General features: G+C 39.3%; 1 protein-coding gene across 1 annotated transcript; it reads left to right on the top strand.

Annotated features, from left to right (window-relative positions):
• The first annotated feature begins 10,208 nt into the window (after positions 1-10,208).
• On the top strand, positions 10,209-97,192 carry LOC126194784 (uncharacterized). The gene is made up of 7 exons (XM_049933084.1): positions 10,209-10,437; positions 45,508-45,840; positions 52,791-52,972; positions 54,822-55,136; positions 59,684-59,842; positions 75,691-75,864; positions 96,964-97,192. The coding sequence occupies exons 4-7, from the start codon at positions 54,845-54,847 to the stop codon at positions 97,107-97,109; spliced, it is 771 nt and encodes a 256-aa protein (XP_049789041.1). The 5' UTR covers positions 10,209-10,437; positions 45,508-45,840; positions 52,791-52,972; positions 54,822-54,844; the 3' UTR covers positions 97,110-97,192.
• The last annotated feature ends 8,621 nt before the right edge of the window (positions 97,193-105,813 follow it).

Below are 105,813 nucleotides of genomic sequence, written 5' to 3'. Positions count from 1 at the left end.
CAGACGTTGCACTTACATGGTGTGGAACAAAGCTGCTAAAGAGGGCTGAAGTGCCATTGTGACAACTAGCTACTTTTTGATGGCCGGTGTGTTAATACACTCATTCTTTTAGATGCTAGATGCCACTGGCTTTCATGCACTGTGGCCCTTAGAAAAATAACCAAGTATTTCTGATGATACTTTCTTATGTGAACTGGGATGACTTTCTTGAAGGAAGAGAGAAAAAATATGTGGCAGTTTAGGTTTCAATAATTGAAAGTACATTTGAGAACACACCAGGAAGGGTACAGTAATATTGTCAAAGACAGCGGCAGATAGTAATGTTGTCCATAAGGTGGTGGCATGCTCACACATTGGTATCAGGGGCATCCACTTCACTGCTGCTGCTGCTGACTCACTCTAGTCTACCGGTGTGTCATGTTGTGAAGCACTTAGAGATGGTGTCTGAAAATACCAACTGGGAACAGATCAATGCTGTCTTTTCATATGGACAGCTAAATGGCAATGGATTGACAGCAGCACAGCTATACTGAGGAAAGAATTGCTGATAGCAACCACACATGAAATGCTTGCAACATTTTCATCATTTTTGTGGGACACACTTATTTACAGGAACAGGAACAATGAAAGGCAGGTGTGCTAGTACATACAAAGGCCTTGTAGGAACAGGTGTTGATCACTGTAGAAGAGTGGTCATCAAACATCTTTGCCCAAGTGCCAGTACTGACATTGTAGGGCGGCACCTCAGGCCACATATGTATTGGGCACAATATGTTGGCTGCCAACCCCCAGGTATTGATTCTTAAACTCACTATCATGTGAAACACTTCCTGCCAACTCTTCGCTGTTTCAGATTGCTGCCACCCTCAGTGACCCCAAAGTTGTAATGCTTTAATTCATGATGAAATGTTATGTTGTCCATATGAGTGGGCGATCTGCATCTACATCTACATCTACATACAGACTGTGGGATCCTGCCCACTCATCCCTTGTAGGGTGCCCAGGAAGCTGTCTTCTCGGATAGCTATACAACAGACAAGCAAATCATATTAATGGAGTTTATTACAGTAATTGAATTGACAATTCTTAACTTGCGTACAGACAAGGTGGTGATGCAAGCAATTGGTGACATGCAAATAATCAGTGTCCTTCTAAATATACAATTTTCATGCAAGTAATTGATATGGTCATAAGTCACAACTCGTCTAGTGCAGCTCCTCTAGTGCCCATCTTCTAGTCAGTCTTCTACTGCGGCTGTGGCTAGGTGGCATGTCACTTTCATTCTCTTCGTGTAGAGACCGCTCCTGTTATGGTGACATCCTAGTCAGCGTGCTATTGGCTGTCATCTCAAACACATACTCCACAAGCCACTGTACATGTATGGTGGAAGGTACACTCTACCTCTACTAGTCATTTCATTTCTTTTTCCACATGCAAATAGATGAGAGAAAAATGACTATCTATGTGTCTCAGTTCGAGGCCTAATTTCTCGTATCTTATGTTTGTGGTCCTTACATGAAATATGCGAGGGTAATCCAAAAATTATATGCAATATAGCTGTAACTTTTTATTGGAATACAAATAGGACACACAAATTAACATCATTTATCAATACAACCCCCTTGCTTCCCAATGCATTTGGTCAATCAATGAACAAGCTTCTTGATGCCCTTGGAAAAGAAGTTTTTTGGATGGGCTGCGAGCCGCGCATGCAGCATGTCCTTTGCTTCTTGGTCCAAGGTGAACTGACAGTCCCTTAATGCCTCTTTGAGGGGAACAAACAAGTGGTAGTCAGAAGGGGCAAGATAAAGACTTTATGGAGGATGAACCATTACTTCAGACTTAAGTTTCTGGAGCATTTTAACCGTGTGGGTAGTGGTATGTTAATGGGCATTGTTGTACAACACAACACAACAGTAGTCTTCAGTGTTTGCTTAGAATTGCAGGCCTTAGCCTTTCAGTAAGCCTCTCATGGTAACACACACTGTTTATTTTTATGCCTTCCTTCTGTTATTTTCCAGTGCTGGGCCTTGTGCATCCCAAAAAATAGCAAGCATCAGTTTTTCTGTGGATGGTTTGGTTTTGAACTTTTTCCTGCTTGGCAATCGTGGATATTTCCATTGCATACTCTGCTGTTTTACTCTCTGGCTCATAGTTGTGGATCCACATTTTGTCACCATAATTCTGTCTGAGAAGCAGTCATGATTGTTAACACAGCAGTCCAAATGTTTTTGGCATATGTCCAAATGCATTTGTGTATGCAACACTGTGAATTGAATTGAATTGTTTTGGGACCCATCATGCAAAGCTGTATGAAACCAAAGTCTGTTGGGGATGGTTTTGTAGGCAGAACCATGAGTAATTTGCAGACAGTGTGTCACTTCATCAATAGTCACTTGTCTGTCTACCAGAACCATGTCACATGCACGCTCAATGTTGTAATCATTTGTGACAGTGGATGGTTGTCCGGCTCCTTCCTCATGTGAAACACTTGTGTGACCATTTTTTAAGTTTACAGTCCATTCATAGACACTCTATTGTGGCAAGAAACTGTTCCTGTATTGCACCAAAAGTCTTTAATGGATTGTAGCCCCCCAATACACCACTTGATCACAAAAACCAGTTCAGTGCTCTTTGTTATTGTGTGGTGCAAACTTGTAATGGAGTGGCCATGATCTGTCTGCGACAAAAGGAAGACAAATGGAGGAATTAGGGTCAAACTTGCGTCGCAGGATCACAACAGCATAACAGTAAAGTAAATGAAGGCAGAGGTCAGTATGAACAAGGTAAGAATAATTATGTCAACAATGTGGATAATGTTTTTACTTACTCTTGTATGTTGGTGCAGTAGAATTGTTTACAATCAGCTACAAATGCTGGTTCTCTAGTTTTTTTCAATAGCGTTCCTAAAAAGAATAACACCTTCCCTCCATGGATTCTCATTTCACTTCCCGAAACACCTCCACAACACTTGCGTGTTGTTCGAACCTACCAGTAACAAATCTACGTCCCACCTTTGAATTGCTTCAATGTAATCCAACTTAGTGGGGATCCCAAACACTTGAGCAATAATCAATAATAGCATTCTATATGCAGTGCCCTTTACAGATGAACCTCACTTTTGTAAAATTCTGCTGATAAACCAAAGTCGACAATTTGCCTTCCCTAACACAATCCTCACATGCCCTTCGATTTCATAATGTTTTGTAACGTTACACCCAGATATTTAAACAATGTGACTGTGTCAAGCAGTACACTACTAATGCTATATTTGAACATTATGGATTTGTTTTCTCTACTCCTCCACATTAACATACATTTTCCTTCATTTAGAGGTAGCTGCCATTCATCACACCATCTGTACATTTTGTTGAAGTCATCTTGTATCCTCCTTTAGTCACCCAACTTTGACACCTTCCTGTGCACCACAGCATCCTAAGCAAACAACCACGTATTACTGCCTACCCTATCTGCCAGGTCATTTGTGTGTATAGAAAATAATAGCAATCCTGTCCCACATCTGTGTGGCACTCCTGATGAACACTTGCCATCAAGGACAACATACTGGGTTTTATCATTTGAGAAGACTTCAAGCCACTCACATATCTGGGGATCTATTCTATGTGCTTGTACCTACATTAAGAGTCTGCAATGGGACATCATGTCAAACGCTTTTTGGAAACGTTTAAATATGGAATCTGCCTGTTTCTCTTCATCCATAGGTCACAGTATATCATGTGAGAAAAAGTCAAGCGAGTTTCACCTTAGAGATGCTTTCTAAACCTGTGCTGTTTCATGGACAGAAGCTTTTCAGTCTCAAGGAAATTTAATATAATAAAACTCACAATATGTTCCTGTGCATTTTTCCAGCCACTTGGGACTTTGCACTGGGCAAAAGATTCATGATAAATACAAGCTAAGTAAGGGGCAAATGCTGTAAAGTACCAAACCGAATTAAACCAAACTGGGATTCCATCTGGACCTGGTGACTTATTTGTATCAATTCTTTCATTTGTTTATTTATGCCAGGGATACTTATTGCTATGTCATCCACATGGACCCTGTGCAATCATCAAATGATGGTTGTAAGATTCACATGCATGAACAATTTCTTAAAAGAGAAATTTAAAACTTCACTTTTCATTATGTTATCTTCCATATTGCACCAGTCTGGTCCATGACTGACTGGATGGAAGCCTTAGCTGCAGTTAGTGATTTTATGTAGGCTCAAAACTTTCTCAGGTTCTCGGCAAGATCTTTTGCGAGGTATGACGGTGTGATGGTGGCAGTAATTGTGGGCTTTGCACACAGATATTTAAACAGATGCATGCATCTCTACTAACCTTTGCTTGTCATCATTTGCATGTTATTTTTTGAACCAAGAGTGCAACAACCTTTGTTCTGTCAACATTTTCCGAATTTTGTTGCTAAACCACAGTGGGTGTTTCCCATCCTTAATCTATTTAGTAAGCACATACTTCTCAAGAGCATGATTTACGACCTGTTTGCACTTTATCCATAATTCATGTACATGCATCACCCTAGAACTAAATGAGGTCAATTCATTATTTAACAAGGAACCCCTTGAATGTGAGGTCACAAGTTCAATATTTACTAAGGGTCATTTAAAAGTGTTGTGTTAACAATTATGACAAGAAAAATATTGGAGAAGGGTGTCAGAAAATGAGTGTCTGGGAGGTGCAGAGATCAACTTTCTGTGGGATATATGTATTACACTTGACAAAAAGACATTGTCAACACTCAGTGTTCAAAACAAAGTATTAACTTGCACCATAGCACTGGATGAAAAATGACATGCCACAGTGAACACACAGGTTCGCACCATCAAAATTGAAGGTGAACTCTTTGGGAGCTACAAACCGTACAGGACATTTAGCTAGGTATCCATAGGTATCCACTCTTAAAGAATGTATATAGAACATAGTGGTGTAATGGGGTGATGAGAACTGATGGAATATGATGGCATGTAACTGAATGTGAAACAGACTCTCATGGAGCTTGTTGTAAAACTGGATATCCCTTAAGATGTAGTGGCAGGCAGTCCAGTAATATGTTTTACAGGCACGGAAAAAGCAAACATCTGGAGGCTGAATTTGTCCAGTGGTTCCAGGTGGTATGAATCACAAAGTCATTCACTTTTCAGGAGGTATAGGTTATTCTAAAGGAGTATAATTTTTATGCACCGACCAGGAATTAAGCAAAATCAAATTATTTTGACCGGCTATTGGTCAGAAGCAGTGCTTATATCGTAGTTGTACTTCTCTTATGCCCATTTTCCCAATCTCACTTTCTGTGACATAAATATTCCCTACTGCCCTTGCAAGATCAATCACATGAGAAAGAATTGTAGGGGGCGGAGCAGCTCCAGCTTCTCACAGTGCAATAAGTAACTTTACAGCCAATTTACCACTCAGATTAACTGTCAGAGTAATTGTATATTAAGGCATTAATGTTAGTTGATTTTGATACAACTCTCTTGGTATCTCTAATTTCCAGGATTCCTTTCACACGCAGTTCCTCTTCAAATTCTGAATGATCAGAGTTGAAAACAAATTCTTTACTGAGTGATGGGATAATTTTTTTTATTTCATCTACAAATTTTTGGACTGATTCCGCAGTTTGCTTTGAATCATCAATTTGATGCTTTGTTTGAAATTTCCATATCTTATGTCTTCCAATTCTGTAGCACTGTTTGAAGTTATGCAGCATCCTCTGCTTCCCTTGAAATCACTGTAATCTATGCCACTCTCATTTTGATGTGTATAATATATTAGGTCACTATGATGCACGTCCTGTAAATTGTATCAAGCACCCTTTACTATGCTGTGGATGATCTTCCAGATACAGGATGATTATAATAAAGTTAAACTACCAAACAGCTGTAGAAATAACACCAATGGTCAGAATGACCTCAAATTGCAGTAGAATATAATCAGAGAAGGGGGGGGGGGGGGGGGGGAGGTAATGTGTGGCAGAAGAAAAATAAATAGTTACAAAATGTAGTAACAGATTGTGCTGTAAGCATAACAGTTTAATAGTGGTCAACTACAAATGACAAATGAATCATACAACAATGCCTAAGATGTACGTGTGATGTTAATCTGTACTACTCAGTGTGCATGGGTATACATGTGTGATACTGTTAGTCGTGTAAGACCATCCACCATGGCAAGGCCATATCACATGGGATGAGAAAAATCTGTTTTTAATTGTCATGGGGCCAAAAACTGCATAAAAATCATCACTCATATCGGTTTTTAATTGTCCTGGGGCCAAACAGCGCATTAAAAGCATCAATCACATAGATTTTTAATTGTCCCGAGGCCAAAAACTTCATAAAAAGTATCAATCAAAATCAAATTGGATTATTAATTTCTGTGTGACGGGTACAAAACATTTTCAATATGCTGTCCACCTTTTTCTGCAACAAGTTGAAATCGAGAAACAGCATGTTCCACAAGTGATCAAAGTGTTTCCAGGGTCATGTTCAGAATGTGTTGCGCAATGCATGCCTTCGATGCAGCTAAGTTTGCAGTTGGAACACTGAACACAACATATTTCAGATAACCTCCAGCCAGAAGTCACACAGATTAAGATCAGGTGATCAGGATGGCCAGGCTATAGGGAAATGGCGGCTGATAATTCTAGCATTTCCAAAATGGCGCTTCAGCAGCTGCCTAACTGATTTGCAATGTGCGGAGGTGTGCAATCTTGCATAAAAATGATCCCATCCACATTATTGGAGAGCTGGAATGATGGGGTTGTGCAAAAGGCACTTGTAGTGATGGTACAGGTAACAGAATCGTAAACACCTGTCTCTTTGAAAAAATATGGCCCTTTCATTAATGATGCTGTAAATCCACACTGCACAGTGACCTTTTCAAGATGAAGTGGTAATGGTTGATTTGCGTGTGGTTTTTCCATTGCCCATATTTGACAATTCTGTGTATTGACATATCCTGTCAGATGGAAGTGGGCTTTGCCTGTCCACAAAATCTTCCACAGCCAATCATTGTCCACTTCCATACAAGCAAGAAATTCTAAAGCAAAGGTATCTCTTGCTGGCAGCTCAACAGGCAGCAACTCACGCACATGTGTAATTTTGAATGAATAGCAAAGAAGGATGTTTCTTAGGATTTTATGCACCATGTTCACGGGTATGTCCGATGTTCGGGCAAGTCTCTGTGCACTACAAGTTTGGACACCACCGTCTGTCTCCTCTTGTATGGCTGTGACCACTGCTTCCACTGATGTCGAATCAATTCATTTCCTCCCTCTACGAGGTTGCATACCAAAAGAACCTGTCTTTTCAAATTTCCGAATCATTTTCTCCAGACCCATGGCAGTCATTGGACCAATGCCTTTTTTTAAACCCTTCAGTGTCCGGAACTTGTGCAGAGCGACATGTGCCCAATCATCTTTCTTGTAATACAGCTTTATAAGCAGAGCATGATTGTGCATTGAGACAGTCATGGCGAACATCACAGATGCGAAAGGATAAAAAGCCATGTACACGTCGTGTTTATACCAACTTCAATGAGTCATGTGCATGACAGGTTTTTCATTTACATATTCTAACACATACAGCACCATCTATTGATCAATTTTCACACTATTTTTTTTCTTGTGCCATACGTTTTCCTCCTCCGAAAATATTCCATTGCAATTTGACGCCATTCTGACCAGGGGTGTTATTTCTACAGCATTTTGAAAGTTTAATTATACTCACCCTGTATATAATAAAATTTAGTACCCTCTCCAAGGACGATGATTATTCTTTACTATGTTTCACTGGAGATGGGAACTAGTGAACTACAAGGCTTGATGCCTGTTTCAGTATCACTTTCACTTGTTAAGCATGTATAATAATGATTGTTTTCCTCATGTACAATGTCTGCACAGTCGAGACTATACGTCACCACACATTCCACTGACTCATCTTGCAGGAACACTAATATTTCCTCTGCCACTTCTTCCTCACTCTGTGAAATTTCTTTGGTTCCTTTCTGATGGAATGTAAACTTTGGCAATTGTTGTAGGTATAATCCAATGTTTGTTTTGTTTATCATTACAATTGCCCTGCTTTGTATCAACACGACTTGCATTGTAGCACTGTTGTAAGTCACTTATCGACTAAGTAGTTCAGTTACGCTCTGTAGCCTCAGACAGTGCTCATCATTAGATATCTTCTGTCCTGTCCCCTGTTGCCATTAACAGCCAATATTGTGGTTGCATGGTAGATGTTATTTGGGGTGTCAAATGCCTTAAGCATCATGAGCCTTTTGCGACCTCGCACTCAAGGGGTTCCTTGTAAGTGAGATGCTAACAACTCCTTACCTGCTCTTTCTAGCACAAACACTGTTCTGATCTTTTTGACTGACATTTGTAACCACAGTCGCCATGATATCGTGATCATTAATACCCATCTCTATACTGATGCCACTGATAAGGTGTAGCCTGTTGCAGCTCCAAGCTCTAAGGTATTTCCATTGCATTTGGGCTGCCACACTAGCTGCTCAAGACAGTTATTGGAAAATGTTTTCAAAAGTAATTTGCAAGACTGTCTGTCTGGACACCTTTTAGTGATTCCATAGACGTCCATTCCATAACTGGCAGTTAAAGTTGCCTCCAACTAGTATTGTATGATCTTGGTAGGTACACACTACTGACCGTAAACTTTCTTCGAATGACACTACATCTGTCAAAATAGAACTGAATGGACTGCAAAAAAGGCCCAACAGTTAATTTGGTTTCACATAGACCATTATATACAATTGGATAACTTCACTGTCAAACTCACTTTCAACCTCAATAGAAATAATACAGAATGCGGCAGTCAAACCTGCATTTTTTAAATGAGTGTAAAATAAACACAGATGCAGGTATCAAAATTTTATTCATACAATATTATTTTACGTTAAAAAGCATTTGAGAAACATTGACACATTTTTTTCATTGTTTGAAAATAACATCAGCAAGATGGCATCCTTCTTGATCACGGCATTCATGCAGGCGATTTACAAAGCTGTCCATCACATGATGGAGCATACCCTAAGTGATCTCCAGCCAGATTCTTGCTTTGAGATCACCAATGCTATGAGGTCTCTCCTTGTACACTTTGCTTTTAAGGTAGACTCCTAAGAAAAAATCACAAGCTGTAAGGTCGGGTCAATGGGGGGGGGGAGATGCAGCAATCGCTCCATTCTTGGAGATCACCGGGTTAGGAAGAACATTGATGCTCACGCAGGCTGTATGACTTGTTGCTCCATCTTGTTGAAATAAGGTTTTGTCATTCAGTGCATATTGACGAAGCTAAGGTATGAAGAATGTCCTTAACATTGTTGTTGAGTGGTACTTAAGATAGGTAAATAAATTAGTGAAATCAATGTGAAGTGAAGTAGAAATTAGAAAATAAATGAAAAACTTAGTTTAGTTTAGAAGAATTACACACTGGCAAACAGCGGGCAGAGCAGCAGTGACGGAAGAGCCAATGACCATGAAATCAGCATGTTGAGGAGAAGCCATCGTCCTCCCCACATAAACGGCTGCTGTCGATTCAGCCGTCAGGGCATCGCCCGACTGGCTCACGTGTTTCTCAGTTGTCACATGTGATCAAAGGCCCTCGCCTACATTCCAAGAGCTGCCGATTCAGCCATCAGGGCATCGCCCGACCGGGTCCCGTATTTCTCAATTGTCACATGTGATCGAAGGCCCTCGCCTTCAATGCAAGAGCCAATGACCGACGTTAAGAAGATTCTTCGAGAAGCTTTTCAACATGACAGAAGAGGCAATGACCATGAAGTCGTTCACCTCCAGTGAACTGAAGTGAATAAATACGCGAGACGCAGTGGGCCCGACAAGAGAGTAGTTTTCAGTTCAGTTTCGGAGCTGAAGACCGTCATGCAGGAAGAGACTACACCGTGCACAGAAGTACCAAGTCCGCTGCTGTGATGGACTAGCAAGCAGCAGCCTCGCCGCCAGAAGACAGAAGTTATAAGGTATTTGAAGACTGATTTCTACGTACCTGGGTGACTCATGAGGACGGGAAGGAGACTGCCTCACATCAGCAGTCACCTGTGAACTGGAATGAAGATCGGACAGCCGAAGACTGGCAAGCTGGAGTCCGTTGTTCGAGTCCGGGACACTGGTCTTCCCCTGCCACGCCGCTCCACTGGCCGAGGGACAACACACGCGGCCGCTTAGAGAAGAGAAACACTGGGATGCCACATCCAAGGTATCCGATTCACGACTTCGTTCTCAATCATTAAACGGGCCACCACACAAGGCGCGTCTCCAGTCAACTGGGCGAGACAGCGACACGAGATACACACCGCCAGGCGTAATCAGACGCCGCCGCTGCCACAGCAGAGGCTTCGCAGACAACACAGCTGCCGCTCTCCCAGCCAGAACAATTGAGTAAGGAAACAGTTGCACAAAACTTTCAATAAAAGTTATCTTATGTAAAAATGCTGTTTCATTCTACCTCATATCTGAGCCAAGGAAGAACCCACCCTGCCCACATGTTGTTAAGAAAGAAAAAGTAATTTATTTAGTGTTTTTCACCCTGACATAATGCTTTAGAATTAAATGCCCTTTGCAGTAATGCTCATCCTGACAATTGACTAGCATCAAAAGAGAAAACCCAGTTACATTTGGTGTCAGAGAAAAAACCCTTGGCTCAATATGAGGTGTGAATGACAGTCACTAAAGGTCCACAGTTAGTATTGTTTAATGTGTGAAACCCCCCCCCCCCCCCATGAACCATGGACCTTGCCGTTGGTGGGGAGGCTTGTGTGCCTCAGCGATACAGATAGCCGTACCGTAGGTACAACCACAATGGAGGGGTATCTGTTGAGAGGCCAGACAAACGTGTGGTTCCTGAAGAGGGGCAGCAGCCTTTTCAGTAGTTGCAAGGGCAACAGTCTGGATGATTGACTGATCTGGCCTTGTAACAATAACCAAAACGGCCTTGCTGTGCTGGTACTGCGAACGGCTGAAAGCAAGGGGAAACTACGGCCGTAATTTTTCCCGAGGGCATGCAGCTTTACTGTATGATTAAATGATGATGGCGTCCTCTTGGGTAAAATATTCCGGAGGTAAAATAGTCCCCCATTCGGATCTCCGGGCGGGGACTACTCAAGAGGATGTCGTTATCAGGAGAAAGAAAACTGGCGTTCTACGGATCGGAGCGTGGAATGTCAGGTCCCTTAATCGGGCAGGTAGGTTAGAAAATTTGAAAAGGGAAATGGATAGGTTAAAGTTAGATATAGTGGGAATTAGTGAAGTTCGGTGGCAGGAGGAACAAGACTTCTGGTCAGGTGACTACAGGGTTATAAACACAAAGTCAAATAGGGGTAATGCAGGAGTAGGTTTAATAATGAATAGGAAAATAGGAACGCGGGTAAGCTACTACAAACAGCTTAGTGAACGCATTATTGTGGCCAAGATAGATACGAAGCCCACACCTACTACAGTAGTACAAGTTTATATGCCAACTAGCTCTGCAGATGACGAAGAAATTGAAGAAATGTATGATGAAATAAAAGAAATTATTCAGATTGTGAAGGGAGACGAAAATTTAATAGTTATGGGTGACTGGAATTCGAGTGTAGGAAAAGGGAGAGAAGGAAACGTAGTAGGTGAATATGGATTGGGGCTAAGAAATGAAAGAGGAAGCCGCCTGGTAGAATTTTGCACAGAGCACAATTTAATCATAGCTAACACTTGGTTTAAGAATCATGATAGAAGGTTGTATACATGGAAGAACCCTGGAGATACTAAAAGGTATCAGATTGATTATATAATGGTAAGACAGAGATTTAGGAACCAGGTTTTAAATTGTAAGACATTTCCAGGGGCAGATGTGGACTCTGACCACAATCTATTGGTTATGACCTGTAGATTAAAACTGAAGAAACTGCAAAAAGGTGGGAATTTAAGGAGATGGGACCTGGATAAACTGAAAGAACCAGAGGTTGTACAGAGTTTCAGGGAGAGCATAAGGGAACAATTGACAGGAATGGGAGAAAGAAATACAGTAGAAGAAGAATGGGTAGCTTTGAGGGATGAAGTAGTGAAGGCAGCAGAGGATCAAGTAGGTAAAAAGACGAGGGCTACTAGAAATCCTTGGGTAACAGAAGAAATATTGAATTTAATTGATGAAAGGAGAAAATATAAAAATGCAGTAAATGAAGCAGGCAAAAAGGAATACAAACGTCTCAAAAATGAGATCGACAGGAAGTGCAAAATGGCTAAGCAGGGATGGCTAGAGGACAAATGTAAGGATGTAGAGGCTTATCTTACTAGGGGTAAGATAGATACTGCCTACAGGAAAATTAAAGAGACCTTTGGAGATAAGAGAACCACTTGTATGAACATCAAGAGCTCAGATGGAAACCCAGTTCTAAGCAAAGAAGGGAAAGCAGAAAGGTGGAAGGAGTATATAGAGGGTCTATACAAGGGCGATGTACTTGAGGACAATATTATGGAAATGGAAGAGGATGTAGATGAAGATGAAATGGGAGATACGATACTGCGTGAAGAGTTTGACAGAGCACTGAAAGACCTGAGTCGAAACAAGGCCCCCGGAGTAGACAACATTCCATTGGAACTACTGACGGCCTTGGGAGAGCCAGTCCTGACAAAACTCTACCATCTGGTGAGCAAGATGTATGAAACAGGCGAAATACCCTCAGACTTCAAGAAGAATATAATAATTCCAATCCCAAAGAAAGCAGGTGTTGACAGATGTGAGAATTACCGAACAATCAGTTTAATAAGCCACAGCTGCAAAATACTAACACGAATTCTTTACAGACGAATGGAAAAACTAGTAGAAGCCAACCTCGGGGAAGATCAGTTTGGATTCCGTAGAAATACTGGGACACGTGAGGCAATACTGACCTTACGACTTATCTTAGAAGAAAGATTAAGGAAAGGCAAACCTACGTTTCTAGCATTTGTAGACTTAGAGAAAGCTTTTGACAATGTTGACTGGAATACTCTCTTTCAAATTCTAAAGGTGGCAGGGGTAAAATACAGGGAGCGAAAGGCTATTTACAATTTGTACAGAAACCAGATGGCAGTTATAAGAGTCGAGGGACATGAAAGGGAAGCAGTGGTTGGGAAGGGAGTAAGACAGGGTTGTAGCCTCTCCCCGATGTTATTCAATCTGTATATTGAGCAAGCAGTAAAGGAAACAAAAGAAAAATTCGGAGTAGGTATTAACATCCATGGAGAAGAAATAAAAACTTTGAGGTTCGCCGATGACATTGTAATTCTGTCAGAGACAGCAAAGGACTTGGAAGAGCAGTTGAATGGAATGGATGGTGTCTTGAAGGGAGGATATCAGATGAACATCAACAAAAGCAAAACGAGGATAATGGAATGTAGTCGAATTAAGTCGGGTGATGTTGAGGGTATTAGATTAGGAAATGAGACACTTGAAGTAGTAAAGGAGTTTTGCTATTTGGGGAGCAAAATAACTGATGATGGTCGAAGTAGAGAGGATATAAAATGTAGACTGGCAATGGCAAGGAAAGCGTTTCTGAAGAAGAGAAATTTGTTAACATCGAGTATAGATTTAAGTGTCAGGAAGTCTTTTCTGAAAGTATTTGTATGGAGTGTAGCCATGTATGGAAGTGAAACATGGACGATAAATAGTTTGGACAAGAAGAGAATAGAAGCTTTCGAAATGTGGTGCTACAGAAGAATGCTGAAGATTAGATGGGTAGATCACATAACTAATGAGGAGGTACTGAACAGGATTGGGGAGAAGAGGAGTTTGTGGCACAACTTGACCAGAAGAAGGGATTGGTTGGTAGGACATGTTCTGAGGCATCAAGGGATCACCAATTTAGTATTGGAGGGCAGTGTGGAGGGTAAAAATCGTAGGGGGAGACCAAGAGATGCATACACTAAGCAGATTCAGAAGGATGTAGGTTGCAGTAGGTACTGGGAGATGAAGAAGCTTGCACAGGATAGAGTAGCATGGAGAGCTGCATCAAACCAGTCTCAGGACTGAAGACCACAACAACAACAACAATGTGTGAAAGGATAGAGGTTTGCATAGCAGTCATAATATTTTCTTTATTTAGAAGTGTATTTTCTCTCATAATTTTAAGAGTTTGTTGAAAATATTTAAACATCTTTTCAATTCAGTGTAGTAAGATTGTGAAACTAATAGTTGTAAAATGATGACACGAAATCATACAAAGTCAGAGTCAGCACCACAAGCGGTTTCTACTGAGGAAGCTATTCAGAGCTTAGTTAATCAAATAGCACAGCTTAAAAATGATGATAATGCATTATTTAAACAATTGTGTGATATTAGGCAACCCGGTTCAATCCCTCCCACCCTAGATTCCTCAGCAGCAGCCTTCGTAACTCCTTTTTCAGGTAAACCTGGTGAGGACATAACAGCCTTTTTTGATGATTTAGTAGCAGCTGCAAAGTTAGGATCATGGTCAGATGAACAGCTCTTACAAATGACAAAGTTAAGATTGATAGGAGAGGCTAAAGCACACGCATTATACCATGAAGAATTATGGAATGCTCCAACATTTGAGGAATTGAAGAAAGGATTACTTAAATGTTTTAAAAAACAAAACAGCTGAAGATTTTATTGGGAAAAATTAATCACTCGGAGGCAAAACGAGTCATTAGAAAACTTTGTAGATAGTATTAGAAAAGCTAATATTAACACCTATCAGTTGACAACTATTGATGATGCAAATAATGTTATTTTACAAGAGGCAGAAGATAGAGCTCTGGATACATTTTTACGTGGGTTACCTCCTGAAACGTCCCATTGTGTCAGGGCAGAGTTTCCTAAAAATTTAGCGGAAGCTGTATCTGTGGCGACGCCTTTCGAAGAAATAGACATTTCCACCAGATACAAAGAGAAGCAAAATGTATTTTCAGCAGGAGCATGATGTTTTAGGTGTGGTCGACAGGGACATATAGCAAAAAACTGCAGACAACCTCAGTGCACTAATTGTCAAAGAATAGGTCACACATTCAAGAAATGCAGTTCTAAGAAAGTTTTTGGAAATAGAAATCAGTTAAACTCAAACGGGAATGTCGGAGCCGCCGCCAGGCGTTCCCAATAAAATTTCATGCCATTAAGGCTAATGTGAAGGCGGAATGCTGGTTATCTGCCACCATACAGGATAAAGAGGCAAGGATACTGGTGGATACAGGCGCAAACATATCAATAGTGAGTAATGAATGCATTGGAGAAAAGAAATATGACCCTCCAAGGTATAGATTGAGTGGGGTAGGAGGAGGTACAGTGAAGTCATTAGGATGTACATCACTGATTTTCTATATTCACGGTGTACAATTTCAAGAAGATGTAGAAGTGGTAACAAAGGTAGCTGACGGGTACGACGCGATCCTAGGGCTGGATTTCCTGAATAAACATCACGCTAAAATCGACCTCAGACAGCAAACTGTAGAACTTAGCGGAATAGTGTTTCAGCTAGGTGACACTGCTGCAAAGGGCCCACTGCCGCAAGATTTCCCCAACCGGAAGGCGAAATCAACTACACTGCGTGCAACGCCCTTTAAGGTTGATTCGCGGGATAAGATACCATTTGGCTCAGGAAAACTTTTCTGGATGACCGTTGACCCCGAGGTACCTACAGATACAGTGTGTCTAATAGAGCCATTAGAGGAAAATGAGGAATTAGATGTATCACATTGTTTTGTACGTAGAAGTGTTCAAGACGTTGAGGGTGGAAGAAAAGTACCGGTACATACTGACAATTTCGGAGTGGAGGACAAAGAGTTGCATAAAGGAATATTCGTAGCTACAGTCAGTACGTTTGAAGAAGAAGATTTCATTTGGTCAGATATTACTGATGGTCAGAAACCAGACGCCTATAAAACCACATTACACCAGAAGATTGAGCATTTGAAAGGAAATTATAAACACACAATAGAAGCAGTTTATTTGAGTTCCAAGATTTATTTAATGCAGAAGGTCCACTGCCAGCAACAGATATCACACAGCATAGGATCCCAACAGGAAATAGCCCCACAGTTTATAGGAAGCCTTACAGAGTTCCACAGCATTTACAGCCAGTACTGGATGAAATTTTAGAACAGCATCTAAAAGATGGAATTATAGAATATTCTGATTTGCCTTATAATTCAAATATTGTAATTATTCCAAAGACGTCTCCCAACGGTATGAAACAATATAGATTTTGTTGTGACTACAGACACCTTAACAAACAAACTACCTCAGATGTTTATCCTCTTCCAAACATTACAGATGTCATTGACAGTTTGGGTAACAGTAAATACTTTTCAACAATCGATTTACGTAGTGGATATCATCAATTGGAAGTTGCACCTGAAGACAGGCATAAAACAGCATTTTCTACCCCTGGAGGCCACTGGCAATTTAAAAGAATGCCTTTCGGGTTGAAATATGCACCAACAACTTTTCAAAGACTACTCAATGGAGTATTGCGAGGACTCAGAACTCAGCAATGTTGTGTGTATCTAGACGATATTATTGTATTCTCCAAAGACATTAATGAACATGCTGTGCATCTGTGTAACGTTTTTCAGAGACTTAGAAAAGCTAAATTAATATTAAATATGTAAAAACGTAGTTTTGCATTGACAGAGGTTACCTACCTAGGGCACGTCATTAGTGAAAAAGGAATTAAAACAGATCCTCAATTAATTTCGGCAGTTAAGGACTTCCCAACACCACAACGCGTTAAGGAAGTACAAAATTTTGCTGAAATTGCCTGACCCTTAACCCAATTATTGAAAAAGGGAGCAAAATTTCATTGGTCTGAAGATTGTGAATCAGCATTTCAAACCCTTAAATATAAGTTAACACACAGTCCAGTATTTGCCTACCCAGATTATAATAAAGAATTTATTTTATCCTGTGACACAAGTGGTCATTAAGTAGGAGTTGTTTTGAGTCAGAATATTAATGGCGCGGAACACCCCATAGCCTACGCTTCGAGACAACTAACAACGGCAGAAAGAAATTATTCCACAACGGAGGAGGAATTGTTAAGTGTTATTTATGGCATCAAATACTTTAAATGCTACTTGTATGGTAGGAATTTCAAGGTTATTACAGACCACACAGCTTTAAAATGGTTGCTTGGGTTAAAGGATCCATCTAGTCGTCTCACCCGTTGGGCCCTATGTCTTTCCGAAATGGATTTCAAAGTTATCCATAAACCAGGCAAAAAACACACGACTGTAGATTGCCTAAGTCGGAAAATAGCACTTTTGGAAGCAGCAGGCCGAGATACTGAGGACTGGAGAAAGGCACAAGATGAGGATACAGAATGCAAAAAATACGCAACTCAAAAACAATTTTGTTTTGAAGATGGTGTATTATGCCATAAAACAAAACTTGGACTGCGAATTGTTGTTCCCCAACACCTTAGACAAAAATTAATGGCAGAGGCCCACAATCATATCCTTGCAGGACACGGTGGAAAGCGGACAACTGAAAGACGCGTAGCAGAGCGATTTTGGTGGCAAACCAGAAAGCAGGATGTTACGCAGTATGTTCGTAATTGTATTGCGTGTGCACAACGAGCTGAACTTTCTCGTTTAAAAATACCCTTAGAGAGGCTCCCCGAGGCTTCATGCCCATTTCAAATCTGTGGAATGGATCTCTACGGACCATTTCATAAAACACCTGGTAATAAGTATGTTCTTACGATTATAGATCACTTTTCACGCTATCTAGCTATGGTGAGTCTTCCAGATCAGCAAGCAAATACAGTTGCCCAATCTTTAGTTAACAACTGGATACTTAAATTTGGCGTACCTGAAGCTATTATCACAGATCAGGGATCTAATTTTATGTCTGAATTAATGAAACAGCTATGCCACTGACTAAAAATACGTAAATTACGCACAACTCCGTTACACCGTCAGTGCAACGGACGCACAGAAAGAGTTCATCGAACAATTGGCAAGATGCTTAGTTATTATATTAACGAACAACATTCTAATTGGGGTACGTATTCACCAATAATCGTGTCGGTGTACAATGCCAAAACACATGAAGCAACTGGCATGTCACCTTATGAAGTGGTCTATGGGAGAAAAATGCCATCCCCTTTTGATGTAATCAGGCAGAAAAATGGAAAAGTCGGAGAAACAGTAAAAGATTTCTGTCGAATGATGAAGGATGTATGGAAAAAGGTTCAGAAATCTAATACGACAGGAAAGATTAGGTAATGCCCAAGCTAAATATCCAAATTACAAAATCGGTCAGTGGGTGGTGCTGTCAACCCCATACATTGCGAAAGGAAAAACGAAGAAATTTGTAACAAACTACAGAGGTCCTTATCAAATTATTGAGATCACGTCACCAGTCAACGTTAAACTGCAACTGCCCACCCAAACTACTATTATCTATGCAAGTCGTTTAAAACTCAGTTATATTGTTGAATAGCGCTCAGCATTCACAGTAACAGATTGCCCTCTTTCATTCTCCAAAAATAAGGGTCTATTATTCTCGATGAAGACATGGCACCTCAAACTGTTACCTTGGTTGAGTGCAGGAGTTTTTCACGGAGTTGGTGAGGGTTCTGGTCACTCCAATATCTAAAGTTCTGTTTGTTCACAAATCCATTGAGGTGAAAATCTGCCTCATCACTCATCCAGAGGTTGTGAACAAGCTGCTCATTTTCTTCAATAGTTTGCAAAAGACTTCCACAGAAATGCTGTCGGACCATGAAGTCGTTATTATTAAAAGCATTAACCAATTGGATTTTGTATGGGTGGTGATGTAAGTCTAACCTCAAAATCCTTTGGACAGTCCCAACAGAAATTCCAAGCCCAACACTCTGTCTAGACGCTGATCTCTGGGGACTTCTTCCCACAGCAATTCTTACACGTTCCACATTCTCGGAAGTACACACTGTCTTCGCTCTGCCATCTCTTTTCCTTGTTGTTTTACTGATGTTTTCAAAGTTTTCGGCCCAAGTTTTTATTGAGTTAACCGAAGGCACTGCCCTGTTACGATTAATTTGAAAATGTGCCCATAAATGACGCTGAGTGGCTACATAGCTACACTTTGGTAGAACGCTTTCACTGCAAACTATAATTATTGCTTAGTCCATAGCTCCTTGGCTACTGACATGCTTTGTGTTGGGGAACGCAGTGGCGACCTTGATTACTCGCCCCCCCCCCCCCCCCCTCCCAATACTTACACTGCTTCCGCACACTAATAATAAATGCAGGTTTGATTGCCACACCCTGTATTTTTATTAGCTGCAATGAACACCGCCGCTCTATGTGTGTCTAATCTGTCTTTTTGATATACGATCCATGACTCACTAAACATCTCAGAGCTTTCTACTTCATGTTTCAGCCTTCCCCTTTTACATCCTCTAATCTCTTAGAGGCTCTGCACCTGAAGTAAGTGGCCAATTTAACTTATCTGTTGGTTGAATTCACCAATGTCAATTAAAATTAACCATGTCGTAAATCTTTTTGCTGCCTGTGTAAGTATTTTTGTTTGTAATGAGCAGGAAAATTACCCACTTAAGAGCTCTTATTGTTAATTAATACAGCTGAGAACAATGGGCCACCTGAATACTATATTCGGGTTGCATGAACCCCACAGGCAGCATTTTCAGGGCCACTGGTTTAGACTATGACCCTGGTATCATCACCAAGCAAGTGGCCTTTCCAGTTTGAATTACACCAGATGACAATGTGGAGTATTCTCCATGACAATTGCCCACTCTCCATATCTTTTCCAATGCGTGCAGGCCTTATTATCTGTGGACTTGTCTCTGCATTAACAATTTTATTGCTGGTTCATTGCAAACACCACCATGATGCTGGGATTTCTGTCATTCATACTATTCAGATATGAGGCCACCTTAATAAGGCTTGATAATGTCAACTTTCACAACACCCAACTGTGGGTTATGGAAGGAATCCCTATGGCATGGTGGCAGTGAATCATCATTACTGGTTCAACCTCAATGTGTAGGTGGGAATTATTGGTGACCACCTCGTGAGACAAGTCATCCTTACACAGTACCTCATAGGTGATGCTTATCTGCAGAGTAGTGAATGGTCTGATTTTACCATCTGTTTTGACCCGCATAGTTCATAACAGCTATTAAGGCAATCACAGATAATGTTTAGTTACAAGTCACTTACATCCTGGTAGATGGTGACCACAAGATAGACAATTATGGGCACAAACAAATAAAACATTCAATATATTCAGTCACGTAATGAAATGAAACTAACTGGACAAAAATAAATACAAAAACACACAATTGGAACCAAATATTTTGCTTGACTTATAGAGCTCAAATGAATTATATAGTTCAAATGAAGATAGTGATATGAGACACCCCACAAAGCATTCCGTTTCAAATATGTCACATTAAAAAAAGAAGCAGCCAAATATTTGTAAGAAAAAAGACTATAAATATGATCACCACTCATTTCACTCACTCCAATCAAAGCTGTGCTCTTAGCTTCCTGCCTAACCTACCCCTCAAAAAATGTGCCAACTTCAAAAACAGCAAAATGTTTGTGAGAAACAAGGTTATAAATGTAATCACTAATTTTGTCACTTGCAGTCAAAGTACTTTTAGGTTCCTGCCTAATCTTACCCTCATAAATCATGACACATACATAAAGAAACAAGAAAATATTTGTGAGAACTGAAATTGTAAATGTGGTCACTACTCAATTCTCTAGCAACTATTTAAGGAGTGCTCTCAGGTTCATGCCACACTCTCATAAATCATAAGGTATTTGGTACAAACAGCATAATTTACACCAGTTACTTCAAAACATCACACAGAACATCCCCAGTCAAAGCAAATGGGCAGAATCTGTTCCAGCACTTGGCCCCCTTACCTGCAATTCCTGTTTATCCTCTCAAGGGTTGTGTTTTGCAGTTTGTCCCCAGGTAGCAAAACCAACTATATATTCTATTATATGTTTTATATTATCATCATCAGTATTTGCCTATTTTAACCTGCTTGATAATAACACAATTCTCCTCAAATGAGTTGATGTAGACACAAATTCTCTACCCATACACAAATAACTAAATGTGTTGCATTGTGATGCATTAGTTCCAGTAGCATCACATGTCATACTTTCAGACAGATAGCACAGTTTTACTATTGCATTCCTCTCATGGAAGTGACAGAAAGCTAATATAAAGATACAACTACAACCACAGACACCTTCATTGTTTCATTGGTTTCCATGGAAATGAAACAACAAATTTTTTAGTAGTTTAAAATTGCAAAGTCCTCAAAATTTTTATAAAGATCCCACACTTAGAGAAAATTATGCAGACAGAACAATCAGATGTACATTCCTTGAAAACTGTATGTGAATGTCCATACATATGTGAATGTGAAGATGCTATACATCAAGGTCAAGCTATTAAAGTGCTTATTGAACTGAAAGATTATGGCTGGCAGGACATCTGTACTTGCTACATGTGTACAAGGTCAGACAGTCTCATTTAAATCATGTTTCAGAAGTACATATGTTATAGTATTTTATTGAAAAACTTTTACCTGTCTTCAGAGAACTGTGAAAAAAGTCTTGTGGTGCTGGCATTTCTCAGTGTGTAGTCACATCTGTAACTGATTCATTATATGTTTTGCCTACTTAAAGGAAAACTCTTTGCATCCTAAAAAAAGATTTAAAAAATGTTGACAGTGGATAAAACTCCTGCAGATGAAGGCTGGGGGCATACTTAACCACATGTAAAAGATCTTCCCACCCCCACTCACCAACACAAACAAGCAGGTCTCCCTTCCACACAAACTTCATGATATGTCGTGAAAGCATGCTTCACAAGACCAGACTTGTCCATTCCACGTATTTAACCCTTTAACTTCTCTGGACATGTTAACACGCGTGCCTTTTTACCTGTCCCTGTGTGCCCTGAATGTGTTTACGTGCACTACCAGTCCTTCTTTATGGGTGACATGTTCAGAGTACTAGGTAGAAGGACTGGTGGCGTGCGTAAACATATTCAGGGCACACAGGGACAGGTACGAAGATGCACACGTTAACATGTCCAGAGCAGTTGAAGGGTTAATGTGCTGGGAGTGTTCAGTGCAATTATCTGCACTCCCTGTGCTCTTTGGCCCATGTCTGCAAGGAATGCTGTAAAAATCTAGCATTCCATAGTTCAAATCATCTTTTTCAGCAGTGTATTTCTTAATTTAAAGAGAGAATAAAAATATACTTTGATGCAGGATTTATTTGATATGAATACTACATTGGCTGTCACTGAATAGCAAAAGAGGAGGTTAACACCTCGGTTTTCCTCTTTCTATGTCCAACAGACTGTGTGTTTGTAGCTAGATTTCACAGTCACTTTCGCTCAGAACTCAAGTAGGCTAGAGCTGTTACTTTGAACTCTGTTCAAGTACTTTACTTCAGTCTGCAGAAGATCCTCATCTGAAGCTGACATGAGCCTGTGTATTAACATTTGAACCAATAATACTTTTCTTTATATTTAAAATCAGAGTTGTGACCATTTAAATATGTACTAGTGTGTATGGTTTTTGAAGCACCATATGACTCGACAGACTATTAACCTTATTATTAATTAGGATCTCCTAAAGATGCAGTATACTGTAATTCTTCAGATTTTCCTAGCGGCCTGTTGACATCCTGGGATGTTGGGTATTCTGCCAGTTATCAGTGTCATTCTTGCTTGATATTTGGACAGTGTGACTTCTTCATAATGAGTCACATCATCAAATTACCATGCAAGAAATATGCTGATATCCAGCAGAATACCTACCATCTCAAGATGTCATGCAATACACTGTTTTTATCTTCAAAGAAAATTTAATGGTAGAATATGCAGCATAAAAATGGTCTACATCTACATGTACACCCATATGCTACAAACCTATTTGAAGTACAGGGCAGAGGATGCATCCCATTGTACCACATATCAATCTATGAATGACTCTCAATGTTGACAATTTATGGCAAAATTCAAAATCTTGTAACTTATGTTGTATTCTTTAATAAAATTTGTCCTCATTGACTAAATTTTTCTGATGAGCAAGTTTGGTGGTTGATTTTTCACTATCATGATGAAATAAGCAATGTGGATGGCTGCCACATTGCATGCTTTTTATATCCATTAATAGTAATGGAGTGGGACCCAACAAAAAACAATAATAGCTTTACATGCTGATAATAAGCACTGGCATAAAATCAGAATTAAAGTTCTTATGTTCAGTGATTCTCCATTTATTTATATGAATAATAATGAAACTAACAAGTAATAATTACAGCATAAATTTGTTAGATAATTTATTTAGATACTCTCATTATCAAACTGAACTGAATTAAATTTTTAGTATTGTGGAGACACCAGAGCTCATATTAGGCATTACAAGTGTCAGCATAGATACATATATCACAAATAAATATGCATTATATTACTGGTCACTGATGTATCACTTTGTAATACTACAAGCACAATAATAAATATGTTATGGTCATTTCATGTCTTCAATTAAAAATGCACAGTTTCACAATGTCTCAGTTTTAGTAGAAAATCTTTGATTTTTTCCTTCTTTGGAATTGTCGATCTGGTAGTTCCCTATTGAAGAGTTTAGTTGATTTATGTACAAATAATTTGTTTTTGTTACAGTGGCATAATACCAGAGCATTTTTGCCTGAAGTACTGTACTTGTGACACAAGTCATATACCATTGGTGTCTACAGTAGTTCTCTATAAGCATTTCACATTGAAATATATGCAATGATGGCAGAGTTATATTCTTTAGTTTTCTGAAGCAAGATGTACAGTGAGTTGTGGGTGCCAGACTGCGTATTATTCTCATCTCTTTCTTTTGTTGTTTAAATACTCAGCTGCTTCCTTTTGATGGGTGCCCACTATAGTACCATGCATTATATTATAAAACAATGGAGTGTAACACTATTGTGAAAAGGAAAGTTGCTACTCACCATATAGCGAAGATGCTGAGTCGCAGATAGGCAGAACAATAAGACTGTCACAAATAATAGCTTTCGTCCAGTAAGGCCTTCATCAGAATTAGACAGCAAACACACATTTACACACTCATACAAATGCAACTCACACACACATGACTACAGTCTCAGGCAACTGAGGCCACACTGCGAGCAGCAGCAGCACTGGTGCACGATGGGAGTGGTGTGTGGGTGGGGGTAAGGAGGCTGGAGCAGGGAGGGGAGGGATAGTAGGGTAGGCATGGTGGACAGCGACATGCTGTTAGGGAGCATGGATGGACGAGGTGGAAAGAGGGCAGGACAGCTATGTGCAGTTGGGAGGTTTGACGGAGGGAGCGGTGAGGTGGGGAGGGGGGTGGGTGGGGGGGGGGTGAGTGGGGATAGCAGAAAATAAGAGAAGTAAAAAGACTGGGTGTGATGGAGGAATGAGGGCTGCGTTGTGCTGGAATGGGAACAGAGAAGGGGCTGGATGGGAGAGGACAATGGCTAACAAAGTTAGTCATTAGTCATTGTCCTATCCCATCCAGCCCCTTCTCTGTTCCCATTCCAGGACTATGTAGCCCTCATTCCTCCATTGCACCCAGTCTTTTTACTTCTCTCCTTTTCTGCTAACCCCCATCTCTCTGCTCCCTCCATCTAACCTCCAGACTGCACATAGCTGCCCTATCCTCTTTCCACACCATCCCTCTGTACTCCTCAACAGCATTCCACTGTCCGCCACACCTGCCCTACTATCTTTCCCCCCTTCCCGCTCCAGCTTCCTCCTTGCCCAACCCAGTCGCCACTCCCATCATGCACTGGTGCTGCTGCTCACGCGCACGTGTGCGTGTGTGTGTGTGTGGGGGGGGGGGGGGGTATAATTTGACGAAGGCCTTACTGACCAAAAGCCGTTATTTGTGACGTCTGTTTGTTGTGCCTATCTGTGACTCAGCATCTCCACTCTATGGTGAGTAGCAACTTTCCTTTTCACAATATTGACGCTTTATATTATTATGTATGAAGGAATAATAGACAACTTCCAGCCCTGGAATACTGAGCTGCTTCTACAGAGCTCATATACCTTTTCTAATATTACATGCCTCTTTCATAATGTTATTATCCCCAAGACAGTTTAAAATTAGTTGTTATCCCAAGGAAATTAGCAATGCTTGATTCTTGTTCCAATGTGTGTCATGATTCAATATAATATGCAGGTCTTGCACTTTATCTTGATAAGGCAGTTTGCTTTACACTACACTTCAACATTATCAGCAATTACATCTATTTCATATTTCAACATCTCTATTGTCACTGGTGTCATACAGACTGATAGATCATCAGCATTTAAATAACTCCATGTAAATGGTTGCATTATGTTGTATGGCTGGTCATTAATATAAATAAGACAGGAACCAGTAAGAAACCGTAAGTAATATCCATGTGCACTGGCAAGTATCTAGATTCTATACCATTGACAATCACTTTCTGTATTCTACTACTTAAATAAGATTTCACTAAATGAAAAGCATATTCTGTAAAACCACAGAACTGCAGTTTATTAAATAATGCCTCATGGAACATGCTGTAAAAAGCTTTTGACAAATCAAAAAGTATATGAACTCTTCACGGGTTGTCAGTCGAGTAGCATTGTTGTCTCATAGCGTCTCGATGGACTGCATCACCATCATCTTCAGGCAAAGTGTCGGGATGTCGTCGGTCGCAGGCTTATATCTCTGCTGGACCGCTTCCTGCGGCCGGCCAATCATGCGCCCGCGGAATCGTCCGATGCGCCTGGATCGGCCGGTGGTGGGGTGGACGCGTGCGCAGGGTTCAAGTCCCAGCGTCTGTCTCTGTCTGCTCTGTCCATAGCCCTTGGTGGAATGGAACGTTCTTCTATGATTTTCCTGATTGCAGGCTCCCAGGCTGTGCTGAGATGGTAGCCACTGTCGCGGTTGATTAGGTTGTTGTGTAACTGTTTTTCTATGTACTCTTTGATTACTGAGTCCCAAAATCCGTTTGTACTGCATATTTTCTTTGTGTCCTCAAAATCGAAGGTGTGCTTCTCGCCAATACTACGTTCCGCCACAGCAGATTTGTTGGTCTGACCCAAGTGTACATGCCTGATGTGTTCACTGCATCTGTCCTATATATTGCATCCCACATTCATATCCAATCTTGTACACACCTGGTGCCGTCAGACCTAGTGGATCCTTGGTTGAACCGAGAAGGTCTTTGATTTTCCCTGCTGCGTGGAAAACGGTCTTCACTTTATGTTTCTTGAGAATTCTCGCGATCTTGGACGTCAGAGGACCCGTGTATGGCAAGAAAGCACAGCCCATTGCTTCATCTTCATCCGGTCTCGCTTCACAGTGTATAGAAAGAAAACACACATGGACCTCTATCTTAACATCAATAGCTGCCAACACCCTGTGCAACGCAATGCTGTACTCAACAGCTTAGTGCACAGGGCCAGGTCCAACTGTGATAAGGGAAGTTTGCCAGGAGAATTGCAACACCTAAAGGACACCTTCAAGAAAAATGGATACAGTGAGACACAAAGAAGGAGAGCTCTGAAGACCGACCACAAGAGGAGAGAAGAGAGACAGGATGAAGATGAAGCAATGGGCTGTGCATTCTTGCCATACGCGGGTGCTCCGACATCCAAGATCGCGAGAATTCTCAAGAAACATAAAGTGAAGACCGTTTTCTGCACAGCAGGGAAAATCGAAAACCTTCTCGGTTCAACCAAGGATTCACTACATCTGACGGCACCAGGTATGTACAAGATCGGATACGAATGTGGGATGCAATATATAGGACAGACGCAGCGTTGCATCTCACAGCGCTGCAGTGAACACGTCAGGAATGTACGCTTGGGTCAGACCAACAAATCTGCTGTGGCGGAACATAGTATCGACGAGAAGCACACCTTCGAATTCGAGGACACAAAGAAGATATGCAGCACAAATGGATTTTGGGACTCAGTAAGCAAAGAGTCCTTAGAAATATGGTCACATGACAACCTAATGAACCGCAACAGTGGCTACCATCTCAGCACAGCCTGGGAGCCTGCAATTAGGAAAATCAGAGAAGAACATTCCGTTCCACCAAGGGCCGTGGACGGAGCAGAGAGAGATCAGCCGATTCAGGCCCATTGGGCGATTCTTCGGGCACATGATAGGCTGGCCGCGGGAAGCGGAGAGTGATCCAGCAGAGATATAAGCCCGCGACCGATGATATCCCAACACTTTGCCTGAAGATGATGGAGACGCATTCCATCAAAACGTTGCTACGAGACGACGATGCTACTCGACTGACAACCCGTGAAGACTCCATATATGAAATTCACCAAAAAAGCCTGCACTCGCATAAATCAAAAAGTCTATTTTGAACCAGTGACCTGTTTTCTTGTTACTTAATGGAATAAGCTACATACAGCTCAGTATCTCTGACTTACTCATACCTGATCTCAAACCAAACTATTATTGAAGATCTTGTTCTATTTGAAGTAGTTTACAATTTGTGTATTCAATACAGCTTCAATTACTTTAGGTGGTACTGAAACCTGCCTGTAACTGCGACAACTTCAGGGGCTACTGTACTTATGAACAGGAGTAACTTTTATATACTGCATTTCCCTTCAGAACAGGAATTCCAGTATGCATCAGTAGTTGCACTGAGTGAACTGATCTACATTTTAGCATTGCTATATCCTCACAGTTCACATGGCTTGCATGTGAAACCACCCAGCCCATTAAGAACACTGCTCTGTTGGTTAAGGAGAGGAAATATATTTTTATGGAAACTATGAATTGCAGGAATCCATGTGAAAGAGACAGATGTACTTCAGTGGAAGGACAGGAATTCATAAATGGAAAGCTGCATTGAACAAACCGAAACAAAGGAACTAGTTTCAGTTACCTGTTTTTCAAACTGTTCATGAAAATGAAATCTTCTTAAGGGCCACCAACTTGGATGTAATCCTTACACAAGACTTCATTCCACCCAAGAGCCTGCAGACAAATATGTTGTGTAATGGTCATTGTCTAGTTACAGTACACAGAAAAAGCCCATTTATCTCTGTAAACTGTGGTAACATTCTTACTGTATTTATCTTTATTAAATGTCTAATAACCCCACAACTTCCAAGTACTGGTAGTTTGTCACTGCATAACAGTTCCATCACGTTTCCATTCTTTTTTTGTATAGTCATTTTGCAACAGATACATTTTTTCTTTCTGTTGATCAAAAAGATAAGTTTTTCCACCTGTTGCTTTCAGTTGTGTGTGCATTCATTTCTGAAAATATATAATTCACTTTTAGATGACTTCAGGCCTTAATATTGTGCTGTACAATCTAAAATAAAGTACCAGCTATGAGAGCAGGGTCATAAAAACTGAACTAAAACTTCACACCGAAAACACAATTATTATGCGAACACAAAAATATATACAGACTTGAACTTCCTACTTCCACATATAGATGTTGCTCCTTTTTTACATACGTAGAATGTTCTAATAAATTTTGATATTCCACAGATAAGTCAGTCCCAAAACGTTCCAGAAATATCCTTTGTTAAATGATTAATAATTGTGGGAGACAAGAACTGTACTAGTGGCCCAAACATCTCCAGTCAGTAACTATACCTATTACATTATGGCGGGTGATGCACAGCATGCGACACAGCTCTCCTTCCTCTTGAAACAACCCACTGTTTCAAAGCAGACTAAAGCTCTATGGATCTGGGTCCAGTCAGTGTTCCATATGGCAACAATAGTGCATATTGATGTTGGTTACGATGTTCAGATGAAGCTACTTCCATCGTGGAACTAAATCTTTATGTTTTGTGTATTGGAAGCCCCTGATGTTGATCATGCACTAGGGCTGTAAAAGGGCTTTGTGCAAAGGATGTGGATGATGTGTCTGCCTTTCTTTCTCAAGGTAGGATCATTACACTCTACTTTGTCAGTGGCACCTGACAAATAACAGGGATCTGTTATGGAGCAGATGTACTGGCATGATGTCCTCCATTCTCTGATTGTCCACTCCATCATGCCTCTGTGGTTTTGGTGGGCTAGAATAGGCCTGTAGTTATTCCTTGTTTCTTAGAGCCAACTAAAAGGAGTCTTACGCGTAGTGGAGCTTTTATGTTGCTGACTCAGCCATTTTATGACACCCATCCATTTCAGGTCATTTCATAATCTTTCCCTCAACCTTTTTGGCTTAATTACTTATGGTCTTCTTGTTGGGTTTGACCTGCACTTTTCTAAATTTCACTGAAGTATGGGCTGTTTGCTGGAGAGCACCTTATGTCATGCGTAGACTGTCCACAATGTGCTATGATCTTTTGCAACTATTATTAAAGTGGATTTACATTTGCACCCAAATGCAGGGATTGTACTACTGATGCCTGAGCTGTAACCTCCCCGTGTATGCTCTGGAGTAGGCACCTGTCCAGTCTCAAACACTGGGACTCCAGGCAACAGTTACTATGCCAGGTAGCCTTTGCTATGGCAGTGTGGCACCTGTGGGGAGAGCCTCTGACAGTAGCGAGTGGCATCAGGGTGGATAATCTGTAATGAAACAGATCAAACTCACTGATACCGGTGGCCATGCCAACATACCGTTCTCAGCAGATACGAAGCCAGATTTTACCATACAGGTTTACAACTCAATAGTGTTCCTGTCTTTCGCCATGCCATGTGATGAGTCAGTTAAGGAGAAACAGAGGTGGACAGTTCACCCAGTTCTTGGTGTCCTCCAGAACTGATGGAGAATCACAACAATGAGGTCACTGTTTTTCATTGAAAATATTGAGTATTGGTTCAAGGAAGTTGCTGGAATAGAGAAGATGAGAAAAGCATATTTGTTGGTCAAAACATTGAACGCTAACCAATGACAAACTTTCAGGCCTGCCTTGAGTGATATGAACCAGCTCTCTTCATAACAAACTCAATAGGATTCAAAGTATCATCTTCCATTCGGACCTAACATTACAAACATGCAAAGAACTACATGCTAATATAGGACACCATGGTGTCCATTTTGTTCATCACATCTAGGAAGGACCTAAAGATAATAGGGTGGATACTGGAGCTTTCATCCTACCCGTCAATGGAAATATTTTACCTGAGAAAATTATTGTCAAGATTTATAGCTGTGCTATCAAGCCCTATTTTACTCCTCCTATGAGATGCTTTTGGTGCCAGGCTTGGGACACATGTCCTGTTGTACTAACGAGCCTGTTTGTGGGGCATATGGCAGGACAATACATGTGGGCAGCCATTGTAGACAACCCCATAAACGTGTAAACTGCCCAGAGCACCATTCCCCTCATCCACTGACCAGTTCAGTTCTCAAGAGAAAGAAGAAAATCCAGGAATATAAAACACCTGACCACCTGTTTTATAAAGGTGCTAAGTAAAACTCTAAATGACTCCACTTGCTAGATATGATGACTAAGTTTGCAAACATTGTGTCAAATTTGCACATAGTATGATAACAAGGTCTCATACAGCAATTCCTGGCCTGCTGTTGCATTTGATTGCTCCCCCCCCCACCCCTTTCCACAGCATGTCTCGTCTCCCCCCCCCCCCCCCCCCAGAGGTCAAGCCTTGTAATACCAAGAAAGAACCACACATTCACATGGAGCTCTCATAGGAGGACGAAAATAGAGCTTGACATCACAGCTGTATACCATGACATTAACTTTCTACATCAGAGGATCAAAGGCAAGGATGAAAGCTCCAGTGACCATCCTATTATCCTTAGGTCCTTTCTGGATGTGATGGACAAAATGGACTCTAGGCCACTCTGTATTAGCATGTAGTTCTTTGTCTGTTTGTAGCATTAGGTCCCAATGGAAGATGATATCTTGAATACTAATTGGTTAGCATTCAAAGTTTTGATCAATAAAGATCCATTTCTCACCTTCTCTTTTCCAGTGACGTCCTTGAACCAACACTTAATGTTTTCAATGAAAACAGTGGCTTCATTGTTGTGATTCAGATTCAGATTCAGATTCTTTATTAGTCATTCAGCATAGTTACATGCAATAGACTTCGTCAGTTCACTTAACCTATTAATTTTACAAAATAAATTTTTACATATTTAAGTTGATATTGGGCATTTCTAAAAATTCTTCTAATGAATAGAATGGATTAGTTAACAAGAAGTTATTAACATTATCTTTAAATAATTTGTCAGGCTTGATTGACCCATTTTTAGACAATTTGTTATATATTTTAATTGCCATATACTTATGACTATTGTTAGTTTTAGCTAATCTATTTTGTGGCAACAGCAGAGAAGTACACGTTCTTGTATAGTAGCCATGCCTTTCGTTTGTTACACTTAAATTAGGTAGTTCAGCAAGTATGTAGTTAACACTGTCAAGAATATATAAATTAATTACTGTTAGAATTCTATATTTAATGAACAATGGTTTACAATGTGTTCTATTATCTACCTTAGCCATTACTCTGATTGCTTTCTTCTGGATCACCATAATTTCATTTATTTTTCTGCTGTTTCCCCAGAGTATTAACCCATACCTTAAAACAGATTGAAAAAAGGCGAAGTACGCTGTCCTTACGTACTCAAATGTCACACAACACATCAGTCTCTTCAACAAATATATAACTCTTGACAACCTAACCACTATGTGATCAACATGAGAGTTCCATGTTAGACTGTTGTCAAGTACAATACCTAAAAACTTTGCCTTTTGTTTTTCTATTTTTGTAGTCTTTGATAGACTGAACCACATATTCTGGGTCTTTTCCTCATTTAATAGCAGACCATTGGCATTAAACCATGATGTTGCATTTTCTTTTGCCAATTTCATATCACTTACAAGGTTATCAAGTACATGGTTTACAGATAGAAAAGTTGTGTCATCTGCATACATATATGTCTTTACATCTATATTTCCTGGTAAGTCATTTATGTGTACAAGGAAAAGAAGTGGTCCCAATTTAGATCCCTGTGGCACTCCATGTTGAACCTCGAGTATGTTTGACAGATGACTTCCTGAACTCACCACCTGGTTCCTTTTATTGAGGTATGATTTGATGAGTTTTAAACTTTTATCACATATTCCATAGTACTCAAGTTTAGAGAGCAGAAGTGAGTGGTCAACACAGTCAAAAGCTTTGCTCAGATCACATAAGGTTACCTGTGCATGCGCATGGTCCTCAAATGCTGCTAGAATGTCTCTGACTAAGAGCTCTATGGCATGTATAGCTGACCTTCCTTTTCTGTAACCAAACTGTGATGCACTTAACATACCATTTAGTTCTAGGTACTCATACATCTGCTTATATATTATGCCTTCAAACACTTTTCCTAGTACTGGAATTAGTGAAATTGGTCTGTAGTTTGCAGGGTCTGATTTGACACCCTTCTTAAAGACTGGAGTTACCTTGGATAGTTTGAGAGGATCAGGAAAAAACCCTTCTATGAGACACAGGTTTATAGAATATGTTAATGGTGCTGCAATGTAATGTATGATTTCTTTCAATAGATTGTTTGACATATTAAAAATATCTGTACTGTATGAATTTTTCATTTCTTTGACTATTTTAAGAACTTCATGTTGGGATACCTCTTTGAAGTGTTTCAATGATGATCTGGCCCTATTATGATTTAGGTTTGCTCTCTTCAGATAATCTATACATGTTACATCGGGTTTACTGATCAGCTTTTTGATATCATCAGCACAGCTTACAAAATATTTATTGAATGTATCTGCTGGTATTGGGACTGTCTTGTCGAAGTTTCTGACTTCACCTTTAACAGTATTAATTAATGACCAGGCTGTTTTGCATTGGTTTTTACTATTTTTTATGAAATTTGTGTTGTATCTTAGTTTCGCCAATTGCAACTCTTTCTTATACTGTTTCTTAGTGATTTTTTCGAGATCCTTAATTTCATTAGAATTGTTTACTTTGGCAAGGCGCTTCAACAGCAGTAGCTTATTTTTTAGATTCTCCAGTTCTTTGTTGTACCAAAATTTACCCTTTCTTGTTTTATGGTATTTCTTTTGAACAAGATGGGCTTTTAAAATATCTGTTAAGTAATTGTGGAATGTTTCATAAACTGTTTGGGCACTGGAATCACAGTTTTGAAATAATTTGTCCCAGTTTGTTATGCTCAGCTGGTGTGTTAGTTTTATGAGATTGTGTTTTATTAATATTAAGGTATTAGATTTTGTTAACTTTTGTGCAGCCTTGCTCTCATCCCCTTTTATAAAATGTCTTAACTCTACCGTTAACATGGAGTGGTCTGAGAAAACAAATTCCTTTACCTTGGTGGAGTACATATCACGAGCACAGTTGACAAAAGCATTATCCAAGCACGCTTGTAGTCTTGTTGGTTCTGAATTTACATGATGGAAGTTGTGCTGCCTTAGCATATTCAGTAACTTATTTACACTGGGTTTGTTACATGTTACATCAAAGCTTGAATTAAAGTCTCCCCCAATTACAGTTACATACTGTTTCCATTTTGTTATTTAGCAGAGTACACTGTCTAAATTATCTAAAAAAGTTTTATCATCTGAGTCAGGGGAATGGTAGATACATACTATGATAAGTTTCATCATATCACATATGATCCCAGTAATTTCAAAGTGTTTCTCTACACATGCCCAACTAAGATCTAGTTCTCTACACTCTATTTCATTTGAAACATAGATAACAGTACCACCATTACGGTACTGAGATCTGCAAAAACTGTTTCCATATTTATAACCTTCTGGTACATAGTATTGTATTTGTTCTGGTTTAAGCCAATGTTCTGATAGACATAAGAAAGAATACTTATTCTGTGGCAATGACTCCTCCAGAATTTCAACTTTATTTTCAAGACCCTGAATGTTTAAAAATAGGATGTTGTTGTGACTTATCTGTGAGTTAGCAGGCTGGTTTTTCACATTTTTATTTTCTTCTTGGCTTGAAACCATAAAAAATTATCACTGAATGACACAGATGTATTTTTCCTTTGGCTCCTCCTTAAGCATTGCTGTGTTGCTGCTCCAGTCGTTGTTGGTTCTGCTGCTGCTGCTGCTGCTGCTTCTGCTGATAATGATGGTGCTGCTGCTGTTTCACTTATTTCTGGTGTTTGTTGTTCTACAACTGCTGTGCCTTTCTGTGAATTATTAACATTTGGAGTGTTCACTTGCATTGATAAAATTTCACATTTGTCTTGGAGGGGTGCAGCTTCACTGACATCAGATTTCACATTGGATTCTACAGGATACACACACTTCCTGTCCATGAGAGGTATGACTTTTCTATCATCACACCGCACATTTGAGATTTTATTTACAAGTTCTAAAATTTTTGTTACTATTACGTTTTTTCCAAGTACATTTAGATGGGAACCATGTGCTGTGTGAAACCTTTTCCCTAAATTGCTGATGTTCACAAATGTTACATTTTCAAACCGCTTGCAAATATTTTGCATCTCTTTATTTGCAGTTTCAATTTCTTTATTTACACAGGACCATTCCATCAAGTCGTAACGGTGTGGCACTGAAAAAACAATAACATTTGTTCCTCTCAGCTCATACAGTTTTCTTTTTAGCGAGATTAAGAGATCGTTTTTTTCGTTCCTAGCTATATCATTTGATCCCGCCAGGAAGATGGAAAAGTCCTTTTTGCTCAATGAGGAAATTTTTTCTTGACTCATTGACGTAGCAGCACTGAATTTTGCTCCTGGTTTTATTGTACAGTTAAAACTAAAATTCTGACTACTTGTACGCCGAAATTCAGCGGCTGTATTTCGTCCTTGGCTGTCGGCATACAGTTCAATTTTACCGGTACTTGCTGTTCCGAGATTGCCTGTTTCCTGCCTACCTTTGCAGTAAGCGAAGTCTCGTTTGGCACTATTTATTGTGTCTTGTTTGCTAACACATGTCGATATTGTCTCAGTAGAGCAGCTTAGCGGTGGAAGATTTTTCGTGAGCACTTTCGCATATGATCTTTTACTTAAGTGCTGCTGAAATATTCCATGTTTTACCTTATTCACAAAGTCGTTTGGTTTTCTACATGGTACACTCGCACTGTTGACTTCACTTTCACAATCCGTAGTCGAAAGTGCTTGAAAGTAATTTTCGTTCACTATATTTATGTTTCTTTCGCCGTTTTCTGTATCTTGTATTATCTGTTTGCGTCTTTTGTACTTCACTTCCGTCCAATTCTCCGACATATTCTTACTTTCATGGCGCGAGTTTTTCATGTTCCGTTCACTTTTTTCTTCTTTAAGTTTCTTGATATCCATCTTCAAGGAACTGATAATAAATTGTAAACTAGACACCCGTTCGCTGAGCTTTGTAATTTCATCCTTACAACTGTCACAATTTTTCTTTTTCACGGCAAAATTCACACTTTTTCTCGGACAAGCACAACGAATTTTTACACTAGCCGCCATCTTAATTCAGCCTGTTGCCTCTGAGTTCTAGAGGATACTAGGAACCGGGTGAACTCTCCACCTCTATTTCTCCTTACCTGACTCTCATCCCCTGGCATGACCAAAGACAGAAACACTATGGGGTTGTAAACCTCTGTGATAACATCTGGTTTTGTATCTGCTGAGATGGCTATGTTGTCACGGCTATTGGTATGGCTGAATTTTATCCATTTCATTGTGGATCATCCATCATGATGCCACTCAGTCCTGTTGGAGGCTCTCCCCACAGGTTCCACCCCAGCAAGGCAAAGGCTACCCAGAGTAGTAACCATTGCCTGGAGTCCCACTGCCCCAGTTGGACAGGTACCTGCTCTGCGGCATACATGGGGAGTTTACACAATGAGGGCACATGATGACCCCCTCCATCCCTCCCCCCAACACCCCCATCATCTTCTTTCCCAACAACAGATAGGCTACCATGGTGGATTTTGGGTGCAAACATAGATCCACTCTACTAGCAAATGCAGAAGATCATGTCACATGGTGGATAGAAACTAGCACTCCTTTCTTCCAGGAGTGCTAGTTCTGCAAGGTTCACAGAAGAACTGATGTGAAGTTTGGAAGGTAGGACACAAGGTTCTGGCAGAACTGAAGCTGTGAGGATGGGTCATGAGTTGTGCTTTGGTAGCTCAGTCGGTAGAGCAATTGCCCATGAAAGGCAAAGGTCATGAGTTCGAGTCTCACTCTTTCACACAGTTGTAACCTCCCAGGAAGTTTCATATCAGCACACACTCTGCTGTAGAGTGAAAATTTCATTCTGGATTGTTCCAGAAGACCTTTTGTAGGAGGCTCAGGTCATGGGGTGGGTCATTGGCGTCTGATATTGTCCTTGTACAATGTACCAATGTTTTTAGGGCATTGCACTTCTATGCAGGATGATGATGAAGGCTGATGGTTGCAAGAACAGATCAGTGTGCTTATGGTTTCTGTACATGCTTTGGTCAAGGCATCAATTTCATTTGCAGCAGACAAACATGTTAAGGAAGAGCAATTCATTGTCTGTTTCTAATTCCATAGTGAAAGGGATGTTACTGTCAATGCTGTTGGGATGTTCCAAGAACTCACCAAATTTTTCATGTCTGTGGGTCCAAATGATGAACATTATCACCAACATAAGAAAGAGCTAGGTTTTAATTAGGTCACATCTAAGGCAATACTCTAAATTCTTCATAAAAAGGTTTGTGAGAGCTGGAGCTAATGTGCTTCCCTTCACAGTGCAATCTGGCTGATCATAATATTGGCCATTGTACAGAAAATAAAATGAAGTGTGTACTTAAATAGCTCAAACATGGCACTTTCAGAGAACTGGGGTACTAGCAGCTTCTGGGACTGTGAAATCAAAGAAGCCATTGAAATTAAAGTCAGTAATAACATCCTTAATAGAGACAGTGGTCTGCAGCTCAGCACGGCCTGGCATACAGTGATCATGAGGTTGAAGCAGGTAGCGTCAGTGTATGCCTATATATGGTGATGTCGTGAGCACCAGTGACAGCACAGCAACAGCTGTCGCATGTAAGGGCATACCACCACTGCATCAGCAGTCATTCCACTTAAGAATGGCCAATGAGTGGTTGGTCAAAAGCTAATTGCATTTTATCCACTTGATGGAGCTGGAAGCCCATGAACCTTTCATTCAGTCCTATCACTGTGATTTCCAGTCTGTTCCCTAGGCCTTTTCTATAGCAAATCTGTCAGAAAGCGAGAGCTACAGGATAAATAGTTGGTTCAAACAGCTAGTAATGAAACTAAATACAAAAGTCTGGACAGAACTATAAATATTAAAGAAAATTCATTTAGTGTCTTCCTCGAAAACATCAGAAGTCTCATTAATAAACATTGTTAACTTCTCATATCCAATCAGCCAAATGGAGGAACATATGCGATTCCACCAGGCTTGTTGTGCATGTCAGAACATCACTGAAATTGAACATACTCACCTTGTTGAATAGAAGCTAACATCATATTATTGTTGAACCAATAGGAAGAAAGGGGAGTGGATTTACATGGAAAAAATGGAGTTAGAATAGCAACAATGTAGGAAAGGATAGATTGCCACTTATCATAAAGATGATATGTTAAATTGCAGGCAGATGCAATTAAAAGACACTTACACACAAGATTTTGGCTTGGTCCAAGCTGCTGGAGTGGGCAGTCATATGTGCGTGAGGTGTGCTTATTTCTGAGAATGAATAGTGTGTGTTTCTCTTTCTTTTTCTGATGAAGTATGTGGCCAAAAGCTTATGTGTGTCTTTAAATTGTGCCTGTCTGCAACTTAACATGTCGTCTTTATGGTAAGTACCAATCTATTTTTTCCTACATTGTTGATATTCCCCGGAGTTTTCATTGTTTGAAAAATGGAGTTAGTACGCAGTCCCTTCAGGTTATTGAATATTATCTTGGACAACTCTTTCAATGATGCACGACAATAGTGAATCAGGGAACACTCAACATTGAAGTATGGATACTTTACTGGCCACAAGCAGCAAATATCTTAACCATTGTAAATCAGCTAGAAACAGTTTTAATGAAATTGTGCAGAATGAACTAGATTATCATTGTATGTAGACATATAAATGTTGTCTTTATGTCAGATGGTTTTGATAGAGGGCATGTAGAGTTGTTGATGTCCGGTTTTGGATTATTTTTCATATTAAAGTTAAAGTTCAAACAATGGAAAATCCAGTATGGAATATAACAATATTATGAAAAGGATAATTGGTACTCGACATATAGAAGAGATGCTGAGTCACAGGAAGGCAGAATAAAAAGATTGTTGGAAAGTGAGCTTTTGGCCAACAAGGCATTTTTTTTAAAAAAAGACAAAAAACTCTCTCTCTCTCTCTCTCTCTCTTTCATGCAAACACAACTCACACGCACATGACCACTGTCTCTCCAGCTGAAGCCAGACTGCAAGCAACAGCACATGATGGGAGAGGCAACTGGGTGGTGGGGGTAAGGACAAAGCTGGGGCAGGGAGGGAAGGGATAATAGGGTAGGGGTGGGCGACAGTGAAGTGCTGCTTGTGGGAGCGAGCAGGGATGAGGTGGAGAGTATGGATACTTTACTGGCCACAAGCAGCAAATATCTTAACCATTGTAAATCAGCTAGAAACAGTTTTAATGAAATTGTGCAGAATGAACTAGATTATCATTGTATGTAGACATATAAATGTTGTCTTTATGTCAGATGGTTTTGATAGAGGGCATGTAGAGTTGTTGATGTCCGGTTTTGGATTATTTTTCATATTAAAGTTAAAGTTTAAACAATGGAAAATCCAGTATGGAATATAACAATATTATGAAAAGGATAATTGGTACTCGACATATAGAAGAGATGCTGAGTCACAGGAAGGCAGAATAAAAAGATTGTTGGAAAGTGAGCTTTTGGCCAACAAGGCATTTTTTTTAAAAAAAGACAAAAAACTCTCTCTCTCTCTCTCTCTCTCTTTCATGCAAACACAACTCACACGCACATGACCACTGTCTCTCCAGCTGAAGCCAGACTGCAAGCAACAGCACATGATGGGAGAGGCAACTGGGTGGTGGGGGTAAGGACAAAGCTGGGGCAGGGAGGGAAGGGATAATAGGGTAGGGGTGGGCGACAGTGAAGTGCTGCTTGTGGGAGCGAGCAGGGATGAGGTGGAGAGTATGGATACTTTACTGGCCACAAGCAGCAAATATCTTAACCATTGTAAATCAGCTAGAAACAGTTTTAATGAAATTGTGCAGAATGAACTAGATTATCATTGTATGTAGACATATAAATGTTGTCTTTATGTCAGATGGTTTTGATAGAGGGCATGTAGAGTTGTTGATGTCCGGTTTTGGATTATTTTTCATATTAAAGTTAAAGTTTAAACAATGGAAAATCCAGTATGGAATATAACAATATTATGAAAAGGATAATTGGTACTCGACATATAGAAGAGATGCTGAGTCACAGGAAGGCAGAATAAAAAGATTGTTGGAAAGTGAGCTTTTGGCCAACAAGGCATTTTTTTTAAAAAAAGACAAAAAACTCTCTCTCTCTCTCTCTCTCTCTTTCATGCAAACACAACTCACACGCACATGACCACTGTCTCTCCAGCTGAAGCCAGACTGCAAGCAACAGCACATGATGGGAGAGGCAACTGGGTGGTGGGGGTAAGGACAAAGCTGGGGCAGGGAGGGAAGGGATAATAGGGTAGGGGTGGGCGACAGTGAAGTGCTGCTTGTGGGAGCGAGCAGGGATGAGGTGGAGAGAGGCTAGGGCAGCTAGGTGCAATCTGGAGGTTAGATGGAGGGCTAGGGTGAGCAGGGGTAGTGGAAAAGGAGAGAAGCAGAAAAACTGGGTGCATTGGTGGAATAGAGGGCTGTGTAATGCTGGAATGGGAACAGGGAAGTGGCTAGATAGGTAAGGACAATGACTAACGAATGTTGAGGTAAGGAGTGTTACGGGAACGTAGAATATATTTCAGGGAGAGTCCCACCTGCACATTTCTGAAAAGCTGATGTTAGTGAGAAGGATCCAGATGGCACAGGCTGCAAAGCAGTTGTTGAAATGGAAAACGTAACGTTGGGCAGTGTGCTCAGCAACAGCTGTTTCTTAGCCACAGATTGTCAGTAGCCATTCATGCTGACAGGCAGCTTGTTTGTTGTCATGCCCATATAAAATGCAGCTTAATGTGGAGATCACATGACTAGTTTCACAGGTATACCCACTATTCATTGTTGTGGCGCAACAAGCTAGCTATGCCACACTGAGAAGTAGCCGAAAGGGCACGCGTCAACTCACGCCGTCTTGCGTTAAGTCTGAAACAGGATACTTTATGAATGCTATAAAGAAAAGAACGGAGCTTCTTGTATACTTAACTTTAATTTCTTGTTGTACATTGCTCTTGATAATACAAGTGAGACTCTCTCCAGATATGGTTAATGGCGCCTTGCTAGGTCGTAGCCATGTACTTAGCTGAAGGCTATTCTAACTGTCTCCCAGCAATTGAGAGAAAGGCTTCGTACGTGTAGTCGCTAGCAATGTCGTCCGTACAACTGGGCTGAGTGCTCGTACGTCTCTCGAGACCTGCCGTGTGGTGGCGCTCGGTCTGCGATCACAGTGGCGACACGCGGGTCCGACATGTACTAATGGACCGCGGCCGATTTAAAGCTACCACCTAGCAAGTGTGGTGTCTGGCGGTGACACCACAATTCATAGTGGTACTCTACCACCCACCAAACGTACATAATATCCTCATCCATCCCTACACAACCACCGAGCGAGGTGGCGCAGTGGTTAGACACTGGACTTGCATTCGGGAGGATGACGGTTCAGTCCCGTGTCCGGCCATCCTGATTTAGGTTTTCTGTGATTTCCCTCAATCACTCCAAGGCAAATGCCAGGATGGTTCCTTTGAAATGGCACGGCCGACTTCCTTCCCCATACTTCCCTAATCCGATGAGACTGATGACCTCGCTGTCTGGTCTCCTTCCCCAAACAACCCACCTACACAACCCCTGCTCCCAACCCCTTGCCTCATGGCTGTTATCCCTGTAATAGACCTAGATGCAAGACCTGTCCCACACATCCTAACACTACCCCGTACTCTAGTCCAGTCACAAACATCGCCTATCCCATCAAAGGCAGGACTACCTGTGAAACCAATCATGTAAAGCTGCAACCACTATGCAGCATTATACGTGGGCATGACAACCAACAAGCTGTCTGTCCACATGAATGGCCACCAACGTTCTGTGGCCAAGAAACAGCTGGACCACACTGTTGTTGAGCAAACTGCGCAACATGATTTCATTTCATTGACTGCTTTACAGCCTGTGCCATCTGGATCCTTTTCATAATGAAGTTAAAGTTCCCTATATGGATTGAAGTACATGGTATAAAATCCACTGACAGTCGTCCTTAAGTGCAATAACTTGCAATGATTTAGCTCTAAAATCACTAGTCAATACCTTATCTGACCATGATAGTGAAATGCAACAATAGAATATACTTTCCAGTTTCATTCAGATCGTAGAAGAACAGTACTGAATTGCAGGCCCATAACAAAAAGAGTTGATTACAGTGTTCAGACAGAAAATAGATGAAGAATTCTGGTGAGAAATTTATAAAGCAGACAGTGTAGATGAAAAATTGAGCTCTTTCTTAAAAATATTGCTATAGCTCTTTGAGTCTTATTTTCCTTTAAAACAACTAGGTATAAAATCAAACAAAAGTAAGGATAAGGGATGGGTAACTCCTGGGATTAATCTTATTCCAGAAAGAAAGAGCTCCATCTAATTCAGAGGGCAAGATGTAGTCAAGAGTTGAAATGTCATTACCACTGATATTGTGAAACCTTCCATCCTGTTATTAGAAAAAGCAAAATTGATGCACTATGCTCAAAAAATAACACACTTCAAGAACAAAGCAGAAACAATATGGGTTGTTCAGTGTCTTTTTGTCTTTAGAAGCATCTTGGCAGGGGTTCTGAGTTGCAGAAAGGCACAGCAAAAAGGCCGTCAGAAATTTAGCGTTCGGCCTTGTTGACCGACAGCTAACTTTCTGACAGACTTTTTGTTGTGCCTTTCTGCGACTCAGCATCTCCGCTATATGGTGAGTAGCAACTATCCTTTTCATTATATTGTTACATAACTGTGACTACATTAAGCAGTGTAGTGATATTTTGTTGTTAAAACATTATGCAGATTAAGATTCAGTGATTTTCTTATCGCATGTTAATGTATACCTTGACTTGTTTGACATTCCTGAAGGTTTTCCTTCCTGTTGGCACCTACAGAACACAGTGATGAATGATGACACATGATTTACTTTGCTGAGGAAAGGGGGAGTAACAGTGATTTAGTATTTCAGTAGTTCACCTAGAAATAATTCACAAAGTCTGCATTCAATTTAATGGTTATTTTTTTTCTAGTTTGCACGCACACGCACGCGCGGGGCCACACACACACACACACACACACACACACACACACACACACACACACACACACACACTCACTCACTCTCTCTCTCTCTCTCTCTCTCTCTCTCTCTCTCTCTCTCTCTCTTTTTTCCCCCTAAGGTAAGTCTTTCCGCTCCCGGGATTGGAATGACTCCTTACCCTCTCCCTTAAAACCCACATCCTTTCGTCTTTCCCTCTCCTTCCCTCTTTCCTGATGAGGCAACAGTTTGTTGCGAAATCTTGAATTTTGTGTGTATGTTTGTGTTTGTTTTTGTGTCTATCGACCTGCCAGCGCTTTCGTTTGGTAAGTCACATCATCTTTGTTTTTAGATATATTTTTCCCACGTGGAATGTTTAAGCAAAGATGATGTGACTTACCAAATGAAAGTGCTGGCAGGTCGACAGACACACAAACGAACACAAACATACACACAAAATTCAAGCTTTCGCAACAAACTGTTGCCTCATCAGCAAAGAGGGAAGGAGAGGGAAAGACGAAAGGATGTGGGTTTTAAGGGAGAAGGTAAGGAGTCATTCCAATCCCGGGAGCGGAAAGACTTACCTTAGGGGGAAAAAAGGACGGGTATACACACACATATCCATCCACACATATACAGACACAAGCAGACATCTCACAAGCAGACATATTTAAAGACAAAGAGTTTGGGCAGAGATGTCAGTCAAGGCAGAAGTGCAGAGGCAAAGATGTTGTTGAATGACAGGTGAGGTATGAGTGGCGGCAACTTGAAATTAGCGGAGACTGAGGCCTGGTGGATAACGAGAAGAGAGGATATATTGTAGAGCAAGTTCCCATCTCCGGAGCTCGGATTGGTTGGTGTTAGTGGGAAGTATCCAGATAACCCGGACGGTGTAACACTGCGCCAAGATGTGCTGGCCGTGCACCAAGGCATGTTTAGCCACAGGGTGATCCTCATTACCAACAAACACTGTCTGCCTGTGTCCATTCATGCGAATGGACAGTTTGTTGCTGGTCATTCCCACATAGAATGCATCACAGTGTAGGCAGGTCAGTTGGTAGATCACGTGGGTGCTTTCACACGTGGCTCTGCCTTTGATCGTGTAACCCTCTGGGTTACAGGACTGGAGTAGGTGGTGGTGGGAGGGTGCATGGACTATATATATATATATATATATATATATATATATATATATATATATATATATATATGACTTGGTACCATAGCCCTGCTGACCTGCCCTCCATGTCTGCTGCTGCTGCTGATGCTGGCTTGTATTAACTCTAATACACGATGTAGCAAGGCAAACTTGCCTTTCTCTGTTGTCCCTAGCCAGTGCTGATGTGTGGGTGGTGTTTCCTGTCCAAACTGCTGAGCCACTGCTCTGTGATGTTGGTGGAAGGCTTGTGGTAAGTCAGCAGCCTTTAGAGACCATGGCCATTGACATCAGCAGTGGACTGCTTTTTTTCAATTAGTCCCTCACTCTTCCCAGGTCCCCACTGCAGTTCTTGAAAATGGCTGTGGAGAATGACTCACTGCCATCTGGCAGGAGTCAGATGGCTGATGGTGCTGTGGCATTGAGTCACACTAGGAACTCAGCATCAGCAGCAGTAGACATGGAGGGCAGGTCAGCAGGGCTATGGTGCCAAGTCCTACGAAGAACTTATTGCTGGCACCAGTCACAGTCCGGTCTCAAGCTTGCAGCCCAGTTTTGAACCCATGGCTGCTGCTGGTGGTGCCCTATAGTTATGCTGCCCAACATAGCTCTGACATCATGGTGATGTGTCTGGTTTCTGGAAATGAGAAATGCCCCCGCCTCAAAATCCAAACTTATTCATATGGCTCTGGGGAACATTTGTTTCACTAAAACCTGGTACCTAGTCATGTGACGCATAACAAGAGAATTGCCCTGATGTGCTGACACCATCCCAGTTGCTACAGGTTCCCGCTGTGTGGTGCAGCTCACTGCTGTCAGCTATCCTTGCTTTGCAATCCTCTGTGTGTCTTTATGTGAGTCGCATGTCATCACAATTTTGGGTATTAGATTGTGGCTGCTAATGCCATGCTCTACAGCAGCTTCCTCACTACTTCTTATTACTTTTGATAAAGACATAACTTTTGCTCCAAGACTGGGTACTGGCACTCCAATACTCTGATGTCCCAAATTTATACTTTCCTTGGTTTTACCTAAACTGCTAGAGGTGAATACAGGGAAAGCACTTTAAATAAGATATAGAGTTTATTAAGACCTCCTGCTATAAGCCCTAGAGTTGGTCTTAACACATTTACATGTGTGAACAACTGCCACAGTCTGAGAAACCAACACTAGCAAGTTTGATTTGAGCCAGCTATCAGAGATTGTAAGTAGCTAGCAATACAGAGTTAATATTTATGTCAGATTTAATTGCAGTATTTAGAAATAACAACAAAAGTTATATAATTTTTATTACTTTTTTGTGGTAAAAGGTTAGAACATGTTTAAACAAACATACTTTGAAACATATACACTCCTAAAAGACAGCTGAGCTTAAAGTATATTGGAAAACAACTTTACCACATCAAGACCAACTGGTGTGAAATTTCCAAATTGTGAGTTGACTGAAGCTGGACATAATTTTCCATCTCTGTCTAACCTGCCAATATTCAATAATTTTACTTTAAATGTTATCAGTAAGTTTTTAGTTCACAATTTACATAATTATTTATTTGTAGGCCTTCTCAATGGCTCACTGGAACATGTTTCCCCTTTGCAAACATTGCATTGTATTCTTCTCTCAAATATTGCTCGTTATGCCAATGCATCTGTTCATTTCATATCCATGCATTCTGAAGTTTATCTGTAACTGAACAGGGATCTATACTTCTATAATCACACTCATTGCAAGAGCACTCTACTTTCAGTTACCAGTTGCTACTTTCATTGGTTATAGCTGTGCCAGCTACAGGTGCTTGAGAAAAAATTTATGCGACTATACTAAGAATTAAATTAAATTAATTAGATATAGAAAGAAAATACAACAAAACTAATCTATCACAAAGTCCGCAGCTGCTAACCTTCCCCACTGCTGGCCAATCACTTTTAAGCTTCTCTTGTTTCACATTCAGCCCAGAGCCATGGTCTGAAGACACAGTGCGGTGCCATTGGCGATTACGTGGGCACTGTGAGCTGCTGCTTGTGCCCCAGCCGTACCCCGTACTGGCACTACCATCAGCCAGGGGTCGCCATCTGTGGTGGGCGCATGCAGCACGTGCTGTACCTCAGTCCACCTACCGCCGCTATGTCAGTGTTGCTGCTGCTGCTACAATCAGTGCTGCCAAAGCTATCCGTCCACCGCATACTATACAACATGTTGTCTGGTGCAATGAACTCTTCCAGCTGGACAAGGCCGATGCACCTGCACGTTGCGCATTCATAGACGGCACTGTGCATCTTTTAAGGTGAGTCTTATGGCTAGAGAGATGTATCAGAGAACCTTATTGGTTGAAAGGAATTTCCATCTACATGAACACTTTCGCTGCTGGCACTGTGCTTTCTGTGAGGTGAAACTTATTGCTAGAGGGATTTGTCAAAGTACATTACAGGTTTCTTGAAAAAATCAGCAACTGGTAATTTTCAACAAATGCACTTACAGCTGCTGAAGATGGATAAAGTACTACATTATACACGTAAAAGAAGTTCCAATTCAGTTCTTTACTAACCACAGACAACGTGACCTTGTAACTACTAAATTTTAATATAGCACTTTCTTAAGGTAACTGTGTGCTCTAGTAGTAAGACTGAGTGGAATTTATTTGACAAATGTAGAGAATGAACAAAATACAAATAATAATAATAATAATAATAATCAACATCATCATATTTACTGAATAAGTCATACTGACAAGTATGAATTCTGAATTCTCCAGGGGTTGAGGACTACATATATTGTGCATAGTAGTCAATGGGATTTTGTACGACCCATAACAAAGAAATTGCTACAGTTTCTTGGGAGAAAATGAAAGGAAAGTGTCTGGTTCTAAATTTGTTTTGCAGTACAGATAACAATGATTCAGTCTATTCAGATTTGCCATTGTTGAATGACACAGCTCTTGGAGGCATGTTATTTGCCCTACATGCCCATCAGCAGCATCTTGGAAACAAGGGCGCCCATAGGATAGTTTATTGGGGAAGGGGGGGGGGGACAGGGGGGCAGGGCTAATCCTGGGGTATAGAGTATTTTTAATATTTTGGAAGAAGAATGGTGATTTGTAAGTAGACATAACAAAGTTCCAGTTCCAGCACTGTTAAAAAACCTGTGTACTAATGACTTTCAAATCATATTCATGAATGAAAAACACCTGATGGCACTGTACTTCCCTTCTGTGAGAGCTAGGAAGGGGGGGGGGGGGGGAGAAGGGGGGGGATGGTGCCCTTTGCACCTGGGTATGGATGTGCCCTTTCCACCTGGGTATGGATGATGCCCTTGCTTGGGAAGTCTTCAGCTGAGAACACATGTCTGCACCAGTGAATGAACATGACCACCTCAGATTGTTCCACAGAACTTACTAGTTAACTTTAATTTCAGTTTGACCATGTAACTCACTGAAAACCTTGATATGACTGTGCAGACCAAGAAAAAAATTCTACTTTGTTTCAAAATTAGAAGAAGACAGCCTGGATTGCATGCATATTGGGAGCCTGTAACGTTTGACGTGATGACAGATGAATCAAGCACAACAGTGACTTCAGATCTACTTGTGGTCAGGACAATTCTGTTGTAATGTCATAGAAAGAAAAACAATTAAGTTAGAAAAGAGATGAAACATGGAGATGACTTTTCTTGAGTGGACTTCTTCTTCTTCTTCTTCTTCTTCTTCTTCTTCTTCCGTCATGCATTAGGCTTTCCCTCAGTCCATTGCAGCTACACCTGATCCTTCCGTCATTTTGCAGGTCTTCCAATACATCTTTTATCTTGCAGAGTACATCACCAAAAATATAGTGGTAATCTTGATTTGTCCATTCGTAACAGATGGGATATCCATTTTTGTCAGTATTCGTCAGCCTTACTGTTTATATCGAAAATATTTAATTCCTTCCCGATATCTGTATTTATTTTGTAGTCTAGCTTGGTATATCCTGCTATTTACCTGAGGAATTTCATTTCGTTGGCTTGTAACGTTATTTTATCTTTCAGATTCATTACCCAAGATTTTCTTTCATATAGTAATGTTGATACTGACATAACTTTATAAAATTTTAGATATGTTTCTGTTCTTACTTTATGTTGGAGGACTCTTCTGATAGTGCCATTTAAGTAGTTAAATTTCTCAATTTTGTCTTTTTGATTTAAGTCTCCCCTGTACAACAGCATGGTTCCTAGAAATTTGAATCTTATCTACTTGCTCTATAATCTTGTTATCTTTAATTATTTTTGTTCTTACTGGATTTTTTCCACACAATGCCACGGCTGTTGTTTTTTGTATTATATATCTGGCATGTTTGGTATAGTTTGTAGGCAGCTCTCTGCAGTCCATCTTCATTAATTGAAATTAACACTTAGTCATCTGCGAATAGCAAAGTCGTGATGTAATCTTTTTGGTTGAAATTATATGTATAGTTCTTCAGTTTCATTCTCCATTGTTGTATAATGTTGTCAATGTATTTATTAAAAAGCAGTGGAGAGAAACTGCAATCTTGTCGAACTCCTAAATTAATAACCTTTGTTGTTTCTTCATTATCCCCAATTATTTGGATTCTTGTATTAGCATAGATCTTTTGAACTATCTGTACAATGTGTATTGGTATATCTTCTTACTAAAATTTCCCACAATAGCTATCTATTTACTTTATCAAAAGCCTTTACATAATCGACAAAAAGGATGTGTGTCTCTTTATTGAATTCCTTATGTTTTTCTATAATTTGCTGTAGCATAAATATGTTGTCTGTAAAGCTTCTCCCTTTTCTGAATCCATTTTGTTCTTCTGGCAGCAGGCACTCCATTATGGGTTTTAGTCTTTTACTTATTATTGTAGCACAGGTCTTATATGCTGTATTTAATAGTGATATGTCTCTATAATTTTCAGGTTTTGATCTGTCTCCTTTTTTAAATATTGGTTTTATAAGTGAGATCTTCCATTCTTTTGGTATTACCATTGTTATCCAGCAAAGATTCAAAAATATGAGGAACTTTTTTTTTAATGCTACTGAAGAGTATTTTATTAGTTTGCTGTTAATGCCATCACTTCCTACTGTCTTTTGGTTCTTTTTATATCTGAGAATATGTTCTAATTCTTGGAATTCTAGATGATCTGGATTTGTTTCAAGATAATCATCATTTTCTGCGCAGCCAGTCTTTTTTCTTTATTACATTGATATCTGCCACATCCTTTTCACTGTTATTCAAGTGTCTTACCATTTTATATGCAAGTGCTTGTCTCCCATGGACATCTTTTTTGATCATGGTAACAAAGTTATCCCAACTGTCTTGATGAAGCTTCCTGCTTAGTTTTTTCACTTCTGCTATCTGCTTAGTTTTTTCACTTCTGCTGTGTGCTTCTTGTCTACTTCGTTATTCTCCTGAGTTGGGTGTTGTAGATATTTTCTATATAGTTTTCTCTTTATTTCAACAGCCTCCACAATTTATTTTGCTCTAATCATGTGGCCTTTTTTCTTCTTCCTGTGTTTTGTTTTACCTAAAGCTTCACTGGCTGCAGTTCTTAACATTATCTTAATCTGTTCCCACTCATTTTCAATACTCTCTGATTCTGGAGCTGTGCCTATTATTGTGTCAAAGCGTTTTTGATAAAGATTCTTGACTGACTCATGTTCTAGTAAGTAGACTTTATGTACCTCCCTTAGTTGTTCTGAGGATTTTTTATGTTTTGTGCCATCTCTGCTTTAGGACAGCTTTTGCTTGTAGCAGGAAGTGGTCTGTGTTAATGTCATACCCTCTATATACACGCAATCCTGAATCAGAACAGCTGTTTTTTGGTTTGCTATGAAGTAGTCAATTATGGTTCTAAATCCTCTGGTGGGCCATGTGTATTTGTGTTTAAAGAAAGTGTTTAATATTCTGAAGTTGTTGAGAGCTGCAAAAAGTCTTAACATGGTTCCATTGCTGGTGACTGTAGACTCTCTAGCATAGCCAACTTAATTGTCTTTACCTTCCTATTCTTGCATTGTAGTCTCCACCAATGACAATATAGTCATTCTTATTTATCCTGTCTAGTGTTTTCTGTAGATCTCCATAGAACGTCTCGCTTTTCTTAGTCCTCCCTTCCTCTGGGGCATACACTGCTATACAGGTTAGATATCCTCTAGAAATTTTACATCTTATGCTGCATATCTGCTCGTTTATCCATGCATAGCTTATCAATCTGTTTGTCCATTTTTATTTATTATTATGGCAATGCCAGCTTGTGCTCTTTTTCTCTGTTCTACTCCACTGTATATCATAGTATAATTTCCTATATCTTTAGTTCCCTTCATTTTCTTTTTAGTTTCTGTGATAAATGCTATATCACAACTCCTCTCTTCTAATATTCTATGTAGTTCTCCTTCCTTTGTTGATATCCCTCTGACATTCCACATTATTAAGTTTACATGTTCCGCTATACCAAAATCTTTAACCTTTTTCCTTTTCTGGTTTGTTGTATGGTTTTCTGTCTGGCTTTCCCTATGTAGCTTCCCAGTAACTTTTTATTCCACCTGGCGACCTTACAGGGGCTGTGAAGGTGTAGTTGGATAGTGGGGCTGCCACTTCAAAGCCTTCCAACGTACTTGATTTTCTTGTAAGGTTTTACTACCCTAGGAAAGCTGGCTTCTCTATGCCTCTAGAGCCCTCCCTGCACTATGTTGTGGGACACGCTTTGTCTGGCTCCTCTGTCAAGGCCTGTCCAACTCGGGTGGCCCTACTGGTAGCTTCGCTACCATCGGCATAGCCCTTGACTTCATCGAAGCATGCAAAGCCTCTCGCCCCATTAAGGCGGTGTCCCCTGGGAGGGTCTTGAGTGGGCTACATATTACAATTAACATTTGTGACAAGTTAAAAATGTGTGTCAACTGAGACTTGAACTTGGATCCCTGGTCTTTTATAGAGCACTTCTGTAGAGGTTGGAGGCTATGGAGAGAAACTAGAGATAAGTTGAAGCTTTGGGTCAATCTGTGAGGCATGCTTAGATAATGAAATTTGTTGCATGCCATCCACAGAAAATTGGGATTTGGCTTTGAGACTTTTGTGAGCCTGCTTCTTCAATTACACAGATTTTATTAAATTCACCTTATCATTAATGAAATAACAGACTCTTCTGGAAATACACAAAAGACTTCTGGAGGCAGATACCTTGTGGCAGTACAGTACTCTGAATGTTTACTAAATAACTTACAAGTCAGTTCTGGAGAACACTTTTTGTAGGTTGGATTGGGAAACACTTAGTTACAAACCATGCTCTTGGTAGAGTGATGTGCTATAGGTTTGTTCACTGAAAACACAATGGTTGGAGTGAAGACATTCGTGCATTAGGCAAACAGGCAAATCTGTATGTTAGTCAAACATGATTAGTCAGAAACAACAAAATCCAGAGCAAGTTCAGCGGGAATCCAAGCAACACAGGGTCATCATCAGTAGATATAATAACAACTTGCTGTAAACATTGACTGAGTCAAAAGTGAAATCATGGCAGTCAGCGGCAGTCCTTACATGCACCACGTGTGTTCTTCCATATGACCAATACCATCAGGTTTATCCTTCTGTGAAACACTTAGCGATCTTGCTGGACATGTGCTTAATTGTACTGAATGATCCATACATACGTTCATCAGGATTGTAAGAGAGACACCCAGTTTTAAGTTGTCATGAATGACAATGCCATACCAGGATTTGAACCTGCATCTTTGTATTTTGTAGGCTATGATCTTACAGATTGAACTGTTAGAGCACACTTTAGGATGTGTCGCACAGATCCTGAAATGGATATTGCAGGTAGTGGCAAATGAGAGCTTTAAGATGAACTGGCAGAGTGAAACGAAGCAAGATGGGGTAGCTCCATTTGCTATAATCCCATTCCTTAAATATTGTTTTTCTTTTCTGTTTTCTGTTCCACACATAAAATATGTACTTTGAATGTGTGAAAGCTCCAAGTTCTTACTTAGGCAGTAATTTTCAAAACCTTTTTATTCTACATATATAGTGTAATTAGTTTTTGAGGGCACATTTTATTTAAAGAAATATTCACAATTTAAGTCAAATAAACAAAAAGCACTTTAAAATTCAACCCCCAAAAATCTGTTGGTTTTAAGATTGACTTACATCATTTGAAATCCCTCATGATCCTCTTTTGAACAAACATTTTACTTTTTCCAAAATTTAGTATTTCAGAAGTTATTCCTTTTCAAAATTATCTTATTCTAGACTGTTCCAATATTAATCCTTTTAAAATTTAAGTGTCATCTCCTTGTAGCCCTATTTTTTCTGATTCTAAAAATGTATACATTTACTAAAATAACATGTTACTTTGTGAAATATTCAAATCAGAAACTGTAATTTTCCAGTAATTTCTGGTGGGCTTTTGTAGAGTCCAGTGTGATACAAAACTTTCACCTGATAAAATAGAAGCGTCAATTATACTTATGTAAGGGGATACAGCTTATGGTAAAACAAATTTACTTCACTGTCTAATATGTGTGCATCTTTTCCTGTCTTTTATGTTAATGTCTAAAACATAATAATGCTTATTTTAATTTTTTGTAACATCTGTCCTATTTGTGTCTTTAAAATAGGTGCTCCAAACAAAGTTAGCTGTCACCCATCATTCAGCATATCAAGTTACTTGTCAGTCAGTCACCACCTGTCATTCAATACATAAAATTCTATGTCAGCCAGTTGGCAACTAGCACTCATAGAACAAAGTTACTATGTTAGTTGTCTGTGATTCTTGTGGAGTTTTTTTAGACCATTCATAGCCTATGGAAATCACCAACCAGTGGTGTTAAATTTATATAATTCATTGGAAACAATCTGATCATTAAGTGTTTAAAAGCAGTGAATATAAATCAAATGAAAAGTAACCTTGGCAGTGTTACGTTTAATCATTATTCACTGATTAAGGCACCTAACAATCATTGTAAAAATATTGGTGAAGATGGGAACTGATGATGATGCATATGAGGCACAAAACAAGTTGGTAAAGTTCCAAGCGTGTATGGTAAAAATATTGCCTGCAAAAGACAAGGTTTGGGTCAAGTTCTGATTGGCATATATGACTAAGAGAGTCATTCTGAAACAGTAATGAAGTTACCAAATTCGGGTATTCTCATGATTTCGATAGTCCCATATAGTCATTAAAGTAACTGACATTGTTGTGAGGGAAACAAAATCATATAGCATTTGCATGAGTGCTGTGTGTACAGGCAGCAATGCGAATTGGTATCAGTGAGCCTGGAGGGAGCACGACTGGAACGTCGAGAGGCTGTGGCACTTTTGGATGCCTTAGAAGGCTCAGCACAGACACTGCGTGGTCTGTTCCTGTGGGACTTCGTACGACGTGACCAGAATCCTCTCACCCTGGATGAGACGCCTCTCCAGTACCGCGGTGAGCTGCAGTGCACGAGTCTCTCTTACTGTAGACACTATTTTACTGTAGACACTATTTTACAAGTATTATTAAAATTTAAATTGGATTTTTTCTGTGAGTTTATTGATGACAGATAAAATGGCAAAAGCCAAAAGCAGTATATCATTTTTCAACAAAGTTTGCTTCATCAAAAAAAAAAATTTCCAGTGAAAAAGTTGATTGCTGGCCCCTTCATCAAAAAGGAAGAGGAGCACTTTGACAGTCAACTGTACACTAACTGTGCTCCTTTTGTGAATTTATGCTTAGTACTTGAAATTATGTTCTGACTTTTAGTGTGATGGAGAGATGCTCATTTCATCACTTTCAGTATTCACTACTGGGTAGTGTAGATAGCATGATTTGGTGTTGATGTTTCATATAGTGCAAACATGCCATCATTTTACGCTCCTTTACATGCTGTTCCTTTGGCATCCATTGCAAATCGGCCTTAAGTCTCTTCATCATCGAGAACTATGACATATACTTTATAAATGAAAAGAAACAAAACCTCACCAGTAATAAGAAATCATTTTTGACCAGACTTAACTTAGATGACAGCTAAATAGTTCTCCAGCTGGCTATCCAGCAAAGACCCATTCATTTCCAAAGAAATAAAAATAGCTTTTAAAGTTCCATAAATAAAGAGTAATGACAGGTAAATGAATCAGGAAGCTCAGTTCAATATACAGGGTGATTCAAAAAGAATACCACAACTTTAGGAATTTAAAACTCTGCAACGACAAAAGGCAGAGCTAAGCACTATCTGTCGGCGAATTAAGGGAGCTATAAAGTTTCATTTAATTGTACATTTGTTCGCTTGAGGCGCTGTTGACTAGGCATCAGTGTCAGTTGATGCTAAGATGGCGACCGCTCAACAGAAAGCTTTTTGTGTTATTGAGTACGGCAGAAGTGAATCGACGACAGTTGTTCAGCGTGCATTTCGAACGAAGTATGGTGTTAAACCTCCTGATAGGTGGTGTATTAAATGTTGGTAACTACCTGAACGTCAACTACCCGAGGCGATGGATCGGCCGCCAGGCAGCCCGTGACAGAGCACTTCATCACTGGCCTCCAAGAAGCCCTGATCTTACCCCCTGCGATTTTTTCATATGGGGGTATGTTAAGGATATGGTGTTTCGGCCACCTCTCCCAGCCACCACTGATGATTGGAAACGAGAAATAACAGCAGCTATCCAAACTGTTACGCCTGATATGCTACAGAGAGTGTGGAACGAGTTGGAGTATCGAGTTGATATTGCTCGTGTGTCTGGAGGGGGCCATATTGAACATCTCTGAACTTGTTTTTGAGTAAAAAAAAAAACCTTTTTAAATACTCTTTGTAATGATGTATAACAGAAGCTTATATTATGTTTCTTTCATTAAATACACATTTTTAAAGTTGTGGTATTCTTTTTGAATCACCCTGTATTTTGCATTTAGAAGTGACCTTCATTGTTCTGTCTTATGGAAATATCATCTGAAGCAATTCCTCTGAACTCTAACGTAAACAAAGTATTTGCATAGTAAGTGTGAACACTAGGAATACTGCGAATTTTCTTAGTATCTGTAAAATGTGCTTTCTGGGCAGTTTACCCCATGTTAAAACAAGCAATATTTACTCAGATTTCTTGTGTCTTTTCGTGCTCATAAATGTACTGTTTTGATACCACGTTGATGGGAGTAACTTTGCCTATCATATCATGATTATGTTACGTTTATCTGATGCTAACCATTTTCTTGAATTATCTGTGTTGTGGTTTGATTTCACATCCCTTAAGGTTCTCCTTATCAATTAGAGATACAGAAAATGAGGAATGTATAAATGTAGGCAAAGGTGCCTTCCGGACACGGATGACATCGGAGGCAGGCTTCCTGTGTGCCCTATCTCGCCTGAGTGGACTGGTGGTGCTGTCGCTGAGGTATTCACACGTGAGCGACGCATGTGGTGTGGCGCTGCTGTGTGTGGGGGCTGTGGCACGAGGTAATCTGCGTGAGCTGCAGCTGCTGTGTGAGGAGAGAGACCTTCCAGACCGCGAGCGTGTCTGGGAGGTGGGAGGCCTGCAGGGTGGCTGCCGCATTCCAGAGTCCACCTGGAGGGAGGTCTGTCGCTGCTGCCCCAAGCTCACCATCAAGATCGTTATCTGTGAGTCCACATCCTTTTCAGTTTATGCAGTGATTCCATGTGCAATGCCTTCTTAGAGGGCGCATGTAATGGTCTCAAATACTGGAAGCTTTAGAGGCAGCAATTATAAACATGCAACTTGATCCATATGTCAGTCTCAAGCACTTAAAGCATCAGGGGGAACAAGTATAAACATGCAACATGAGGAAAAGATACAACAGCTTGTATGAGTGTGAAATGTCAGCAAGAAAGAATAGTCATATAAAGGAAGGACTTTTTGCATTTTTGTTGTTTGTTCTTCAACATTAAGACTGCTTTGGTGCATTTCTACATTCCTGTGACATGTCAGACATCCTGTTCATTTCAGCACAACTGATGAATCCTACATCAACAGTAATGCACCTTTTATCCTCATATCGCAACTTCTCTGTTTCATTCTTTCCATCCTACAATTACAATTTTCAGCAATCAGTCACTCATGGCAAATATGTGCCCAACCATTCTTTAGAAACCCCATTGGACATACAGACTAATGATGTATCAGTATTTGTAACAGCACATATTAACATCACATTTGTCTGGTGAGGGTACCTGCAGAAGGAACAAGGCTGACATCACATGCCAGTCACGTGAGGTTCCATGTTATCGTTATTGTTGTTGTGGTCTTCAGTCCAGAGACTGGTTTGATGCAGCTCTCCATGCTACTCTATCCTGTGCAAGGCTCTTCATCTCTGAATAACAACTGCAACCTACATCCTTCTGAATCTGCTTACTATATTCATCTCTTGGTCTTCCTCTATGAATTTTTCCCTTCAAGTTTCCCTCCAGTACTAAATTGGTGATCCCTTGATGACTCAGAATGTGTCTTACCAACCGATCCCTTCTTCTAGTCAAGTTGTGCCACAAATTCCTCTTCTCCCCAATTATGTTCAGGACCTCTTCATTAGTTATGTGATCTACCCATCTAATCTTCAGCATTCTTCTGAAGCACCACATTTTGAAAGCTTCTGTTCTGTTCTTTTCTTGTCTAACCTGTTTACTGACCATATTTCACTCCACACATGGCGACACTCCATACAAATGCTTTCAGAAAAGACTTTCTGACACTTAAAGCTATACTCGAGAGATATACCAGATATGAAGCAGCCTGGTGGCTGGTTGTTACCAAACTCATCTCTGCATGAGGAATGTGCAATTCCCTGACTATTAACTTTGTATTAGTGCTATGAATTATAAACTTGAGGTTCCCACCAACTCTTGCTTGTAGGGAACTTCGATTACAACATATGTGTTATTTTGCTAAGTAAAAAAATAACTAAACTAAACTTCATCCGAACAGACCTTGGAAGGACCAGTGGTACCGACCAGCCACCGTATCATCCTCAGCCCACAGGTGTCACTGGATGCATATATGGAGGAACATGTGGTCAGCTCACTACTCTCCTGGCTGTACGTCAGTTTATGAGACCGGAGCCGCTACTTCTCAATCAAGTAGCTCCTCAGGTTGCCTCACAAGGTCTGAGTGCACTTGGCTTGCCAACAGTGCTCGGCAGACCGGATGCTGACTCACTTCAGTGATCTGACGGGAACCAGTGTTACCACTGCGGCAAGGCTGTTGGCATTCTGCATAGTGGACTCGGATAATTCATCTATTCTGGAGTTATCTTGGAATAATTTTATTATTTGTGTTGTCTCAGATGAATATTTTACCAAGACTTTTACTGTTTGGTTCACAGACTAACTGACAATTCATGTTGTTGTTAAACAGGTTGTTTGTGTTCAACAAATGTTGCTGCTTGAACTAAGATTTACAACGCATTCCATCTCTTTGACTCATTATTTTCATCACTTAACAATGGAAAGTCCACACTGGAACATCAACATTAGTTTGAAAAGGATACATTGCTACTCACCAGAAAGATGACAAATTGAGTTGCAGACAGATACAATGAAAAGACTGTTACACACTGAGATTCAGACCAAAGCCTTCATCAGAAAGGAAACACACACAGAAGCAATCACACCTCATGCACATGCACACATTGTTGCTCTCTCATGCTGCTCTGGCCTGAATGGAACTGCATCAAACAAAGCAGCAATTCAGGTGAGGTGCAGGGGAGGGGAGGGATAGTGGAGTAGGGGTGAGAGGGAGAGAAATGAGTGCTGCCTGGCGGAGCATGTAGCGACTAGACGGTGATAAGATATTGCTGCAGATGCAGCATCTGGGGGCTGTAGGGGACGGAGGTGAGGGGAAGTGGCAAGCAGGCACCAGAAAAGGAGAGGAGCAGAGGAGGGGGAAAGACTGGTGCGAGTGTGGCAGAGAGCAGTACAAAATGAGCATGAGAGGACATGAATTGGGAGAATGTGATACAATGGATGGGGTGGAAACTGTTGTGTGGAGGGTGTGGGGACAGTAGGTTACTATAGGCTGAGACTGGGATGATCTCAGGAGGAGAGTATGTGTTGTAAGGATAACTCCCATCTGTGCAGTTTGGTGGGCAACCGAACACCACTTTAGGAGTGATGGGAAGTGTCTTTGGTGGGGTGACCCGTATTTTAGTCCGGATGTAGGATGTGATTCAGTTGTTCCAGCCTGGGATGGTATTGGGTGATGAAGGGGCACTCCTTTGTAGCTTGTTCTTGGGGGTGGTGGGAGGATTGGGAAAGTATGGCATGGGAAATTTGTTTGCAGATGATGTCTGAGGGATAGCACATGTGAAGGCTTTCAGAAAACTGGGCAAGGGAGCTCTTATCACTGCAGATATGTTATAACCTGGGTGGCTAGGCTCTATGGGAAGGATTTCTTTTGTGTGTGTGTGTGTGGAAGGGATGACAGCTGTTGAAATACAGGTACTGTTTCTGAGTTAAATGTCAACAGAAGTGTGGATGGAGCCATCAGAAATGAGGAGATCAGTGTCTGGGAAGGTGGTATGCTAGATTGAGGAAGACTGGCTTAAGAAGATGAAAGAGAAGGTGTTGAGGTTGTGAAGGAATGAGGATAGGGTGACTTGGTCCTGAATCCAGATCATGAAGATATCATCAATCAACCTGAATCAGACAAGGGGTTTCGGGTTTTGGGAGGCTATGAAGGTTTCCTCTAGATGGCACATAAACAAGTTGACATAGGAGGGTGCCATTTGGATGTCCATGGCTATGCCACAGATTTACTTATGTACCTTTCATTCAATTCAAACAATCATTTTTTCCCACACTCCACACTTGAATGGAACGGGGAAAAACCCTGATAACTGGTACAATGGGATGTATCTTCTGTGCTCTAATCTTTTGACCACCACCATGAGCCAGCTGCAAAAGAGAACTCTTCCCCCCCCCCCCCCCCTACCCAATATCAGCCTAAAGTGGATACAATCATATCCTTCTCCTCAGTTTTGATTATTTATCATTGTGCATAGAAATGAGAGAAATCCTATCCACAACCCTTCCCATCCCTCCCAGACTGATTTTCCACCACCCAACCAGTCTACAAAATATATCAGTCCATTATTACACCACATCTACTACCAACAACTTGCCACACATAGATCATACACATGTGGAAGACCCACGTACAAGACCTTACCTATATACCCACTGCACACCCTATTCCAGTCCTGTCAAAAGCATATCCTGCTCTATCAGAGGCAGGACCACTTGTGAAAGCAGTTGCATCATAAACCAACTCTAACTTCTGCATGTATTTTATGTGGGCTTGACACCCAAACAGCTGTCCCCCGCCCCCTCCCCCACCCCACACCCCTCCGTCCACCCCCGAATAAATGGCCACCTCTATACAATGGCCAAGAGCAGAATTGACTACCCAGTGGCAGAATGTGCTGCTGAGCACAATACACTTGACTTCAGTGACTGCTTCACAGCTCAAGCTACGTGGATAAACCCCCGCCCTACCCCACCCCACCCCTCAATATAAGCTTCTCTGAACTGTGTGGATAATGACTGTCTTACAACACATCTTATGATCCTACAATCCTCAGGTGCCACATTCCTTCTCCAAGCTGTTGCTGCCTTTCCCTCCTAGCCATCAACCACTCTTCCCTCCACTCTTCCTCTGCCCTGCTAATGTCCTTCCTCTCCTCACGTACTCCATGCAACACAACCCTTATCCCAATCAAGCTGCAATGCCAGTACAATGTAGTCAGCTGAGACAATGTAGCTGTATTAGTCAGCTCTGAAGGAGAATAATATCTGATAAATTAGCAATATTTTCAGTCTTGTTTATGTGACTATCAGTCACTCAGCACTTCAATTATATTAGAAGTGTTACCTTTACTCTGTCATTTATCTATATGGGAAATTATATTTACTTCTGGTGTTGTGGCCATGAGTTGCACAATTCACCCTAAATTCACTTATTGTCAGCCACAAATACTGTTAGGGAGCATATGTGTTATCTTTAGTTATGTCTGTAATGGTCTACTGCTTAAATTTCTTGAAGTGATTTGCATCCTAGAAAACTATGAGAAAGTCTAAATTTTGTGCATTTTTTCATTTAATCCTGTAGAACCTCTGCCTCATACGTATATAAGTGACTTCTGCTTTCATATTACCAGGCAATGTCCCTTGCTATGACCAGATACGGCTGTTCCTGAGCAGATCAATGCCGCTGAAAAGCTTTCACCTGACGACTGGTATTGACAAGGGTCAGCAGCAGCACCGCCACACTGCCCTTGTGTTGCGGCTTTTGCAGAAATGGTACCATTTCTCACTGGGTAAGGTTTCTTTCATTTACTGCCCACGCCATAGAGATGTTTCTTGTATGTTACTCATCGAACATAACTTTTACCACTAGGCAGCGAGTGTGCCAGTGTTTAACACAGAAGTAGCACCACTGCTGTGGAATCAGGGAAGAGAGTTGCTATAAGTAAACTCAATTTCAGAACATTATTCCAACTGTGTAAATCTGAGAGTACATATCACATGCTTTTAAGTCATAAGAAGAAACATCTCACTTAAAATTATTTTTTGGGTAATGTATACAGTCAGAAATTTTGTAGTTGTCTTTAAGTATTTAAACTGTAGAAAATTGTTAAGGCTTTCATGGCCACTTGTTGACAAACTGCCTGCTGGCTTCTGTCTCAGGTTCTTCAGCCGATGATTGTTTGATGATTTTTCTGATGTTTCACCAGCATGAGTTGCTGGCATTGTCAAAGCTCCACCCTACTCATGGTGGACTGAAGAGGAGCTTGTGGCTATGAGAAATATAACACATATTATGCACATGTGGAAAAGTTTATGTTGGAATCACTGAATGATCAATCAGCACCAAGAGCACAGAACATAAGCAGCATTGCAGGTGGAGAAATTGGCAGTGGTAGAGCACATTGCTATGTTGGGAATATGCGGTATATTTCCAATATTGCAATGTCAGAAATATAATGCATACCATGCACATGTGGAAAAGTTTATGTTGGAATGACTGGATGATCAATCAACATTAGAATCACAGAACATAAGTGGCATTGCTGGTTGGGGCAGTTGGAGAATTGGCAGTGACAGAGCAAGTGCTATGTGAAGCTGACCTCATAGTAAAATTTTCTGAGATGGAAATTCTGGCTGTGGAGAAGAGCTATCACACCCACTCATTCTGAGAAGCTATAGAAACACACAAACATGAGAATAGCTTCAACAAGAAAGAAGAAAGCCTCAAGGTGAATGGATCCTGGATTCCTGTGCTGCAGCCAACAACCGTTGCAGGTAGTAGCAAGAGAACAACCACACTGGAAATGTCCACAGAAAAGCTCTTGTATGTAGGTGTGCCAGGTACATATAACTTGCAGCTGCAAGCTCCACTTCAGTCCACCACCAGCAATGGAGGGTGAAGCTTTGACAATGCCAGCCACTCATGCTGGTGAAACATCAGAAAAATTATCAAATACATTAAAACTGTGTACACTCGGTTACTGTATCATTAGAGTCTTCTTCGAGTTGACTGGTTGAGAGGACATCAGTATCATGGTAACTCTCTTCATCAATACTTTAAAGTCTATGCTGAGCAAGGTAGAACAGTGGTTGGCACACTGGACTCGCTTTCGGGAGATTGGTGGTTTAAATCCACATCTGGTCATCCAGATTTAGGTTTCCTGTGATTTTCCTAAATTGCTTAAAACAAAGGCTGAGATGGTTCCATTGAAAGGGCATGACTGATTTTCTTTCCATTCCTTCCTTAATTTGGGCTTGTGCTCTGTCTTTGATGATCTCATTGTCAATAAAGTGTTAAACACTAATCTTCCTTCCTTCTTTTAAAGTCCACTCTATTGAGCTCTACCTGTGTTAATGTAATTTCATCCAGAGCTGCAGATCCAGAGCTTCATTTGATGTTTGAGGTGATGTTGAGATTTGAATAAAACAAACACGTTATGGTATGTTTATTTATTCTTAATTATATCACACCGTATTACAACATTTTCAAGTTGCCACTCCACTAAAGCATCACATTGTCAGTGCTCCTTATCAATAATTTTAACATAAGCTCATACTTTCACCCATTTTCAATAGTTACTTATTTAATCCAATTTTTTGCTAGTTCTTTCAAAATTTTCAAAACAAGATTGTTGATGTCTCTTTCTGATATTTTTTAAATACATTCCATGTCAGTTAGAATGGATTTATCCCATAATGGTAGGTAGACAGTCACAGAAAGAAAGCATATTCAAAAGCCTGTCCACAGTGTACTCAAATTTTGATATTTTAGTTTTCAACAGTATATAGTAGTTTTTGCTTGGTCATGTGTTTTGTCATTTAGAATTTGTTTTCTTCAACCAAAACAATATATGTTCTTGATATCTGTGATGTTGCCTGTTATCAAGTACAACCTGAGGGATTTGGAATAAACCTGGTGGTGCATTCCCCTTTGATAAAAGCATCACATGGGTCAGTGAATATAGTGTCTAACTCACTGTGACTGGACCCAGGAACGGAGAATTAGTACCTTATTCACAGATTATGCCTAGCCTAACATGGAGAGTGGTTCTTGTCATTTGTTCTTGTGGCACCATACTTTCCAGTTCCCCTTCACCACCTGTGCCCATGGGACACATTACCAGGCTGTCATTGTTTTGGAAAGGGTTAGGTATAGTTGCACCAGTGCCCGTGCCTACAGCAGCAGCCTGTAGTCCGTAGGTATCCTTCAATGATTTGTGCACCTGTTTTATTGATGCACATAGACTTGGCTTGAGTCTTATAGATCATGATGTCTGACCTTAGAGGTGAGCTAGTTCCTGAAACAGTGGAACATCTTGGGTCTTAACTGCCCAGCTCATTCTCAGGTCATAAATCTGAATAATTACACATGAAACACCAAAGGCCGAAAGATAATAGCCCTAATGACTCCAGTGCAAACCATTGCTGGCCTCCATAGGGCACTTGCCTGGCAATGAGATGCAATATCATAAGCCTGAGTCAAAGAACAGGGAACCATTGCACATCCTATATTGTTAAAATTCAATAAATGCATTATTTTGTGAAAATTCAAGACATGTGATTAAAGTTTCACCTCAACTGTGAAAAGTTACTAGTATCTTACTTGTAGTTGTGAGAACATATTATCACTGCACAAACAATTTCAAAATAAAAATATCTGTCTTAAGAATTACGTAGATGGTGGGTTTTTATAATTATAAATCAGACACTTGTGTGTTGATACATTTGCTTTATTTGTTTATGACCAGCCAACCATAACCTATATCTGCATCTCCAGCTACAGCTACAAACATTCCCTGCAAACCACTGTGAAATACATGCAAAGAGTATGTGGCATAGAACAACATGTTAGGGTTTCTTCCCATTCCAGTTGTGTATGTGACACTGGAAGAATGACTGCTTAAATGCCTCTGTGTATGCTGTAATTATTCTAAGCTTGTCTTCATGGTTTGTATGTAGGTTTCTCAACATTTCCGTGAAGCTGTCCCACGAGTCAAATCCATGAACATTTGTGCTGCCCTTCCTTGAATATGTTAATCTCTCCTGTTAGTTGTATTTGTTATGGATCCCACACAGTTGACAACACTCTAAGGTGGGATTTACAAGTGATTTGTAAGCCTTATCCTTTGTAGACAGACTGCATTTTCCTTATGTCCTATCAAAGCACCTAAGTCTGCCGGCTGCCTTACCTACAAGTTTTTACACTTGGGTATTCGTACCAATCAACTGTTTCTAATTGTGAAACAGTGTTATTGTAGTCATTGTATACTACATTTTTTTATTTTGTTTTGTGAAGTAAATAACTTTGTGTTACTGTATGTTTAAAGCAAGTTTCCAATATTTGCACTAATCAACCAATGGAAAAATCCAGGAAGGAATGTAACAATGCTTTTACTTCTTTTCTGCTAAGTCCCCTCCTCCCCACCTCTCCCCTGCCGTCCGTCTAACGTGCAACACTTCACTGTCTCCACTCCTACCCTACTATCCCTCCCCCTCTCTCCCCTGCCCCAGTCTCCTCTTTACCCACACCCAGTTGCACTCCCATCATGCACTGGTACTGCTGCTCGCAGTGTGATTTGTTGTGCCTATCTGCAACTCAGCATCTCTGCTATATGGCGAGTAGCAGCTACCCTTTTCATAATATTGTTACATTCCATCCTGGATTTTTCATTGTTTGATTTCATAATATTGTTACAAAATTGCACTACTTTGATATCTGATCGACCTGATTGAATATTTCCGCAGCTTTTTTCAGACAGTCCAACATAGGTAAGTGACCATCTGCAATAAGTCTGAACTGTGTCAGGTCATTAATTGACAACATGAACAGAACACTTCTCTTATGCATGACTCTTGGTACTTGTACTTCTCTCAGAGAGACTACATCCAAGATAATTTTCTGCATCCTTTGTACCAAGAAATTTTCAGTCCAGTCACAAAATTTTGTTTGATATACCTTATGTCTGTACTTACATTAACAAACATTGGTGTGGAACTGAGTCAAATGCTGTTTGGATGTCAAAAAATACTGCAAATGCCTGATTGTCTTTCAGCATGTCATGCAAGAAAAGTGTAAGTTGTCTTCACATTATCAATGTTTTCAGCATCTGTGCTGGTTGAAATGGAGCAGGTCATTCTGTTCAACATGCAGGTCATTCTGTTTAAGATACCTCATTATGTTTGAGCTCAGAATATGTTCTAAATTCTATATCACACAGATGTCAAGGATATTACATAGTTTTATGGATCACTACTGTTACACTTCTTGTAGCTGGATGTGATCATTGCTTTCTTCCAACTAAAGAGCAAAACTTTTGTTCAGTGGATCTAGGTATACTATGATTAAAATTGGAGCTAATTCAGCTGCAGATTGTGTACGTATTTGATTATGGCCTGGAACCGTGTAAAATTTTATTAAGTTTGGCTGAGTCTCAGTGCCACTGCCTTCAATATGTGGATCACTCATCTTTGCAGTGGTCTGAAAATTAAACTAGACCTTTGCAGCTGGATCCTCCATACAAAAGCAACATTTGAAAATGGAGTTCAGTGAGTAACAAGGGTCCATGAGGATATTTGTCTATTCTCATCCTCACTACTGATGGGGTCCTTTCTGTCCTGGAGTTTCAGTGACCTGCCCTTAATTTTAGCCTTGTCCAATCAATCCCTCTTTCCTCCCTGGGGATGGAACTATTAGTTCTGAAAGCTAGGTAGTGCATCACTTTTACTTTTATATGTGTCTCTCAGCCTCTTGAATGTAACGACCAGCAATTCTGTCTCATAATTTATTAGTCGACATAATAATCATTCCACTTTTAAAGGGGTTTAACACTCACAATCCCATGATGGTACCTTTGAAAGGGCGTGGTTGATTTCCCTGCCCATCCTTGAAACATTGTGAGCTTATACTCCATCTCTACTGACCTTGATGTCGACATTAGAACCTCATCTTCTTCCATTTTTTAACACTTGCTTGCCTATGTACCCTCTGCATGCATATTTTTATCTGAAACTATCAACTTCCACATTTACAAAAAATAATCTCTATCTATCTATCTATCTATCTATCTATCTATCTATCTCATTGCATGGGTATGTATTTATTCCAGTCTTCTATTAGTCAATCTCCTCCTCCTTCCTCTCTCGGTCCATCTCCTCCTCCCTCTCTCTCTATCCATCCCCCATCTCTGTTCAGTGTCTCCTCCCCTCCCTCTCTCTGTCCATCTCCTCCTCCCCCCTCTTATGCATCTTCTCCTCTCCCTTCCATCTCCTCCCCACTTTCTGTGTCGAATTCCTCCTCCCCACTCTCTCTGTCTGCTCATCTCCCCCCCCCCCCCCCCCCATCCAATTCCTCCTCCCTCTCTTCTCTGTCCATAACCCCATTATCACTCCCACACCCACCCTAATGGGAGCTATTTCTTTCCAAATAACAACAAATATTTGCACCAAGCTTGGTCGAAATCAATCCAGGGCCTTAGGAAGAAATGTTAAACATATGCGTATGTGACGTATATCACACACACGTTTGTCTGATTCCCTGCTGTTTTACACCATACAATCACCGGGGGGATTTTAAATTCACGTGTGGTGTATAGTGTGTGGCTTGCTCGTAGGTCCCAAAACACATTGACAAAATTACTGGGTCACTTCAGTGTTCTTTCTTGCATCCTGTTTGACACACTGAACAGCATGAAATAAGAGAGAAATTGTACTTCACACATCTAAAAGTTTTCCAAGTCAACTCAGTACAGGAAATAAATGTACCATAACGTCATTGAACATATTGCCGTCACCTTTTTTTTCATGCACCTGCACCCTTAGTGGTAGTGGGGAATATTACTCCCACAGTATTTTAATGTAAATAATACCTAACAAATATGGTTGAAATTGCTCCAAGTATCTTGAGTTATGCTTCAAGATCAACACCTTTCCATTCCCATTCATATGTGATGTAGGTGGTTCTTAACCCCCCATTGCTTGTTTCTCATAAACCCCAGATTTTTTAAGGAATTGAACTCCCTGTATAAAGCAGCTTCAAACTTGTGATTACTTCAAAATGAGGTAAATATTTGATGATAAGCTTGTAAGTGAGAAACAGTTAGGAAAAGTTTGAACTTATGTTTATATTTTGTTGGAAGCCACTAAATGCTCTCATTATCAAACAATGGCTGAACATAATCTGGGTGATGTGCACTCCATGTTTTTATTGACATGGAGAAAGCCTTTGATAGAGTACAGTGGAATAAATTAATGGACAGTCTGAGGAACAATGGAGTTGACTGGAGGGATACAAGGTTGATTAAGAATCTATAGCTACAACAGAAAATACAAGTCTAGATTGGCAATGAAATGATGGAGGGAAGCACAATTGAGAGGATAGTGAGACAAGGCTGCTGTCTCTCCCCAGTACTGTTTAACATATATTTGGAACATGTTATTCAGAAATGTGTGAAATGGAAAAGAGGAGTCCAGTTTGGTGGTAGTAGGATGGAATGTATTTGATTTGCAGATGATGTGGTGTTATTGTCAGAGAGTGTGTGAACTATGATTGGAATGTTAAAAGAATTAAATAAGACCTGTGAGGAATTCAGAATGAGAATTAATAAGAAAAAGACAAAATGTTTGGTGATAAGTGCAAGAAAAGTAAGAACAATTATACAGTTAGGACAGAAAGATATGGAACAAGTTAATGCTTTCAAATATCTGGGAAGCATAATTACAGAAGACATGAGATGCAATAAGGAGATGAAAATGTGTATAGCAATTGCCAAGGAGGCATTTAATAAAAATAGGAGGCTTCTATGTGAATGGGGTCATGGATAGGGACCTGAGGAAAAGACTCATGAAGTGCTTTATATGAAGCATAGCATAATGTGGAACTGAGACATGGAAACTGAGGAAAGAGGAAGAAAGAAGAATATAAAAATTTGAGATGAGATGTGAATTTGGATGGGGATGGATGGGATAAAATGGGTAGACAAAGTGAGAAATGAGGAGGTAGAGAGAAATTTTAAAGGTAATTAGGAAAAGGAAACACAACAAGTTTGGACACTGGATGGAATAGATTCTTCACTAATAGATGCTATGGAAGAAATGGTAAATGAAAGAAGAAGAAGAAGAAGAAGAAAACACAGAAGATACCAGATGATGGATGGGATAAGGATGGAAATCAATTATGAGAAAATGAAGAGGGGTAGCAAATGACAGGACTGCATGGAGAGCTACATGTAAAGACCTGACCTAGGGCAGAACACTAGTGATGATGACGACGATGATGATGATGATGATGAAGATGAGGATGAGGATGAGGATGATGATTAAGAAGACCCAGTTTTTCACACTTTTGAGTGTTTACATCACCATATCTCCTGTACTACATGTTGTACAGAGTTGTAATTTGTCAGATACATTCAGTGTTACATGTGGATACTGCATGCAAACTGTCTCTGGAATGGAATTAATAGAGAATACATAATAAATTAAAGTTTAATGTGGGATGTGGTAGTTTTTCATGCATCTCAATCTTTATGACATCATATCTCCTGAACTAGTACATTCAGTGCTATATATGGGTACAGTCTGAAAAATGTTTTGTAAATGGCATTAATAGTGAAGAAGTAATAAACTAAAATGTCACAACTGTCACAGTTTTCTGCTTGAACAGAGAAAATATAGTAAGCAATAAACTTTTCTTTTCATCATTTGTGAGAAGTGTCAGGAAAAAAGTTTCACTAACATTTGAAATTATGTGTAAAGTTTGTTGCTAGTTGCTAAGTGCTCACATTCCCAAATACTAGATGAATATAGTCTGGGTCTTTTCTCGTGGTGTGTTACACTTCTTTGTCGACCTCGCCCCCACCCCTTTGAAAGGTAGGTGTTTCTTACCCCGCAGTGCTTTTTTCCAAATAACAGGTGATATGTGTGCCAATTTTGGTTGAAATTGATACAGCATTTTAGGAGGAGATGTTGAATATACATACATACATATTTTTCAGATATAGGGTACGTGGGGGTAGAGCCCCACATGACGTAAAAATCCACACCGAGCTTTTTAATTGCACGGCATTGACTCAGGAATTAATTTTTTGTCAGAAGAAACCCAAAACCATGTTCTGAAATAGTGTCTTGTTTCTCCACTAGACAGTGCCACAAGTTCCTCCAAAAAATCGTAACACAACACACACAAATGTCATACTAACTAATGTTAATCCACCCGATGATGGAGGTTTAAACCTTTGAAACGCATCATGGAAATAAATAAAACGGTGACTGGTAACAGTAAACTTGTTGTTTCATTTAATCCCATAACTAATATAAACTCTTCACATGTTTGAAATGAAAGCTATGATGTACTTCCTTTTTCTTTGTAAGGTTCTATATTTTAGCTAGAAAAGGGTCATTTTCTACTATTAGCTGTATTGCCATCTCAAAATTTCAGCAGTATGTTGACCCAAACCCCATAGTTGTGACTTCTGAATGCCATGCCTTGTGTGACAGTTTTTGACCACAGCAACGACTCATTTTAACATGTACCTCATGTACTTTAGTTCCATCTCAAGCTGAGATGTTAGTTTCTTACCTATTCTCCCCATGATTTTTTTGTGTAGCTTTTAAAGTTAACACATATTTTCTATGACCAGCTGAATTTTAATGGACAGTTAATCAGAACTGACCATTTTTCCAGTCATTAAATCCCTCATTAGGTTTTGGAAACTATGATGTTCCATTAAACAACAAACATGGTACATAAAATACACTATCGTTGCTTTGAGAGTAAAATAAAAATAATCTTTGTTGTTTCTCAACACATGGTACTCAAAAACAAACCTTTATTTAAGTAGCTTGGAAATGCTGTATATTGCTTGTATGAATTACTGAAATCACAATCCATATTGTATGCCACATGTCCTGATTTAGCAAAATGATCACAAAGTAATTCATTTGTAATCCATTTTGCAGGATCGTCAGAAACTGATTCATTATAATGGCTCACTTTATATACATCATTTGGGTCCACTGAAATGATTGTTTCCATATTGTCATTATTGTTTCAAATATGGGAAATGACTGACTCTGGTAAACCACACACTGCCCATTTTCGATACTGTTCACAACTTCCACATTATTACGCTCTGACATCTCTAGACTTGAGATTAGGCTGAAACTAACTGGCTGTGTTTTATTTTTAAATAGCAGATTGATTTTTGCACTCTTTATCACAATTTTCTCTTTCTTTAAAGCCTTATCTTTCGCAAGTTCCCAGTATTGGGAAACACGTACTCTGTTCTGATTGACTCTCATGTTAATTAATAATGAATTATAAATCACAAACTAAACACTAAATCATTGCACTGTTCACAGTTTCAAATTAAAGAGAACTGCCAGCCAATTGGCTGGCTGCTAGAATGACTGGCACTATTTTATTTGAATTTGAATGGGCATTGTTGGGTGTTGACACTGGTTACTGCTCTGATAGTGTTAGTGCATCTTCCATCAAAAAGCTTAACTGCAAGCAAAGAGATTTGCCTTTCTAATACATACCACATGATAAGACACGACACCGAATAAAGTGAATACTGGACACATTGCCATACTGTTATGTCAGTATTAAAACAAAACCTGTCCTTTTTACACTGCCTTACCAGAACATTCATGAAATTTTAGCTGATTGTCGTCCATGTTATTTATATCCATTTCACTGTTAGATTTGCATTCCCACCACCCTAGGCAGTTGCCTGGGCCTAAATATGCCTCTTTGTGCCTGCTTTTGCGTGTATATGGGGCAGGGGGGGGGGGGTGTTTACACTTAAGCAATTTCTTCCACTTTGGAATACTTGCAATTTGTCTTTATTTGTGCTGTTCACTGTGTCAGTCAGGTTGTGAGAATAAACTCTGTAGAAAGCCAATAACTTTGACAACATGTTTGAGAACCTAAGACTGTGCCACATGGCTGAACACTGTAGATAAATTTAACACCCTTCCTGCAGTCATATGGTGTAAAACAGCACAGAATCAGACATAATATGTGTACAACATATGTGACATATGCATATGCCATACTCCCAAAAAGACAAGTTTCAGGTCATGAAATATGCAGGGATTTAAATACCTATTAAAATTGTGGATCAAATACAGCATTCAATCCTAGGGTGGCAATTACATTTCAGTTGCCATGTGAAGTTATTGCTGTATCCTGTTAGACACTCCTTCATTTACACAGTACAAAAAATACAGTCACTGCACAATTTCACAATCAGATCCGTGGATTGGCCAAGTTGTCATGAGGCATACAATGAGAGTCTGTGGTCTGACAGAGATTTGTGCAGTTACAATATTTAGAAGAGTCCAAGGGATTTCTGGTAGAGACTTCAAATTCCAGTTGGTGATTTCATGTCAAATCATACTGATCAGGAGTTAATGTGTCACATCACTATTTCAAAGTATTCTGATATGTGTTGAAGTTCCACGTGACACATCTCTAAAACTACAATATTTTGATTTTCTGATTATTTGTTAAAATGCTACAGACCTCTCTAAATGAGAGTGTTTGTGAAAAATGGAAAACTGTAGTAAAGGAACCAAAAGTAAGTGATGGTAATCTGAATTTTTTTTCAGTAAATGTTTTGTTCCCAATGCTACGAAACATGATTTAATGCATATACACTTCTGAGCTTTCTCTCTCTCTTTCTTTCTTTTTCTTTTTTAAATTAACTATGAAAATGTGTAACTTTACAAATTTCAAAATTATGTTTTGAAAATATGAATAGTCACAGGATATTAACTGTCTCGATAAATGATAAAGTGGAAGGACTGATAACTGTCAGCTATGACATTAATGCATGAAATTCTTAAACTGTCACAATATTTGTGCATAAAGATGAAATAATCTGAAATTTCTTGGTTATTTATAAATTATTTTCTCTAAAACCCCCATCATAAACGTTCTAAAAATTTCATGGTATGTTAGTTGGTCACTGTACTTAGGGAATGTACAATCAGAGTGGGCAATAATTGTCTGTACAAAATGCAAGAAATTTTTGAGGTAGACCTAGCTCCACTCTCAACATTAAAAAAATGTGGGCTCTTAAATATTTAAATTGATCACTGATTTTAAGTAAATGTCATGCAAAACTGGTATTTCTGAATAAAAATAATTACTTTACAACATTATAAGTGAGTGGGAAAACAATTCATAATTTTGTTCAAAAGCATATTATAAATAAAATAGAATATTATACCCATTTTTCTTTTTATGATATTATTCACAAATTATTATTTTCTTTTTTGTCAAGATTTTACTTCTTCATGACTTCCCATGAATTAAAATTGCCTACAATGTAACCCTCAATACTAGACTGTTGAAAAGAGTTCATTTTGTTTTTGCATCTGTTTCTCATTGAATTTGTATAGCTGAGCTGAATTTGCACACAGACAAGGATGATCCAACAAGAGCAGTGCTTGGGAAATTGGAACTGCACACTGATCTTCTGATGGTGGCCATTTGAAAGCATTAGCAGGACCATGAGGTGTCAAAAGGAGACAGTTATATCTTGTAGCTCATGAGAGACACCTTTAACTGTCTCACCCACCACTGATTGTCATACTCATAAGAAATGAAATGGTTTACTACAAAGTCTTTTAATGTGTTCTGTGGTCTCTGCATTTCATACACAGTAACAGGCTGCATTTCATGGTGAACCATTCTTGCAATTTGTGTGCCACTTTGGGATGCAACTGAGTAGTGACTTGATTAAATTTCTACCACAGGCTTCATAGCAGATGACTCTTCTCTCTTTTTAAAATGGAATTCCCTTCATTTAGAGTTAAAAGTTTCATGATTGTTACTAATGTTGATATGGTATGTACAAACCCAGTAGCATCTCTTATAGTGTCAAGAGTCCCGGAGGTGTTTCATTGTCAGAGTATTGTCCAGAGACGAGGTCACTTTAGTGCATCTGATAAAGCACTTCACACTGCCTTGTAGTAAAGTCATTACAGACGGGTTTCAGTCGTATAAGACACTCAGAGCAGAAGGATTCGACCACGAGTTCGTCAACCACTCTCTACGGATCGTGTCTTTGGATGACCCCAGTGTGCACACACAGAACACTGAGTGGCTATGGAAATCTGTGAAGTCTGCCATTAAAAGAGAAGGTGTCCAGGACAAAGAGATGAACTATACTTGTTTCAGTACCTCTGTTTCCACAGCTTGCATTTTCAGGGAAAAGTTAACGTATGTGACACTCCACCCATATCCTTGCATGATATTGGCAGAATTTACTCAGGCTATGGCAAAAAGCAAATTGTCCCTGTAGCATACACATCGCATGGACTTTCACATGATGACAACACCAGCGATGAGTAAGGTAAGTCGTTTCCTTTGTAATTACAAGTATTTTTGTAATGCTCTTCTTTTGTCATTGCCATAGTGACCACCCTAAACATAGTCATAATGCCCGCCACCAGAGTCGCATGATCGATTTACGATCGCACATTTGATATGCAACCCACGACTTTGATAGGCAATCATTCTTGGAAATTACCACCAGTTTCTGAAAATATCCATTTTTGTTTTAATTCCCGTACTACAGGGTTGACCAAGCTCATAAAGCTGAAAGCGGTTTTCGAAATCAGATGCTCGTCTATCACATACACATGTTTAGGAAATGCATATCCTCTAGATGCTCTGTCATCAGTTATCGTGCTGACAGTGTAGCATGCATGTGCACTGTCATGAATGAGATCATCACTGACAATAGCAAAACAGTGTGATGTTCCAAGGAAGTGAGCAACACCTGTGAATATTGATCCTGTGATGTGTGCCAGTGATAACTTCGAATTTCATCCTGCAAAGCAACAGACAGTTCTCAGCAAAGTTGGAAAATGAAGAACTAATGCCTCAGTCTTCTGCGATGTGGCTGATTTTACTTCTGCTATGGCCTATCTTTGAACCCTCCAGATATGATGGAGAGCTATTACTTTCATGACCAAATGCCTAACCTCTGTAACAAACTTCTCTGGCTCTACTGTCTTCACCAACTCTTCTCCCTCCCACAATGCATGTTATGTCACTGTCAGTATCCTGAAGGTTTAATGCTTCAACAGTCATCACTTTAGCACCAGGACACATTGCACACTCCTGCAACCAAAATTTATCTTGCAGCTCTTGACATATACACAAAAGCATTGGGTCTATCTCTGTTTACTTCTTTACTGTGATACTGCTTATGGTGAAACAAACAAGTTTCAAATTAGTGCGGTAAATACATGTGCTTATTTCTTTCACTGGCTGGAATTTTACCCATTTTGATCATAAGGAGTAGAATTTTATGAGACCAATTTTTAAATTTGAGTTCTCCTTTTTCATTAGGAGATATGCTTCTCTTATTGATCTTGTCATATATCTTTTTACCTTTTTCACTAGTTTCACTAGCAGAGATAACACCAGCCTGGTTAGGATTTTGCTGCTGCAATCTTTTGTCATCACTTAGGTAATATTCCAGAGCAACATTAAGCATATCATCTTGCAACAGATGTCCACAGTAAGAACATGGGCAAGTCCAAATACCTTTCTCACTCTTTGTTTTATGAGCTTTTGAAATCAAATAATGTATGTCTGTATCTGCTGCTTAGAGTAGCTACCTCATACCAGTGTCAGTAACTGTGTCAAATAATGTATGTCTGTATCTGCTGCTTAGAGTAGCTACCTCATACCAGTGTCAGTAACTGTGTCAGTATAGGTGGCTGCTGAGATAGCAGTGTTTAGGTGTTGAAACCATACATCACATTTTGTGCCCATATCACTATTTTCAGGTCCTGCACGAAGTGCATCCACACTATACACTTCACAAAGTTATGAAGATGTTGCTTGTGTAAAACTTGTTTCAATTTCTTCCACTTTTATTTTTACATACTGTTTTCTTCTTGTGCTTCTTACCTTTCCTGGACATTTAAAGGAGGACATATTAGGAGCTACAGCACACTCAGGAATATAAATACCTGCACTGGCTTCTGCATTTTCACATTTAGGTGATGGTAATCATTCAGGTAGGTTGTCACTAAATTTCTTCTTGCAGCAATTCCCGCACAATGGATGTGATGCTAATACCATTACTTGAGGACCAAGATATTTGTGCAATACCCTTGACAGATTTCCAACAACTATGAATTGTTTTTCACTTTTCTTGAACACCACCTTCTTGTGTCTTTTTTCATAGTCCACAGACCTCACTCTTTCACTACTGAATTTCCTCACTGATATTGAATCTAACAAAAATTTCAAACCAAACACAAAAATCGAAGCAGAATGGTTTCTGCAAAAGTTCTCATTCGTTTGTTAAAAACAGAAGAGCACTGGAAACAGTGTTGCCAATATGCATATTTTACTCTAGAAATTCAGTGATGTGAAATATGTGAAGTGTTGAAAAATTTTTAACACTTTACACAGAAAAATATTGCTCACTGTGTTTGCACTACTACTAACATACTAACCAAACTATATTTTGTGTGATTCCTAAAAGTTTTCAGATGGGGTTTTTGAGTAAATAACTTGTAAAAACTCATAAGAAAGTAATTTTTTACATTTTTAGTAATAAATATTTACATGATACAGATAGTTTGTGCAGAGAAGATACTGTTTATAATTACATCATAGTATCTGCCAACATGACAGAAAAGATAGCATTGTGTAACTTTCCAAATTAGAAAAAAAAGTGGAACAATTGACTTAAATCTCGTATTTTTGTCTTAAATTTGGAAGTTAAAGGAAGCCCATAACTAAATTTCAACACAGTAATAAGGAGCTTTAATGCAAAACATCTGCCAGGTCTCCAGTACTTTTAGTTTATTAGTTTTTTTTTTTTTTTTTTTGTTCTCCGCTGCTTTAAGAGTTATTTACAAAATATACATTTTTCAATGGGCCATACCATTTACAAAAATTAAGATAAAATGAAAATACTTTATTTTTTAAAACTTATGTTATAGAGGTCTAATATATATTTTTCCAGAGAAATACATGACCACAAGTTGACATGACCTGTATGATTTGAAATGAAGTCACCCAGTGAGGCAACTGAGTTGGTGGTAGGGTTCAAGCAGCTCAGGATCATATTATCTGCCCATGCGATTTGGTGTGTCACCTATCATTCAGAGATGGTGGTGAGTACCACACATTCCTGGCTGGAATGATTGTCTGCATGGTACTGATATCCATTTTAAGATCGGTGTTCATCTCTGACTGGGCTATGAGAATCATCCCGCCTGAAGTTGCCAGAGGTGCTGGAACACTATACCACTGTGTCTCATGTCACAATGTTACCTGCCCACCTTTCATATTAAAGAGTACGGATATGGCACTGTGAGCAAAACATTCAAGTGCACTTCAAAGAAGCTGCTGCATGAACAGTAGTTGCTTTGATATCATCTGCTACTCTGTCGTACATTACAAAATTGACTTCAGTCACTTCTCATAACTTCTCTGCCACCAGTTAACCTTTTACATCTACTGAATGCTACTTGATATCATACTCTTACATTGACATATTACAAAGCTGTAATGGAAAATCATACTCTTACACTGATGTATTACAAAGTTGTAATGGAAAAGCAGATATGATCCCAGATGATGTGTTTTTGTGTGCAGAGGGCCTGACACTGCACCTCTTCCGGAACCGAGAAGCAATGGGTGGTGTGCTGGCGGAGGCCATGGCTTCTTTCCCTCGACTGGCCTGCCTCGAGTTCAATGGTTGCCTGAGGCAGGCACCGAGGCGGTACCTGCGACTTCTCTGCCGGCTTGCCTCCAGTGTCCGATGCGATTGTGAGTTCAAATGTTCAAATGTGTGTGAATTCCTAGGGAACAAACTGCTGAGGTCATCAATCCCTAGACTTACACACTACTTAAATTAATATATGCTAAGAACAACACACACACACCCATGCCCGAGGGAGGACTCGAACCTCTGGCGGGAGGAGCCGTGCAGTCCGGTAACGTGGCACCTCAAACCACACGGCTGATTGTGAGTAATCTGCTCTATGTTAGGTCTTCTTGAAATAAGTTCATTTTGCCAGTAAGGGTGAACTGACAACAAGTCTGGTAAATTTCTATAAAGTACTGACAAAATTTTGCTTTGTAACATGATTGCTGGTAAGCATGATCTTATTACTAGTTCTGATCAGTTTTTAAAATAGATTTAATATCCTTTTGCTTGTGAGTAGGTATTGTTATTGAGTAAGGGGTAAAGTAATGGGTAAAGATGATTGTTGTATGTTTACTTGTTAAATGGGCCAATGGTTGTGACAGTGCCTATCTGCATTGTCCATTAATCCGTCAGAGTCTGGTGAAACAGCTGTAAATTTATTTCTAGGAATTGTGCAAATGAAATACACTATACAGGTTTCCAAATGATATGGCATATTTTCCCACATTTATTACCACCAAAAACACTATTGTGACCATATTCATTTTCACATAAAATGTTTTTGTGAAGCAGATATCTACACTTTACATAACACAGTACCTCAGTGGCAAATACAATCACAGTATACTTTTACTTGTTAATGGACATCTTAAGTTGCATGATGGCAGGTAGTAAAACACAGAGATTATTTGTAGACATGGAAACATCTACGCATCACAAACGGATAATAACTTTGAAGTATTTCCCTATCAATGTTTAGGCATTAATTGAAATTTAACTGAGAGCTTTCCAAAGATATAATATATGAGGTGACATGATATTTACAACTTCGATACATGACTCTTACATATACTGTAACAGCCACAATAAATTTACACACAGATGTTATGAGTTTACTTCCCAGCTGCAGACTCTTTACAGACTAGTTGCACTTAGATATTACTGATGCTATGTCTGAGGCCAGACACAATTTTAGTTGGCGTTTAACGATGAGAGGTGCTCAGTAAGTAAAACAACAGGTTTTTTTCTGAAAGCTGGTTGGTTTTATTCAGGATCCTACTACACAATATCATTCCCCCACTCTTTTGGCTACAAAACCTTATTTTTCAACATAATCTCCATGAAATTCAACAGCCTTATTCTGCCTTACAAGAAAGCCCTGTATGCCCGCATGGTACCACTCTGCTTGTTGACATTGAAGCCAACGTCAGCAATAACTTCCCCATCATCCATGTATTACTTCCTTCAGAGTGCATCCTTCATTGGGCCAAACAAATGAAAGTTGAAAGGTGCAAATCTGGGCTGTAGGGTGGATGAGGAAGAACAGTGAAGTTTTGTGAGCTCCTCATGGGTGCGAAGACTTGTGTGAGGTCTTATTTAGGCATGGAGAAGGAGAAGATAATTTGCATTTGTGTAGCAATGGACACGCTTAAGACATTTCTTCGATTTCATAGCTGTGTGCGGCCAGCTGACATGCGGGAGACTGGACAGTTTTGAGCGACCTTGTTGGCACCTCGCCCTACGTCTCACCATGCTTTTGTTCACTGCCAGGTCTCCATAGACATTCTGCAAGTGCTTATGAATATCTGTGTAGATATGGTTTTCCACCAAACGAAACTCAATGACTGCTCTTTGCTAGGAATGACCTCCTTATAGATGCAATTTTGAAGGCTACATATAGCACCACTACCTGTCAGAACTTCATGAAACTACAGGGGCTGAAGTGGGAATATTCCACGATGTCCCACAAAAATTTCTTAATTTTTTCAACTGAAACTGGTTGAGGAGAAATGTGTTGCAGTGGTTAAAGACTGGACAGAACATGTTATGATCTCGAAAATTACATAATCATTTCAAAAATGGCTAAGTTAGATCTTGCCACTCAGAATGGACTATCAGCAGTGATTTTGTTTGTGAAATATGTCGTGGTCTAGGAAATTAGAAAAGTTTATGAAACCATTTTATACATCTACATTGGGAATATCCTGTTTAAGAATACAAGGTCCATATGGAGAATTATGGTAAATTATGCAAAAATATAAACTGATGACTTAGTCAAGTGGTAAAGTATGCCATCCGTTGAATAAAAATTAGCTCAGCAAAAACATGGTGATGAAGGTCAGAATCTAAAACGCACAGACGCAAAATCTATAATGGAAAATGAAGCTACTCCTGAACTTCAATTAGTTTTACAGAAATATGTTTCTGAAAAGTTGGGATGCCAGTATTTCTAATGAGTTTTGTCACCAAGTCCACGAATAAATACCAGCTCACATGAAAATTTTGAAGTTGAATGGAACTGTAGTAAAAAGTTCACTTAGTCATAACTTTTGATTAATGGAATTTTCAGTAAACCTACATGTACGATTGGAATCAGTACATTAAAATTAATGCCTTTAATGATGAGTTTAAGTTTTTGCAATATTTAGGCACCTGTCACATGAATTTTACTTAGAAAATGTTCAAAATAAAAAAATAGTAAAATTAAAAAATTAATTACTATTAGAGGTGCAACGAGAGTAATTGGGAAATACATAACACCCCTCTCCTCCCTCTACCCTCCAGAAAAAAGAGTTGTACAGACAGCTATTACGAAGTAGCTGACTTGATAATTCAGTGGTATATGAGTGATTATTAATCATTTCTCCACAATCATAAAAATAATAACAACTTAAATCATCTGACATCCAAAACATTACAGACGTAGCACCTATAATAACGTCATGTGGTCATCATCATTATATAAAAATTACAGACATGCTGTAGAGTTTTATAGGCAACTGCACACATTCACACATTGAAAAAAATTAATAAAAATGGTTCTTTTTGCAATAGTTTTCTTTTTTTGTCTTACACGTTTTCTGAAAATTTGATTATGTAACTCACAGTTTTGTTTAAAACACGTAACACATGCTTTGTTGTGACCTGCCTACTCCTTTTAAAGGTCCAGACTGTGGATCCATATCCCAGACACCTTGGTTCACTAGCTCTAGGTATTCAGACATATGGAAAAATACATGAAACACACACTAAGTAAAGCAATAATACTTATTTCTACATCTGGAATAAAATGGCTCCAGTCTTTCTATGTATGGAATATAGATTCCAAATATTTGCTTAAGTTTTAAAATTATCATGCATAAATCAGTCTAAAGGGCATGGAAGGTGTTCTTCAAACCTATACTTTGTGAGGACATCCACTGTGATAAACATCACTGACATGTTGTGAGTGTAATATCTGTGACTTGATCAGAGGCTTTAGTTCATTCTTAGTGTCCATGGTGAACATTTGTGTGTCTTTTATTTGTGTATATATTCACTCAATAAAATGTAAGTCTACTGTACCATGCCTTTTCTCATTTATACCATACACAACTTCATTACACACAAAAATCAGAATTACTGGATTTACCAAACTTTACTGAAAGTCTCTGAAATGACAGTTTTACTAGGCTTTAATCCTGTCAGAATGCCACATTTTCAGTTTGTTTATTGACTGTGGTTAATTAGCAGCACACTTTTCTTAGTGCATTGCTACTTGAAATCATTAACACCAAAGACATAAATAGCAAATTTTTAGAATCATGAAAAATAAAATACGCAGAAGTAAATGGTTAGCAATTGGTCAGAACTTAAATATTTCATTCAGTTTCTTCTTTAAAGTGCTATAAACTGCCAGTGGTGCTCACACATAGCTTTAGCTCACACAGATGTTTTACCATATCAAAACCATCTTCATCTTCACATAGCCAGATTTATTGTTCACTTATGTCTGTATCTTCATTAAATACTTTCTTTAACTGAAGAAGTGCATTTGCAAATTAAACTGCTTTAAAGACAAGGTCCCTAACTCTTGCTACTTCACACAATACCTCTCATATTTCTCATTATTACTTCAAATATTCCATTACATTTTATTGCTTCACATACAGTACTCATTGATTCATTACATCATTACCATTGCTTCATTACCACATCATCATACAATCATTAATCAGGAATATCCTTGCTTTCATTCATAAGCAAAAAACAACTCTATTAAACGACAGTCCACTGCAACAAATCAATATCATTATTTAACACAATAGTTGGATCATTCTAGTGACTGCAAGCAGATCGAGAAGAGTGGCCTTGCATGTGGAGTTTCAACAAGGTTCACAATTTGCTTCATTGACCCCAAAACTGATCATGGCCCCCTGGTTCTGAGTCAAGCAGAAGGACTGAACCAGAGACTTTGACAGTTCTGTCACAAACTAGGCTGTAACTTCCAAGATTTGTGCTACGGGGTTGAGAACTGTAGGGTCCCCGTAAATGGGTCAGGCGTGCACTACACATCACAGGCTGATACCAGGTAGCTGACTGTGTGTGGAATGCACACAAAGGTTTTTTTAGACTAGGCAGCTCTCTGTCCAGGCCAGATAATGATTGCTGTAGGAGACCCAAAAGCATTAAAGTAAGATTCAAAGTAATGCCCCCACCCCCAAGGGGACAGCATAAAAAATCCTAGCAGTTAACAGCTGAAGAATTCACAACAAACTGCCAGAGTTTGAAGTGTTTTTGGAAAGCAGTGAAGTTCACATTGAATTAGGTACAGAAAGCTTGTTTAAATATCTGAAGTAAATATGATTGAGATTTTTTGGGAAAATTTAAGTGTATATCAAAACAGTAGGCTGATACAAAGTGAAGGTGGTGCAATTGATACAATAGACAAGGAATTCAAATCCACAGGGATACAAATTGATGCTAGATGCAAGATTCTTTGGAAAAAACTCAGTGTCAGGGATGGGCATAAAATTGTAATTCGGTCCTTCCATCAACTACCAGACTCACTTCTTCATATGGCTGAAAATGTTAGAGAAAATGTCAGTTCACTACTATGTAAGTTTTCCAATTGTCCTGTAATCATCAGAGGAGTCTTCAGTCATTCAACAATAAATTGGAGAAATTACACTTTTGTTAGATGTGAGCATGACAAGAAATCCAATAAAACAGTACTAAATGCTATGAAAACTACCTGGAACAGATAGTTCGGAACCCCTCTTATGATGGAAACATATTAGACCTAACGGCAACAAACAGACCTAACCTTTTTGAGAATGTCCACACTAAAATTGGTATCAGTGACCATGAGGCAGTTGTATATAACAATGACTATCAAGGTACAAAGACAACTAAAGCAAGTAGAAAGATTTATATGTTCAGTAAACTAAATAAAATCAGTAGATTCATATCTCAAGGAGGAAATAGGAACTTTAAGCGCAGGATAGAAGCATGTAGAGGAATTGTGGTTAAAGTTTAAAAGAATAGTTGACCATTAACTTGATAGATATATACCCAGTAGGACAGTTCATGATGGAGGAATCCTCCATTGTATACAGTCACTGTACAAAAACTTCTAAAGAAACAGAGACAAGAGATACGCTAAATGAAATCTATTTAACTCTTAGGAGAGCAATGAGTGAAACCTTCAATGACTACCATAGCAGAATGTTGTCAAACGATCTTTCACAAAACCCAAAGAAATTCTGGTCACCTGTAAAGGCTGTTAGTGAGAGTAAAGTAAACATCCAGTCATTTGTGGATGAGACAGGAACTGAAATAGAGGGTAACAAAGTAAAAGCTGAAATGCTTGACTCTTGGTTTTAAATGTTCCTTTACAAAGGAAAACTAAGGAGTCTTATCCCAATTTAATTCTGATACCAGATATTATTGTCAGTCATAGATATTATTGTCAGTATTATTGTCATAGATATTATTGTCAGTGGCATTGTGAAACAGCTGAAATCATTAAACTTGAACAAAGCTCCAGAGCCCAATCGAATCTCTGCCAGATGCTATACTGAATTTGTGGCTGAGTTAGCTCCTGTTTTAATTACACTTATATATTCCTCAAACCAATAGCCTTGCCCAGTAATTGGAAGAAAGCCACCCACCCACCTACAAGAAGGATTTCAGAAGTGACCCACAAACTACCATGCAGTATGCTTGAAACCCATTTGTTGTAGAACCTTTGAATATATTTCCTCGAGCCTACCATCGTGGATTCTGAAAACATCGATCATGTGAAACACAACTCGTACTTTTCTCATATGACGTATTAAAAGCCTTGGATCAAGGCAGCTAGATATATGTACTATTTCTTGATTTCTGAAAAGCATTTGACTCAGTACCACACTTACACTTATTATCAAAAGTAGGATCATATGGGATATCAAGCAAAATATGTGACTGGGTTAAGGATGTTTTGGTAGGGAGGGTGTGCAAGTCACTTTGGGTGACTTGCAGGATATTGCAGAGATTTGGCTGATCCAAAGCCTTGGGTATGTTTCCAGAACCTTGAGTTGTAAATGCATAACTGTGAAGCTATGGCCATAAAACAGCAGAAACCCAAGTCAGGGGAGACTTACCAGCCGGGATGAGAAGGAAAGAGTCTTTCCTTCTGATCCCATCCAGTAAACCTACCCTGACCCTGGATTCTGGGGGGCTTTTCCAAACTCTACCTCTTTTCCTAAACCTATCCAGTCATTTTCCTTCAGCCCTCTTTCTTCCCCTTCAATCCTTCTGCTGGAAGATGGAGGCACTAGTTTCAAAAGCCTGCATAAGTAAAACCTTTTTTTTTTTTATATGTGTGTTCTCCTGCTGTCGCTTAGTAAGTAGATTTTTAATCTATCCAATTACATAAGTTGTTTAAAGGCAGAAATGAGTAAGGATGGTAATGACATTAAAAAGGAGTTTAAGAATGACATTAGTAGTCTGGGTTCAAAACTAGACCATACTAACCAAGAAGCTGGTGTAATTAATGTTAACCTTAAAATGTGGACAGAAAGGTAGACTCAGTGAAAACATGTTTAGAAAATAATTTATAAGAAATGTCAAAAAAGTAGCATCAAAATTAAACAGTTTTGGTACTGACAAGCTATTGAGCAAACACATAATTGAAAACCAGTGTAATAAGAAGATGGAAGTTGATGTTCTCAGTTCTTGTTGTGATCATGTAACAGAAGTAGTGAAAAAATGTTCTTTGTATGACAGTAATGAAATAATTTACAATGCAAAGCAAATTACTACTGTTAATATTGAGAAAGTGGGGGTAATTAAAGAGCATGTTAGTAATGCCTTTGCAGATACTGAAACTGAATGTTTGGAAATAAAGAATAAAATTATGAACAAAATTGATGATAATGTTGAAGAAAAGAATAAGAGTGATGTACTTAGTAATAACATCTGGGGTGGGAAAAGAGATTTTCCAATGGTGAGGATATTCACACAGCCGTTTTCAAATGTCTCCATGACCAGAGGATGATTATTGTTATTGAGGTAGTGAATGACTGATATAAACCATTGCTTACAAAGACTTCATGACTATGATGAAAAAGATTGTCATGTATGTACGTCACTTTGAAATTTAATGCAGCATTCAATGATTGTGTCTGTACCTGCCATAATAATGTGTAAGTTATGTTTTTAAGTCTCCTCTTATACTGGACAGAATCAATTCCAGTGTACTCTTGCAATAAAACCCAACACATTCTGTTTCTCCCCATGTAATACTTTATGGGATGACTTAATGTATCTGCACAAAGGTGACATTAATGAAGAGAAAGATGTCATATTTCTGGGATTAAGTGCATGTTAAGCTCACATGAGGCACATTCTCATGACACTGTAGGGGTGTTGAATGCCGCTACCTTTGAGACTAATTATTAGCTCAAAAGCTTGACATCAGGACCATAGATAATATTAATTCATGAAGGTCGTTGTTTAATAAGCTAGTAATTTTTATATAGTTCAGTGTGTACTCTCTTTTAAGATTTATTTTTGACAGCGTATGTTTGCATGAAAGAGGTCTTTTACTGATAATAAAAATCAGTTTCACTTGAAATGCAATTTGCACAATCAGAACAAGACACAAAATAAATTTTAATACAGACTTTGCTTCCTTGTCTAGTGTTCATAGTGGAGTTATGAGCTCTGGTGCAAAGAGATTAAATAGGATCCCACTGAATACAGAACCATACTGAGGTAATTCTACGGCCTTGACAGAACTTCCAAAGCTGTGCCCCCTCCCCCATACCCTCCTCTCCCTCTGGGCCTGTAAAAATACCTCTCTGCAATTTGTTGTACACAGATTTAGCAAATTATGTGATTGCTGAAACTATGTTCAAAAGACGGTACAGCCACTGGTATCATAAATAAGCATGTCTTAGTCCATACTTTGAAAGATCTCTGAAATATCTAAATGGGAAGCCGTGTCAAAGCTCTTCATCAATTCTTTCACAAGGAACTTGAAAGCAGCTCAACTGTATCAATATCTCCGAGAAAAACTGGCTGCACAATTTTCAAGGTACTATACAAGCTTTTATTTATGGCATGTTCTAACAGAGAATTAAAGTCAGATTAAATGGTGCAATTATTTCTACATCTACATCTACATTTATACTCCCCAAGCCACCCAACGGTGTGTGGCAGAGGGCATTTTACGTGCCACTGTCATTACCTCCCTTTCCTGTCCCAGTCGCGAATGGTTCGCGGGAAGAATGACTGCTGGAAAGCCTCCGTGCGTGCTCAAATCTCTCTAATTTTACATTCGTGATCTCCTTGGGAGGTATAAGTAGGGGGAAGCAATATATTTGATACTTCATCCAGAAACGCACCCTCTCAAAACCTGGACAGCAAGCTACACCATGATGCAGAGCGCCTCTCTTGCAGAGTCTGCCACTTGAGTTTGCCAAACATCTCCATAACGCTTACCAAATAACCCTGTGACAAAAAATTTGAGTTTTGTTTTCCATTCTACTTGCTATTCTGTCAAATACTCTAGCCCAAATGGTTCCTCCCACTCCTGTAGGATTATGGATGTTTACACTGCAGCCTCATTGCTGGCTCTTGATGAAACAAATAGTGATGGGCAAACCAGGAACTACAAAGTTTTTGATTGTAATAAAGTTGCTGTTTTTCTTGATGTATGATCTTGGTTCTTACTTTCTAGTCCTTGTTTCTCAGTTCTTGCTTTTAAGTTCTCTGTTTTCTGTCTCACTTCTTAATTCTCACTTTTATATTTTCAGTTTTTGGGTCTCACTTCTTAATTCTCATTTCTTCGTTCTGGCTTCTAGGTTGTCACTTCTTGGTTCTTGCTTCTCATTTCTCACCTGTGTATTGATTTACATTGAACAAAAAAAGACCAAAGTTTATGATTTTCAGATTTTTAATTGTTTTAATTTTGTGCCTGCTGCCTTTTACTATGGGAATTTGGGGAATGCCATCAACTTCTTCATTTGTTAAGCAAAGTATAAAGTGGAACTGAAATATATGTATTAAAACATACAACACAGCATTTTACGGACTACAATATGCAGTTTTTTCTTAAAAAAAATGCCTCCAAAATTCACATGCATCTCATACTCGAAATTAATATAAAAATGTCCAATCTTTGATTTAAAATTCCCACCATTCTTAAAAATGGCCATATATTCAATGCTGCAGGAAACCTATCTCTATCCGGCAACATTGAATTCAATTGGCAGCAGCTGTGCACCAATGTGAATGAGTTGCAGGGATTCACAAGCTTGCTAACCCTGTCTCTTCCCCCCCCCCCCCCCCCCTCCCTCCACCCCTTTCCATTGCCACAATCCCAGAACACTGTCTAGCTCATGATGCGTCATGTGTCATTGCCGTCTGCCATGGCAGTGAACTTGAATCAACAGTGATTGGTGTTATCTGTAACAGTACAATAATTTTGTAAGTAGCTAGTTTCGTAGTGGAAAAAAAATGAGGTATTCATTTGATATGGGCTATAAATTGAAAGTAATAGCATATGCAAAAGAACATAGAAACATAGCAGCTGAGTGACACTTCAGCCCTCCACCAACAGATTGGTGGCCTAGTAAGGAAGAACTGAAAAAATGCTGAATACAATAGTGCAAATAGAGAACTGACTGCAAAAAAGTCAAAACTACAAGGGTTGCCCAGTAAATAATGCCCCATATTTTTTTTCTCCAGAAGTATTTATTCCACAACAATCAAATTTACATATGTGAAAGACTGATGTTTTGTCTACTTGCTTTATTTTTCCACATAATCTCCTTCAAGTTCGACGGCCTTTTTCCAGCGAGACACAAGAGCGTGTATTCCCTGCCGGTAAAAATCTTTGCCTACGGAGCCAGGTTGTCACTTCGTGAATCACTTCTTCGTCATCGGCAAAATGTCTTCCACGAATGAAATTCTTCATTGGCCCAAACAAGTGAAAGTCTGAAGGAGCCAAATCGGGGCTGTAGGGTGGATGGGGTAACACTATCCAACCCAGTTTCGCGATGTGTTCACAAGTCCTCAAACTTGTGTGAGGACGAGCGTTATCATGCTGAATCAAAACATCCTGTGGGTTAACATGACGCCCAAGGCGCCGGAAGCGCTGCTTAAGTTTGTCTAATGTTTTGACATAAGCCTCTGAATTAATGGTACTGCCTTTTGGCATCACATCAATGAGAATTACGCCCTCGCAATCCCAAAACACAGTCATCATGACTTTTCCGGCTGAAGGACCTGTTTTGAATTTTTTCTTCTGTGGAGAATAAGCATGACGCCATTCCATCGATTGTCTTTTTGTTTCGGGCTCAAAATGATGCACCCAAGTTTCATCACCTGTCACAATCCGTGACAAAAAGGCCTCCCCGTCAACGTGAAAGCGTCGCAACAAATCGAAAGAAATGTCTTTCCTTTGGGATTTGTGATCGACAGTAAGACACCGAGGAACCCATCTTGCACACACTTTTGAGTATCCAAGCTGATTGATAATCACATCCACACTTCCTTTGCTTACTGACAGCTCCAATGCCAATTGTCGAGTCGTAATGCGTCGATCCCGTCGAATGAGAACATCAGCCTGCTGCAACATGTCAGGCGTGACAGCCGTGGGAGGCCTTCCCGACCGCGGCAAATCTCGGAGCTCCGCAGCACCGCCCTCTGATGCTTTCACCCTCTGTGCCCAGCGACCAACAGTACTCCTATCGACTGCAGATGTTCCGTAGACGTTGCACAAGCGTTTATGGATATTGCCCACGGTTTCTTCCTCTGCTACGAGAAATTCAATCACTGCACGTTGTTTCTGACGGATGTCACTTGCAGACGCCATTTTAGAACATTCCTACACCACCGCTCTCTGTCGGAGGAAATTGAAACTTTGCGTACACACGCGGGAAACTTCAAATAACTCGCACCTAAAGTTTCACATTTCTAATATTTTTTATTTCGGAGAAAAAAAATATGGGGCATTATTTACTGGGCAACCCTCGTAGAAGATGACATATTGAAATGGATTCAAGCACACTGTCAAAATGGCAGTGGAATTAATAGAAAAGAGGTTCAAATACATGCTCACAAACTAGCCCTACAGTGGAACTCAACAGACTTTAATGGTGGAGTTGGTTGGTGCTACATGTTTATAAAAAGTCATGGACTTACCATGCAAAAAGAAACCAAAATATCTCAGAAAATACCACAAGAAAATGAAGAGAAGATATTATCTTTCGATCACTTTATTATTCAACACCAATAGAAAACTAGTGTGGAACTAAGCCAAATAGGGAATATGGACAAAACACCTCTGACATCTGATGTGCTGAGTAACAGAACTGTTGTCATGAGAGGTGCTAAAACTGTAACTATAAAAACATGAATATAATAGAGGGAAACATTCCACGTGGGAAAAATATCTCTAAAAACAAAGATGTTGTAACTTACCAAATGCAAGCGTTGGTATGTTGATCGAGAGAATAACAAACACAAACACACACACAAATTTCAAGCTTTCGCAACCCACGGTTGCTTCATCAGGAAAGAGGGAAGGAGAGGGAAAGACGAAAGGATGTGAGTTTTAAGGGAGAGCGTAAGGAGTCATTCCAATCCCAGGAGCGGAAAGACTTACCTTAGGGGGGAAAAAGGGACAGGCGCGCGCGCGCGCGCGCGCGCGCACACACACACACACACACACACACACACACACACACACACACACACACACACACAAAACCACACACACACATATATATCTCCATCCGTACATATACAGACACAAGCAGACATATGTAAAGGCAAAGAGTTTTACCTTTACATATGTCTGCTTGTATCTGTATATGTATGGATGGATATGTGTGTGCGCACGCGCGCGAGTGTATACCTGTCCCTTTTTTCCCCCTAAGGTAAGTCTTTCCGCTCCTGGGATTGGAATGACTCCTTACCCTCTCCCTTAAAACCCACATCCTTTCGTCTTTCCCTCTCCTTCCCTCTTTCCTGATGAAGCAACCGTGGGTTGCGAAAGCTTGAAATTTGTGTGTGTGTTTGTGTTTGTTATTCTCTTGATCAACATACCAATGCTTGCATTTGGTAAGTTACAACATCTTTGTTTTTAGATATAACTATAAAAACAAGTGGGCATAAAAAATGCACTACACTGTTGTCCTTTCATGTTGTGCTGATGGTACTAAACTTAATCCAGTGACCATTCCCAAGCACAAAACAATGCCAAAACCTTCTGCAGTACCTCCAAGTGTTGTTGTTCATGTACATGACAAGGGTTGGATGGACGAGGCTGGTATGAAATTGTGGGTTAATAGAGTGTGGGAGAGAAGGAAAGGTGGTTTACAGAAGAAAAGTTCTCTTCTCGTGCTAAATCAGTTTAGTAGTCCTTTGAAAAATTCTGTGGAAGAGAAATTGAGACAGGAAAAGACAGAGCTTGCTGTTATTCCAGGAGGACTTGCTTCACAACTGCAACCTGTTGATGTCCCGATAAATAAACCATTTGAAGTATATAAGAGAGAGTAATGGATGAATGGATGATGGATGAAACCCAACATGAAGTTACACTGAAGGGAGTTTCAAAATGATGTACAATCAAACAGGTGTGTCAGTGGATAAAACAATCATGGTCTATAGTGAAAGAAGACATTATTGTTAAATCTTTCAAAAAGTGCAGCATAAGTAATTCTCTTGATGGCAGTCAAGACCATTTTATATGTGGAGAGGACAGTGATGATGACAATGAGTAAGAACAAGAAGATGAAGAAGAAGAAAGTTCAGATGATGATTTTCATGGATTTTAAAGGTCAGTTCAGTTTTATGAACTAAGAACTTCTTTTAGTCTGGCTTTGCAGTCTGGTAGTAAAAATGGTACAAATGTTATGATGTTTAATAACTTATGAAATAGGAAGTGGCAACAATCTCTGTGGGCAGCCAGGAAATATGGGTAGAAGCCACTGGGAAATGTCATGGTGGTTGATTTGCTTTCTGTCCAAGAGACACCATGTGTCAACTGAGCAGGCATCTGTGGTCTAGGGGTATGCTTCCTATAACCAGCAACATTGTGTGCAGAGTCATAGGAAGTATCGAACAGTTTATTTGAAGAGGCAGTACATTCAAGACACCATTCCACATGGCCCATCTACATTAACACAGACAAGAAATTGGACTACAAAGGATACAAGAATACTGCTGCCACAGGAGCATTGGCCAATCTCCCTACATATGTAGGCTCTCTAAGAATGACTAACTGAGAGTGACATCTATTGGCAGCACTAGGTACTTGATAGCCTGATGTTGTGAGCTGTGGCCCTCAGAAAGCACAGAGTTTAATGTCGAGTCAAGCAAATGATAGTCAACAGTGAGCATTGACAATGTATCAGTGAGTCCTTGTTTGCTTGTGTTCATTTCCATCCATTCTGTGTAAAGGAGGCTTATAGAAAGAACACATAGCATATAATATGTAATTTCATTAAAATGAATGTGTGGATGTATATTTCTGTGTACCTCTGGAAGGCTTGAAGCACTATTAGCCAGACTACTTACTCTCTGAACAGAAGTACTGTGAGGATAAGACTGTCCTAGAACACTTATTTGGAGGTGGATGAGAGTGGCGGTGGCAGTAGGAAAGGACTTGCATATTAAAAAAATAGCTGATATTAGTGTCAAATAGTCGTGTTTTAGGACCTCTTGGCTGATTGGTAACATGCCTTAATTTAGTTGAATAGAATATTCTGAAAATATTTTCAAATGAACAAAACACTTTATAATTTTTGATAAGGAACTGAAATGGAAGACATGTTTTATCCCATCATGTTCCCAAACAAAATTCGTCTTCCTATTAAACGTAAGTGAATATAACATTTATTAACTAGAAACTACTTCCACCCAAATTCCTTGGATACAATCTTTAACTTGTCTAAGAATACTGCATATATTATCTTTAATTTTTTGAACAGAAAATTAGCTGCAGTTTACTGTATATAATTGACAATGCACTTCACAATTTTGATGGTGGCAGTGCAGTTGGCCATGCAAAACACCACATCTCGAAGGTATACATCATTCATTTAACTGGAGAAATGGGTACAAGTATTTATTTATTCCTGTTTTGTTGATCTAGTGAACAAAAGAACTGAATGTATATGGAACATGTAGTAATTAACAAAATAATAAATTAAAAATTGAAATATTGTAACCATACATGTGGATTAAATACGCTAAGAATTATAAACAGTAACATAACATGTGCACAGGAACAAAATGTGTCAATAATTGTAAATGTGAGCATTTACTGTACTGAAACTGAAGTGTAAAACAATAAAATCATACAGTACAGTTCTTCCACACATTAAGTTACAAAGTTGCTAAAATTAAGTACAAACTTAGCATAAAAAATTTCAGTGATGAAGTAGGCTAAGTATTCATTTACAAAGTGATAATAACAAATATTACATGTACAATGTATCATCCCTAAACTACAGTGGAGAGTTACTTATGTTAAAAAATTCATCAAAAGAGTAAAAAGAGTTTTACAGTAAATATCCCTTTAATTTAATTTTAAATTATGGCATTACATTGACAAGACATTTTATGGCAGATAAGAGTGTGTTGGATACCTTTGTGCTTGACTAATGTAACCCCTTTTGCAGAAGAATGAAGCTTTCACTGTCAATAGCCAAGTCGTGTTTTGATCTTGTATTGAGGTCACATTAGGCACTATTGGTTTTGAATGTGGAGTGGTTCTTGATTACAAAGCACGTAAGGTATAGGATATACTGAGAGGTCATTAAGAGTATTATATGCTTTTTTTTTAAGATTTCTGCGTGAATGATTCCTAACTCTGCTTCTAATCTGGATTTCTCCTTTCTGAGCAACAAATAGTTTTTTTGCCTTTGGTTGGTTACCCCAAAATATATTGCCAAAGGGCAACAATAACTGAAAATAACCAAAATAAGCAGCCTTAACAGCATCTGTTTCAACAGTTGGTGCTATAATACGAGGGTGAGTCAAATGAAAACCTTAAATATGTAATAACAAATCGAAATTTCACACCGTTATCCTGTATGTTGGTAAGCATGCTACAAACAGCATGCAGAATGGCCTGTGGGTGGCAGCATCATGTAGATGCACACATACCATTGCAGTATCAGTATAAATATGGCCGCCCCACTTGCGACTTGCACCAGTGAAGAACAGCGTTCTGTTATTCGGTTTTTGCGTAGTGAATGTGTGAAACCTATTGAAATTCATCGATGAATGAAGGTTCAGTATGGTGATGCATGTTTGTCACAGCAGCAAGTCTACAAATGGAGTAGAAAGTTTCGCAAATGGTGTGACTACAGTGGAAGATGCTCCTCGTCCAGGTCAGGCACAATGAGTTTTGACTCCACCGAACATTGCACCAGTTGACGCCATAGTGAAGGATGCCGAGTGACACTGAATGACACTGCAGCATGTTTACAGATTAGTCATGGGTCAGCATACCATATTGTGCATGATGTGCTCCAGTTTCACAAATTGTCTGCAAGATGGGTGCCACGGCAGCTGACTTCTGAAATGAGAGAGCGACGTGTTGATGCTTTGGCGCTTTGAACGAGAAGGTGATAGCTTCCTTGCAAGAATCATTACTGGGGATGAACCTGGGTTCACTTCCAGCAACCAGAAATCAAGAGAGCGAGCAAGGAATGGCGCCATTTTTCATCACCAAAACCAAAGAAGTTTCGAACAGAACCATCAGCAGGGAAGGTTATGTGACACTCTTTTGGGATGAAAAAGGCATCATTTTGGAGCATTACATACCTAGAGGGACCACTGTCACCAGTGCATCACACACAGATCTCCTAAAAACTCATCTGTGGCTTGCAATCAAATCAAAACTACATGGATTGCTGTCAGCAGGTGTCCTTTTGCAACATGACAATGCAAGGCCCCACACTGCCCGTACAACAGTTGCAACAATCACAGACCTGCATTTTGAGTGTCTTCCTCATCCACCATACCCACCAGACGTTGCCCCAAGTGATTTCCATATGTTTGGACCACTCAAAGACGCAATGGGAGGAAAGAAGTTCCGTTCTGACGAAGAGGTACGCCACGCGGTGCATGAGTGGTTGCGCGGACTACCAAAAGAATTTTTTGCTAAAGGAATTTATGCACTTTGTAAGCACTGGAGGACTTGCATTGAGCGTGGGGAAGATTATGTTGAAAAGTGATACAGCTCTGTACCACTTCTGCACAATAAATAATATTTTAAAAAATATTTAAGGTTTTCATTTGACTCACCTTGTATGTAGTGCATAAGTTGCTGAAGTAAGTCTTTTTGTTGAATTCAGAATATCACAAGACCAATTTAATTTATTGTCAATGTGGAGCACTAAAAGTTTTGAAGAATATACTTGGTGTATGTGCTGATCATTGGATTTTAATCCTACATCCTCCTGAACTTCTCAAGACCAATGAAAATGAAAATGAATGTACTGGTAATGTTTTTCTTCTTCTTCCTTCATTTCACCCTCTTTGGGGTACGCTGGATCAACCATTTCTTTGTGTGTTGTTCTTTTCTTAGAGCCCAGTATTTCTTCATTCTTTCTGATCTTCTTTTCCTCTCTTCTTCTGAGATGAAGGGTTTGGACTTTTGTGTAGATTTGTCGTGGAACCTTATGTTTTCATCTTTAGTAATTAATTTAGCTGTTCGATTGACAAGTGAAATTTCTGAAATCTTTGATTCTGCTAGGTCTTCCTCAGTTTCTTTAAACCAGTTGGATTTTGTTTAGCGGTTACGAGAAAAGTCAAAGATTTGTTTGGTTAATCTGTTGAAATTCATTCTGAGAAGATCACCATGGTTTTATTTATTTATTTTTTAATTTAAAAGTTGGGCTACTGTAACTGCATTGTAATTATGTGAGTGAATTGTTAAAAGAATAAATAAATGAAAATCTGGATGCTCTACTTCTCAGATGAATTATTGATTCCTTTTGATTCTTGGGAACAGATTCCTCAGTTACCTGAAATTATGTTTTCCACCAATCTCTAAAGCAAATCCACGAATCATCAAAACATTTAACCTGCAGCAGCTCTGCCAAACTTACCGCAATTCACTCATCCGCATGAATCACATATCCACATGGGTTGACTTTCAGGTATAGCAAAACAATCTAAAAACGGGTATTTGATACAAGAATTACTGGGCTTCAAGTTTTAGCCAGTGATCGGCAATGAAATTTACAACTGTTGATGTTTTAGCCTGTGTCAGAGTTGAATTTGCGCTAAAATAACAGTGAAATACCTGGCACATGAATAAAGACCCCTTCCAGTGGTCTTATGACACCACACGGTTGGGAAATGCAGCTGATAATGAATGGCAGGACAAAGCATACATTTGTTTACATAAGGGTTCAACTTAGATGAACACAGACTAGTTGTATACAGACACAAGGGATCCAATAGTATTGTTGTTCACCCACAGAAGGCCTATTCTTGAATTCATTTTATTTACACTGCAGATCGTACCAACTCACATTTGAGAACAGCAAAAGTAATGGCTGGAGGGGCAAGTAAATTTCATTTCCCCTTAAAATGTAACCACCTCTTATGACTACTAGAACTGGATACTCAGCTTAATGTTTCTTGAAGTTCGTAAGTTGAGGTGTGGCTCTCTTCACTACAAATTACCTCAACCCTAAATGAAAGTCTGGGCCCTTCGTTTGTCAGGACTGACTCGTCTTAACTGTTACTTGCTTTAAATAAAATTGTTTTTTGCACCACAAGGATGATGTGACATTGGTCCTACAAAATCTGAGACAGTACTAGCCATCCCACAGCTCTTGCTGCTGGTCCTGATATATGTTTTAACAATCAAACATAAAAGCATTCAATACTGCAGTACTGTTGTTATTATGTGCAAAATTCCTTCAGACACAAATGCATGTTGAAGTAACACACTGTGGTGACTACAGTCGTTATGAAATACAAGAAATATATTCACAGCTGGCAATATGAACAACTATCAGCTATATAAGGGAATGTTGACAGTGAAAATTTGTGCCAACACTGAGCAAGTGACTTTCAAGTAAAATGTCTCCTCTGTATGTGAATATACATAATGGATGTATGAGTATAGGTTGTAGACACATGGTTGATGATATATGGAATTTGAGTCTGGCGATGAATTGTCCTCAGATAGCCAAATGGTAAGGCAACTGCTTGCGATAAGCAGGAAATCCAGGTTCAAGTCCTGGTCCGGCACAAATTTTCATTGTCGTCATTCCATTATACAACTGATGGTTGTCCATATTCACAAGTGCAAATACCTTTCTTGTATGAGAGCATTCATCATTTCAAACAGTAATTTGGGAGTTTGCAATTGAAAGTTGATTGGTTTTCTAAAACACGTTACAGAATTTATATCTACAATTTGTTACTATTTTTCCAGAATAATTAACATGCTGAAATAGTACAATTATCACTGACAAATTACTTGAAATACCTTTCTACATTAACACCTGATTTACAAATCTTAATAACTTTTTAAATATGGGTTTGATTTTGATACTAACATGAATCCTATATCTTTACACTTAGCTAAACAATAATTACAATCAGATTTCTGTATATGAACTTTGTAAGTACAGGTTTTAACATTTGCTGTACATATTTTCAGACAGTAGTTATATTTTGCCACATTTTTAGAGTGTGCTCATGTGTTTATACTACTTCGCATAATCATCACGATGTAGTTTTGGGTACTTTGATATAATCAGAATTACAGTTTTCGTTAATAGTCATCCCATTCTGCTACTTTATACCTTACATATTTTTTGCTGGCTTCCTCCATCATAACATCTTGCTCCAGTCCTCAGTCAGCAGAAATCAGAAAAATCTGGAAGCCTTCAGGCATATAGCATATTTGCTTGAGCACCCACTTGCTGATCTTTGCGATCTTACAGTATTATAGAGAAGTAGCAGCAAGGACTCCTTTTCTGGGTATGAGCAAGCTTTGTAGGTGGCAACTATGTGAACCAAGTGCAAGTTAGTTATAGGCATCATCTGTTCAGTAGTTTCTTTGTTATTACTTGAATGAAATGACTGTAAGACAACAGCATACATTTATACTCATGGACCAAGGCAAAGGCTTCTTCTCAGGCAGACAGCACGAACACAAGGAATAAGAGAACTCATGTATCTCTTACTTTTAGTTATTGAATCACCTCTTCCCCTCCCCCAAGCCCCCCCCCCCCCACGCCCCCCCCCCCACCCCCACCCCTTCCAACCCCACCCTCTGCACCTGTGTCCTTGGCAGGGGCATGTCTTGCCACACACTAGGCTTAACATAATGCACGTAATGGGCTATTCCTACCAACTGAAAAGAAGATTAAAACATACTTCATACTTCATTATCCCATTCTTCAACAAATTATCTGATTATCCGGATTCGTTACATGGCAAGAAGGAGTGTTCTTATTTAAGCTTTGTAAGTAGCAGTGTACAGTAAACAAGCCTCTTAGATGTAACAGTAAAAGCAGTCATCAATCTGAAGATTATTCAGAACATCATAGTGCTTTACCAGGCATGGTGCTGTTGGAGGTGGTTTGCTGTTGCATTCCTCCAACATTTGAACTGAATTACTCAGCCACTTATAGTGAGGCCTATATTTTTATATAGAATCTGAACCATGGTGCAAATTGACATTCTTCACATCAGCAAGCATTGAGGGCTCTAAAAGAAGTGATAAGTGACACACAAAAATTCCTACAATTGATCGGGAATAAAAGCCAAGACCTTTGGATTTATGGTCTGGCACGTTACCATCAAGCCCCCAAGCCACATGTTATTTATTCAAGTTAGTATTTAGTTACCAATAGAACATAAACAACAAATATTTCATGTAACTGTGGAAGCAGCTTTTTCAAAGTAGTGCCTTTTCTGCTAATTACTAGGTCATGTTTAGGCAGCATAAGCTCTATAGTAATAGTTTATTGTCAATAAAGCATGATGAATAAGTTTAAAATAAATGATTTCTTTCTGTTAATGTGTATCGCAGCTCATTCATCTGAAGGTTTTCCTCATTTATGGGATCTACACAACATGATGAATGAATGAAGAAATGAAGAGTGAGTGAACACAAGGCAGGAAAAAAAATCTGTGCAGTGGGAGGAGTTATTTATCAATTTCTCAGAAACCTATGCATTACTCTGTAGCACACAGTTCCAGCAGAATTACAGGCAACAGCTGATAAACAGTATTATAACACCAAGTCATAGGATTTTCTCTTGCCAAAATCATTCTGTTCATGCTGTGGTTGTTCTCCTTTGGTCTTCTCCGTACTTTTGAATCAGCAGAATTTGGAAGACTCTGGAATGGTATGTTATCACGTTCAGTCATTGCCAACATTACAGATCAAACAATAACAAAATCATGCGAAGTATGGTGTTGATAATTATGGTTCTGCACATCACAACTCTACTCATTTCAGTCAACTGTGCTGGGCAGAGTCTGCCATTTCCCACTCTCTCTTGGGTAAGAAGCAAGAAATTCTCAACAAGCAATTGGTACCTTATTTGTTTGGAGAAATATATCTGAGAGAACTTCAAGAATTTGTGTCTATAGTTGTAGCACAATGTAGCACAATGAACTAGTAATTCTGAACTTCACACAATATTATTATTATTATTATTATTATTATTATTATTATTCTTTTCAACTTTCAGGTCTGCGTCGCATGAGCATCGCTATTCAGGAATCTCTTCCACATGACGAGAAGCTCACATCCATAATTGATGATCTTCAGCAAGAGTTTGAGCCACGCTGCAAGGAGAGAGGTGTAAAACTGACCCTAAGTTTAAGCAACATGTAGTTTCGACCCACCTGTGAAACTGTTTTGGTTCTGGAATGTATTTGTCATTCATTGTCTTTTTTGAAGTTGTAACAAATAAAATATTGCGGCCTGTGCCTTTCATGGGAAACTTTTTGGCTGTCTTCATTTCACTGCAAGCCTATTAAAAAAAACATGTAAGACTTACAACTCTGAGACATGGAAAACTGCCTTATGAAAATGATGACCTGTGATATAGAACAGCATTATCTTCAAACTTTGATGTCTCAAGTGTTTTAAACTAACTAATGAGTAACTGAGAACTCCTTTCCATCAGAGAAAAAGATACAACCTTTCCACTTCATTCATATTGGCAAACCAAACAAAATTTTGCCCTTTATGCTGCACGAGAGTGTTGAATTGCTCACACATTTAACTGAAGAAGAAGTTAGAAAAGATATGACCAGACCTAAATCACATTAAAATGTATTTTTTAAAATTTTGTATTGTTCTGTAGCTAATTCTTAATGCATAATTACACTGTTTTAGAAAGTTTCAAGATGATACTGAAGTAAGCTACTCAGGTGGCCAATAACTGAAACTGAGAAACTAAACAGCACCATTAATTCTTGAGGAAGACAGAATTTCTGTCCCCCCCCCCCCCCCCCCCCCGCCCCGCCACCCCTCCCACGAGAGTCATGTCAGTGAAGTATTCGATGAACTCTGTACAATCGTTTGCATACATTTGTTTGACTACAGCTCCCCAAAGGTGACGTATACCTACAACCAGTTGTCCCTATTGACACAAGGGTGGCTAGGTGGCCTCAGGGTCACCTCAGTCCTACTGACCTCATCACATATGATCAAATGAGATGAACATGCCTTGGACTCAACCTCAATTAGTTGGGGTTGTTTGAGTGGTTATGGATAAGGATGTCTCTCCAACACTTTGTGTCATGTAGAGCCAGTGCACTTTCTTAAGCGGAAAGGGTTGGATGTGGGGGGCTGTTACAAATTTCTAGTAAATGCCTCTAATGCAATTATGCTTGAATTATACTTGTTAACTATTTGCCAAACTTCTTGATTGTGTGACATGTTAAATATCATTATACAAATTAACCAAATTATAAATATAATAACATTAATGATATCAATATGGTGCAGGGGCAGTGTGAATTGCTTTTCACATTTACATAGCATGTAATGCTGTAGATGAGAAATCGTTCAGTAATTCCAAACTTTGTTTGAATGTAAGTGCCAAATTCCTAAAGTTAGAGCAGTTTGATCATAAAGAAAAATATTCATTAAAAGCAGCTTTTTTGGACTATTTTAGTTTCCTACAAACCTAGCTCACTTTCTCATGTAACCACTGATCGGTTCCAAGCACTCCTTGTAATGCTGCATTAGCGTCTTCAGTCTCTTGATGTAGAAGTTTTCACCAGGGAATTGCACCAGTTGACAACAGTGGTCTTGAGTTCCCCACCATCTTCAAACCAATGTACACCGACCTATTGATTCAGACACAAGAGAGGGCAATAGTCTCTCATTGCAAGATCCTGACAATAGGGTGGATGGTTGCAAGACACCCAATGGAAAGAAAGAATTTTATCTGTGGTACTGTCAGTGTTATGTGGAGGTGCATCATCATGGATGAGGACTATCTTGAATGATTCTTTTCCATGGCAACAATTTTCAGTGGCATATCTCAATTTGGTGAGCATTTTGCAGTACTGGTTCACATGAGCTGTAATTGTTGACCCATGTTCCATGACATCAACTACAAGAATAGAATGTCCTTTGCATTCCAAAAAACAGAATCACTGTCATTGTTTTTCAAACAGGCATAACTTAAAAGTAAAATTAGTAACTCAATCTTAAACTACTGACCTGGTCGCATAATACAAGAATTGCTGGAACTGTTTATGCTGTCTTATGTTTCAGCCAGTGCACCCTCTTTTAGTGAGGTAAGTTTGTAAGTACCAAATTCAAGGTGTCTTAGACTTCATCTTTATCTTTCAATGAGCAGACACAATGTATTGGCTAACATTAGTGTGGCCATTGTTACTTTACTTTGAAAATATTTATCTAGATTGTCATTTATAATGGAGATCAACTTTAACCAAATTTATTGTGTTATCATAAATAGGGAAGTATCAAACTTGTGTCCATGGTTGTCGAGTCGAAAAGAGCAAACATTGTCATCTGGAATATAATGACGCTTTTCTATAGTCAGACTGAGCCAAAAAGATTTGTTAGCTCCCAAACAGTCTGTCACCCTGATATTATCTGTGACACTTTTTACATTAATTACCTTCTTGTACCACTGACTTTCTGGAATTCTTGATGTAGTACAGCTGACTTTCTTGAATTTTCTTAATGTAGTGAACCTACTATTCAGTGCCACCAGTTCTTGCCATGTGACTCTGTCAGCTTCTGTTGAGAGTTAAGGGCTGGTAGAGAGCTTTGAAGTATTCAAGCTACAAAATTATGTAACCACTTTTTAAATAACTCTTCTGTATTTTGGTTCTCTTATGTAATAATTACAATGTTACAGATCTAATTCATAGCTCATGGCAGACTATTACAACATGCACGTCTCACGTTGATATTAGCAATTGAAAGAGATGCAGTTTTAGTAATAATTATCCAGTTGTTTTATTGTTTACATTCTTGCATGTTTCTTTTTGTTCCTTATCCGCCAAGGGACCATCATGCTGTGATGTCCAAGGAACAAGTGAGTCTATTCAGCAGATGGAGACACACAATCACCGTCACACCTTGCCAAAGTCCAGAGCTGGTGGCTTTCGCACCTCATCTGTACACATGTTTATAATATCTCCCACAATGGGATGTCCCACCACTTACAAACTATCTAAATTATGTTTTCAGCTACTATGAACATATTTTGTCGACCTAAGAGGATAATAGTGGAACATGGTATTCTGAAGAATGCCATGTTACACCACAGAGACCATCACTTAGATGACAGACATTATGTGATGTGATTCACATAACTAATTACAATCATTTTATAACCTGTAAATTTTGTTAAATTGTTATCATTATTAAACTTAAGGTATCACAAGACTAAACTTAATTTTATTCTTTTACTACACACTTAAAACATGTCTTATTATATTTCTTGTACCAATTATTTTGACTAATAAGTATTTGATTAAACAATAGTAACATCATCATTTTCATGTTAGATAAATATTATAATATTATTATCTAATTCAGCTTACTTGGGAAATAGTTATTGTATCTTTTTTTAGTATCCTCATTTCTTTATTAACATTATTTGTTCAAATTCCTAGTGAGTATTGACTTAACCCTAATTCTATTTCATAGGTAAAGAAAACTCTTGAGACATACCTGTCCTATTTCACAAGGCTCAATCATTATTTCATTAGTTTAACTCAAATGAAATTCATTTTTTTTTTAAATTGTTGTTGTTAACAGCCCAAGGTTCTCACATTTATTGTGATAAAAACATTTCAGTCTTTATTTATCATAAGAAGTTACATGCTGATATTTCACTCTGCACTATTTTCCATGATTCCACATCTCAGATTTGTGGTAAGTGACCATGCACTGCAACGAAGATTCAAAGAATCAGTCATTGCCCAAGTAAATCTATTATACTTTAACTATTTTTGAGAACACTTTGACAGCATAACTAACCACCACTCTACAACTTCATACCTCTGTAAGAGCTGTGGTTATATCTTATCCTTCGCACAGATACTGTGTATATACATTGTCGAGTTTGTGATATGTGTATCCCTCTCGTTACCCCTCTCCCCCCCCCCTCCCCTTCCCCTACATAAAAGAAACAGTACAGGTCATTCCTACTATGGATTTACTTGATCTAGGCATAGGCCATCCCTTCTCCTGGCCCACATACCCTTTATTTTAGAATACTTTAATAATGTGGTACAGGTCATTCCTTCTGTGGATTACCCTGACCAAGTATTAGGCCATCCGTTTCATGTGGCTGCTATCCTTCCTCTCTCCCTTACTGACATAAATCAGGTCCACCCCATCTTAAAAATCTTAATCATATGCCTAGCCACTGAGCCTTACCTTTATAGCTTCCAATGACAAAATTTCTCCATAGCCTATTGACTCCTCTATTGAATTACATATTGAAGCTCTTTCTCTCATGTTACTCATTCCACATTCATTCTACCTTTTGTATTCTTATAATTCATCCACTAATTCCATCTACTGTGGTAATGGCAAAACAGTTTGCTTGCCAGACTGTTTTAGTTTTACTAATATGCAAGCATGTCACTATGTCCTTTAGGAAAAAGTATTAGTTCCCTTTCTTTATCCATCACCCCTCCCCTCATCCCCATTTAATTGGCATTGACAACATGTATTTCAGATCAAAATACAAATGATCTTCTGGATTAGTACACACAAAGGAAAGAAGAAGCATGGATAAAAAAGGGTTTCAGAAATAGAAAGAATAAGTGCATTAGTACCAAATAAATAAAGAAGATAGATCCCCAAAGACAGATTCTGATCCCACCCATATGATAGTTAGACGGGGGAGGGGCTTTTGCCTGGGCCCTGGGGGTGGGTGGGTGGGTATTGATTACTTTTAATATATTGGAAGATGAATGGCAACTTGTAAGTAGCCATAAAAAAGTTCTAGTCCTGACTGTTAAAAACCTGAAGAATACAATCTTTTCAATCTTTCACTTGAAAGAAAAAAAAAAAACTGACTGCAATATGCTTTTTCCTTTCCATGGGATTTGGGGGGGGGGGGGGGGGTGACGAGAACCTTGGCCGCCCTTTTCCCCCGGGCATGGGCGCTGTTACCCAAAGATACCTTCCTCATGAGTTCTTTGCTGAGACACTATAGGACGAATTGTGGTTGTCATACCCTACAGACCCTACAGAACAGACAGTTCTGTAAAGGCACTGAAAATTGATCCTAACTACACCCCTATGTGTAGCCAGTAGAGATTAGGTAACAATAAATCAGCCATCACCAGTAATTAAACTTTCAGTTATCAGTCTGTAGGTCAATGGTCACTCACAGTATTTCAGGACTGTGAACATATGTATTTATAAATACCTTTGACTCAATGTGTTACAGTACATACTTAACATCTTACATTGCCTAATGTCACCTATAGAAGATATATGAAGTCCAACCATTGTTAATAAGTGGAAAGAACAGACATGAAATCATACATACAAAACCATGTTTGTTTTACTCAAATAAAGCTTATAATCATTATTCACTAATGTGGGTTCTGTTGTATCCACGGACCCAACCAACCAACTCACGCACGCGCGCCCTGACCATGACATCGCTGGCCACAGTTCCTGTCACGGCCGTCGGCATCTCAGGGCGCTACCACCGACGGCAGAGGTCTCACCATGGCTGAGCTCGAGTCCGCAGCGCCCTCTGCTTTTTGCATGTAAGGAGGAGTGCTGGCCCCAAGATGGACAGTCTATTGTCGATTGTCTATTGCTAGCCTTTCGTGGAGTTTATAGCGGAGCCATTGCAGTGTGATATTTGCTATTGTATTCGACCAGGCTCAGTACACGGATTACTCTTGGATATTACTTCGACTTGTATTGCTAGTGCACGTTTTGTCAGAAATAAAGATAAGTTATCTCTTCATTCTAGCTGGCGCAACTCTTGTCATTAATCATTTTTTGGCCAACAGACATAGCTACATTCTGGTCACTACCCACGCTTTATAGAATTTGTGGTGACTGCCCCAAAAGTACCGCTGAGGACCTTGGATTTGGGAGCCGTCACAAAAGGTTCTTTATGCTCAAATAACAAGCTGTCCCTGATACTTTCATGCTTTAGGAGTGGACAGTAAATGATGGATTACAGACAACAGGAAAACTGAAGGGGTAGGAATTGCTTCATGGAAAAGTAAATATGAAGTAACTAAACAATTAACTCGGACTGTCGATGGACATCACTCTGCCAAACTTGCAGAAGGGTGCAAATTCTTCTGTGATTTAAATTTCTTTATTTTATCAGTATTATACAATGTTTCTTCTTGATATATATCTTTTAGTTTAGAGTAAAATATCTTTCTGTGCAAACTACTGCAACTCTTATATCATTAATGTAATATTTCAGTCCAATAAGGTGAATATCAGATTTAACCCTTTCACTGCGCATTTACTCTCAGCGGCTCCCGCCCTGTGCGTGTTATTTTCACCCGGTGCGTATCTATATGACTGTAGCAGTCTACCGTTATTATTGAGATAAAAATGAGATGCAAAATCCAGTATTATCGGTGTAAATCGTTTCCTTTTTTAAAATCTTTGTTCAGAAAGTCTTATTTTGTTCAAAAAAGGTACTTTATTAGGAGAAAAAAATACGTAACATATCACATTAGTAATACTTCAAAGAGTGATATCTCTCGAAGAAAAAATTCAAACATAAAGACACATTACATTTTACACAAATGTATCTTGTGTCACTTCGTTTATCATGTTTTGCACATACAATACACCTTCTCTGGGTGGCCTTCTTCTTTGAAGTTCCTGGGATTAGCGAGATAAAGTGGCGCTCGGTTAGGCGTAAGGGATTGTCACCATCAGCCGATCTCCTTTCATGACGTCCCTCTGTTTGCCGTTGGTGGTGAATCTCTAGGATCTCCTTGATAAGTTTCTGTTGAAAATCAGATACTGAAATATTTCGTCCCGTTTGAGTTTTATATAATGCATGTGCATTGAGCAGAGACAGATCCACCAAATGAAAAAATACTTTTTTTTATACCATTTTACAGTTTTTCGTACACATTCTACTGAACTTAGCATCATGTCGATCCTGTCAACGGCACCCATATTTTTAATGTAGCTTACAATGCAAGCTGGTTTTTGGTTTTGGTTCATCCGTGGTTCTGTCAATTTTGTCAGTCGTCGTAATTCCGTTTGTATGAAGAGTTGAAAGCATCCTCACTTTCCACTTGTCCTGCCACTTCAGAGCAAGAAGTTTATCTGTTGACATAAACTCGATCTCGCCTTTTCTAAGTTTTTTTGATAAAGCAGTTACGCCTTTGCAGTTTGTTCTCACAGTTCCACAGGCATTAGTCACTTTGTCATGCAAATAAGAAAATAACGTTGGGCTAGTGTACCAATTGTCAACATATAATGTGTGACCTTTACCAAGGTAACGTTCAAGTAAAGTGAGACCAATGCTTCCAGGTATTCCAACATTTACACCAAAGTCAGTTTCTTGTTTTACGTCTGTTGCTGCACCCACATAAATAATAAAGTCAACAATATAATCAGTTTCACAATCACATAATACAAAAATTTTACACCAAATCTGTGACGTTTGGAAGGAATATACTGCTTGAAGAAGACACAACCTTTGAAGAGAACTAAACTTTTGTCAATGCACAAATTTTTAAAAGGATAGAAAGCACCTGGAAATACTTTTCTGAAGACTCTGCAGGAGAGACGCTCAGTAGCTCGGTACGGGCTTTTGTTGAAGTTTCGAGAATATACCTTCACCGAGGAGTCAAGTAGTATATTGCTCCCTCCTACGTATATCTCGTGAAGAGACCATGAGGATAAAATCAGAGAGATTAGAGCCCACACAGAGGCATACCGACAATCCTTCTTTCCACGAACAATTCGAGACTGGAATAGAAGGGAGAATCGATAGGGGTACTCAAGGTACCCTCCGCCACACACCGTCAGATGGCTTGGGGAGTATGGATGTAGATGTAGATGTAGATGTAGATGTAGAAGTGATCCACAATTCGACGTAATTTCCAGATTTTGTCATCTCCAGGGTCCTTACTGTTATCAGCAAAATGTAACATTCTAAGTAACAGAAGATATCTATCTCTCGGCATGATTTGCGCAAACATTGGAGTAGACAGTAACTGATCATTGGTCCAATAACTGTTTACTTCATTTTTTCTCACTTCAGCCATCAGAAAATTTACAGCAAGGAAACAGTAAACTTTGTCACTGTTTGTGTTTTTCCAACGTCGCAGTCTTGATTTTTCACTGGCATCATTACAAAGGTGTTCATAATACAAATTACATTGCTCAGCTATGTAGCTCACAATTTCTTGGCTAAAAAAAACTTGGAAGCAGTCGTATACAGTATATAAATCATCTAAATTGACGATTTTCCAACCGGAACCACTGTTATCGAAATTATACACTTTAGGGTCCAAATCAGAGTCTTTCCATCTAAAATCAACTGTTTTGTGTCTTAGGAGATTTTTCAGGCATACGCTCAGGCTCTTCTTCGGAATCGGAGAAAGAATCGACGATAACATCAAAATCTGGATCTTTATTTACTGGTTCAACGTTTGTTGGTTCACAAATATTTTTTATATTTGTGGTGACAGATTTATCTGCCAGCTCATCGTTGTCATTATCTGTCCACCCATAATCAGCTGGATTGGGCATGGTGATGTCCTCGTCATCACTTTGGTTTAGAATACTCAGCAGCTCATCGTCTGTAAACGGATGGTAACGTCGCGTCATTTTATTCGGTAGCGCGGAAACGGCCGACCACAAACTTGGTAATATAGCAATACGAATGAACTCAGCAGAAAGAGAATTCAGCATTCAATAGTCGTTCAGGTATTTCCTAGTATTCCAACAATTAAACTGCATACTTGCGCAACAATTACCTCCGACTCGCTGGCCCAATTGTTGACGTTATACGTACCTATACGACTGTAGCAGGGAACTGCTGGAAGTATTTTTTATAGCAAATAGTATATATACG

Source organism: Schistocerca nitens, chromosome 7 (assembly GCF_023898315.1).
Source record: "Schistocerca nitens isolate TAMUIC-IGC-003100 chromosome 7, iqSchNite1.1, whole genome shotgun sequence".
Classification (NCBI taxonomy): Eukaryota; Metazoa; Arthropoda; class Insecta; order Orthoptera; family Acrididae; genus Schistocerca; species Schistocerca nitens.
The sequence above is the reverse complement of the archived record's forward strand: the minus strand, read 5'-3'. Positions and strand labels throughout refer to the sequence as shown.

Coding starts and splice junctions, on each gene's coding strand:
- LOC126194784 (XM_049933084.1), top strand. CDS start 54,845: ATGACATCGGAGGCAGGCTTCCTGTGTGCCCTATCTCGCCTGAGTGGA. Junction 59,843..75,690: donor ATGGTACCATTTCTCACTGG/GTAAGGTTTCTT, acceptor TTTTGTGTGCAG/AGGGCCTGACACTGCACCTC. Junction 75,865..96,963: donor CTCCAGTGTCCGATGCGATT/GTGAGTTCAAAT, acceptor TTCAACTTTCAG/GTCTGCGTCGCATGAGCATC.